Source organism: Moschus berezovskii, chromosome 25, assembly GCF_049115385.1.
Source record: "Moschus berezovskii isolate FMDL1 chromosome 25, NW_MosBer_1.0, whole genome shotgun sequence".
Taxonomy (NCBI): domain Eukaryota; kingdom Metazoa; phylum Chordata; class Mammalia; order Artiodactyla; family Moschidae; genus Moschus; species Moschus berezovskii.
This window is the reverse complement of record NC_142484.1, coordinates 44,044,249-44,188,427: the sequence shown is the minus strand read 5'-3', so window position 1 is coordinate 44,188,427 and position 144,179 is coordinate 44,044,249. Positions and strand designations below refer to the sequence as shown.

The 144,179-nt window shown below is 39.7% G+C and overlaps 3 protein-coding genes across 5 annotated transcripts in view; 2 read left to right on the top strand and 1 right to left on the bottom strand.

Moving 5' to 3' along the window:
- Window positions 1-20,688, top strand: part of CHORDC1 (cysteine and histidine rich domain containing 1) — a 25,632-nt gene extending 4,944 nt beyond the window's left edge. The window contains exons 3-11 of the mRNA XM_055416189.2: window positions 2,039-2,095; window positions 3,251-3,408; window positions 7,344-7,447; window positions 8,100-8,158; window positions 12,121-12,191; window positions 13,169-13,274; window positions 15,262-15,381; window positions 16,013-16,075; window positions 16,351-20,688. Of these exons, the coding sequence (XP_055272164.1) occupies window positions 2,039-2,095; window positions 3,251-3,408; window positions 7,344-7,447; window positions 8,100-8,158; window positions 12,121-12,191; window positions 13,169-13,274; window positions 15,262-15,381; window positions 16,013-16,075; window positions 16,351-16,497 (885 nt within the window). The 3' untranslated portion in view covers window positions 16,498-20,688. The remainder of the gene's footprint in view (window positions 1-2,038; window positions 2,096-3,250; window positions 3,409-7,343; window positions 7,448-8,099; window positions 8,159-12,120; window positions 12,192-13,168; window positions 13,275-15,261; window positions 15,382-16,012; window positions 16,076-16,350) is intronic.
- A 21,307-nt stretch (window positions 20,689-41,995) lies between these two features.
- NAALAD2 (N-acetylated alpha-linked acidic dipeptidase 2) lies at window positions 41,996-90,819 on the bottom strand. Of its 2 annotated transcripts, XM_055416186.2 has the most exons (20): window positions 90,689-90,795; window positions 89,512-89,623; window positions 79,779-79,965; window positions 78,188-78,289; window positions 77,355-77,480; window positions 74,400-74,586; window positions 69,658-69,751; window positions 68,446-68,544; window positions 63,249-63,334; window positions 62,705-62,824; window positions 62,518-62,600; window positions 59,033-59,096; window positions 57,661-57,728; window positions 56,961-57,052; window positions 56,080-56,170; window positions 53,741-54,005; window positions 51,238-51,319; window positions 49,959-50,051; window positions 43,167-43,367; window positions 41,996-43,060 (listed from the first exon to the last, which is right to left on the bottom strand). In XM_055416186.2, the coding sequence occupies exons 1-19, from the start codon at window positions 90,768-90,770 to the stop codon at window positions 43,178-43,180; spliced, it is 2,223 nt and encodes a 740-aa protein (XP_055272161.1). In that variant the 5' UTR covers window positions 90,771-90,795; the 3' UTR covers window positions 41,996-43,060; window positions 43,167-43,177. The 2 variants fall into 2 exon arrangements, with proteins under 2 accessions (XP_055272161.1, XP_055272160.1); XM_055416185.2 differs by having other exon boundaries at window positions 41,996-43,367; window positions 90,689-90,819.
- Window positions 90,820-141,403: 50,584 nt separating this feature from the next.
- LOC129548569 (tripartite motif-containing protein 77-like) overlaps window positions 141,404-144,179 on the top strand; it is an 8,882-nt gene continuing 6,106 nt past the window's right edge. For both annotated transcript variants that reach the window (XM_088832401.1, XM_055415081.2), the window contains exons 1-2: window positions 141,404-141,814; window positions 143,026-143,121. In XM_088832401.1, the coding sequence (XP_088688527.1) occupies window positions 141,404-141,814; window positions 143,026-143,121 (507 nt within the window). The remainder of the gene's footprint in view (window positions 141,815-143,025; window positions 143,122-144,179) is intronic.

Here is a 144,179-nt window from a genome sequence, read left to right as displayed (position 1 = left end):
TGAATTTCTAATTTTACCTTTCAGGGAGTAATTAGACCTTGGTGTTTAGCTATTAGCCAAGTGTGAAAAACAGTGATATACAAGCAAATAGCAAGCCTATATTAATCTGGTTAGTTCTAAGTGAGAAAAACAAAACAAACGTTCAGTACCACAAATTGTGACCTGACTCCTTACATCTTTGTGTTTTCCAATGATGTTTTTCCTCATTTCTTCTTACCATGGGCATACTTCACTTCACTTCTCAGTTTTGACTGCCTTTTATCCTCTCGTTCAGTTTGTTTTGTCCTTGCTTCACTTCTACAATGTGCTTTCATTGATGTGTGTCATTGGCAAATACAGATGAGTTCTGAAGTGACCCCTTATTCCAAAAATAACCTGCCTTTGCTGCTGCTAGTAATGATACCACTAACTTTCTAGTCATTTAGTCCATTGCTTCTCTGTTTATATCCAACTGTTAATTATTCTGATTAAACTTAATGATTTTACTTGGAAGTATTTTTCTTTCTCCATTCTAATTTGGTTCTGTTTATTATTGCTTTAATAACATTTCTTGAACACCTAGACTTTCCAATACTACTGAATTTCACAGCCCAGTAGATTTTAAGCAAAATGTATAAATCAGTAGATTGTGTACTGTTGTCTGTTTTCTGTTTATCCAAGTGAAAAAATAAACATTGCATGAGTAGAAGAAAAGAACATTTTACAATTCAACTTGTGCATGCATGCTTCGTCATGTCCGACTCTTTGCAACCCCATGGACTGTAGCCCACCAGGTTCCTCTGTCCGTGGAATTTTCCAGACAAAAATACTGAAGTGGGTTGCCATTTCCTTTTCCAAACTATTCTTATTAGAAGAGGCACATTCAGGGAAAAGAACAGTTCTTAAGAAAAGACAGTTTGCAGCCTTATACTCACAAACTTAAATTTTAATTTCCTTTTCACATTTGACTGAGGACCATCTCAGGTGGGCATTCGGAACAACTAGTCTATGTTGTGTATATATCCCAGCATTCCCAGAGTACTTAATTCTTCATACAGAATTAAGATAATAAATCTTTCTACATACAGAATAGCTTTACTGGTGACAGTTTCATCTATACTAATTAAACCTTTAAATTTGTACTGGTTAGTTATTTTTCATTTATATCTCAGTTCAGAGTAAAAGAAAATGACATTTCAGACTAAAGGAAAATATGAATTGTAGAATATTTGGCACTTCCTTTTTAAAAATTTTTTAAGTGTGTATTATGAAAAAAGACACTGCCAAATTCATGTGTATATTGAGAGAAACAATGAGGCCCAGGTGGGTATGTGCAAAGCTGGCCCTTAGTCTGAATTTGAGACATCCCAAGCTTTGGGACTGCTGCATTTTTATTTCCTTTTTCTTGTACTGCATTGGAATTGTAGGTGACAACTCAAAGCAGTGGTTTTGGTTAGCCACTTGACACTTTGTTTAGCAATCTCATGCTACTTTGCAGTTTCTGTATTTGTGTGCTTCTAACTGAAAAGCTCATGTAACCTTGAAAGATCTAACAGTGCTTAAGCTGCTACATTAATTAACGTTTTTCTGAAAACAGAATACTCATTGTTGAGAAACAACTATGCTGAGTTTGATTAGAAACTGAATTACTATCATTATCTCTTACTTAGTGGATTTTAATATGACTTACTTTTTAAAGTAAAGCACTTCACTTGCACCCTGTATCCCTTAAAATGTCTAATTTTATAAATTATAAAATGTTTTTGTTCTAAAAATCAAGTACTGTTCTAAAACAGAAGCAGTTTCTGTTTCCATATTTTAAGATGCTTCCTTTTATGATGGATCACAGCAACATTGGTTAATTCATTTTTTTTTAGTCAAAGACTAAACATTTAACTTGATTAGATTAATTATTTGTAGCACTTTAATACTGTAAAATTATATACATACAGATCACTTTGCAACTCAAGGAGGTAGGTGCAAGTGGTATTTCAGTGAGTTGCGGTTCTGTTACAGAGTTTTCACTTTGTTTTCTTTTTTTGGCTCTTACGTTTCCTAGGGTTGGTCTTGCTGTAAGAGAAGAACAACTGACTTTTCTGATTTTTTAAGTATTGTAGTAAGTATTAATGTTTTTTTCTCTGATTAACCCCCAAAAGTACATAGTATGGGAAGCTCCAAATTTGAAGAGTCTGATTTTGGACAGCTTTTTTCTAGTCCTTGTTAACTTGCAGATAGTCCCTTTCTTTTAAAATGGAGGTCACCTCCCTTCTATGGCACTTACTGTAGGGAATTTATCTGTTTTAGATATTAAAGTTTCAAGATGTTAATTAACTACTTGTCAATTTATGTTTGTTTTTGATGTTAGTAGTACTGTTTTTTTTCATTTCTAGTGTACTTCTATACATCTAAATTACACCCTAGAATTTTTTTCTATAGCTTATTTTTTGTTTAGCTTTTTATTTATTTTTAATTGAAGTATAGCTGATTTACAGTGTTCTTTTAGTTTAAGATATACAGCATATTTGCTTATACATATGTATACTTCTTCTTATTCAGATTCTTTGCCATTATAGGTTATTATAAGTATTAAATATAGTTCCCTGTGCTATGCGGTAGTTCCTTGTTATTTGATGTTAGTAGTCTTAAAAGAACTCCATGAGTAGGCAACAATTTAAATCATATTCAGTTAGGAACACTAAAGTTACACTGTTATTTTGTGTACCCTTAAGAAAGAAGACTAAAGTTGCTCTTTAAATGACATACCTTTGACCTTATGATTTCAGGGACGTTAGAATGTATGTCAATGGTATATAGAAAAGGGAGCTAGCCTTTATTGAATGTATTGTATTTTTTAATTTAATCCTCTCAAAAATTGCCTCAGTTTTACTGATGTGGAAACAAATTTAAAAAGATTGGAGCAGGAGAACTGAGACTCAGGTTGAGGCCCTTTTGTATAAATAATTTGTAGAATTCTCTGTGAGCTCTCCAGAATTTATTCCTGTAAACAAGTTTATGCTATATCTTTAATAGAATAATTAGATATTTGTTAGGTCTAATATGGAGGCCTCTTTTTAATGCATTATTCTACATGTAAGAACTCATTTACCAATGTATTAAGTTTGAAGTTCTAATTTTTCTTAAGTCAGTGTGTTAAAAGTGGAGAAAACATGGACTTGAATTTATGAATTAAGAATTGAAAAGTAATATTTGTTACAGCATGTGAAATAGATAATAGGATAATTCTCAGTGAATGAATACCTTTCACCAACAGGGCTGTACGAAAGGAAGGCATAACAGTGAGAAGCCACCTGAGCCAGTCAAACCTGAAGTCAAGACTACTGAGAAGAAAGAATTATCTGAATTGAAACCCAAATTTCAGGAGCACATCATTCAGGCCCCTAAACCAGTAGAAGCAATAAAAAGGCCAAGGTACTCTGTACAGCTATAGACTGGTATTGCACTTAATAACAGCATTTGTTCCTGGTATTACCTCTTACAGTTTTGCATCATATCATTTGTAGCCTTTGTGTAGTTCACCAACTTTTGAACCATTTGGTTTTCTCTTCAGTTCAGTCGCGTCCAACTCTGCGACCCCATGGACTGTAGCACGCCGGGCTTCCAGTCCATCACCAACTCCCAGGGCTTGTTCAAACTCATGTCCATCGAGTCGGTGAAGCCATCCAACCATTTCACCCTCTGTCATCCCCTTTTCTTCCTGCCTTCAATCTTTCCCAGCATCAGGGTCTTTTCAAATGAGTCAGCTCTTCACATCAGGTGGCCAAAGTATTGGAGTTTTGCCTTCAACATCAGTCCTTTCAATGAACACCCAGGACTGATCTCGTTTAGGATGGACTGGTTGGATCTCCTTGCAGTCCAAGGGACTCGCAAGAGTCTTCTCCAACACCACAGTTCAAAAACATCAATTCTTCAGCGCTCAACTTTCTTTATAGTCCAACTCTCACATCCATACATGACCACTGGGAAAACCATAGCTTTGACTAAAAGTGATGTCTCTATTTCTTAATATGCTGTCTAGGTTGGTCATAGCTTTTCTCCCAAGAAGCAAGCGTCTTTTAATTTCATGGCTGTAGTCACCATCTGCAGTGATTTTGGAGCCCCGCAAAATCAAGTCTGTCACTGTTTCCATTGCTTCCCCATCTGTTTGCCATGAAGTGATAGGACTGGATGCCATGATCTTAGTTTTCTGAATGTTGAGCTTTAAGCCAACTTTTTGACTCTCCTCTTTCACTTTCATCAAGAGGCTCTTTAGTTCTCCACTTTCTGCCAAAAGGGTGGTGTCATCTGCATATCTGAGGTTATTGATCCTAGCAGTCTTGATTCCAGTTTGTGCTTCATCCAGTCTGGCATTTCTCATGATGTACTCTGCTTATAAATTCATTTTTTCTTAGATACTATCTTTTCGCTTCTATTCCCTTGAGGTCATACACACAGCAAAACTCCAGGGCAGGTTTGTTCCCTGTATATGCACTTATGCTCAGGGTAAGGGAGCCACACGTCTTTCTTGTGCCTTGGCGTGTATCCTTTCACTGTGGCATAGTGGAATTCTCTAAGGGAATCGTCCTTGTCAGGGAGTCGGTTTGAGTTGAAAAAGAACTTGGAGGCTTTCCTTTCCGTTCTACCACTGTTTGTTGAATATTTTTTAAGACATGCTTCACAGAAAAATATTTCTTTTCCTTTCAGAAATTCTAATGAATTTTAAAGCAGCTCATTTTATCATTGCTAATTGAGTATATAATTTTCCCTTGTATTGGATCAAATTCTATTTATTTGTCCATATTTTGCCACTTAAAATACGCTTAGTCGTTCATCTTTTACCCCCAGTTGTCTGAAAACTGTTAGTCTCATTACTGATCAATTTTTAATATATTTGATTTACATGGCATATCTATTAAAGTACTTTTAAAATACATTTTGCTCGTTTTGCAGTAGAATTACAGAGTCTTCATACTTTCTGACCCACTGTACTCTATTTTATAATCCCACGTATGCTGGGATTATTGTTGGATATCACTGTTATACCAGGTCTTCTTCACATAACCCTTGAGTATTTAATTGTTTTAGAATCAAAATACAGGACTTAAGAAAAAAAGATGGTTTTTGGCCTCAAACATGACCTTTGTTGATATTCATACTGTGGATTCATGAGTTCCCCAATTTTTTATTTATTGGTCTTAAATAAATAAGTTTATAGCATCTTGACTAATATCCAACAAAGAAAAAACCCTCAGGGACTCTTTGATGTTTATTTTGTTTATTTAACGAAACTACTTAGGATGATTTTATTCTATATCCACCTTATTCACAATCATGAGAAATTTTATCAAATGTCTTACTGATTTGCCAGTTGTGGGCGGGGGAGTCATAAAAAGACAGGAATTTTGACATGGATCATTATTAAATATTATAGTTGAGTCTGCTGTAATTGACAGTATGAGGTAATATTTTTTAAAATAATAACTTCATTTTAAAATAATAACTTCACTTAAGAGAAAGAGAAATTAAATATTTTATCCTAAATTCATTGAATGGTTTTACAGAGATTATGAGGATACAAGTTTTTATGTACTTTGTTAGTGCCTCCTATGCAGTAGGTTTTCATTAAGGATGTAGAATGAATAACCTAGGATCTTTAGCTTTATTGATGCATTTATTAGTATTAATACTTATGGAATGCCTTAAATTCTACATACCGCACTTTACAGAATGTTAGGGGACATTGTTGTTCCTGTTTTTTAACCTGACTGCAACTGCCTTGTGATGTAACTGTCTGCATTAGTAGGTGCATGTAGTAGTCTCCACGTGACGTGAACCATCTCCACCAGTAGGGACATGGATTCACTTTGTACATAATTATTGCCTTAGTACATAATTATTCAGTTATGTACTGCTGTAATGATCAAATGAGCTGCTTGAAAATAAAATTCTTCATTACAATTTTTGAAAGGAAAGTAAATGTTTTTCTGTGAAGCATGTCTTAAAAAATATTCAACAGTTCAGTTCAGTCACTCAGTCGTGTCCGACTCTTTGCGACCCCATGAATCGCAGCACGCCAGGCCTCCCTGTCCATCACCAACCCCCGGAGTTCACTCAAACTCATGTCCATCGAGTCGGTGATGCCATCCAGCCATCTCATTCTCTGTCATCCCCTTCTCCTCCCGCACCCAATCCTTCCCAGCATCAAAGTCTTTTTCCAGTGAGTCAACTCTTCGCATGAGGTGGCCACAGTATTGGAGCTTCAGCTTTAGCATCAGTCCTTCCAATGAACACCCAGGACTGATCTCCTTTAGAATGGACTGGTTGGATCTCCTTGCAGTCCAAGGGACTCTCAAGAGTCTTCTCCAGCACCACAGTTCAAAAGCATCAATTCTTCGGCGATCAGCTTTCTTCACAGTCCAACTCTCACATCCATACATGACCACGGAAAAAACCATAGCCTTGACTAGACGGACATTTGTTGGCAAAGTAATGTCTCTGCTTTTTAATATGCTGTCTAGGTTGGTCATAGCTTTCCTTCCAAGGAGTAAGCGTCTTTTAATTTCATGGCTGCAGTCAGCATCTGCAGTGATTTTGGAGCCCCAAAAAATAAAGTCTGACACTGTTTCCCCATCTATTTCCCATGAAGTGATGGGACCAGATGCCATGATCTTAGTTTTTTGAATGTTGAGCTTCAAGCCAACCTTTTCACTCTCCTCTTTCACTTTCATCAAGAGGCTTTTGAGTTCCTCTTCACTTTCTGCCATACAGTGGTAGAACGGAAAGGAAAGCCTCCAAGTTCTTTTTCAACAAAAACTGACTCCCTGACAAGGACGATTCCCTTAAAGAATTCCACTGTGCCACAGTGAAAAGGATACATGCCAAGGCACAAGAATGGCATGTGGCTCCCTCACCCTGAGCATAACTGCATATACAGGGAACAAACCTGCCCTAGAGTTTTGCTGTGTGCATGCCCTACTGAGTAAATCACTTAGTGCATAATTGTTTACTTAGTCCATACTTGCATGCTCGGTGTTTTCCTTGGGCGTGGAATGTAAAGGTACTTCACTGTCCCCTCCGTGGAGCTGCTCATCTTGGCAAATTTGGATTCTTAGTCTTTGCTTCCTTCCCATTAGCACAATTTGTGTTGAAAGCAGCATGATTATTTGATATTTACTATCAGCATTTTTCTGCTAAAACTTACAAAAGTAGCTATATTATAGCAGTTATTATAAAATACTTTTTTTATTAGAAAAACCATTCACAAAGCTTTTGGCTTATCATATGTAGACTCTTAAGTATATTTATTTTTAGTACAAAGAAATATTTTTGTACCTCAATAATAGTAATAAAGTTTCCAAAATCTCTAGCCCAGATGAACCAATGACAAATTTGGAATTAAAGATATCTGCCTCCCTAAAACAAGCACTTGATAAACTTAAACTGTCATCGGGGAATGAAGAAAACAAGAAAGGTAAGATTTGCTTTCTATATTTTTCTGTTCAGTTAGTGCTAGTTATCTAAAAGAAGCAGGAGCAGTATAGTTTATAGCATATAAATATAAAAAAGTAGTACTTTGTAGTAAAGAACTTTTTTGTTTATTGAATGCCTGTTAAACCACAGGATGAATTTGTGATTCATTTCATTTTGTCTTTTATTAAAAAGGAGAACCTGTTAATTTTTTTTCTACTGTTACTCATTACTTCTTAACAGTGAGTTAACCTTTTTTGTAAATGTTTCATTGTGCATGATATAAAATATATTCAGTTTTCTCTGACCCTTGCCTGTTATCTGGGGGAAAAGATTCATTTCATGATTCCTCTTTTACATAAGGTAAATTTACTGGATGTAGGGTGCATTATAGAGTAGAAATGCATCAGGTCATGTGTCATTTTGGGAATATACGCAAGACTTAATCACAATAGTTGGCTTCTGATTCACTTTTACGTGTATTACATGAAAGGTCACACAGAAAACCGTTAACTAAAATCATTGTAAAATAGCAGTTTCTTTGTATTTAGATTATTTTTTAAATACTCATTTTAAGAAAAGGGTACTTTTTAAGAATAGCACTATAGTAAAAGTGTTCTATTTTAATGTTTCTATTTTGTTTTTCTTTCTTTTAGAAGAAGACAGTGATGAAATTAAGATTGGAACCTCATGTAAAAATGGAGGGTGTTCAAAGGTATATATTATAAAATTTGTGTTACATCTGGAAGTAAAATTTTAATTTTGAGAAAAGAGTAATTTACTGACTTAATTAGATACAAACATTTGCGTGCCTGTTATGTGTTGGGCACTGTTCCATGGGGCAGACTGTGAGTGTGGGTAAGCGCTTTCCCTGAGGAGCATGTCTGATAGATCACAGGAGTAAACAGGTCTAGTTACGTCAGCATGTACTGAGCACTTCCTGTGTGCCGGAGATGGTTTTAGGGGCTGGGAATGTGGTATTAAAGAAACCAAAAATCCCTGTTCTTGCGGAGCTGATATTCTGATTTTGGGGGAGGACAACAAATAAGTTATTAAGTGCTGTGAATTTAGGTAGACTTGAATAAAGCTGACAAGGAGATACAGAGTAAAACTATGTGCACTTATCAGGGAAGCCCTTTTTGATATGGTAAAGCTAAGTTGGAAATCTGAATGACGTAGCAGATGAGTTGTGTAAACCTTGGAGTGGATGTGGGAGTAGTATGTGTAGTCTTTTGAGCTCGGCTGCTCAAGAAATTGTAAGAAAAGTCAGTGGAGGATTGATCAAGGGTGTGAAACAGGCTATGAAAGGCAGGCAGGATAATAGAGGTCCTTGTATGTCACAATGAGGAGTTCAGGCTTTAGTCTATAACATAAAGCTGTTATCTGTTTAAGGAGGGACTTTAAAAGGATATCTTTGGCTGATGAGTGGTAAATTTAATGGCACAGGAGTGGAATCAAGGGAAGGAAAGCCAGCTAGGATGCTATTTTGAAAGACCAGGCATTGGCATAAGTTTTAGAGAAGTAGTTACATGTAGGATGTCATCAGACATCTCATTGAGGCTTCTTTCTGCCTACTCTGTGTAATATTACACCCTCTCCATCGTTTCTGTACTCTCATTTCCCCACAGCACTTACACCTTATTCCATGCTACTTATTTTACAGATTTTGCTTCCCTTCTTCACTCATGTAAGACTTAAAAGGAAAACATTTTCTCTCTCCTGTGTCTTGAGTGCTTAGAACAGTGCCCAGCACATGACAAGCGCGTTAGAATGAGTGACACCTGGAAGTATTAGCAGGACCTGCTGATAAACCAGAAGTGAAGCATCTCAGGGCGCCATTAACTGAGGAGGAGAGATTGGAGTTAGGGCTGGGAGCAGGTTTGCAGTCTTCTTTCATGCTGAGTTTGGCATCACCTTGTTCATTTAGAGGTGGAAATACAAATGCAGTCCCATGTGTTTAAGGTAGACATGGTAGATAGAGAACGATTAATTCTTTGGGTGCAAGAGGTACAGTGCAGGCGGTGGGGTCTGTAGGCATGTCAGAGCAGAGGTATCCCAGGTAAATTTTGAGAAATGAATGGTAGTTCTATAAATGGACAAAATGGGAAAGGATATTTCAAGCAGAGATAGCAATGATGTACAAAAATCAAAAACAGTGATAATGGTACCGAATTTGCTGATGTAAAATTGAGATTAAAAGAAAAGTCGGGCTAGATACTGAAAGGCTTGCTGCTCACAGCTTAGGCCTCCCTTTTGGTCATGGTGGCCATCGATGAAATGTTTCTAAAGTTTTTTCATTGAAATACAACATTGAATATATATAAATATAAGTTTATTAAGCAGAGTGCACATGCTTCCTCTCATTCATTATTTCCTCTCCCAAAGGTAACTACTTTTTTCTCTCAACATAGATTAGTTTTGCCTACTTCTGAACTTTACTGTAAATAGAATCATAGAACAGGTACTTAAGTCTGTCTTCCTTTCCTTAACTGTTTTTGGTTATCTTGGTTTCACGTAGCTGTAATTTGTTCCTTTTCATTGCTTTAAAGCATACCATTGTTTGAATGTGCCAATCAGTTTATCCTTTCTACTGTCCTGTGAAGTTTTTTGATTCATGTTACTACGGACAAATTTGTGCATGACTTCAGGGATACGTTCACACATTTCTTTTAGGTAGATGACTAGAAATAGTGTTGCTTCTTCTGTGTGTGTGTGTGTGTGTGTGTGTGTGTGTGTGTGTGTCTGTGCAGCATTAGCAGGTACTCCCACCTAATTTTACAAAGTGGTCATGTTTATACTCTTAGCAGTGATATGTGAGGCTGGGTCCATTTGTTGTACAGCTGGTGACACTTTTGTAATAACCAGTCTTATATTTAATGGCAAGCCACTCCAGTGCTCTTGCCTAGAAAATCCCACGGATGGAGGAGCCTGGTGGGCTGCAGTCAGTGGGGTCACTAAGGGTCGGACACGACTGAGCGACTTCACTTTCACTTTTCACTTTCACACATTGGAGAAGGAAATGGCAACCTACTCCAGTGTTCTTGCCTGGAGAATCCCAGGGAAGGGGGAGCCTGGTGGGCTTCCGTCTATGGGGTCACACAGAGTCGGACACGACTGAAGTGACTTAGCAGCAGCAGCAGTCTTATATTTAGCCACTCTGGTGAATGTGGAATGTTCCCATTGTGATTTCAATTTGCACTTTGCTGATGATGATGTTGACTGCATTTTTGTATGCCTATTAGCCATTTGGATGTCCTCCTTTGTGGCACTGTCCAAAATCTGTATGTGTTTTTCTATTAAGTTGACTTTTTCGTAATGATTTTAGGGATTCTTCATATGTTTTAGCTGCAAGTCCTCTGTCAGAGAGACTATGCTTTTTCACTGTCTTAATACTGGCTTCTAATAAACAGTCTCTTTAAATTTAATGAAACTCAGCTTGTTCATCTTCTCCTTCATGATGGACTTTCTGTGTCCTCTTTCAGAAGCCTGTTTCTTTTAGGGCTTAGAGGCACATTTAAATCTGCAAACCACTGGCACTGGTTATTTTATATGGTTCGAGGTAGCGGTATTTAAAGGGCTTTAAACAAGAGAGTGGTGCATGTTTAAGTAGATGGTAGAGTCCAGAAACTGAAGGCAGAGAAATTCATCAGAATCTTTAAGCAGAGTTTCATTGCCTAGAATCTGCTAGTGGTCTTGAGGAAGTTTAGCAAATTAAACTGGAAAGATTTTTTTTTAATTCAGGTTGACAAGATTTTGTGATAGACTACATGAGGGTAGAAGGTAAAGAGAAACTGAAGAGGCCTTGGAGAATTTTTACTTTGAGAGACTCAGTGGATATGGTGCCATCAGATAAGATGGGGAAGAAGAGTAGGAGATCTGGGGAACAATAGTGATAGAAGTCCAGAATCTTAACATGCTGAGTTTTGGGTGCCCATGGAATATCTTCAGGAGATAAACACACCCCGTAATCTGAATTTACAAAAAGTAAATGTACAGAATTTTATTTTCTGTAACTGTAGGATGGTTGCTGTAAATACCAAAGTAGACAGAAAATATACTACTGGCTGCATCTATGTTTTATTAACATAACTTTTTGTGAATTCATCTGTAGAGCCTTCATCTACAGCAGCAATGGGGCCCGGATCTTCCAGACAAACCCTGGATATATATATAGGTCTGCAGCTCATTTTACCCTTTGTAGGGATAAGAAGTCATCACTCTGGACTTGAGAATTGCTTATTAGATTTTCCACATTAATTTGTAATGCTCGCAGAGTTTACTGTGCACAGTCATGCTGTAACTGTGTTTCTGATGAGAATACTAATCTCTTGGTTTCAGTATTGTCCTGTGAATTTATAGAACGTACCTGAATATGTTTGGAATATGTTGGGATGTGTCCTCGTACCCAAAAGTCTAAAAAACATCTGATACATCCTGTTGCCTACTTTCATATTTACCTTTTTCACAGGGAACTGAAATTTAAGCATATTCAAACAGGAATCTCTTTTCATTCCTTATTGGAATAGCCTGAGGTGAATTTATGAATGTTTTAGGTAATTGTTGCCTCTTGGGCATTTTCATAGTTCATAGAGGTCACCAGTGCTTACAAATAAATACATGTGAAGTGTAACACTGAGATATGAAACTAATTTTGTCCCTCTTTTTTTTCTCTTGTAGACATACCAGGGTCCACAGAGTCTAGAAGAAGTCTGTGTGTATCATTCTGGAGTACCTATTTTCCATGAAGGGTAACTTAAACCAACTAGTGAAAACTTTATGGTAGATGTTAGAAATGTTAAATGCCTTTAAACATTATTTGCCATGCAACAGTATTAGGTATTTTACTTATATTGTCATGTAAATTTTACAATAATGTAGAAATGTGAGTTTTGTCTTCTTTTTACACGTGGGAAAACTGAAACAAGGTTACAGTTGAAGTGACCATTGTGATTCAAACCTCATGCTTTTTTATATTCCTTTATATTACAACCGGAGACTTTTTCTTTAAGCTGAATAGGTGTTTTGTGTTGTTTTGTTGAAGGGCTGTCCGGCCCATTGATAGGGCATTTGGAATTTTGGGCCCTGGGACACTAAGACACCAACATTGTGGCATCTGAGAAAACCAATACTTTTCCACAGCCCTCAGCTGAGAGCCTCTCTCACTGTGTTACACTATAGTTTATAGAAACACAGTACTATGAAAATCTTCCGCTCTGTTTCTGTGTCTTCAGGACTCAAACCAAAAGTTTTACTGTAATTTTTATCTTCCAGTGTTAGATCTTTCTGAAGTAAATAGTGTTAGATTTTTTTCAAGTTAATTTTTTACTTACTTTGGGATTGACTATCACAGGTTATGAAAACATTAGTTTTTAGTTTGTTTGCATGTTCTCACTTTCCTGGTTTATTCAAATCTGAAGGTCTTCAATCTTTGATCAACCATTTCATAGTAGCTTCATGAGGAAACTATAATGCAAACTATCAGTGAAAAGCTGATTTTAGATTTTCTGATGGTTTTAAGCATCTTTACTCAGGAATGCCAGAATTGCTATACTAAATGGCATTCTGGTTATTAGTCTTCTGGTAGTTTTAACTGTTTAGCAACCTAGACACTTGTAAAATACTAAAGTTACATGCTTACTTTTTTAAGTTACTTATCACTGTAACACTTCCAAATTTAATTGATTGTCAGATTTTATTTCTAAAATTTTTCTATGATAATTTAAAGGATGAAATACTGGAGCTGTTGTAGAAGAAAAACTTCTGATTTTAATACATTCTTAGCCCAAGAGGGCTGTACAACAGGGAAACACATGTGGACTAAAAAGGATGCTGTAAGTAATGTTTTAAAAATAGCCTATTGGAGTGTATTTATCTGAGTCATTTTGAAGACATTTGAGATTACTCTGTCTAGATTTAAGAAAAAAAAAAGTTCTTCACATTAAAGTTTGATGGACCTAACTAAAATACAAAATTAACCTGAGTCAAGCTCTTAACGCACTGCTCTTTGATCAGAATAACCATGTGTATGTTGATTGCAGATATGTATATTTTTCTGTAATTGCATACTTTGTTTCGACTTTTTATGTTTAAAAATCACTTTTCTGGTCATTTGAGTTACCATTGAGACCTCTGATGCTCTTTTGGCCCCTTACTGTCATTCAACCATTTACACATGACAGACACTCCATCTAGTGGCCAAACAGTAGGATTGTAGACTTGTTTCTTTGGGATTGTTTTTGTTTTTGTGTTTTTTAAATTAATTTATTTATTTTAATTGGAGGCTAATTGCTCTACAATATTGTGGTGGTTTTTGCCATACATTGACATGAATCAACCTCTGCTTGCTACCAGGAAACTTATCAAAAGAAAAGAGTTCCCTAACAGCGTTTTATAAAGACTTGTAGTTATGCAGATAATCTCAGAAAATCCCAATAAACTGTAAGAAGGCAAGCAACTCATTGCTCAGTACATATTTGTTAGCTATTATTAACGTGTCCTCTAATATATGAAATTAGTTTTATGTTCTGTCTTGGCACTAAAAACCCCAAAACAATAATGTTTTCAGTGTGTGTATCTTTATGTTCAAATTACTTTAGGAATTCATTTAGTGTATATTAGCATGTATTATTCGGAGAAGGCAATGGCAAACCACTCCAGTACTATTGCCTAGAAAATCCCGTGGATGGAGGAGCCTGGTTGGCTGTAGTCCGTGGGGTCACTAAGGGTTGGACACGACTGAGCGACTTCACTTTCACTTTTCACTTTCACACATTGGAGAAGGAAATGGCAACCTACTCCAGTGTTCTTGCCTGGAGAATCCCAGGGACGGGGGAGCCTGGTGGGCTTCCGTCTATGGGGTCGCACAGAGTCAGACACGACTGAAGTGACTTAGCAGCAGCAGTAGCAGCAGCATGTATTATTATGTCTGCTTTTTAATAACACTTGGGTTGGATATTGTAAATGTATCTGTTAAGTTATAGTAATTTATCTAACATAAAACTTCTGTGAGTGTTTTATTAGTAAAAAGTGAAATCTCCCTGTATTTTCTCCAAGGTATGAAAATTTGAAAGTTTTGCTTTGAAAAAATAAAATGTTGTTTTGTGTGCTTAAGTTTTCATAGTATGACCCTTGATGAAAAACACCGTTTTATTATTTTTTTAATGCATATAGTTGTTGACTATTGAGTGACTAAGCCAGGTGTTTAAGGGCAAAAAAGTGTAAGTGGTGTAAGTAATTTAAATTCAGTTGGCATAATTATACAAAAATATAAATATTGCTTTTTCAAACAATAGTGTCTCACAATCGCATGCATTAAATTACCCTCAGTTATAAGACATATCACACTTCATCTTTCAAGTAGTTATTGTTATAGCAATGTATCAATCATAGGTAATAATTATTTCCATAATAGTAATCAGAAGATTACTTCCACAAATTCTTAGCTTTCTTTCATGTTATTGTAAGAGGAAAATATTCAGTAAGAGCAACAGTTATAACTAGTCAATTATTTTTCCTCAAACTTCAGTCTGTAGAAAATAACGGGAAAGTTATTATGCATGAGGTTAAGATGTTGTCTGGTTTATATCGTTAAGCAGATATCTCTACTTCAGCCTCAAAAGTATGTTCTCAAGTCATAAAACTAGTATTTTGTTTTATTGGTTAAACTTCTTGATGGGGCCTTTAGAATTTGTTTATGCTTAAAAATATTAAGGGCTCAATTTTATGTGATGTTTTTCTCAATTTTAATGGGTCAAATTACTCTTTTTAAGAGGTTAATTAGGCATTTTGTAAATTCATAAAGTTTCTCTTACATTGCAGGGGAAAAAGGTTGTTCCGTGTAGACATGACTGGCATCAGACTGGGGGTGAAGTCACTATTTCAGTTTATGCGAAAAATTCACTTCCAGAGCTTAGCCAAGTAGTAGCAAATAGCACATTGGTGAGTACACTAAGCATCTCTGGCTTGTGCGCTATCCCGTCCTAAGTGTGTGTGTCTTCTCTGCACCAGGTCACAGCTGCAGCGTGCAGGGCCCTCCGTGCTGCTGTGCGGGTGCTTGGTAGCGCGGGCCCTCTCCACTGTGGCGTGTCTTAGTTCCCCAGCCAGGGCTTGAACCTGCATGCCTGCATTGGGAGGCGGGTTCTTCCAGTGGTGGTCCCTGGAACACCAGGGAAGTCGCCATGTGTTATTCTTACTGTATTATAAAAATGTTGATCTTGCTTGAGCTGTTTTAAGATTTTAAAAATCTCTCCCATTCGAAAAAATAATTTGAAGTTACTTTCATAGAAACTAAGTGAACGTTCTCAGCGAGTTATTTCTGAAGCATCCTGGAAGTACTGTAGTGCCTTAGAAGATTTATCAGATAATAATGATACTTAGTTCTCAATATGAAACTCCATGTTAATATTTTTTTCAGTTAATGGTTTTTGCAAATAAAGTATAATAATGGCAGTTCCTTAAAATAACTTAAATGATTTTTATCCATGTCTTTTTATTTTTATAATCACTGTTTTAATATCATAAATCTTTACTTTGGTTTTGATCCATTAATCAACTTTTTTTTTTTTTTCAGTTAAATGTACACATTGTATTTGAAGGAGAGAAGGAATTTCATCAAAATGTGAAATTATGGGGTGTAAGTATTATAAATCCAGCAGAATTTTTTCTTAGTATTTAAAATGCCGTTTTATAATAAAAGACTAGGTAAGCATTGATACAGAGTAGATCTATAGCTTACCATTATTTCTTACCCAGGAGTTTACATTAAGGCTAGAGGTGACCTTAGAAGCTTGGTGTTTTGACTGTTAGCAACAGGCATAGACATGAAGTCTAGCTTATCATTTAAACATACTTGCCTCTAAAATTAGTAAAACCATCCAGAATACTGTCATTTTCTTTGATATGTTACAGGTGATTGATGTAAAGCGAAGCTACGTAACTATGACTGCAACAAAGATTGAGATCACCATGAGAAAAGCTGAACCTATGCAGTGGGCAAGCCTTGAGCTGCCTGCAGCCAAAACCCAGGAAAAACAAAAGGAAGAGACAGCAGAATGAGTTGGGAAGGGAAAGAAATGTTACAGGCTGTTTCAGAATTCTTACTGTGTGGTGAAGCGGTGGCTTGCTGCTCTACTCTTGTTTTCTTATTGTTGAATCTGGCATTTCAGGGTCTGCAGTAGTTTAAAGCCAAAGTTGGTTTATCTTTTTGTGCCTCCCATATCGCTTTTGAGTTACCTAAGTTAATTATTCATTTCTCTTCACTAACAGAACTATAGTTGTGTCCTATACTTGAAGAAGCTGGAAAAGAGCTCATAACAGTTACAGTATTTCTTAGCATAATATTGCATTAATCAGAAATGTAAAGAAACATTTGTTTTTACATCTCTTTCTTTTATCCTATAATCACTAAAGCAAGATGGAACGTCAAATTTTTAATTAGCTTTTTCATGAATTTGTTTTCTATGATACTTGAAAAATTTAAGGAAGAGATGAAGCTCTGCATTGCTTTTCCACTCAACAATAACATACAATACACAGTATTGTAGTACCTAAGTAGTAGCAAGGAAATACAAACATTGATTAACAAATCAATTCATTTGCAACTAATCGGACTAAAAATTACACCAGTACCTGAATATTTGCCAAGCAGTATGATCTGAGTGTATAGGAAACATCATAAATAAGAATAAAAAGGTATCAATTTGATTAAAATTCACAGTAGTGTTAAACATCTCTTTCCTAATTATTCATAAGGTCTTTGTATGGTATTATGACTGAATTGTACCTAATTTATAGGTCTGTGCCCTCTTAGAATCTTTTATTAGTTATAAAGATAAAATATATATATTATCTGGCCTCCCTGGTAGAAAACTGTCTGTAAAACTGCAGGCTAAAAGACTTTTGGAAATACATTAGGGTATCAGAAAAGTAAATACTTAAACTTTGCTTTATGACAGCTATTAACATGTGAAATAAAATAGCTTTTTCTTTTGAATTTTTTTTAAGTTTCACAAACAGCTTGACAGTTCTAGGTGATACAGTGTTGATTATATATTGTACTTGATTAAACATAGGTAACACAGAATTAGATAGTTTATGCTAATTGAACCCATTAAAGGATCATTACTTTTTGAGGCGGTGCAGAGTTCACAAAGGAAACAGAAATTAAGACATGTTATGAAGGCAGAAACTATGGCAAAACGATACGTTTAAGTATGAATTATGTTTATGTAGATTAAAATGATTATTTCTTAAGCTTCTTGAGTGTTTTTCTTTCTTGGTATTAATGGACTTGAAAAGTTTGCAGAAGTGCAGTTTTAGTTCATAGTATTTCTCAAGTCTATTACCCTTAACAAATAAATATTAGATGTAGTTAATGTTATTAATTATTAAATGGTTTAGCTGTGTTACATATAAAGACAGAAAAATTGTCAGCCAGCTTTTATGACACTAAAATAACATGGCAAGAAATTTTTGCAGTGGAGATTGGACCCAAACAAAATATATATTTCTAGTACTTGGGGTTGTATTTCAATTTTTTTAGCTTTTCATAATTTTGGAACCTGAGTCCATTTAGAGACATGAAATCTAGTTTATTATTTAAAGTAAGGATTGACAATTGATTTGATTTGAGGTAATGAATACTGGGCCCTTTACTGATCATTCCTTCTTGAGGTTTTTCCCCCTAAGCAATACGTAATATGTACCCTTGAACTATTATTTAAAGCAAGAGTATTATTCATGTAAGAGTTAGTTACAAACCACTCACCTTTATATATAATGCTTTATCTATACATTATATACTCACAATTTATTTAGTCTGGTTTTACTAGGGACCATTCTATTTCCTTTGTTATTCCTATGAACCTCTGAATTTGTTGCATAAATAAAAATCTAAACAATTATCTTAGACTCATACATACTGTTAAAACTAAATAGAATGAGTTTAAATTATCAATCTGGGTCAAAATGCATGTTAACTTTATTCAGTTGTTTCTCCAGAAAAGCTTCATCTATTTTAGTGTATTCATAGTAATTACTATAGCAAAATAATCAAAGCTAGGTTTATTGTACACTTGATAACTAATCTGATAGCTAAATCAACATTTTAGGGAAACCTAAAATAGCATTTTTCTTGCTTGGCATGTCCACTAATATAAGGAAGAAAAGTGCTGAGAATTTGAACTTTTATTACTTTTTAGCCTCTTGGTATAATTTTAGATGTACAGAAATTACAAAAAAGTACAGTTTTTTTTAATGTCCTATATTAATCTTCCCCAGCTGCTAAAATCTTACATATCGCTAGAACATTTATAAAACTAAGAATAGCCTTGGCACAATACCATCAACTAACGTTAAACATTAATTTTGGTTATTTGTTTTTAGTGGAACATGATTTTCAGAATAGTTCTTGAGACCAAGTATTTTGATAGTAATTAAAACCAGCAATTTACGAGCCATTAAAAATATTAATTGAAGTCAACCTATCATAGACAAACATTGTAACCAAATACTGGCAAAGTACTGCAGTGATCTGTTTTCTTAAAATTTATATTTTATGCCAGAGATTTTAATTCTTATTAAGTAAAACTTGTTTGGTTTTCTTTAGACAGTTCTTTAGCAATCTAAGGGTGAACAGAACCTTAAAGAGCTCTTGCCAATATCTTAAGATGACTTTGGGTTATTGCTCTACCGCCCCTTGCTTTGGGGGAAAAAAAAAATCATTACCCAGATTGAAAATTATGTTATACATACACCTGTAATAAATAAATTAACAAAAAATCTTGAAAGTGAAAATTCCCTGGTGGTCCAGTGGTTTGAGTTCTGTGCTTCTACTGCAGCGGACAGGGGTTTGGAGTAAAGAAAAAAAAGATTAAAAGCTCACTTATGAGGTCTATAACCTTTCTTTGTAATGGCCAGGTACTTTTTATTATCAGAAAGTTAAGGAATTTTTCGGTTTCATTCAAATTATTTTGATCTGGTATTCATTTTTGATACTTAATTTTCATTCTTTTGCCTATATTTTATAATTCTTTAGCCTTAGTTCTGGAATGCAAACTAAGTCCTGCCTTGTTTCTAAGTTTCATTTCTTTTGTTTTTTGGGAAGCTGGGAAGTTGGTGCTTTACCTGATTGCTTCTTTTCTGCACAAATCTTTTACAAGTTAAACTCCTCTGGAGTTGTTGCGTGGCTTGGTTTGTTTTTAAGTACAGACGCGTGGTGCTTTATACTTTATACCTTTGACGTTATCTCTAAAATACTGGACTTGCAAAGGTTGCTTGTTTTGATTTTGTTTTTTCTTTCTGCATAGTTTGATTTTACGTTTTTAAGTTTTTGTATAGCTCTTAGTTGTGAAGAATTCAGTAAAAAACTGTTACTTTTAAAGAGCTTGATTTTATTAAATGGCAATTAATACCTTATTTTTCCAATTTAGTGGGCCACCTTTAATGTCTACTGAAGTGAAATAAAACTTCAGCCTTAAACATTTTTATGTTGCTTAAATATTATGTGGGAAAATAATTTTATTTACTAATCCTTTTTGACTCAGCAGATAACAGTGTCCAGATGATTGTGTTGTTAAATAATGCTTTTAAGACTGCTAAGAAAGGTTAAGCCTGGGAGAGGAAATTGTCAATCTGTCAAAATGCTTGTTACTCCCCGAACCTGTAATACTTTCTGTTTCAAAAATGAGACTAGATGAGTGTATTAATGTTTTTAAAAACACTGTCATCCTTCATGTTGCTCATTTCAGTTTAGACTTCCATATTTATTATTTATTTGTAAGATTAATTTGCTAATGTTTGTATCCTCTTATAGACTGTATATACCTTTGCCTGTGTCTAGGCCAACCATTACACCCCTGTTTCCTAGTATAGTACTTGGCGTATTGGCGGCATGCAGCGCTTGTTATGGGCCAGTCTAAGGATTTTTATGAATATGGACTTAATCCTCATGACACCCTGTGAGGTATATTCTTGTTACAGGCAAGGAAACTGATTTATGGCACAAGTTAAATAACTTGCCCAATGGCAGAGCTAGTGAGTTGTGGAGTAGAGACTTCAAACTCAGACACCTGGTGGTGTGTTCTGTGCTCCTGACTATTTTATGCTGCTTGTGTCTGTCAGTTGAATTAATGGGTTCCATGAAACATTGGCATATACTGCATGGAAAACTAGTACCATTGTGTTTAGTTACCAGGAAAAATCTTACTTTTTCATATGTTTTGTTAGAAAATAAATTTATAAAATAAAGTATGTAGTCTCTTTGTCTGTTTGGTTTTGGTTCTAATAATAGCTGGGTTAAAAGCTCATCATTTATGATTTAACAACTCTTAAGGTCTCTAGTTTCTTTAAACAGCTTCCAAAGAAATTTCAGAGTCCTCAATACAAAAAAGTTGCCATTGTCATTTTGATTGTCTTGTATTTTGCATATAGCTTGTAGACAGGAATTTATACCTGTGTGTTGGATAAAATAGGAAACCGCATTAAACTTATCTTAGTTTTCCCAATTAGTATGAGAATTGGTTGAAACAATTTAGGTCTGGAGCATAACATGCAGAAAAAGATAAGACTGTAAATACAGGAATAAATAGCAAAGGAATTGCTGGCTTTTGAATCTGAATTATTGGCTTTCGTCTTCTAGTCCAGGTTATTGATCATCAAAATACCTTTTCTAGGCCGGCAGTGTCAGCATCTTGGAATCTATTACAAATGGAAATTCTTGGTCCCCAGCATGTCAGACCTACTAAATCAGAAGCTCCGGGAGTGGTGTCCAAAAGTTTGCAGAAGAATTTCCATTTTATTCTATGATGGGAAAACACGAGGAGCATGGACGTCTAATTAGGCTTGCGTTTTTTTCTTTTTATCAGCTTCATTTGTTTTCAATTAACTTTTTGTTTAAGAACCATTTTGGATTTAAAGAAAAGTTGTGAAAATAGTACAGAGTTCCCATATATTCCACTATTTTTAACATCTTGCATTAGTATGGCACATTTTTGCAGTTAATGATCCAGTATTGACCCATTATTATGAACAAAGTCCATACTTCATTCCGATTTCCTTAGTTTCACCTAATGTCTGTCTTTCTGTTCCAGGATCCCATCCAGGACATCATATTTCATTTAGTCATGCGTCCTTGGTCTCTTTTTTTGACAGTTTCTCAAACTTTCTTGAAAACCCTAACAGTTTGGAGAAGTACTGGTCAGGTGTTTTGTGGAATGTCTGTCTGTTGGGAATTGTCTGTTTTCCTTAGGACTGAACGTGTGTGTTTTTAGAAGGAACCCACAGGGGTAGCATGCCGCTTTCATTGGTGGTGGTGGCGAGCAGGTGGTGTCAGCGTGGCTCACATCGCAATCTGGCTGCGGTGTTGCTCAGACTTGAAAGCGTGACGTTAACACTGTCCTGTCTTCTTTTCGTCATGTGCAGCTCATGCTTAGAAAGGGTAGGGAGTTACGCTCCGTCTCTGAAGGGTAGAGTGCCTACATCCATTATTCAGGATTTTTGTGCACTGGAAGATTTGTTTTCTCCTGGTATGTTTAACCATATATATAGTCCCATTTTAGACTTTGAGTTACAGTCCATGTTGCTGTGTTTCTCAGGTTGCCCAGCGTTGGTTCCTCTAGCCTTTCAGTTGCCTCTGTGTTCCTTTGTTATGCCCCTGGCCTGTCACTGTGGGTTTGCTTTTGGTTTGGCTTGGTTTTGGTTTTATGTGTTAGCACATTCTTTCTGGCACTTGAGCTTGCTCCAGGCAGTCATTTCTGCAAGGATTCTAGGTTATTCTTATTGGGAAATGATGTATATCTTCCCACTCCTACAGTAAAAAACCCTGGCTTCTATCATCCACTGTCTGTTTACTTGTTCAGTTTCAGCATACGTGTACGCTGAAATTTTTGACCTAATCTCCCGTACAAAACAGATCTATCACTTGGAGCAGTGCTAAGGTAGTTTTCTGTCTGTAGACTTAATCCATTTCTAGACTCTTGCAGTCTCAGAGTTAGTTGGACAATTTTTTCCCCTCACTTCTTTCTTTGAGGTTTTTTTCATATATGAGATTTTTTTTTCATTAATTTGTAATAAGACATTATTTTAGAAGGATCATTGTAGGGAATTCCCTGGCAGTCCAGTGGTTAGGACTCCCAAGTTTCCATCTGCAGGGGACCCAGTTTTAATCCCTGGTCAGGGAACTCTGATCCCCCAGGTCAAGTGACACGGCCAATATATATATATATATAAGTTATCTAAATAGATCATTGTAATGAAAGGTACAATTAGAAGTGGTTTAAGGAGAAAGACCCTTTAGGATGAAGGCATGAAATACAACAGAAGCAGTAGAAGAGAATAGATTTAACTTGAACACAAAGGAATTAGAGATTAGAGGGTGAGATTTTAAGAATAACTCCTAGGTTTATTTCCTTCTCCAGGGGATCTTCCCAACCCAGGGATTGAACCCACATCTCCTCCCTTGGCAGGCACATTCTTTCCCACCGAGCCACCACGTAAGTCCATCTAAACAAGATAGCGATTCTATAAAAAAGATTTTGGAAGAAGTGACTTTTCACATAGGACCCTTTGAGTCCAAGGAATCTTTTTAATGTCCAGATAAGGGCTTCCATTGTGGCTCAGCTGTTAAAGAATCTGCCTGCAATGTGGGAGACCTGGGTTCGATCCCTGGATTGGGAAGATCCCCTGGAGAAGGGAAAGGCTACTCACTCCTATATTCTAGCCTGGAGAATTCCGTGGACTATATAGTCCATGGGGTCGCAAAGAGTCGGAAATGACTGAGCGACTTCCACTTTCAAAGTAGTCCAAGCCATTGGTAAGTCGCAATGTGAGCCCATGTCTGGCTAAGGATTTGAAAGTCCTAAGTAAATAGGTGGTAGTGCAAATACACCATTTTGCTAACTTTAAGGATGCAAAGTTGATGCTGTTCTGAACTTTGGAGGTCATATGGCTTTAATTCAAAAACAGTGACAATTCATGTTCTTTCTATCATGTAGGGATACACAGGCATTGAAATAAATAATCCTGAAAAAGCAGTGTGGAGCCTTACACAGTGAATAGGCAGCATGTGCCACCTAAACCACCTATAATGGCTCTCCTTGATGAGAGAGTGCTTTACCAGGAGACTGTGGAAGGAAGGCTTATTGGACAAAAGCACCAGGAATTCTGTCAGTACAATCATTAATAATTTTAGTGTTAGGCATGATAACACTCTTATGGTAGAGGAAAATGTAAAGATTATTTGTCGACAAATACAGTGAGGTGTGCGTACTCGGTCATGTCCTACTCTTTGTGAGCCCATGGAAGGGGCCTGCCCGGTTCCTGTCCATGGGGTTTTGCAGGCAAGAATACTGGAGTGGCTTGCCAAGTTTGATGCTTTAGGCTTGTTACAATTGGTGGGTTCATTATAGTTAATATTAAATTTATAAAGTTCTAAAAGGCGTCAAAATAATGGATTTCATTAACAGACTGATTCCAGACCAACCATAGCAGAGACCACGTTGGACTGTTTTTGTCACTTTGATGATTCCTTCCAGTCCCACCCTCACTTTCTGTTCCCCATAATGCTACTTAAATTATCATCATCAAGAGGCTGGGTTGGGGACAGGGTGGAAACCAGTTTAAGGAAGCATGAAGCCAGTATCAGGATAATGAAAATCAGAATTGAGGGATACTTAGTTAGGTGGAACTGTAGTCCCAAAGAGTCCAAAATGCAGGACTTGGATGCAATCTCAAAAACGACAGAATGATCTCTGTTCGTTTCCAAGGCAAACCATTCAGTATTACAGTAATCCAAGCCTATGCCCCAACCAGTAACACTGAAGAAGCTGAAGTTTAACGGTTCTATGAAGACCTACAAGACCTTTTAGAACTAACACCCAAAAAAGATGTCCTTTTCATTATGGGGGACTGGAATGCAAAAGTAGGACGTCAAGAAACACCTGGAGTAACAGGCAAATTTGGCCTTGGAGCACGGAATGAAGCAGGGCAAAGGCTAATAGAGTTTTGCCAAGAGAACGCACTGGTCATAGCAAACACCCTCTTTCAACAACACAAGAGAAGACTCTACAAAAGGACATCACCAGATGGTCAACACCGAAATCAGATTGATTATATTCTTTGCAGCCAAAGACGAAGAAGCAAAAATGAGACCGGGAGCTGACAGTGGCTCAGATCATGAACTCCTTACTGCCAAATTCAGACTTAAATTGAAGAAAGTAGCGAAAACCACTAGACCATTCAGGTATGACCTAAATCAAATCCCTTATGATTATACAGTGGAAGTGAGAAACAGATTGAAGGGACTAGATCTGATAGATAGAGTGCCTGATGAACTCTGGACGGAGGTTCATGACACTGTACAGGAGACAGGAACCAAGACCATCCCCACGGAAAAGAAATGCAAAAAAGCAAAATGGCTGTCTAAGGAGGCCTTACAAATAGCTGTGAAAAGAAGAGAAGTGAAAAGCAAAGGAGAAAAGGAAAGATATTCCCATTTGAATGTAGAGTTCCAAAGAATAGCAAGGAGAGATAAGAAAGCCTTCCCCAGTGATCAATGCAAAGAAATAGAGGAAAACAACAGAATGGGAAAGACTAGAGATGTCTTCAAGAAAATTAGAGATACCAAGGGAGCATTTCATGCAAAGATGGGCTCAATAAAGGACAGAAATGGTATGGACCTAACAGAAGCAGAAGATATTAAGAAGAGGTGGCAAGAATACACAGAAGAACTGTACAAAAAAGATCTTCACGACCAAGATAATCACAATGGTGTGATCACTCACCTAGAGCCAGACATCCTGGAATGTGAAGTCAAGTGGGCCTTAGGGAGCATCACTAAAATCAAAGCTAGTGGAGGTGATGGAATTCCAGTTGAGCTAATTCAAATCCTAAAAGTTGTGAAAAAAAAGTGATGCTGTGAAAGTGCTGCACTCAATATGCCAGCAAATTTGGAAAACTCAACAGTGGCCACAGGACTGGAAAAGGTCAGTTTTCATTCGAATCTCAAAGAAAGGTAGTGCCAAAGAATGCTCAAACTACCACACAATTGCACTCATCTCACACTAGTAAAGCAATGCTTAAAATTCTCCAAGCCAGGGTTCAGTAATACATGAACTGTGAACTTCCAGATGTTCAAGCTGGTTTTAGAAAAGACAGAGGAACCAGAGATCAAATTGCCAACATCTGTTGGATCATCAAAAAAGCAAGAGAGTTCCAGAAAAACATCTATTTCTGCTTCATTGACTATGCCAAAGCCTTTGACTGGGTGGATCACAATGAACTGTGGAAAATTCTGAAAGAGATGGGAATACCAGACCACCTGACCTGCCTGTTAAGAAACCTGTATGCAGGTCAGGAAGCAACAGTTAGAACTGGACATGGAACAACAGACTGGTTCCAAATAGGAAAAGGAGTACGTCAAGGTTGTATATTGTCACCCTGCTTATTTAACTTATACACAGAGTACATCATGAGAGATGCCAGTCTGAATGAAACACAAGCTGGAATCAAGATTTCCAGTAGGAATATCAATAACCTCAGATATGCAGATGACACCTTTAAGGCAGAAAGTGAAGAAGAACTAAAGAGACCTTTAACGAAAGTGAAAGAGAGTGAAAAAGTTGGCTTAAAACTCAACATTTAGAAAACTAAGATCATGGCATCTTGTCCCATCACTTCATGGCTAGTGGATGGGGAAACAGTGAAAACAGTTACATTATTTTGGGGTCCTCCAAAATCACTGCAGATGGTGATGGCAGCCATGAAATTTTTAAAAGACACTTGCTCCTTGGAAGAAAAGTTATGACCAACCTAGACAGCATATTAAAAAGCAGAGACATGTCTTTGCCAACAAAGGTCCTTCTAGTCAAAGCAATCAGTGGTTTTTCCAGTAGTAATGTATGGATGTGAGAGTTGGACTATAAAGAAAGCGAGCACAGAAGAATTGATATTTTGAACTGTGGTGTTGAAGAAGACTCTTCAGAGTCCCTTGGACTGCAAGGAGATCCAACCTGTCCATCCTAAAGGAAATCAGTCCTGGGTATTCATTGGAAGGACTGATGCTGAAGCTGAAACTGCAATACTTTGGCCACCTGATGTGAAGAACTTACTCATTGGAAAAGACCCTGATGCCGGGAAAGATTGAAGGTGGGAGGAGAAGGGCACGACAGAGGATGAGATGGTTGGATGGCTTTACCTACTCGATGGACATGAGTTTGAGCAAGCTCCAGGAGTTAGTGATGGACAGGGAGGCCTGGCGTCCTGCAGTCCATGGGGTCGCAAAGAATTGGACACGACTGAGTGAGTTAACTGAACTATAATGGGGTGAAAGAAACCATAAGTTAAAAAGAATTATTAGTGCATTTGGCAAATAAATTCACTCTTATTTCAGTCATGTAAAGCTAGGATTTCCTTCATGAAAAGAGAACGTATCTCATCAAATTACAGGGAGAAACACTTAAACCTGAGCTTTAGTGTTTTAATGAATCAAGGACCACATGTAAAATTATTGCGTTATAAATTATAGGTCTCATCTTCCAAACAGAGATCTGTAGCCATGCATGTGTGATCTTTTATATATTACTATGCTTTGTCATATTTCTTTCTTCCAAGGAATTGTTCTGTGTTGGTAGTTAATGAAATTTGTAGATTTTACTAAAGTTTTTGATAAGATACAAAAGTTTGTGACCATCTTTAAGTATTGTAGCCATTCCTTTGCTTATTTTATTTCATTTAAGGAGACATTTTTTTAGCCACTTCTTATGTGCTGGGGATAATTGACCAAACACACAGGCCTCTGCTTCCAGAGAAAGTTCCATCAAGGAAAGCAAAAGGTCATCAAATAAAAACTATGCTAAAGATAATCCTGTAAAGTGTGGCTGTGAGAGCATATTTGGTAGATTTTATACATAGATTTTTGGAGGGGCAGGCACCAGCATCCTGAAAAAAATGGGCAGGATTAAACCAAATAGAAGAGGGAGGAGCAAGAGAAAGAGACAAAAAGACCTGAAATTGTGGGGTGATGATGGTCTCAGGAAAACTCGGGTTAGTCTGCTGAGCCCTCAAGCTTTCTTTCTTGTCCTCACCCCTGAGCAAACATCGCAGCCTCTGGTTTTAGGTTACTCTAGTACATTGCGATGGTACTCGAATACGACCATTAGAAGCTCTGCTGATGTTCACTTATAAAGTGCTTTAATCTAGGCCAAATCTGATCATTAGCTCATAACTAGAATTGGCAAATGCCCCCAGGGAAGTAATCAGTAGTTGTCAGCAGTACTTGGAGAGTTTTAGTATTGAATACATTTAGTCTTCACTGCTTCCACAGCTTTTTGATATTTCTAAAAACGTGCGTTCAATGAATTTTTTCTAGTTGTTCGAACTGCAGTGATTGCCTACCAATACCTACTATATCATTCCTGGGATTGTGGAAGTCCGTACTGAAAGGTTGCCAGAGTGCAGCATGACCACATTTAGGAAGTTCATTCTGGCTGAAGTTACTATAATTGTAGTACAATAGGGGAAAGGAAGTGGGTGATTTGAAAATAAGTTGTTACATCATTTAAGTGGAATTTATTGTTGGCCTGAATTTAGAATAACTGCCCTTGGGATTGACAGAAGTGGATGAATTACTGAAAAGAGAGGAAACGGAGTAGATGATGCACTCACATTAAAACTCACTGACAGCACAAGGATTAAAATCTATTATAGTATTATAATTATTTCTGACGTGACTGTTTTACCAAACCCATTTCTATACTTTGAAAGTCGACTAGAGGAGAAATAATTATTTTCTTGTATCTCATTTCATGTATAAACTTGAAAGTTTGAAAGTTAATTGATAGTTTTGAAATTCTGAGCTAATATGAAAGACACCAAAATAGCCCATGTATGCTTCTGTAAATGAGTGTTATGTCCTCAGAATAGAAAACTAGTAAATTACAAAGATACAAAAAGAAGATTTCTTTGAACTTTATTGAATCCTGAACGTTACAAACTTTTCTTCAAAATGAGAACAGCGTTACTGTAGTTCGTATTATAAGAAATTAAGGCAATACGGAAAGGTGCAAAGAGCAAAAGCCCACCACCCCAGTGTGAGCACTGCAGATATTTAGTGTGGCGTCTTAACCTTTAGTTTTATCACGGTTTTTTCTGACTCAAAAATAACTCATGAACAACTTACCATAAAAAGGAAAACTGTTTCAGTCTTACGATTATTATACTGGAAGTTAACCAGTTTCCCATTGATGAATATTTAGTTTACGTTTTTACTATGATCAAATGTTGCAGTATGTATCCTTGTCACATATATTAGCATCCTTTCCAATTTTCTGTAGAATAAATTTGTAGAATTTCTAAATTAAACTATATGCCTACCTTTCACATGCTTTTTACTGGTTTACTTCTATGTCATTCAAAATAAAAACATGTTTAAATGATGAAATTATTGTAATAGAAATTCATGGCTTTTCTAAATTTGAATTTAAAAGTCAATAATAGGATTTGCAAATGATGTGACTGATAAGGGATTAGTCTCCACAATTTATGAGCAGCTTATGTCACTTACTAGCATCAAAACAAACTGCACTCTCAAAAAATGGGCAGAAGACCTGAATAGACATTTCTCTAAAGAAGAGACATGAAAAGGCACATAAAAAGATGTTCAAAATTGCTAGTTATTAGAGAAATGGAAATCAAATGAGATAGTGACCTCATACCACTCAGAATGGCTATCACCAAAAAATTCACAAACGACTAATGCTGGAGAGGGTGTGGAGAGAAGGGAGCCCTCCTGCACTGTTTATGGGAATGTAAATTGGTACAGCCACTGTGGGAGAACAGCATGGAGGTTCCTTAGAAAACTAAAAGTAGAGCTACCCTATGGCCCTGTAATCCCACTCCTGGGCATATATCCAGAGAAAAACATGGCCCCGAAAAATACTACACCCCAATGTTCATTGCAGCACTGTTTACAGTAGCCAACACATGGAAACAACCTAAATGTTCATCAACAGAGGAATGATTTAAGAAGCTGTGGTGTATACACACATAGGCACACACACTGGAATATTATTCAGACGTTAAAAAGAATGAAATAAGGCCATTTGCAGCATCACGGATGGACCTAGAGAGTGTCAAACTGAAGTCAGACAGAAGAGAAATAGCCTATGACATCTCTTATCTGTGGAATCTAAAGAGAAATACAAATGAACTCACAAAGCAGAAAGGGACTCACAGACTTAGAAAATGAATTCGCGGATGCCAGACGGAAGGGACAGCTAAGGACTCCGGGAAGGTCATGTACACACTGCTATATTTAAAATGGGTAACCAAGAAAAACATATTGGAGCTCTGCTCAGTGTCATGTAACAGCCTGGATGGGAGGGGGTTGGGGGTAGAATGGATACATGTGTATGTGTGGCTGAGTCACTTCACTCTGCACCTGAAACTACCACAATATTGTTAATTGGCTATATCCCAATACAAAATGTTTTTGGTTATGAAAAAAATAATAATAAAAAATTATAAAAGTCAGTAATAGGAGATTCGCTGGCAGTTCAATGGTTAGGATTCAGCACTTTCACTGTCAGGGCTCAGCTTTGATCCCTGGTCCTGGTTGGGGGAACTTAGATCCCACTAGCCCCACAGCATGGCCTTAAATATATATATAATAATAATAAAACAGGCAAAATCCCTCCAGATGGTGATGGCAGCCATGAAATTAAAAGACGCTTGCTACTTGGAAGAAAAGTTATGACCAACCTAGTGCGGGGAGCCGGCCTGAACAAGGCCCCAAATGTTGGCCCTGGGAATGCCTTGAAAGTGCTGTTCCCTGTCCCGCCACCCCTTAAGAGAGTCATAAAACGTTTACCAGGCCTTATTTGTTCTTCCTTGAGAAAAACAGAGCAAATAATCCTTTGCTAGGTTTCTTGTTTATTCCCCAGATTTATGTAGGTATGTTTTCCTTATCTCTTAAAATAGATTAAGAATGTACCCCCTAATCTTTATAGCCTGCTGACTAGTTTTTCTTATCTTGTGAGCATTAGTCTAAATGCCAAGCTTGTCTTAGAAAGCAAACAAGCCTTTGTAATCTTCTATAGATGCAATAACTAACCTGGTAAAAGACTTGGTATTTTTATGTACCCTGTTCCCTGTCTCACTTGGTATAAAAACCCTGGCCCTTTTCAAGAAAGTCCCTGATTTGCCTCACGAGCATTCAGTCCTCTCGACCCCATTCTTTACTCCTTAATTCTTTTCTCAGGCTTCTACGTCGCTGCGGTCCAGACCTGTTCTATTTGCCGGCTGGCACCGGCAACCTAGATAGACAGAATATTAAAAAGCAGAGACATTACTTTGCCAACACAGGTCCGTCCAGTCAAACCTATGGTTTGTCCAGGAGTCATGTATGAATGTGAGAGTTGGACTATAAAGAAAGCTGGGTGCTGAAGAATTGGTGCTTTTGAACTGTGGTGTTGGAGAAGACTATTGACAGTCCCTTGGACTGCAAGGAGACCCAACCAGTCCATCCTAAAGGAAATCAGTCCTGAATGTTCATTGGAAGGACTGATGCTGAAGCTGAAACTCCAATACTTCAGCCACCTGATGTGAAGAGATGGCTCATTTAAAAAGACCCTGATGCTGGGAAAGACAAGGCAGGAGGAGAAGGGGACGACAGAGGATGAGATGGTTGGATGGCATCACTGATTCAATGGAAGTGAGTTTGAGTAAACTCCAGGAGTTGGTGATGGACAGGGAGGTCTGGGGTGCTGTAGTTCATGGGGTCGCAAAGAGTTGGACATGACTGAGTTACTGAACTGAACTGAATAAAACAGGCAAAACATTTGTCACTAGCAAAATATTTCTTTGCTATTTCAAAAGTATCCTTATGAGAATCTCTTACTCATGATGTGGACAGTTGAATAGGATATACTTATGGAAAAAACTTTTTTTTCTTTTTGCAGGGGGATGATTCTTTGAGCTGGGAGATAGATAAATGAGAGTTTATTGTATGTTCTTTATGACGGTGTAAGTCTGACTTAAGGAAGTGCTGTTCTGGGTGTAAAGTACACAAATCAGGTACCATCCTCTTCTAGAGTGTTTTTTTGTTGTTATTTTGCTTTTGTTTTTTTAAAACATATCTGAATGTCACATGTAAATTTAAAGTGTGAAGTGTTCAGTTCAGTCGCTCAGTCGTGTCCGACTCTCCGCGACCCCATGAATCACAGCACGCCAGGCCTCCCTGTCCATCACCAACTCCCGGAGTTCACTCAAACTCATGTCCACAGAGTCAGTGATGCCATCCAGCCATCTCATTCTCGGTCTTCCCCTTCTCCTCCCGCCCCCAACCTTTCCCAGCATCAGAGTCTTTTCCAGTGAGTCAACTCGTCACATGAGGTGGCCAAAGTATTGGAGTTTCAGCTTTAGCATCAGTTCTTCCAATGAACACCCAGGATTGATCTCCTTTAGAATGGACTGGTTGGATCTCCTTGCAGTACAAGGGACTCTAAAGAGTCTTCTCCAATACCACAGTTCAAAAGCATGAATTCTTCGGCGGTCAGCTTTCTTCACAGTCCAACTCTCACATCCATACACGACCACGGGAAAAACTATAGCCTTGACTAGACAGACCTTTGTTGGCAAAGTAATGTCTCTGCTTTTTAACATACTATCAAGGTTGGTCATAACTTTCCTTGCAAGGAGTAAGCGTCTTTTAATTTCATGGCTGCAATCAGCATCTGCAGTGATTTTGGAGCCCCCAAAAATAAAGTCTGACACTGTTTCCACTGTTTTTCCATCTATTTCCCATGAAGTGATGGGACCACATGCCATGATCTTTGTTTTCTGAATGTTGAGCTTCAAGCCAACCTTTTCACTCTCCTCTTTCACTTTCATTAAGAGGCTTCTTAGTTCTTCTTCACTTTCTGCCATAAGGGTGGTGTCATCTGCATATCTGAGGTTATTGATATTTCTCCCAGCAATCTTGATTCCAGCTTGTGCTTCTTCCAGCCCAGCGTTCCTCATGATGTACTCTGCATATAAGTTAAATAAGCAAGGTGACAATATACAGCCTTGACGTACTCCTTTTCCTGTTTGGAACCAGTCTGTTGTTCCATATACAGTTCTGACTGTTGCTTCCTGACCTGCATACAGGTTTCTCAAGAGGCAGGTCAGGTGGTCTGGGATTCCCATCTCTTGAAGAATTTTCCAGTTTATTGTGATCCACACAGTCAAAGGCTTTGGCATAGTCAATGAAGCAGAAATAGATGTTTTTCTGGAACTCTCTTGCTTTCTCCATGATTCAGCGGATATTGGCAATTTGATCTCTGATGCCTCTGCCTTTTCTAAAACCTGCTTGAACATCTAGGAGTTCACAGTTCACATATTGCTGAAGCCTGGCTTGGAGAATTTTGAGCATGACTTTACTAGTGTGTGAGATGAGTGCAATTGTGCGGCAGTATGAGCATTCTTTGGCATTGCCTTTCTTTGGGACTGGAATGAAGACTGACCTTTTCCAGTCCTGTGGCCATTGCTGAGTTTTCCAAATTTGCTGGCATATTGAGTGCAGCACTTTCACAGCATCATCTTTCAAGATTTGAAATAGCGCATATTGACAAGGTAACATGATTGCCATTGTAGTGATAATTAACACCTCTATCACCTTAGTATCCTTTTTTGGGAAGTTGTAATAAATTCCTTAACAATTTTGATGATTGTATTATAATATACTGTTAGTTCAGTTGAATTGCTCAGTCGTGTCCGACTCTTTATGACCCATGGACTGCAGCATGCCAGGCTTCCCTGTCTGTCACTAACTCACGGAGTTTACTCAAATTCATGTCCAGTGAGTCAGTGATGTCATCCAACCATCTCATCCTCTGTAGTCCCCTTCTCCTCCTGCCTTCAGTCTTTCCCAGCATCAGGGGCTTTTCAAATGAGTCAGTTCTTCACATCAGGTGGCCAAAGTATTGGAGTTTCAGCTTTAGCATCAGTCCTTCCAATGAATATTCAGGACTGATCCCCTTTAGGATGGACAGCTTGGATCTCCTTGCAGACCAACGGACTCTCAAGAGTCTTCTCCAGCACCACAGTTCAAAAGCATCATTTCTTCAGCACTCAGCTTTCTTTATAGTCCAACTCTCACATCCATACATGACTACTGGAAAAACCATAGCCTTGACTAGATGGACCTTTGTTGGCAAAGTAATATCTCTGCTTTTTAATATGCCATCTAGGTTGGTCATAACTTTCCGTCTAAGGAGTAAGCGTCTTTTAATTTCATGGCTGCAGTCACCACCTGCAGTGATTTTGGAGCCCCCAAAAATAAAGTCTGACACTGTTTCCCCATCTATTTCCCATGAAGTGATGGGACCACATGCCATGATCTTAGTTTTCTGAATGTTGAGCTTTAAGTCAACTTTTTCACTCTCCTCTTTCTCTTTCATCAAGAGACTCTTTAGTTCTTCACTTTCTGCCCTAAGGGTGGTGTCATCTGCATATCTGAGGTTCTTGATATTTCTCCCAGCAATCTTGATTCCAGCTTGTGCTTCTTCTAGCCCAGCATTCCTCATGATGTACTCTGCATATAAGTTAAATAAGCAGGGTGATAATACACAGCCTTGACATACTCCTTTTCCTATTTGGAACCAGTCTGTTGTTCCATGTCCAGTTCTAACTGTTGCTTCCTGACCTGCATACAGGTTTCTCAAGAGGCAGGTCAGGTGGTCTGGTATTCCCATCTCTTTCAGAATTTTCCACAGTTTATTGTAATCACAGTTTTGATGATTGTATTGTAATATACTGTAGCATGCATTAAATAATCTGGCCATAACTACTGGAGTACACATATCTTTTCAAGTCACTGGTTTCATTTTCTTCCCAGAAGTGGAACTGCTGGGTCATGTTAGTCCTTCCTGTAATTTTGGGGGGAACTTCCGTACTGTATACCAAGGATTCCCTTTTCTCCACATTCTCACCAGCACTTGTTATCTCTTGTTTTTTTAATAATAGCCATTTTAACAGATATGAGATGATACCTCATTGTAGTTTAATTTGCATTTCCCTGATGATTATTGATATTGAGCATCTTTTCATGTACCTGTTGGCCATCTGTATGTCTTTGGGAAAATATCTATGTAGGTCTTCAGCCCACTTTTATTTATTTTTTTGAAGTTTATTAATTTTTTAATTGGTGGATAGTCGCTTTACAAATTTGTGTTGGTTTCTGCACTACAATAACACAAATCAGTCATAATTATATGAGTATTAATATCTATACACACACATACACACATGCATCCCTTCCCTCCTGAACCTTGCTTCCCTCACACTTCCCAGCCCTCCAGGTCATCACAGAGTACTAGGCTGGGCTCCCGTGCTGCTTAGCAACTTGCCACTATCTGTTTTATTTTTTTTTTTTTCCTTTAATAATTTTCTTTTTTTTTTCCTTATTTATTTATTTGCATTACAATAGTTTAATATGAACAATCAGAACTAATTAACACTATAACAATATTTTACAACTGAAATAATTAAACTATAAAATTACTACATAAAACAGGTCTGATCTAGCTTATTTACTTTCTATAATCTCTTCAGTGCTGCAAAACCATTTATTTCTTTTTCTTTTTTCATGTTTTAATAAACACTTCGTCTTTTTGTATTGTTTTCTTTTTCATCACAATAATAGAAATATAACACCATATATCACTGTAAAACACATTTCCACATAAATGCTGATAAGCACAAAATATTTTTCATCATTTACATTTTAACTGTAATAATATATGGCAGGATTAAAGCTGCATCCATCATGTGTCTAACTAACCTTGCTGTAATGAATTTTTTTTTAAACTTTTAACAATATATAAAAGACTGTGCTGTTTATTTTTTATTTTTTTTTTTAAATCAAATAATCCAATTTATTTTTTTTTTCAAGTTGAACAGACTAAATCACTATCTGTTTTATACATGACAGTGTGTATATGTCAATGCTGCTTTCTCACGGGATCCTGCCCATTTTTAAGTCAGATTGTTTGCATTTTTGTTCCTTAGTTATGTGAGTTCTCTCTATATTTTGGATAATAACCCCTTATCATAAACTGATTTGCAAAAAGTTTCCCTCATTCTATAGATTGCCTTTTCATTTGGTGGTTTTTATTTTTTATTTTTTTCTGTGTAAAATCTTTTAAATTTGGTGGAGTCCTATTTGTTGATTGTTGCTTTTGTTGTCACATCCAAAAAAAAAACATTGCTAACAATGCCAAAGAATGCTCAAACTACTGCACAAATTTCACTCATCTCAAACACTAGTAAAGTCATGCTCAAAATTCTCCAAGCCAGGCTTCATCAATTTGTGAACCGTGAACTCCCAGATGTTCAAGCAGGTTTTAGAAAAGGCAGAGGCACCAGAGATCAAATTGCCAACATCCGCTGGATCATGGAGAAAGCAAGAGAGTTCCAGAAAAACATCTATTTCTGCTTCATTGACTATGCCAAAGCCTTTGACTGTGTGGATCACAATAAACTGTGGAACATTCTGAAAGAGATGGGAATCCCAGACCACCTGACTTGTCTCTTGAGAAACCTGTATGCAGGTCAGGAAGCAACAGATAGAACTGGACATGGAACAACAGACTGGTTCCAAATAGGAAAAGGAGTACGTCAAGGCTGTATATTGTCACCTTGCTTATTTAACTTATATGCAGAGTACATCATGAGGAACGCTGGGCTGGAAGAAGCACAAGCTGGAATCAAGATTGCTGGGAGAAATATCAATAACCTCAGATATGCAGATGACACCACCCTTATGGCAGAAAGTGAAGAGGAACTAAGAAGCCTCTTGATGAAAGAGAAAGAGGAGAGTGAAAAGGTTGGCTTGAAGCTCAATATTCAGAAAACAAAGATCATGGCATGTGGTCCCATCACTTCATGGGAAATAGATGGAAAAACAGTGGAAACAGTGTCAGACTTTATTTTTGGGGGCTCCAAAATCACTGCAGATGCTGACTGCAGCCATGAAATTAAAAGACGCTTACTCTTTGGAAGGAAAGTTATGACCAACCTTGATAGTATGTTAAAAAGCAGAGACATTACTTTGCCAACAAAGGTCCGTCTAGTCAAGGCTATAGTTTTTCCCGTGGTCGTGTATGGATGTGAGAGTTGGACTGTGAAGAAAGCTGATCGCCGAAGAATTCATGCTTTTGAACTGTGGTGTTGGAGAAGACTCTTTAGAATCCTTTGTACTGCAAGGAGATCCAACCAGTCCATTCTAAAGGAGATCAATCCTGGGTGTTCATTGGAAGGACTGATTCTAAAGCTGAAACTCCAATACTTTGGCCACCTCATGTGACGAGTTGACTCACTGGAAAAGACTCTGATGCTGGGAAAGGTTGGGGGCGGGAGGAGAAGGGGACGACAGAGAATGAGATGGCTGGATGGCATCACCGACTCAATGGACATGAGTTTGAGTGAACTCCGGGAGTTGGTGATGGACAGGGAGGCCTGGCATGCTGTGATTCATGGGGTTGCGGAGAGTCGGACACAACTGAGCAACTGAACTGAACACCACTGTTGAGGAGTTTCCTCCCTACGTTTGCTTCTAAGAATTTTAAACTACCAGAACTTCAGTTTAGATCTTTGACATATTTCAAGTTACAAGTGGTGTAAGATAATGGTTCATTCTCATCATCTTTTCAGTTTATGGTTTCCTTAGCTGTGCAATAGCTTTTCCTTTTAATCCATTTCTTTATTTTAGTCTTTATTATCATTACTCTGGTCGTGGACTGATAAAATCTTGCTATGATTTATGTCAGTGTTCTGCTTATATTTTCCTAAGAATTTTATGGTATCCAGCTTTACATTTGAGTCTTTAATGCAAAGAGTTTGAGTTTATTTTTGAGTAAATTTGAGTTTATTTTTTTGTATGACATTAGAGTGTTCTAATTGCATTCTTTTACATGTAGCTGTCCAGTTTTCCCAGCACCACTTATTGGAAAGACTATCTTTTTTCCATTGTATACGTTTGCCTCCCTTGTCATAGATTAACTGACCATAAACACATGGGTTTATTTCTGGGGCTTCTATGCTGTCCCACTGACCTATATATTTTATCTGTTTTTCTGATAGTACCATACCATTTTGGTTACTGTAGCTTTGTAATATAGCCTGAAGTCAGGGAGTGTGATTCTTCCTGCACTGTTCTTCTTTCTCAGATTGTTTTGACTATTCAAGTTCTTATATGTCCATACAAACTTTAAAATGATCTGTTCTAGAAGGAAATGGCAACCCACTCCAGTGTTCTTGCCTGGAGAATCCCAGGGATGGGGGAGCCTGGTGGGCTTCCGTCTATGGGGTCATACAGAGTCGGACACGACTGAAGTGACTTAGCAGCAGCAGTGGCAGCAGCCAGGGCAGGAAACCCCTTTCAGAGAAAGGATGGTGAGAGTAGGCCTCCTTGCTTTGCTTTCCGGATCTTAGGGGAACAGCTCTCAGGTTTTCTTCACTGAGTATCTGTTTACTGTGGGTTTGTTATCTATTGCCTTTATTATGTTGAGGTATGTACCTCTATACACAGTCTGCCTAGGGAATTTTAATCATTAAAATATGTTGTATTTTATCAAATGCTCTTCTGCACCTACTGAAATAATAATGTAGTTTTTATCTTTTATTAATGTTATGTATTACATTTATTGATTTGCATGTTGAACCATCATTGCATACAAGGAATAAATCCCATCTGAATATGTAACCTCTTTGTGTCTTCTTGAATTGTTTGCTAAGATTTTGTTGAACGTTTTTGAAGCTAAACTCCTTAGGGATATTGCTCTATTGTTTTCTTTAAGTGTTCTTATCTAGCTTTAGAATCAGGGTAATCAGTTCAGTTCAGTCGTGTCCGACTCTTTGCGACCCCATGAGTCAAAGCACACCAGGCCTCGCTGTCCATCACCAACTTCCGGAGTTCACTCAACCTCATGTCCATCAAGTCGGTGATGCCATCCAGCCATCTCATTCTCTGTCGTCCCCGTCTCCTCCCGCCCCCAATCCCTCTCAGCATCAGTCTTTTCCAGTGAGTCAACTTGTCGCATGAGGTGGCCAAAGTATTGGAGTTTCAGCTTTAGAATCAGTCCTTCCAATGAACACCCAGGATTGATCTCCTTTAGAACGGACTGGTTGGATCTCCTTGCAGTACAAGGGACTCTCAAGAGTCTTCTCCAGCACCACAGTTCAAAAGCATGAATTCTTTGGCGATCAGCTTTCTTCACAGTCCAACTCTCACATCCATACATGACCACGGGAAAAACCATAGCCTTGACTAGACGGACCTTTGTTGGCAAAGTAATGTCTCTGCTTTTTAATATGCTGTCTAAGTTGGTCATAACTTTCCTTGCAAGGAGTAAGCGTCTTTTAATTTCATGGCTGCAGTCAGCATCTGCAGTGATTTTGGAGCCCCCCAAAAATAAAGTCTGACACAGTTTCCACTGTTTCCCCATCTATTTCCCATGAAGTGATGGGACCAGATGCCAAGATCTTTGTTTTCTGAATGTTGAGCTTCAAGCCAACTTTTTCACTCTCCTCTTTCACTTTCAAGAGGCTTTTGAGTTCCTCTTCCCTTTCTGCCATAAGGGTGGTGTTATCTGCATATCTGAGGTTATTGATACTTCTCCCGGCAATCTTGATTCCAGCTTGTGCTTCTTCCAGCCCAGCGTTCCTCATAATGTACTCTGCATAGAAGTTAAATAAGCAGGGTGTCAATATACAGCCTTGAATTCAGGGTAATAGAGGCCTCAAAAAATGAATTTGGAAGTATTTCCTCCTCTTCACTTTTTGAAAGACTTTGAGAAGGACTGATATTAATTTTCTTTTGAATGTTTGATAGAATTTGCTAAGGAAGCCATCCAGTCCTGGGGTTGTGTTGGGAGGTTTTGGTTACTGATATAACCTCTTTGCTTGTTACTGTTCTGTTCACATTTTCTACTTCGTCATGAGGCAGTCCTCGTAGTTTGTGTTTATAGTTTATCCATTTCTTCGGCTATCTTCTGGGCATATAATTGTTCATAATAGTCTCATATGGTCTTTAATACTTCCATAGCGTCCTCCTTTTCATTTCTAAGTTTTCTAGTCTGGTTAAAGGTTTTGTTGGTTTTTTTAAATCTATCGAAGAGTCGGCTCTGATTTTGTTCATTCTATTTTTGCCCCCGTCTGGTCTCTATTTCATGTATTTCCACTTTGATCTTGACTATTTCCTTCCTTCCTCCGAATAACTTTTTCTAGACCCTTGAGGTATAGTTAGGGTGTTGGTTTTTTTTTTGAGATTTAATTAATATATGAACTTATTTGCTATAGTCTGTCCTCTTAGAACTGCTTTTCCTGCCCCCCCCCATAAGATTTGATAGGTTATATTTCCATTTTCATTTGTTGTGAGATAATTTTTTCCCCCTGACTCACTGGTTGTTTAGTAGGAGTGTCTTGTTTATTTTCCATGTATGTGTAGATTTTCCAGCTTTCCTCTTGTTGATTTCTAGTTTCACACCATTACTATCCAAAAAGACAGTTGTCATGATTTCAGTATTTGTTGACATGTGTTTTTGCTTTCATGTCATATGATTTATCCTAGATAATGTTCTGTGTGCACTTGAGATGTATATTCTGCTGCTCGATTCAAATGTTATATATGTCTGTTAAGGTCATTTGTTATAAGTATGGTTAAATTTCAGTATTTGTTGTTGACTTTATGTGGATTATCAGGTCATTTATCAGTGGGATATTGAAAGGCTCTAGTACTATTGCATTACCTATCTCTCCCTTTTGATCTATTAGAATTTGCTTAACAAATTTCATTGTGCCAATGTGGGGTTTATATTTATGACTGCTGTATCTTCTGGATGTTTTGACCTTTTTATCATTATACAGTGACCTTTTGTCTTTTATCGTTTTTGGCATCAAGTCTGTTTTGTTTGGCTATACCTTCTTTATTTTTCTTTCCAATTGCATGGAATATCCTCTTGCACTCAAATCTTTATCCTGAGCCTATGTGTAAGTTAGTTCTTTGTAATCCACCCAGCCACTCCGTGCCTTTGACTAGAGAGCTGAGTTTATTCTGTGCAGTGATTATTGCTGTGTGAGTTCTCCTTACTGCCGTCTTCACTCTGTCTGCCTTTGTAAGATGGTGATTCTTCCATGGTGATTTGATCAGTCTGCCCCCTTTTTTATGTTTTGTGACTACTCTAAAGTTCTCTATGTATTTTTGCAAGTATGAACATCTCATAGATAAAATCATCCTACAGAAACAAAAGACTTTTAAAAAGTAGTTCAAACCAACATTCTGTGTGTTGAACATGTGGTTGTACACATTCACTATCTAATGTCCTTAGATTTATAAACTTTTGTATTCTATCCCCTTTAGAAATGATGTAATAGAAGTTGGATGGAACCTTAACAATCCTTACTCTTGAAAACACTGATGCCCCCAGTGGAAAAGAGTGACTTCTGGGTCATAACCAAATATTGTCCCTACAATCCAGTGCTTTAAGTCAAAAATTAAAATACAATTACTCCTGTGTCCTAAAATAAGTTTTGCGCTAAGGTAACATAGTATAGTTCAAAATTAAATCCCTAGATTTGCTAAAACATTTTTACAAAGGTCTAATATGCTTTATAAATTTTTATTTCATAAGTACTATCTTTTATTGCCCTTTAAATTTTCTGATTGTAGTCAGTGTGTCTGCCTGCCTATGAGGGTTCATCTGATTTTGATTCTCTTTTTGGCAAAATAATTGAACAACCAAACTTTAGGAAGCTTTCATCTTAGATTACCCACAATTCTGAATCATTCGGCTCTTCATGGAAGTTTGCACAAGCTGGTATGATTCTGTTCAACAGGACTGAGTATGAAGATTTGTGGCAACTACAGTGGACCTGTGGACAACACAAGTTTCAACTGCATAGGTCTGTTTACCTGATTTTTTTCACTCAATGCATACTACAGTACTTCATAATGCATCAAGTTGGTTGAATGCATGCAAGGATATGGAGTGACCAACTGGCAAGTTACACATGGATTTCCAATTGCACAGAGTCAGCACCCCTAATCCTCATGTTATTCAAGGGTCAACTATTTTCACCTGTCAGACATATTATTCAGTAGGGTTGAAGCTATCAAAAGCATAGCTATTACACTTTTCTTTACCATTTGTACTCCATAATGATTTCACAGAACGCGAGGCAGCAGGAGGAAGGCAGGGAGGGTGCACAAACTCTCCATTCACAGAAGGATTTTTCAAGCTTAAAAAACATATATATATATGTGTGTGTGTGTATATATACATATATATCAGTATTAAATGTATATTTATATAATTTTATTTTTAAATGTTAAGATACAGAGAAAGCAAACTAGGAGACAATTCAATCACTTGGCTTTTAGGGAAAAAATTGATATAGTCTGCTAAATTTTAAGATATTTATTAGATCTGGTAATGCAGAGAGAAAGGTAGAATTCCAATGTTTTCTTCAAAAACTGACTTACTAAAAATTATGAGAAAAGTTGGAAAATTAAGCTATTCCAATTTCCGTGCCAGATTTTATTTCTTGGTAATAACATTTATTAAGGTATCATTGTTATACATTTTAAGTGTACAATTTGATGAGGTTTGACAAATGTGTATACCTGTGTATACATCATCCAGATCATGATAGAGAAAACTCCCATAATGCCAGAAACTTCCCTCTATGCTGCAAACCTCCCTGACCCTTACTTGACCCATGCAATCACTGGTCTAACTTCTAATACCATAGATTAGTTTTGCTTCTTCGTGTATTAAGAAGAATCTCATACTAAGCATTCTTTTGCATCTGGCTTCTTGCCCTCGACAATGTCTGCCAATAATGTTACATTGACTGGCAGTTCTTACATTTTATTGCTGAGTCCATTCAACAGTTTATTCATTCATCTATTGATGGACATTTACATTCAGTTCAGTTCAGTTGCTCAGTCGTACCCGACTCTTTGCGATTCCTTGAACAGCAGCATGCCAGGCCTCCCTGTCCATCACCAACTCCCAGAGTTTACTCAAACTCATGTCCATTGAGTCGGTGATGCCATAAAGCCATCTCATCCTCTGTTGTCCCCTTCTCCCCCTGCCTTCAATCTTTCCTTACAATTATTTGCACATTAAGCTGTAATGAACATGCCGAGTCTTGGTGATCATGTTTTTGCTTTTCTTTGGTAAATACCTAGAAGTAGAATTTGAGCTATAAGTATATATTTAACTTTATAAAAAAGTGCCAGACTGTTTTCTGAAGTGGTTGAACTGTTTTACATTCTAGCCAACAATGTCTGAAGAGTTTAAGTTCCTTGCCATATTTTATTTTGGGGAATTTTCATTTACTTTATCTCTTTCTCCATATGCATGCATATCCGTGCTCAGTCATGTCCTTGGACTGTAGCCAGCCAGGCTTCCCTGTCCATGGTACTTTCCAGGCAGGAATACTTGAGTGGGTTGCCATTTCTTACTCCATTCTACTACAAATGATGAAGTTCTTTGGTTTGCTTTATTAGATTAGCACTTTGATGACGAAGTTTTAAATTTTCAGAGCCAAAAATCTCTTTACAGATGAACAAGCTGGGAGTCTAAAGTCAAAACATGACATGAAAAGCAAAATTTTAGCATATTCTGGCTTCATGTGTTATCAGAAAGATGGATTTTATCCTCAGACTTTTAATGGTAGCCAGTTACCTGAGACTTTACTATAAGAATTCTTTCAGAGTCCCTGCCGCTGCTTGAATTGTAAAGGCTGCAATAGAAATGTGTTTCTTCACTTCTTTCCAGGCTGAACGAGGATCCGCTTTATTTTCAATATCAAACATAGCATCAAAGATGCCGGGAAATGATTCACCAGCATATTTGTTGTGGCTGCTTGGAGCAAAGATGATGTGCCTAGCAGAAAAACACAGAGAACAGGTTGAGCTAAAGAGTACTCATATATGACATTTCACATGCTTTCCCTTTCTCTTCTGTGGTGTCATTGTTAGATCACATTCATAACGAAATACGGTGTCTCCTCCTGACATATGCTTTTGTTACTCCAAAGTAAAACCTTATGTTGTTGGTTTCGGACACTTAGGCAATGGTATTTTAAGCAAAGAAAGGAGTTGATAAGATGCGTCTAGCGAATCATATCAGGTTATCAACCCAAGCAGCTGGAAATAAGCAGATATTTTCCTGTAAGTTATAGGCATTAGTTGTCTAACTGCCTAGACATCCACAAAGCATGGATAACTTATGGATATTTTTTAATAGGAGATTAAAAAATAATTACACTTGTGTTGCCTTTTTTAAAGATTCCACAAGGATGACAGTTATTCCCCAAACTCTTCAGAACTAAAAAGCAACAAGCAAAGCAGCTTGTATTTCAAAAATGTCATAACTAGTAAGGATAATGAAACCCATTCCACAAAGGTAAAGCAGCTATATATGGGTTGCCCACAAAGACACACTTATTTCCGATCTAGAAGGAAAGTCTGCACCTGATTTCCTACTTCATCTCATAAGTAACTCAGGAGATCAAGCCACTTCTCTCCCCACCGTGTGGAATTCTGCCTTGCAGAAAGGGACATATTGGATTTATCACTCTTATCAGGAATTAGGCCTGGACTTCCCTGGTGGTCTGGTAATTAAGGAAATCCACCTGTCAACACAGCAGACATGGGTTCAAGCCCTGGTCCAGAAAGACTCCACACGCTGTGAGACAACCAAGCCCGTGTGCCACTACTGCTGAGCCCACACTCACTCCTGAGCTTGCACAGCCCAGAGGCCACGCTCCACAATGAGAGAAGCCACTGCAATAAGCCCAGGCACTGCGACCAGGGTGGCCCCTCTCGCCACAAGCAGAGAAAGACTGCTCGCAGCAATGATGACCCAGTGCAGACAAAGTAAATTAAAGGCAGCTGCCGGGTGGTTGGGGGCAGTGCTTCAGATCCCTTCTTTAAAAAAAAAAAAAAAAGAGGGGAATTAGGCCCAACAGTCAAACCTTAGAACTGCTTCAGAATGTAAAGCTACTATATGACAAAATATAGAACTCTCTGTAAGATTTAATGATCGAAGACATTTATAATGTCATCATTTAGATTTCCCAGAGTATATCAGGATTTATTGCTTTGGCTTTTGAATTTTAGTATGGCCTTAAGTGGCTCGTCCTTAATGAAACAAGTATACATGCAGAACCGTTTATAAGCATTAATAGTCTGACCTATATATAAGCTGAGATACTAGAGATACAGGTCACAGGTATTCCTTAGTACATATGCCATCTTCCGGAGAACTGCAGAGGGAGAGTATTGTACAATATTATTGATTCAGGAATCAAGAAAACCTGATAAAATTGTAAATGAGGTGTTTCCTTAATTTTTCTTTCTGATCATCAGTGTATAGAAACACCATAGGTTCCTGTACATGGATTTTGTGTCCTACAACTTTACAGATTTCATTTATTCTAATATTGGGTTGGTTTAACGTACATTTGAGTTTTTCCATAGACCTTTCAGAAAAACCTGAATGAACTTGAATAAAACCTGAATAATCCAACAGTTTATTTGTGGTATCATTAGGATTTTCTTCAGCAATAGTGACAGTTACTTCGTCCTGATTTGGATGTCTTTGTTTATTTTTCCAAACTTCTATGGCCAGGACTTCCAATACCGCGCTGAATAAAAATGGTGAGAGTAGGCACACTTGCCTTGTTCCTGACCTTAAAGGAAAGGCTTTGGGGTTCTCACCATTGAGCACAAAGGCAGCTGTGGTTCTGTCATATACGGGCTATGTTATGTTGACATACACTGCCTCTGTATCCAGTTTGTTGAGACTTTTTTTTTTAAATCAGACTTGCCATGGCACGCGGAATCTAAGTTCCCTGATGAGAGATCGAAAACATGCCCCCTGTTGAGGGAGCGTGAAGTTTTAACCACTGGACCACCAGGGGAGTTCCACTGCTTCTGTTAACACCTTTTCTGACATTTTAGTTATAGTTTGTCTTAGGGTGAGTATCTTTTGAGTTCATCTTATTCGCACTCTCTCGGTTTTCTGATCTAGATGCCTGTTTCCTTCCCCAGGTTAGGGACGTTTCCAGTTCCTTCTCTCCTTTCTTCTGGAACCTTACACGTTGTTTCACCTGATGTTGTCCCAGAGGTCCCTTCAACTGTCATCCCTTTTAAAAAACTCTTCTTACTTTTTGTTGCTCTGAGTTCCACTGCCTGTGTTCCAAGTCACTGATTCTTCTGCTTCATCTTGTCTGCTAGGGAACCCGTCCAGTGCATTTCTCAGTTCCATTAATGTATTCTTTAACTCCATGCCTTCTATTTGGTGCATGCGTGCCAAGTCACTTCAGTCGTGTCCAGCTCTTTGCAACACTATGGACTGTAGCCTGCCAGGCACCTCTGCCCATGAAATTCTCCAGTCAAGAGTACTGGACGGGGTTACTGTGCCCTCCTCCAAGGGATGTTCCTGACCCAGAGTCGGAACCCACATCTCTGGCACTGGCAGGCAGGTTTGTTACCGCTAGCGCCACCCGGGGAGCCTAAAACCCGTGCCTTGGGATGAAGCTCCAGGACAAGCCAACAGGCCTCTTCTACAGAAAGACGGGCTGTGTTTCAGTCTGCCATCTGTGCAGTGACTGCAGGTGGTAGCCTCCCACGCACTGCCTCTCAGATCATCGTAACCCTGTGGCACCAAGGAAAGCAATCCTGTCTGGCCACCAGAGCCAGGGGATCAGGGCACCCCTCGGGCAGCAGCCACAGAAGCTGAGGCACCAGACATCTCTAAGAGCACCCCCGAGAGATGCTCGCTTCCTGGACGATGGCAGAGAGAGAGTGTGAAGACAGCACCGCCCTCCTGGGTCTCTGCTTCACAGCCAGCACTTACATCGGTGGGATCAGAATCCTGCCCCTCAGCCTGGAGCTGTGCTTACAGGATTATGGGGCTCCTTCCCCGGAAGACAGCCCCTAGGTCTGTTGCCTCTCTTTTCCTACCTACCCCCTTGAGAGCTGCAAGCATACTTCCCTGTGGTCACCATAGTCAGAAAATGTAGAGGCGTCCCCAGTAGCAACTTCAAAAATCGGAGGGCCAGAAAAGGGTATAAGCTCCCTTCTGAGAGAGGGTCAAGCTGAAGTGAGGCAGAGGAGGAGCAGGGAGCACTTCCACCAGCCTTCACTATCCAAGGGCAGCCCTGTAGACTTCTAGAAGCATGCCAGAACGAAACCCTGCCGTTCAGGCTGAAGCTCTTGGGCAGGCAAAGGAGCCTCTTCCTCAGAAATACCCAGGGTGTGTTTCAGTCTGCTCTCTGGCAAGAACTGTGTCTCCAATTGTTACAGCCCCCTGGAATTCAGGAATGCAAGCCCCCCTCATCCTCCCAACCTCGAGCCAAGCAATCAAGGAGTGTCTGCCAGCGACAGCTGGAAAAACCAGGACACCAGATGCAGAAGCCAGAGTACCACCACATGCAGATAAAAGCTTCCCCCTGGAGATACCGGTGCTCTGGAACTCAGCAGAGGGACTGCATGAAGATCATTGCCTTTGGGGAAGAAGAGGGAAAGATGGTGCCCACCAGCCTCAGCAAGGCAGAGGAATAGCAGAGTACCCACCAGCCTCCACCCCAGAGGGGGTCCTAACCGGTCCCCGCCCCTCGAGCCAGTGCTTTAAGATCAACAAATGAACCTCTTTTACACAGAATCTGGGGGATACTCAAGGACTGCTTCTGTGCTGGGGCCAGTGGCAGGTGATCAAGGGGAGTTCTTTCGGCCTGAGCCATTTCGAGCTTCTGTGCATCCCTTTGGTCACATGGATGCAGCCTCGTTGGTTCTCAAAGCCAGATATTGGGGAGGCTCACCCTCAGGTGCAGGTGAGGTGGCTCATTTGGGGACAAACCCTGTGCTCCCCAGAGGGAAGCTCCGGGTCTGTGAGCTCCTGACGGTCGGTTGCCACAACCACACGATGGAGTGGGATTTGCGGTGAGACTGGTCTGTAGCCTCCTCTATCCCTTTCATACCCACATGGCCTTCTTCTCCTTCACCTGATGTGAAGGACTTGCTCAGTTAGTTTTCAGGGTTTTTGTTTTTTTTTCCCCAGAGGAAACCATGCCATCTGTGGCTGTCGAGTCTGTGTCTGGGAGCGGTGAGGTCTGCATCTCCTTACCCCGCCGTCTTGAACTGCCTCTCCCTCCCTTTAGATTACAGCTTTTGTGTTCAATGAACAGTTCCCAATATATATTTTAAATTGGAGGACAGTTTATCAGCTGCTTAATCAAATTTAAAATGTGTTTAACCGTTTGACCCTGAAATCCCAGGTACTGATATTAAATGTTCAAGTAGGTCTTGTGGACATTTTATAGCAGTACTTTTCTAATAGTAAGTAATAGGGGGAAAAAACAAATTAATTAAAAACTCATTAAGGACTAAAAATTTACACATGCAGACCATATAATGGAAAACAATGAAACAGATGAGAATAGCTAAAAGTATATATACTGACACAGAAAAACCTCTAAGATAAATTGTCACCCAAAAAAGCAGTGATATATGGTATATGCAAGGTGATATATGGTCCCATTTATGTAAATACAAATGAATAAATAAACAATCAAATGTGTACATGACTGCATTCAAAATTTAACACTAAACTCTCCTCTCTGATTTTCTCTGAAGGAAATAACAGAAACATCTAGGTGTTAGCACTGCCCCCATTTATTCTATATAACTCCATAGAGCCTGAATTTGAAAATGAGATATTCTGCTTATAAATCATATAAATTGAAAAAATATATGTAAAGATGGACTCATAGGCAAAAAAAGATTAATTTATAAATTGGCTTTCAATCTTTGGTTTATGTAAATACTTAACTGATGGCTGCTATTTTATTTGTATCAATAAACATTTATCTTCACAATATGTAAGATTTTATAAAAACAGTGACTATTGTGCTCGCTTCGGCAACACTCATACTAAAAACAGCAGCTATGTACCCAGTGTACCCCTCTCTGGGCTAAACCTTCTGCAAGCCTTCAGTCTATGAACCTATGGGGCATAAGCACAGTAATCTCCATCTAGCGCTGAGGAATCTGAGTCGTGGAGAAGTAATTTGCCCAGGTGACACTTGGTATTTGGCAGAGACGGGTTCTCAATGCCTAGGATTATAATCAGTTAAATGTTTACACTGATTACTAATATTTATAAGAAATGTAATATGTAGAGCTATCTTTTGTTTGTGTCACTTGACTAAACAGCCTTGTAAAATAGCTTGTTATCACCCTCTTAATTCAGATGAGAAAGCCCTAGATATGACTTGCTGTAAATCACACATGTGCCAAGTGAACTAGAACATAGATTTCTGACTCTAGGGCCTTTCTAAGTTTTACCAAGGAACCACAGCTTAAAAGACACTTTGAAAAACTGGAGACTATCCAAAAGTAGCCAAGACACTGAGAAAAAGGTCCAGTTCTTTAAGGGAAACTATGGCACCCATCTTCTGAAACCCTAAACGCTATATGGAAATAGATCGAGACTATTCTACTTGACTTGGAGAGCAGTGCAAGGTCAGAGGGAGAAAATTACAGGGAAATATATCTTTATGATGAAGACTTTCTATTAAGTAGATCTTTCTTATAATTGAATGAACTTTCTCATGTGGCAGCAAGTCTCCCATCATTGGAAGATTCAAACAGCAGCTGGATAACCACTTTCCTGAAATCCTACAGAAAAGATTCATGTAGAAAGTTGAACCACATGAGCTCTAAGATCCCCTTTAAGATTCTGTCTTTTAGATTTTGTCACAAAGAGTCTTTTTCAACTATCACTTGCCATTTATATCTGTAGCAAAGCAATACAGGATATGAAATTAATTTTTCTGATATTACCGATTACAGTGTTATGGGACTTCCCTGGTGGCCCAGTGGTTAAGAATTAGCCTTGCAATGAAGGGGACAGGAGTTTAGTCCCTGGTGGGGGAACTAAGATCCCACGTGTTGTGGAGCAAGGAAGCCTACACACCTCAACTACAGCGCCCATGCGCTCCTGAGCCCGTGCGGCCCAACTGGAAAGCTTGTCTGCACAGAGAAAGGCCTCACATGACGGAACTGAGACCCGGCCCAGCCGAATAAATTTTAAAAGAAGTATATTGTCTTGCATGCACACTAAGTCGCTTCAGCTGTGTCCAAGTCTTTGCGATGCTATAGACTGCAGCCCGCCAGGCTCCTCTGTCCATGGGATTCTCCAGGCAAGAATACTGAGTGGGCTGCCATGTCCACCTCCAGGGGATCTTCCCGCCCCGGGGATAGAATCCCTGTCTCCCACATCTGCCTGCACCGGCAGGCGGGTTCCTCACCACTAGCACCACCTGCAAAATCTCACCCGTGTTTCCTTCAGTATACATATCCGCTTTCCACTCATCTGACAGTAGTTTAAAGCAGGCCTTGGGGATGCTGGTTTGGGTCAGGGTGACATGCTTGGTGTCCTTTAGTGCAATACCTGTTGCCTCCTTACCTATAGAACGGCCTCCCTGGTAAACCAAGAGGATCAATGAATGCTCTTTCAAGAAACATCAGCTGGTCATTCATGATTCTCACTGCCATGGGGCTTTGAGAATAAAAAAAATTGATAATTAAAACCCTTAACATGAAGCCACATTTTAAACTATTAAATAAGGATAAGTCATGGGGAAAATAAATTTTTAAATCATAGACTTTTAAGAAAATGAATATTAAATACCCAGGCTCATATGGTAAGCGGCATATAACAACAGGCGCATCTTACTATTATTTATAATAGGCAAACAGACTGACTGGGAAATGGTTTGATTTCTTTTTCAAGGCCACAGACTTTCCAGAAAGACGTGAAAGACACTTTTAATTCTTTGTAGGAGAGCCAGGACCCCTGCAAAGATAGACAGCGTGGACTGCCAAGCTGTTCTTGATAAGTCATTCAGTTCCACCTTGGAGGAAAGTAGCAGAGTCAAGGCTGAATAACACAGAATGAAGGGAGTTTGCAGGAGTCTCCAAGCGGGGAGAGAGACAGCTGTACCTCGTGGGCAGGGAGCCCCTTCCACACTGGGAATCTGCCAACTTAATCCTTTGGGGTGCTGCACAAGTTCCCTAGGTTGTCCTACAACCCCAGGGAGAAAGAAAGGCCCCTCACAATGACTGACACAGCTTTCTGCTTGGATGGGAGGTGGGAAAGCTTGTTTGAAAGAATTTTAAAAATATTAAGAAAGGTGATATGAATGTGAGGTGATACAGTTTATGCTTGTTAAATAATGCTTTGAGTATAACTCAAATTATTTTTCAATTTTCAAATGGCAAGAGGTTAAAGGACATGCAACAAAAAAAGTATAAGAAAGAATTTCTACACTGTTCACAGAACTATTTGGGACTGTAGTAAAATGGGTTACGAGTGCACTTAAACCCACCGAATTATGAATTACCAGCAGCAGTCAGAATTCTTACCATGCAAACTTCAGAAGACATGTCTCCTTAGCCCCTGCCATGGGATGAGTTTTCTATCTTTCAACAGCAATGTGCTCAGACTTTAATGTGAATACAAACTTCCTGGAGAGTCTACTGTGGAATTCTAATTCAGCGGGTCTGGCACGAGCTCTGATACTCTGCCTTTCTAACAAGCACCCGGTGAGGCTGATGCTGCTGGTTGGAAGACCGTAATTTGAGTACAATGATTCTGAATTGAACGCTTCTATGAGGGCACACAGTTCATTCCACTAACCATACTGCTTTTGAAAACAGTAGATAGCTTTACATTTGAAACTTACTTATTCAGATCAACTTGTGAAAGTCTTCTGTGGAAATCTGAAGCAGCTTCTGAGAAGTTTTTCACAGCAGAAAATAAGGACTCTTTTTAAAAAAATAGAAGAATAGAGGCGAAATTATTAAGCACAAGTGCTTCATATGTCAAAGTTTCACTTTTCCCTAACCCTGGGGTTAGGGTCCCCACGCTAGCTTGGTATGACTCAATAGGTATTGAAACTATTTTTCTACTGAGTCTTCTTGCAGATCCTTGGAATGTATTAGGATATCTTATAACAAAGAAACAATGTATAAAATTGAAAATGGCAAAATTGGTTCTTAAGGAAATAACAAATTTCTAGAGTGTAGGACATAAAAACTCCTCAATTTATCAGAAACTCAGCATTTATTTATTCTTTCAATACTTATTTATTGGGAAAACTGTAAGCCAGACACTATAAATGAGCTTCATTCCTATAATTATTACAGAATAAAACAATGTCATTTTTAGTTTTTAAGTAGTACATTTAAGATCTTATTTAAGGCAACCTGTGTGAGACAAACTGATACATTTAAACTCTGAGAACTGGGATCCAGTTTAGTCTGATCGATCTTTAGTTCACAAAATTTCTAAGAAAAGGGATTAGGAAAGTGCATCATATTTTTAATAACAACCTGTTCATCATTTTCCATCTTTTCTAAACTGGACACTACCATACATTATTGATTTTGCTTCTTGCATTAATCCTATAATGCAGGGGATTCAATATTCATTTTATAGATAAAGCATTACAGCTCCAAACATGGGATCTCTGTGAGACTACAAAGCTAGTAAGTAATGCATTCAGTATAAGTACATTCAATAGAAGAAATAAGGTCTTTTTTTTGGCCTTCAATTATTGTTGCTGCTTTTAATATTAATATCAAACAATCTAATAGTAGATATTATGAAAGCTAAGGGAAAAGAGTGTTGAAGAAACTTTAAATTTCAAATGAAACACAAAAGTCAAAATATTAATAGAGAAAAATCAAAATGTGTCCCTAGGAGTTAGTGGCACAAGTAAATGAAACCTTTGGAAAGAGCAGTTTTAGTAGTCTTAGGAACATAAGACAATGCAATGAGTTGATAAGCAAGATGTAGAGAACTGTATATCCATCTGTCCATCAACTTTGTATGCAGTCCTGCTGCTGCAGCTGTTTAATCTGTCTCTCAGTTGGACCCTACATAATAAAAATTAGTAAAGGCTAATTCACCAGAATGAAATTGGGGCATTTACGAAGAGAAATAGATGCTGGACAGCCACAGGACTCCGAACACCCGTCCTGCTGCAGGCTCTGCTTATTTCTTCATCTCTCTTCATTTTCCCCATCACTGAAGTGACTGTACAGTCATAATGATGTAAGCACCAATTTCTAAATGTTTCTTCGCTTCAATTTCTAGATCTTAGTATTGCTGCTAATCCTCTTTCTGAAGATTACTAACTGCTATGTAATTATATTCAGAAGCCACTACTGACCATCCAGTCTGCATTTTCAGGGCCCTTAAAGTCCTCTCTGGGCGTCCCTCTAATAGCTTATCTCCTGCGTTTGGTCTTCTCCTTCTCCATGAGAATATAAGCTCTGTGAGGACATGACCATTTCCTAAACTTCTATCTTCCAGGAAATAACGGAGCACTTGGTATACAGTAGACACTCAGTAAGTGTTTGTTAACTTTGATATATACAAAGAATATGTACTCCCAGAATAGTAAAGGAGAATGGTTACAATAAAACAGTAATAATAGCTAAGATTATGAGCACCAAGTGGCAGTCACCATTGTTTCTATGGACCAACCAACTGAATCTCCACAACAATCTTGGAAACATATTTTCCTATTTTATTCACAATAAAATGGACAGTAGAGGTGTTAAGTAACCTTCCCAAGGCCTGACAGTGACTAAATATTAGAGCCAGGATCTGAACCAGGAAACTGCTTCAAGACACAACGCTTAATGCTCCTACACTACACTGTGCTATAATAAATTTCATCACTGCTTCGCAAGAGAGACTTGGTGTGAAAACAGCAACTACAAATGGCAAGACAGAAAAGGAAGGAATGCTAAAAGCTATGTAAAAAAATCCATGTAGGAAAACACTAATAGGTAAATGCTGTAATAATAATGGTAGTAATTATAAGACATATATGTAGCAGAATTTGCGGTTTTCTCTACTTACCCATCTTTGTGTAATATTGTTACACTATAATAGTATTGTACTTATAACAATAAAAGCATTTTTAAAGGCAGCAATGTAGGGAAAACACTGTGCCCAGTGTTTGCAGCACAAACTTAGCACAATGGATTCATCCGACACATATCAAACTAAATAGCACTGTTTAGTAGGTGTTTAAAATTCTTTCTCTAGAAGTCAGGACGGTGAAACGAAGCGGGGATACATCCTAGGATGAAACTGTAGGCACTGGTGACAGGAGATGATATCTTAAAGCTCTAACTTGACGACTGTAAAATACCCGCCCAACCATTTCTTACCAAATGATACTCCATGGCCTCTGCATGCTTGCTCATGTTTCCTGGATGAATTATAGATGCTCCTTGCATAGTTTTCCAAAGTTTTTGCATAATCTTGAATGTTGAAAGGAATGACTTTAGCGTCTGCAAGCTCATAAACCAATGCTCCTCGTAGCTGAGCCACGGCAAGCTGCTTTTTAAACGTGGGGTCATAAAACTTCTCTACCAACTCAAATGTCTCATAAATTGTATGGTATATTGGATAGCTGCTGTAAGTATCTGTTTTCTGGGAAAAAAAAAAGGTGGGGAGGGATCAAGTATAGAAAAATATTAAATATTCAAATTATATTATTTTATGGAATTATAAAACGATTCCATTAAGAAACATAACCATACGGTACCCTGAGTTTCATCACAATGAAGGAAAAAGTTAAGGCTGATTCACTAAGACTTCACCATGAAATGTTCACCAACTTAAAATTTTACCATTATTCACTTAATAATTCATATAATCTTCATTCAAAATACTGCTTCTTGAAAATTTTCCTCATTGCTTTGCTGACAATTAAGGAGTACATACTCAAATTGAATATCAGCACAGTTAGAAGTTATCTATAAACTGATTGAGAAAGAAAGGTTCTGTGCAGCTCGGTTATTGACAATAACTGGAGGGTTATTCAGTTGACGATTTAACCATGTGGGTCTGAACTGCAGGGGTTCACTTACACACAGAGTTTTTTTCAATAAATATGTACTACAGTACTGCTGCTGCTGCTGCTGCTAAGTTGCTTCAGTCGTGTCCAACTCTGTGAGACCCCACAGATGGCAGCCCACTAGGCTCCCCTGTCCCTGGGATTCTCCAGGCAAGAACACTGGAGTGGGTTGCCATTTCCTTCTCCAATGCATGAAAGTGAAAAGTGAAAGTGAGGTCGCTGAGTCGTGTCCGACTAAGTGACCCCATGGACTGCAGCCTACCAGGCTCCTCCATCCATGGGATTTTCTAGGCAAGAGTACTGGAGTGGCTTGCCATTGCCTTCTCCAGTACTACAGGATCCCAGATGCAAAGTTACATATGATTTTCAACTTCTCCAGGGGTTAACGCCCTTGTCTCCTGAGTTGTTTAAAGGTCAGCTGTACATTTAAGCCCTTTGCCTGCACTCCCAAGCAATGTATATCCACATGCCACCTAATCTTTGTTACAAAATTAAGGATTATCATTATAAACACTGTTACAGGGTGGTACTCCATGTCAATATTTTTGACTACCTAGATCTGCTTTTCTTAATGTTAGTTTACCTACCTGCTTCTTTGATATAAACCTATCATTCTTATTGCTTTTAATATCACTGAAAGGAACCCCTGTATCTATCTCCTTCCATTTATCTAACATTCTGCTTTTAATCTGCATTGTTTTAGAAACTAGATCTCTTTGTTCAGTATGATGACAGAGTATAAAAGTGAACAGGCTTTGAAAGATGGTAAAGTGCCTCTCTTTTCTTTTTTTAAAGGCAGCTTTAATGAGGTATAATTTAATAACATTCATCGCATTAAGTGTACAGTGTGGTGAGTTTTTGTTTTTGTCTTTTTTTAAAAGAAAATTTTTGGCTATGCCACATGGCATGTGGGATCTTTATTCCCCGACCAAGGATCTAACCTTTGCCCCCTGTAGGGGAAGCATGGAGTTTGAATGATGGGAATTCCCAAAAGTACATCTTTTATGAACGCAGTGTAATGAGTAGCAGTATACCGATTTATGCACTTATTTTGGGTTATTCTACAGCTGTTTTTGCTTACTTCCCTGTTCTTAGTTGTATTCTGGACAGTCAAATTTGGAAGAGATATGTATTCTAGACAAGCATGATGTTGGCATATGGCACTTATCGGAAAATCAGTAAAATCTTTGACAAACCTAAGGGTACTGATGTAATCTTCAGTATGACTTATGACGTAACTTATAACATAGACAAAAATGGTATAGGTTTGCATATCCCATATACTTGCATACCATCAATGTGCTGGAGAAGCAATGGGGCAGATCAGAAAAGAAGAATTCAATTTTCCAACAACACCTGCATCAGAAAAAGGATGCAAACCTCTTGGCAGTGATAACCAGCTAAGCACCTGGCACTACTCTGTCAAATACCACTTCACTGAATAACCCTGGCAGTGAACATTCACAAAATAATACAAATTATTTCTCAGTCTATCTACAGTGGGACCTGCAGTTTAGCTCTATCCCTGGCATCCTTCCCGGGCACATGTCCATTCAGTGCCCAGTGCTCAACCACTAAATGACAGAATTCCTAACAAAAAGAATGTGGATTAAGTGTTATGTATCCAAAATAAAGAAAATGGCTTACCTTATTCTTAGTGTAACGGACTCTTCCTGAAGCAATCCCAAGTCTCTGAAAATAAGCTTCAAAATCACTTCCAGATCCCAGCTTGCTGATTCTAGATGTAAAATATAACACACACACACGAAGAAATAAATGCAAAAATAAATAATATAAATAGATGGGACAATGAATTCTGTCCCAACAACTGCAAGGAACTGTATGGTACCTTTATTAAAATTAAAAAAGGTATACCACCCTCAAGAAAACTTTCCTATGAAGATACCCTGCAGTAGGAAATGGCAACCCACAACCAGTACTCTTGCCTGAAAAATCTCATTGTATAAATGAGAAGTAACAATTAATTCTTACATAAATTCTAAACTAACTACAGGTAAAGACATAACTTGGTGGTTGCTGATAATGCACCTTAATAAATTTAGAAAGAAATAATCCATCATTTTTTTTACTTCATCATTACCATTTGAAGTTATATTTATTAATATATTTAATACATATAATTCATGTGTTCAGCCATATCTGACTCTTTGTGACCCCATGAACTGTAGCTCGCCAGACTCTTCTGTCCATGGAATTTTCCAAGCAAGAATACTGGAGTGGGTTGCTGTTTCCTCCCCTAGGGGATCTTCCCAACTCAGAGATCAAACTTACATCTCTTGCGTCTCCTGCCTTGGCAGGGTGTGCTACCTGGGAAGCCCTTATTTAATACATATCTGAATGTAATTTTATACCAGAATGCAAACTAATACCTAATATTCTTTTACTAAATATTTGAAAAAACATTCTCAAATTGTTGAGACATCTGAGAATTGCATGTCTGGAGAAACAAGGAGCAAAGGGGAACTCAACTGATCCTGTGGTAGAAAAGGTGCATACAAGTGATTTACCTAGGCAAAGCTTTATTTTTTGACAAAGGGTCCTTTTCTAACCAGCTTTCATAAAGAGATTTACTCTCAAAACCATCATCAGGGCTGGAGATCTGAAAAGATAAGTCAAATATTCACAAAAGAGACAGAACAATTAAATTTTTGCCAATATTAAACCACATGTTATTTCACATCAACTTCTACCTTTATCTATATGAACATTTGTGTATTATACTCTTTATAGAAAAATATGCTTTTTCAAATGGCAGGGAAAAAAATCCCAGCCCATTTATAATCCCAGTACATTTATAATTTGTACTTGTTAGTAACTTGGCCATGTACTTAGGAGATTGTCCAAGATGATCAACAGTGAGGCCTCAGAACAGCAGACAGACATTAAAGAGCTGAGCTTGAAACTGTCAATGAGTCCTGGTTTTGCAGGGCAGGTGGGGTGAAAAGAGCAGTTAATTTCAGAAAGTCTGTGTTTAAACAATGCTGGAATGTAATGGGTTTTAATAAGCTACATGACCTCAGGTTTCTAGTTGGGAACTGTAAGAACTTGCGTAGGGATACACACATAAATATTTTTTATTACCCTCACTAAACATATACTTACAAACATATACTCTCCATTCCTTTCTCCACTCTAAGTATCACCGATTTAGAAAACAAGAGTTATTTACTGTCCATCAGAAAAAATTAAGACAGACCTACTATATACCTCTTTTGTCAGTTTATACACCAATTGATGAAGAAGGGGTGTGCAGTCAACTCTGAGAGTGTAATTGCCTGAAAAATACACAAGACACGAAGTATTTTAATACTTCCAAATGAAACTCCAGTCTATATTTAATTCTAACTTTATTTTCCAAGTACAAACAAGATACTATAAACTTCAAATTGAACACATCATTCCTAGAGAATTAAAAATAGGATGGAAACATGGAGAAGGAAATGGCAACCCACTCCAGTGTTCTTGCCTGGAGAATTCCATGGAGAGGAGACTGGTGGGCTACAGTCCATGGGGTTGCAAAGAGTAGGACACGACTGAGCGACTAACACTTTCACACTCAGGATGGAATTTCTAGCTCCAAGTCACGCTTGGGGAACTGCCTTGTTTTGCAGTGCTTTGTGTAAAAATAAAGACTATTATTTAAGACAACAACAACAACAAAAATAGGATGGAAATAATTCTTCAGGGCGAGAGAGGCGGCAGGACACACTTAGGACACTGGAGTTTGCTAAGGCGGCAGCTCCCACAGCAACAGTCAGAGTCAAACCCAGGCCCACAGCAGTGTAAGCATGGCATCCTAACCACTGGACCACCCCAGGGAAATCCCTCATTCATTTAATACAATAGTATACAGCAGACATTAGACCAGAGCATGTCAGTAGCTGGTAAGTGTGCTCTGACTAGGAATAATAATACAAAGCCTAGAGATACAAATGTCACACATTAGGGTCAAAAGGAAGTGTGTAGATTTTGCTCCCTTCAAATCTGTTTCATTACATTCAGGAAGTATTTCTATATAAAATATTCTGTAAAATATTTCTTCTGAAATATTTTAGCCCAATCCTTTTATTATCTCCACATGAAGAATGCAATGACTTACTAGAGGTTTTCTTTTCCTTTTCTTGGCACCTCAGGTAAATCAATGTTATTCAATACAAAATTTAACCGCCCTCTAAAATATCTCATATCTTCAAAACACAAAGTGTTTTTAATAAAAATATTCTTTTTTAAAAAAAACTTATTTTAAAGCCACGTAACAATGTTGTGATAGTTTCAGGTGGACAGCAAATTTGGCCAACCATACATATACATGTATCCATTCTCCCCCAAACTCCCCTCCCATCAAGGCTGCTAAGTACTAGTAATTCAAAATAGGCAAATAGTAAATATAAAGAAATTAGGATCAATAGTTTAGTTATGAATCATATTGATTCATTTGAATTATGATTTTCTCTCTAGTAAAATGGAAAATGAAGGTATTGAGGTACCTCATAGGAAGAGGATAACCTTGGTTTACAAACTGAATGTACAGACTTAAATGATGACATACTATTTAATAACAATCAAAAATGCAATTTACCTTCTATAGATGAATCTGAGTTGATATAAGCAATGCTTCGCTCCTGGAGTATTTTTACGTTCTCCTATAGTTGAAGCAAAGTTGTTACTTAATTCACAGCATGTTGTGGGAATATAGACAAAATAGATTAATTGGGTATAAGGGTAGTCTACAAACACCTTTATAAAACCCATGAATTTGACAATAATTTCTGAGAAAATGCTGTTAACTGGTTGGTTGACAACAGTGATACATTTAAAACAAGAAAAACATTATGATCTTTAGTTACTGTTTATAGCAATAGCAGTGAGCCCTGAGGCAAAAGCATTTTCAGAGTACAGTTCCTTGATGCCTTGTGAGTAAATAAAAGGCAATGCCAAAGAATGTTCAAACTATCGCACAATTGCACTCATCTCACACGCTAGTAAAGTCATGCTCAAAATTCTCCAAGTCAGGTTTCAACAATATGTGAACAGTGAACCTCCAGATGTTCAAGCTGGTTTTAGAAAAGGAAGAGGGACCAGAGATCAAATTGCCAACATCTGCTGGATCATCAAAAAAGCAAGAGCGTTCCAGAAAAACATCTATTTCTGCTTTATTGACTATGCCAAAGCCTTTGACTGTGTGGATCACAATAAACTGTGGAAAATTCTGAAAGAGATGGGAATACCAGACCACCTGACCTGCCGCTTGAGAAATCTGTATTCAGTCAGGAAGCAACAGTTAGAACTGGACATGGAACAGCAGACTGGTTCCAAATAGGAAAAGGAGTATGTCAAGGCTGTATATTGTCACCCTGCTTATTTAACTTATATGGAGAGTACATCATGAGGAACACTGGGCTGGATGAAGCATAAGCTGGAATCAAGATTGCTGGGAGAAATATCAATAACCTCAGATATGCAGATGACACCACCCTTATGGAAGAAAGTGAAGAGGAACTAAAGAGCCTCTTGATGAAAGTGAATGAGGAGAGTGAAAAAGTTGGCCTGAAGTTCAACATTCAGAAAACAAAGATCATGGCATCTGGTCCCATCACTTCATGGGGAATAAGTGGGGAAACAGTGGAAACAGTGGCTGACTTTATTTTTCTGGGCTCCAAAATCACTGCAGATGCTGATTGCAGCCATGAAATTAAAAGACACTTGCTCCTTGGAAGGAAAGTTATGACCAACCTAGATAGCATATTAAAAAGCACAGACATTACTCTGCCAACAAAGGTCCGTCTAGTCAAAGGTATGCTTTTTCCAGTGGTCATGTATGGATGTGAGAGTGGGACTATAAAGAAAGCTGAGCACCAAAGAATGATGTTTTTGAACTGTGGTGCTGGAGAAGACTCTTGAGAGTCCCTTGGACTGCAAGGAGATCCAACCAGTCCATCCTAAAGGAAATCAGTCCAGAATGATCATTGGAAGGACTGATGCTGAAGCTGAAGCTCCAATACTTTGGTTAAATGATGTGAAGAACTGACTCATTGGAAAAGACCCTGATGCTGGGAAAGATTGAAGGCAGGAGGAGAAGGGGATGACAGAGGATGAGATGGCTGGATGGCATCACCGACTCGATGGACATGAGTTTGAATAAACTCCGGGAGTTGGTGATGGACAGGGAGGCCTGGCGTGCGGTCCATGGGGTCACAAAGAGCCGGACACGACTGAGTGACTGATCTGAACTGAATCTCTAGCAATCATTACATACATAGAAGTGTGGGATCCACCGAAACTGGATATACCCATTTAAATTTATCATTTAAAGTGAGTAGTTGAAAATTTCTATTTATCTAAAACTTTTTTTAAGGTATGATGAAGAAAAAGAACAAAAAAAGCAGAGGATAGAGAAAAAAACCTAGAGGGAGAAAGGATGGACAACAGAACTAACGAGATATTCTCATCTCTCTCTCTCTTTCACACACTCACCCTGCAAGATAAAGCAGAGAAAGACTAGTGTCACACACATATGAGAATATGTTGAGAGACCTCTCTACTCTCTCTAGCTTGCTACCATATAAGAACATGTCACAATAAAAACATTTAAAGCTGTGAGTGGTTATTACAAAAATGAGGATTCTTGTGTCTGTAGCTGCCCACATAGGTCAGGTGACAGCTGACTCTGCTATAGATAAATAGAGTCAGAGTCCCCATTATAACAGACTTACAGTAGAAATAAAGAAGATTCCTAAACTATATTTAAGAAGGTAAGGATGCTGTTGAATGTGATCAAGAATCTGGCAGAAAACTATAAACAGTATCAAAACTGTCTTTTAACCCACATGTATTTAAATTAATGTAAGGCATATTATATCTTGGATTTATTTTATCTTCATTTTAAGCTGCTGAAATTATAGGAACAGAAATATATATTTATACATGCATGTATTCCTAAGAAATTATTCATCTAAAGTTAAGTCTATTCCAAAATGCATATTCACAATACCAGCGTAATAATTAAACTTTGCAATATAAATGGAACAAAGCACAAGTGATACAAGTAACTGTGTGTGTGATTTTACTTCCGTAATTATTTAATTCATATTATTTTAAAGTAAAGTAAGAGGAAAGAAGTCAGAAGGAAACAACAGATGGCAAGAAATACATGACATGCTTTAAAGCAATTCTATAAAATCTGGACTTATAAAATAGAGGATGGTGAGGAAAATTGTTTTCAGCACATTTGTCTTCTGAGCTTACCTTGCACATTTAAGAACTTAGAGTTACTGGACAGAGAGGCTAAGGGAAGAGGATGACAGAGGGAAGCCTAGGAGAGACACTTAAAGCATCAAGAGTCAGTGACAGAATTAATCATAGCTGAAGCAAAAAATAAGTCAATTTACAAAATTATCATCTTATACTCCACAATCAGGCACTTTCATGAATGGTAAAATAAACCCATGTTTACAATTATGTATCAAATCTATAAATGTGAAATTATAATATAGTCACCAAAATAGAACATCTCATGTTTTCTTAGATAGAAGAAATCCAAAGAAACTTCAAAAACTTGAAAATTAACTCCAAGGATCTGTATCAGTTTTCAGATCAGTTAATTCATTTGTCAGAAACATCCTGCTAGTTTTAACTACTTTCTGAACATATGGATTTTTGCAAAACAAATACAAACTAAAATATTTTGACAATAATAAATTTGTTCACAGTCCAGTAATAAAGAGGATATTCTGATTTGCCAATCTGCTATGAAAGTAAAAACCAACTCTAATTCCCAAATTCTCGAGTATTTATCAAAATTAAAACCATATTAGGTAATGGAACCTATTTGTGACTATCCTGCTGCTGCTGCTAAGTCACTTCAGTCGTGTCCGACTCTGTGCGACCCCATAGCTGGCAGCCCACCAGGCTCCCCCGTCCCTGGGATTCTCCAGGCAAGGGTACTGGAGTGGGTTGCGATTTCCTTCTCCGATGCAGGCATACATGCTAAGTCGCTTCAGTCATGAGACATAAATATTTGTTGCCTGTTGACCAAAAAAACAAGAAACTTTCTGTGTTATTTACCTCAGCCCATTCTGTAGAACCCAGAAGTCCAAATTCTTCTGCATCCCAGCTGGCAAAAATGATACTTCTTCTTGGTCTCCAGCCTGTAATCATTGTTAACACACATAACTAGGTATATCTGCCTAAAAGCAAAGGAAATTTCAGTTGGTCGCTTTTTGTCACCACCTACCACAGAAACACTACTTACCACTACTCAGCAGTTTCCCAAAACTCTGGGCAACTTCTTGCAAAGCAGCAGCCCCACTGGTTGGGTCAATGCCTCCAAATACCCAGGAGTCCCGATGACCTCCCAGAATAACATACCTGTCTGGGAAAAAAATGTGTTCAAAAGAACTTCAGCTTTGAATACATTTATAAAGAGTACAACTTATGTTTTTAAATTAAACTTCCTCTAACAAACGTACCACCAGGGTACGCGATGTTACACGTGGGGCTTGAGGGGAGCAGGGGTTGCATGTGAGCTCTCTGTGCCTAGTACTCAATTTTATTCTGAACCTAAAATGGCACTGAAAATAAAGCATATTAAAAATATCATGTTCTAATCAGAAAAAAAGGCTTCCTCTTGAGTTTCCCCTTAGAAATGAACACCATAAGGTACAGTTTCCTTTTAGAATTATACTTTTTTCTTCCAAAGTTAGTCATTTCACAACAGCCAGAAAAAAATTAACTGTGCACTAAAATCTTCTTGCAATCTTGTAAAGCCACACGTCTACAATAATCCATCAACTTACCAGGTTCCACAGATCCTCTGATAGTTCCGATTACATTGTAAATCCTTGTGATTTTATTGAAATTATAAACATGCATTCTAACCTTCCTAGAATTTCAAAGGGGACAAATTACTTCACATGGAGCATTATGTCTAACAGCTTTCTTCCACTGTTTTATTATAAGAAATCTCAAAAGTACAGAAAACTGTATAACAGCGCAATAACTTCCCAAATAACCACCACACAAACTCAAATAATTATAATATTGTTTAGCCATTTGCAAGTAAGTTGCAGATATCATGACATCTTACTCCTGTGTACTGAAGCATGCACATTAAATTCAAATTTTAAAAACCAAACATCAATATTTTATATTTTTCCTCCCTCATAGCTCTATTATTGATAGAGTTCAAAATATTCTATTATTAAACATACCTTATGTATTTATTCTAAAATTTTTAAATACATGCTATACAATTACAAAAATAAGGGAGAGAGCCTATTATCTATTAAAGGTCAAAGAAGCCTAATATTTTTATATATATTTATTCATTTGGCTGCACCGGATCTTAGTGGTGGCAAGTGAGATCTGATCGGGGCTGGACCCGGGCCCCCTGCATTGTGAGCTCAGAGTCTTAGCCACCGACCAGCAGGGAAGTTTCCAGAGAAGCTTATTTGTAATTTGTTTTATAGTAATATTAATTTCTGATATTCAGTTAACATTTTCCAAGATTATCAAAATGGTCCATCAGTATACTGTTAATGAGCTGATTGAGTGCTGCCTACAAGAAACATGATAAATTCTATCGTTAAATGGCAGTTTGAGAAACACCTCCTAAAGTGTATAAGACAGCTATGTGATGAAACTCTTCCAGGCCATCACTGTTGATTCTGATCTGGGCCTGCCTTTTAAATATTCATTCATCAACTGTAATTAACCAAATCAGAATTCACAGGAAAGTACAATCAAGATCAGAAAGTCAGAAAAAAATGCCATTCACATTTTATAAAGCCGAACTGACATGGGAAAATGTTGAGCCTCTTTATCAGAGGGGAATAAAAATTTTTAATCTATGGCAGGCTCATAGGAAGTGCACTGGGAACCCCAGAACTTTCTACTTTTTAGTTCATTTTTGAATGTAAGAACTAACAAGTCAAATCCTGTATATTGTTAAGTGTAGATTCTGGTGTTTCTCCCCCCAAAAGTACATTATGACTCTGAATGTGTATATAATTCATGAATAGTATTCAACTAAAAAGTGCCTTTAGGGGAAAACTAATCAATGGGTGTTGTTCTGCATTTTAAGACATTTGGTAAAAGATTTTATTTTTGCTTCTGAATGCTAAAAATTAATAGCAAAAAGCAAAAGTATTCTTTAGCATGTTTCTAAACATATGAGCCTAAGATCTATTAGCAAGAAACCCAACTTCACTGACATATGTAATAAAATGACGAAAATAAAAGAACGCTGTAACAATGAGGAATGAGAAGACAATCTAGTTTAATCTAAATGGAAAATAAACTATCTGCTCAGATTCTCAAAGAAGGTCATCTACATCTTTCATCTTTATATTTTTCTAGTTTTTAGTATCACTGACTCCAGAAGTACCTGAAAGAATTACCTAAAGAAGTACTGCTACGCTTTCCAGTGGGTCAGCGAGAACGTTGTGGGCTCTGCAAATGAAGTTCCTGAAATTCTGGACAACTTGGGAGATTGACTTTGGGGCATCTTCTGCTTTACCATTGACAGAAATGATTTCCAGAGGAATTTGATCTTCAATTTGGGATTCTATGCTGAGGGAATTTGACTTGCCACGAATCTGAATGACAATGACATCAGCCAGGGGTATAGCCACACAGACACAAGGAACCCCTGTGCTGTATCTGAACCTTCCAAAACCTAAGCCTCCAATCTGGGACCATCACAAGACCTGCCCTGGGGGCAATTTGACTCAGATGGGTCTTTTCTTTCCCCGCCTTGTAACAGGGAAGAACATGTCGTTATCTTATTATAAGTTAATCACTAAAGGGATGTTGCCTATAAGATTAAATGATACATAATGGCCCATAATGTCCTGCTATCACTTCAAATTCATTAAGTTCCAAATAAACTGAACTCAAGAATATAGACTCCAGAGGGCAGAGGTTTTTGCCTGTTTTGTACACTGCTGAATCCCCAGTGCCCAGAATGGTGCCAGGGTACAGTAAATGCTCAATAAGTATTTGTGAAAGGAATGAATATCCTCCTATATAGGGAAATACAGGAGAAATCTAAGAACAAACTCAGCTCACATATCAGAGTTACTTCTGCCTATCAAAGTCTTTGTTTGATAAGACTATTTTAAAACTCTACAGAGAAAGAATTTAACTTGTGGAAATCTGGTAATACAAATAATTCATGTTCACTGAAAGGCACAATTTCTCTCATAAACTTTCCTTTCCTAAGTGTGGAAGAAATCAGTTTTTCAGCTATTAAGCATACTCATTGCAGCATTCCTAAGGAGCTCATTTTTTCTTTGAATTCTCCTTTGAACCAGCTTTTAACTCCTTTCGGGTTCCCTTATTGCATTAAATAAAATTTTTATACAAATTCACTTTATATTTGTATGAGAATTATGGTTTTACTTAAAAAAAAATCATCCTTTATCATTTCTGGAAGTCCCACTGAGATGTACAATGGATTCTTCTTGGAGAGTCAAGAAAGGGCAGCTTAAACCCAGACGTGTCTTCCTTGACTCACAGATGTAAATTCCAAGCAGCAATAAAATTTTACTTTGGCTGAATCTCCGTATCTCCACCTTATTTTTTTCTACTGATTCTGTGTTTTGTTTATGCTTCTAGTTTGCTTACAGCAGATACGTTACACCACATTTGTGGAGGCAATGGTAAAGAATTTGGTTATCATTTGGTAATTTCTATAAGGTGATCAATACATTATTATTAAGATCTCTTAGATGAGGAATGACACAGAGTCTTGTTTTTAGCAATTATTTTTTTAAAAATTGTGTATTTGACCATTTTGAGTTCAAATCAAATAGGGATTTTTGCTCACATTGAAGATGGACAGCTTTTTGATATCTTCACCAGGGAAATGTTCTGTTTCTGAGCTTACTCTTGAACTGTGACTGTAGCTATGTGTTTATTGATTTCTCTGTGTGTATGTTTCTGTTTATAAATCAGAAAGGCCTATATCTTTCATTGTGTACCTCGAGAGAGTATTAATAATTAGATAATAAAGTCTCATATTAAAAGAAGTCCATTCTAACTGAGAGACAGATAAATAAGCACTTACATAAAAATATTTCTAAAATTACTATAAAATAAAACTGAACTCCTAATACTTTAAAGGGCTTCCCAGGTGGTGCTGGTGGGTGGGTGGGTGAAAGTCGCTCAGTTGTGTCCAACTCTTTGCAACCCCACGGACTGTATAGTCCATGGAATTCTCCAGGCCAGAATACTGGAGTGGGTAGAGTGATAAAGAATCTGTCTGCCAGTGTAGCAGATGCAAGAGACCCAGGTTCGATCCTTGCATTGGGAAGATCCCCTAGAGAAGGAAATGGCAACTCACTCCAGTATTCTTGCCTGGAAAAATCCCATGGAAAGAGGAGCCTGGCAGGATACAGTCTATGGGGTTGCAAAGAGTTGGACGTGGCTGAACACTTGTCAGCAGCAATAATTTAAAAGTTCTGAAATAAAACTTTTAACAGAAATTAAAAGACATTCTCAGAATACAAATTCATATTGTTAAGTAAATTTCTAGCAAACAAGACTGACTTAATAATTCTGTCTTAATAAAAACAGCCATATTTTCTGCAGTTCATCAGTTTTTAAGTTTTCCTTCCTCTCTACCTTTCAAGCAAATAGAAGTACTTAAAATTCTGATCATGCCATGATGTTCTACAACTCTGGACAAGCTGTTCTCTACCACTGACATTTCCTGCCTAACTTGATCCACTGGAAAACTTATTCCTTCTGTAAAATTAAGCTCAATGAAACATATTCTATGATCATGCCTCCTCAAAAGTGCTATCACGGATTGATAACAATAATAACTAAAATAAGTGTACTGAGCCTTATAACAGTTATGTGCATATCCATTTCAACTTCTTTAACCCACACACACAGGAAGTGATCAGTAAAAAGGCTGGAACCTGTCTCTCTTCTCTTTTACTCCTTCCCTTAAGTTAAGCTAGTGCTTCACATGCAGGGCATTTTGACAGCTATCTGAAGAGCTATTTAAAAATGTTAGGTAAAGAGGGAAGTTAAGGGACTCCCCTGGTGGTCCAGTGGCTAAGACTCTATGCTCCCAGTGCAGGGAGCCCCCAGCTCAGTCCCTGGCGAGGGACGATACCACATGCCGCAAGCAAGACCTGCCACAGCCAAATAACTACTTTAGGAAAAAAAAAGAGGAGAGTTAAAATGTTAAACCTGTAACTCAGATGTAGCATTTTTTGAGATGTAAAAAATAAATGTTGTGATATCCTTGTTGGAAGAAGAATTTAATACATCATTCCATAAGTAATTCTTTTGCTTAGTCACCCAGTCGTGTCCAACTCTTTGCAGACCTCTTGGACAGGAGGCTGCCAGCCTTCTGCGTCCATGGGGTTTTCCAGACATGAATACTGGAGTGGGTTGCCATTTCCTTCTCCAGGGGATCTTCCTGACCAAGGGACTGAACACAGGTCTCCTGCATTGCCATCTGAGGCACCAGGGAAGCTCTGCTGCTGCTACTGCTGCTGCTGCTGAGTCACTTCAGTCGTGTCCGACTCTGTGTGACCCCATAGACGGAAGCCCACCAGGCTCCCCCGTCCCTGGGATTCTCCAGGCAAGAACACTGGAGTGGGTTGCCATTTCCTTCTCCAGTGTGTGAAAGTGAAAAGTGAAAGTGAAGTTGCTCAGTCGTGTCCGACCCTTAGCGACCCCATGGACTGCAGCCTACCAGGCTCCTCCATCCATGGGATTTTCTAGGCAATAGTACTGGAGTAGCTTGCCATTGCCTTCTCCAGGGGATCTTCCCAACCAAGGGATTGAAACCAGGTCTCCTGCATTGCCATCTGAGGCACCAGGGAAGCTCTAAGTACTTCTAAATGATAATCATTCACTATGAAAAATGAGAAAAAAAAGATAAGCAAAACAAAACTGGCAGAACACTTATCTTGACATTTTTCCATTAAATATGTAAACTTTTTCTAGGATACTAAAGTAACGTAAAACTACCTGAAAGAATCGTGTCCTATAAAGCCAGGCCCAATGTTGTAACTCACGTTAAGACCTCCCTTCCAGCTCTCATCTGGTGAAGCAACTCCTCCCAAATAGCTGTCAAGAGAAAATGAAAATGACAGAAAAAAAGGCTGAGCATCACAATTTCTAAAAGAAATCACAAAGTAAGCTGATGAGGTTTTATTCAGACATTTTAACAAATATATATTGAGGATTTACTAAGTGCTGGGAACTGTAAATTTCCCTCCCTTGCAGAGCTTACATCCTAGCAAGAGAACCATTACTGAAATACATAAGTAAAATGTTTATATGCTAGTGGTAAGAGCTAAGGAGAGGAATTCCATGGCGGTCCAGGGGTTAGGAGTCGGCCTTTCACTGCCTGGGCCTGGGTTCAAGCCCTGGTTGAGGAACTAAGATCCCATGTGCTTCACAGCACAGCTTCCCACCAAAAAAAGGGCTAAGGAAAAATCAACCAAAATAGTGAGGGGAAATGGGAAACATCAGTGCATCAGCATCTCTGCTTTAATTATTTACATAGGGAAGCATTAGGTTCAAGAAATACTAAACATATGAAATTAAGGAGGAGAAGAAATTAATTTCTAGAAAAGCTGCTGGTTACATAGTAAAAAAGCAATTATTGAATTGCATTTGCACATTAAACAAAAAATAGACATTAGGAAATCTGAAAAGGAACCAACAGCTCCACAGTACAGTATAGCAAACACTGACTGAATGTTTTTCATATGATATTTACATAATGGTTTCATCTACATATAATAACTCTATCAGGCAGAAACTAGTTCCATCTTTATTTCAGAGAAGGAACCTAAATCGGAGAAAGACTGGGTAACTGGTGTAAGTTGACACATCCAGTGAGTTGTGGGTATCACCACATTTTTGAAATGCAGGTCAAATACAAATACCTAAGATAACCTAACTACTTGAAAAATCTCAAGTCAATATTTTTATCTTTGGACATAGTTTTTCCTTTTGAGACTTTCATTTGTAGCAAATACAGGAATGTTTTCTTATTATTTCTTAGTTATTAAACTGCTCTTTCCTTATGGAGAAAAAGATGTGTTCTATATTTCCTACTTCAGGAGTCAATTCTGATACCAGACTTCACTTATAACATAGGTAGGTTTTAGAAGAGAAAGTAGATATTTAGTGTAATGTATCTTATTCTCAAATACAACTAGAAAACTATACCGTAATAATATTTCTGCATCATTATATCCAATGGGATGTACAGGGATTTGGGGAATTCCCACTCCATCTTCAACATCAAGTCTGAAGGTATACTCTGCAGAAATCAATTGCATAAGAGGAAAACAATTGAAGAATCGAGCAAAGGGTATAAAAGAATTCCTGTTATTACTAATGCAGATTTGCTATATGTTTGATATTATATCCAAAATTTTAAAGTTCCCCAAAGTGACAGCTTTATCCAATATGGTCTATTTAAATTTGATAGTAAAAAGTTAAATCATTTACATTTTAATGTAAAATCAATTATAGGGATTACAGATTCCTATGTTTGCTTTGACATTTCATGCAATTCTCTTGAATTGTCCAAGAATATTTTATTTCCTTAAGGATATCTTGAATCCTTTTTAGAGAAGCTGCTGCTGCGCTAAAGTTAAGTAAATACCTGGAAAATGTATCCCAGATTCTGAAACTAGAAAGAACTGTAAAAAAAGAACTGAAGGGAATGCAAAATGCTGGGCTGGATGAAGCACAAGCTGGAATCAAGATTGCTGGGAGAAATATCAATAACCTCAGATATGCAGATAACACCACCCTTATGGCAGAAATGAAGAGGAACTAAAGAGCCTCTTGATGAAAGTGAAAGAGCAGAGTCAAAAAGTTGGCTTAAAGCTCAACATTCAGAAAACTAAGATCATGGCATCTGGTCCCATCACTTCATGGCAAATAGATGTGGAAACAGTGTAAAGTGTCAGACTTTATTTTTGGGGTCTTCAAAATCACTGCAGATGGTGACTGAAGCCATGAAATTAAAAGACACTTGCTCCTTTGAAGAAAAACTATGAACAATCTAGACAGCATATTAAAAAGCAGAGACATTACTTTGTCAACAAAGGTACATCTAGTCAAAGCTATGGTTTTTCTGGTAGTCAAGTATGGATGTGAGAGTTGGATTATAAAGAAAGCTGAGCACCGAAGAATTGATGCTTTTGAATTGTGGCTTTGGAGAAGACTCTTGAGAGTCCCTTGGACTGCAAGGAGATCCAACCAGTCCATCCTAAAGGAAATCAGTCCTGAATATTCATTGGAAGGACTGTTGCTGAAGCTGAAGCTCCAATACTTTGGCCACCTGATGTGAAGAACTGACTCACTGAGAAAGATCCTGATGCTGGGAACGACTGACGGCAGAAGGAGAAGGGAAGGACAGAGGATGAGATGGTTGGATGGCATCACCTACTTGACGGACAAGAGTTTGAGTAAATCCGGGACTGATGATGGACAGGGAAACCTGGTATGCTACAGTCCATGGGATCGCAAAGAGTCAGACATGACTGAGTGACTGAACTAAGTGGTATTGGGAATAAGTGAAAATTTCTTACTCAAATAATAACAATATTCTCCTTAAAGGAAGATGAAAAGTATTGTCAGGCTTAAATTCTAATTGGGACTTGTGGTTTCAGCCAAAATAGAGTTTTCTAGAGCATTAAAACAACTATCTTAGAAAAGAGAGAGGTTTCAAACAAGTTACATCAGATTCCACTTTAAGAAACTGAAAAAATAAGAGCAAAGGAAGCAAAAATGAGGAGAAAGGATATATCCTACTAAAGACCAGGGCAGAAATGTTAGAAATAGAAAAGAGACAAATGATAGAAATTATCAACGAAATCCAAAGCTGGTTCTCTGAGTGGATTAACAAAATTGATAAATCCCTTGCAAGACAAATCAAGAAAAGATATATAAACCATCAATATCAGAAATAAAGAGGAGAATAGCACTCCAGGACCTGCAGAAAAGAAAGAAAGAGAGAGAAGAAAGGAAGAACATTACAAACAAGTATATGCCCATAAATTTAACAACTTAGATGAAATGGACAAAATCCTAAACTATCAAATCTCGCTCAATATTAAATATATAACGTAAACAGCCATATCCCTACAGAAGAAATTTAATTTGCAGTTAAAAACACTCCTACCAACAAAATGCCAGGCCCACATCGATTCACTGAAGGATTCTACATCATGCCACGTCACGCTCAGTCGCTCAGTCACATCTGACTCTTTGCAACCCCATGGACTATAGCGCACCAGGCTTCTCTCTCCACGGGATTCTCCAGGCAAGAATACTGGAGTGGGTTGCCTCTCCTCCTCCAAGGGATCTTCCCGACCCAGGAAGCAAACCTGCCTCTCTGGTGTCTCCTGCATTGGTAGGTGGATTCTTGACTACTGAGCCACATTTACAGACAAAATCAAACCCATTCTACATAAACACTTGCATAAAAATGAAGAAGATGAAGTAATTTTTAATTTATTCCATGAAGTCAATGTTACTTTTACCAAAATGAGACAGAGATACTGCAAGAAAGTAAATTGATAGGACAATATCTGCTATTGTTAAAGACAGTTTCTTAGCAAAATTTTTAGCACAAATCCAGTAATATACCACTATTGCATTAAAGAATAATACAATGAGGACTTCCCTGGTGGTCCCGCGGTTAAAAATCCACCTGCCAGTGCAGCAACATGGGCTCAGTGCCTGGTCCAGGAGGATCGCACATGCTGCAATTACACCCGTGTCACAACTACTGAGCCCGAGTGCCGCACCCGCTAAACCACGTGTGCCTAGAGTCTGAGCTCTGCAACGAGAAGTCGCTGCAATGTGAAGCTTGTGCACTGCAGCGTGAGAGCAGGCCCCGCTCACTGCAACTAGAGAAAGCCTGCACACAGCCATGAAGACTCAGCGCAGTCATAAATAATTTTTTTTAAAAAAAGAATGTTCCGTTAGAGTTTACCCCAGGTTGTTTCGGTTTAACACTCAAAAATCAATCTGGGGAATTTCCTGGTAGCCTAGTGGTTAGGCTTCTGTCTTTACAACCATGGCCTGCCTTCAATACCTTATTTAAGAACATCCAACAAGCTGCACAGGGTGCACTCCCCCCAAATTAATATGTATAATTGAAAAAATAAATAAGAACAATTTAAGATTATTTCATTAGGTACAGTAAAATAATTTGATAAAATTCAGCACACATTGCTAGTCAAATGAGATAAATGTGCTAAGATAAAAATTCATAGCACTTTAAGATAGAAGTAAACTTCCTCAATCTGATAAAAAGGAATCTATAAAATCTGGGGGAAAAAAAACCCTATAGCTAAGATCCTACTCAACAGAGAAAGACAGGGACAGTCTTTGGGGCAGGAACATGGCAGGGATATCTGCTCTAACAACTTTTTATAGCAATGTTCTAGAAGTACCAGATACTACAATAAGAAAAGAAAAAGAAAAGACATCCAGAATAGAAACAAAGAAATAAAAACTCTCTTTATGGGCATATGACATGATCACCTATGCAAAAGCTGATGGAATCCACAAAAACCTAGCAGAACTAATTACTGATAAGTTTATAGAATACAAGATCAATACACAAGATCAGTATGTTTCCTGTAGAAACAACATTTCCATTTACTAACAATAGCCAACTGGAAACTGAAATTTAAAATGTAATTTTAAAAAGAATAACACTATGAAATTATTATGGATAAATGTGAAAAAAGATACACATGGTCTGTACAGTGAAACAACAAATGCGCTGAAAGTTACACATACCTAAGTAAATCGAGAGCTGTACCATGTTTATGGGTCAGAAGATTCCATATTTTAAAACATCAATTTTCCCAAAACTGACCTATAGGTTTAATTCAACCTCAGTCAATCTCCCAGGAGACTTTTTGGTAGAAATTGATAAGCCAGTTCTAAAATTCACATGGGAAGGAACCAGAATAGCTACCAAAACTTTGAAAAAGAATTGTAACTTGGAGACTTTCATATCGATTAGAATGTAAAGTTAAAAAGATCAACCATACTAAGCCGCTGACACTCACACACTGCTGCTAGAATGCAAAATGGTACAACCACTTTGGAAAACAATTTGAAAATCATCTATCATGTTATCCAGCCACGCCATTTCATTTACTCAAGAGAGACAAAAGTATATATACATAAAAAGACCTGCATACAACTGTTCATAGCAGTTTTATGTGTAATATCTCCAAAACTTAAAGCAATCTAAATTCCCAAGAATAAGTTAACGAATAAACAAACTACAGAGTACCCATTCAATGGAATACCATTCAACAGCCACGACAAAAAGAAATGAAATATTGACACAGACATCAACATAGCTGAAGCTCAAAATAATTATACTAGACAGAAAGCAAATCAGTGATTCCTAGGGACTGGCAGGGAGGGAGTGGGGTTGAGAGGAAGGTATCACAAAAAGATGTGATTAAACTTTTCGGGGTAATGGACACGTTCATTATCTTGATTGTGGATATGGTTACACAAATGTGAAAATCTTTCACACTTTACATATTAAATCACACAAAACAACATATTGGTATTTTCAAAAATAGAAATACGTGATCTATAGAAAAAGAAAATCATTACCCAGTTCAGAAATCCTAAGTTCTAGTTTGGTAAGAATATTACTCTGGACATGTGTTCTTCAACCTCTACTAAAGGCAGAAGAGAACTGAACTGTCTACTCCCCCTCCCCACGTCCACACCTTGTGGAAACTTAAAGCTGAAATAATAAAAGGGAAATTCTTTTAAATTCCTAGCAGTAGCAATCCAAAATACAATTGTGCACAATTTTAATGGTATTCTACATATGCTCAACTTTTATGCCTTCTGTAAGGACAATAATATTTTTGCAAAAATGAGTGGGCCATAACAGACTCATCTGTTACCTTTAGCTGGATAGCCTGGAGTGAGGGGGTCACCAGCCCCATTCAGATTTAACACATTCCCTCTTTGGGCTGCAGTTCCAGGAAGGTTCCACCCTTTGGGATATGGCTGTACCCCAGGAGCAGAGTAGTCAACTGGATCTGAGTACAAGATGATTCCCTTGGCTCCTGCCAACATGGCATTTTTAACCTGCAGGGGCAATAAGCAATCCATAATGTAGAAATGGCAAAAGACTGACTTACCCATGTAGGATAAAACCAATTTAATAACATAAGGAAACTTACACACTGTTTCATTATCACACTGATAACAATCAGTTCTTTTTGGCTTGAATATGATTTCTGCCTAGGCAGACTTAACAACTCGCATTTATTCAATATAACTCCAAACAAGTTATTACCTTTTCTGTGAAGCATTCCTATTATACCTAAAACTGCAAAATTAATGTCTCTTTTCTATACATCTTCTATATTTTGCATATGATTATATTACAAGATGGATCAAAGCATTGTAAAATAATTTTTAAACATCTTTCTTCCCTACTACTATTTTTGAGAACAAGGACCTTGTCTAACTCACTTTAACTATCTACCCCTCTGTGTTTGGGGCTTCCCAGGTGGCTCAATGATAAAGAATCTGCCTGCAATGGAGGCAACGCAGGAGATGTGGGTTCTATTCCCAGATAGGGAAGATCCCCTGGAGGAGAGCATGGCAATCCACTCCAGTATTCTTGCCTGGAAACTCCCATGGACAGAGAAGCTTGGTGGGCCACAGTCCATTGGATCACAAAGAGTTGGACATGACTGAGGTGACTGAGCACGCACACTCTCCAACATTTAGAACACCATAGACTTAAGATGATGTAAATATCTGTGGAGCTAAGAAAGCTAATTTAAAATTCTACACAGGTAAAGTCCCTGGTGGTCCAATGGTTAACACTCCATCATCTCACTGCAGACAGCCAGGGGCAGAAGAGGAGAAGAGAAGATAGAGAAGAAATTCTACCCAGAACTTAGTGTCTAAAACATCGCCCAGTGTTTTGTAAATACTTTTCTAACAATTCAGACTGACCACAAATAGGAAAAATGTATCCTGTAAGATACTGAGTTCTTGATTGCCAGAAGTAGTGTAATGAAAGATAGATAACCATCAGTCAGCTAAAACACTTCCAAGTATTCAGACAAAGATTAGAAAAAGTAAAATCTGATACAATTTTTTGGAGTACAAATTGATGATGCCCATCAAACTTTTGAAATAATGTACAACTGATCCTTGAACAATGCAGGGTTAATCCAAGAATAATTTAGGCTTGGCCCTCCGTAGTCTCCATTTGCCTGCATCTGTGGTTTCAACCAACCTATGACCTTGTAGAAACTGTATGAATGCATGCATAGTTGCTCATTCCTGTTCAACTCTTTGTGACCCTATGGACTGTAGCCTGCCAAACTCCTTTGTCCATGGGATTTTTTAGGCAAGAATACTGGAGTTGGTTGCCCTTTTCTACTCCAGGAGATCTTGAACCAGAGATTGAACCCATACCTCCTGTGTGTCTCCTGCATTAGCAGGCTCCTGTGCCACCTGGGAAGCCCATGCAGTGACTATATAATACTATCATTAACTATTGAAAACATCCATGTACAAGTGGACTCACAGAGTTCAAATCTATGCTGTCATAGATTTGAGTCAACTGTACACTATGATTTAGCCATTCAGCTTCTAGGAGTAAATCTATATTACAAAAATCCTCACACAAATGTTCAGGTACATACGGACAAAGATGTTCACAACATAAATATTTGTAATAGTAACAAATTTAAGACAAGCAGAATGGTTAAATAAATTGTTTAATAATTCTGTGAAATATTGCATAGCCATCTAAAATGACAAGGGAAGAACTTCCCCGATGGTCCAGTGGCCAAGACTCGGAGCTCCCAATGCAGGGAACCCAGGCATGATCCCTGGTCAGGGAACTAGATCCCACATGCTGCTCATGAGAGCTCAAGTGCCACGACTAGAGATCCCGTGTGCTGCAACTAAAACTCGGTACAGCCAAACAACGATTTTTACAAAATGAGGTATTTACTTAATAAGCAGTTACAAGAAATTACTCAGTACCAGTAACTATTAAGTGATTTCAAATGTAAGGTTGATAAATCCTACTGTGGATTCCAGAGTAACTTTATTATTAGCATTCCTATTCCACGTAAGGAGAGAGACCAGCACAGAGAGGTTCACTAACTTGCTCACAGGAAAAGTTCTAGAGCACAGGGAACCCGCACCAGACGAGAAGCCAGGGCAAACAGATCCAGCACCCGACACTCTGAACCATCTTATCGTTAACTCTCAATGTGCTGACCTCTGAGTTATTCCCGAGTGAAAAATAAATTTATACAATACGTAGTATCTGATGCCCTCCACGTAAAATTTGTATATGAAGACATACATTCATATTTCACAAAATTAGGCCTGAAAAGACCTATTAAGATTTGATTAATAGGCAATGAATGGATTAATATATGGATCTTCATTTTTTAGTTTTTATAAAATTTGATTATTTTAATATAAAAACAACATAGCTTTGGTAATAAAACTAAGAAGAATAACTTCCCTTTCCAGATAGGTGAGGTAGCAAAAACAACAATGACAAAAGATAAACAAACAAATAAAACCCCAGGGTTTTTCTGTGCAACCATGAAAATAACAAATTTATAAATATGTATATATACGGCAATTTTGGAGAAGGAAATGGCAACCCACTCCAGTATTCTTGCCTGGAGAATCCCATGGACATAGGAGCCTGGTGGGCTACAGTCCATGGGGTCACGAGAGTCAGACACTACTTAGTGACTAAACCAACCAACAGTAATTTTTGGAAACCATAATGCAAATGATGTAAATCATTTATATTTACTGGTTATATATTATTTTTCCCTTTAGAAAAGCAAATAACAAAGTACTTTGTTTCCTCTGAAGATTTTCCCATATCTTGCAATAACAATCTTTCCAGTGCAGTTGACGTTCATCTCTCTTTCTAGTTTGAAAAAGTCTTCAGTACGAGCGTAGTTCACATATATGAGCTCCCCCTGTTGGAAATAAAAATAAAAACAAACAACAACAGCAAAAATACAAAACACTGCTAAAGAGAAAACCAAAGTAGAATTTTGCTGCATAATACTGCATCATAATAAAAAGTTATCTTTCTTGTCTTGGGCTTAATAAACAGACCCATGCTAATTCTGGAGAAGTCTTTTAAAACATTTCAGTATCCTGAAATTTAAAAAAAAAGAGAGACAATATGTAAAATATTTAAACAGTGCTTAAATGTTTGAAGAAATTACTAGTGTATACTGAGCTACGGGAAATAGTATAAATAAAAGTAGCTACGTTATTTCCAACCATGGTATTTATTTCCAACTATGGTATTTATTTCCAACCATGGTATTACGAACTTCTATGGTGTGCTTTATCAATTCACATCTACAAATCTATAACAAAGTCAGACAATGAACAAAGGAAAAAAGCTTGAAAACTATCTACTGCCCTTACTGAATTAAGACACGTTCAGCAGTTTCTTAGTTATTTCAAAGAGTGGCATGTGCTTACCAGGGTCTGGTTCTCAAGTATTTATTTTCTTTTTCTTTTCTAAAAATTGTTTTTAGGGAGGTTATATAGAGGATGGAGTCTCAAAGTATGAATTAACATGTATGATCCACCTAATTTCCTTGGTTTTAGTCCTTTACATAGGTATTTTTATATAAAGGCTTAAAGAACTGAGTGTCTTTTATTTTACCTCTGGCACACCCGGGGGTGAAAAGGCATTATAGGGCGGTACAATATTCTTAACATTCTCATATCCATCTGGTGGTGGCTCAGTGTATGATGTATTGAAAATCTAGCAAGAATTGAAACACATAAAGTTAGAAACATTTCAGATTGCTATTAAAGAATAATACACTTTGTGGGCAAAAGGCCTAAATAGATATTTCTTTAGAGAAGACATACAGACGGTGAACAGGCACAGGAAAAGATGCTCAGCGTTGCTAACCATCAGAGAGATGTAAACGCTAGAAATGCTAGAGAAGGTGCAGAGAAAAAGGAAGCCTCCTACACCATTAGTGGGAGTGTAAACTGGGACAAACACTACACAGAACAGTATGGAGGCTCCCTGAAAAACTAAAAACAGAGCTACTGTATGATCTAGCAATTCCACTTGTGGGCATATATACAGAAAAGACAAAACCTCTAATTTGAAAAGGTACATGCACCCAAACATTTGAAACAACATTATTTACAATAGCTAAGACATGGAAACAACCCAAGTGCCCATTAACAGACAACTGGTTTAATAAGATTTGGTTTACATATACAATGGAATATTACTCAGCCATAGAAGAGTATTAAATATTGCCATTTGCAAGCAAGAGGGGTAGACCTAGAGAATATCATACTAAGTTAAGTAAGTTAGAGACACAAATACATCACTTTTATTTGGAATCTAAAAAATAACACATCCATCTACATACAAAAGAGAAAGGTTTACAGACATAGGAAACAACTTATGATTACTAAAGAAGAAAGGTATGTGCTATGCCAGTAGTGTCCAACTCTTTGCGACCCCATGGACTGTAGCCTGCCAAGGTCCTCTGTCCATGGGATTCTCCAGATAGGAACACTGCAGTGGGTTGCCACGCTCTCCTCCAGGGAATCTTCCCAACCCAGGGATTGAACCCAGGTCTCCCACGTTGCAAGCAGATTCTTTACCATTTGAGCCACCAGGGAAGTAATGGGGAAAGGAATAAAATAGGAGTATAGGATTAACAATTCCCAGGTGGCTCAAGTGATAAAGAATCTACCTGCCAATGCTAGAGATGAAGGCAGGAGACACAGGTTTGATCCCTGGGTTGGGAAGATCCCCTTCAGAATGAAATGGCGACCTACTCTAGTATTCTGGGGCTTCCCAGGTGGTGCTAGTGGTGAAGAACTTGCCTGCTAAGGCAGGAGACATAAGAGACTCGGGTTTGATCCCTGGGTCGGGAAGATCCCCTGAAGGAGGAAATGGCAACCCACTCCAGTATTCTTGCCTGGAGAATCCCATGGCCAGAGCATCCTGCCAGAGTATGATCCATGGTGTCAAAAAGAGTCGGATATGGCTGAACCAACTTAGCATGCACGATAGGATTAACGGATACACTAACAAATACGTTAACAGATATTAACAGATACATTAAGTAGGGAAGCAAGGAAGTTTTACTGTGTAACACAGGGAACAATATTCAATAACTTATAGTAATCTATAATGGGAAATATCTGAAAAAAATTTACATAAAATGGAATTGCTTTGCTGTACACCAGAAACTAATACGATGGTGCAAATCAGTCACCTCAGTTCCATGTTCATCCGTGACTGATATGTAGCTGGCATTTGTCTCATTAGGGTAAGACAGGAGGACATCATAGTGCACCAACTCGGCTGAATCCAGTCCAAATTTCTTCCACTGGCTTTGGATTTTCTTGGCAAGCAATAAATTTTGTTCCGTTCCTGCCAGATGAGGTAGCTTTGTAAACGAACTGAAATGAAAATAAAATTAAAGCGGGATTCAAAGACTATATTCAGAAAATGTCCTAAGAACACTTCTAGACGCATAACTCATATTTTAGACATTAAGTATCATGTCTATAATCAAGATATAAAAAAAAACAGCTAGGGATTTCTAGGTATGCCAGTTTTTAAATATTTGTGTGTAACTGCAGTTTTCACATTGTGCTTATAGGGAATATGCTATGCACAGGCCTGTCCTATATTTAACCGGGCTTCTTTGAAAAATAAGAATGACTTTCTCATCACCCCCAGGCGAAGGGCTGGGAGCAGTAAAAAGTACAACATGAAAAGACATCTTGAAAACAAGATGCTAAAGTACCGATGTGACTGATGGAAAACCAGTAATCAGAGACTCAAGGGGGTTGCTGAGAAAGGGGCTCACTAGCCAAAGAGCCAAACAGCAGCGTGAAAGGCCTGAGGGTCTGGTATCTGAGGCTGTAAAGAACAGGTATCTCTAGAGCGCAAACTAGGAAGGAGAAGTCAACCATAAAAGGCCTTCAAGGATTAGGATCTGCACTTTTGCCTGTGAGTGGCATCAGCACCCTGATCCCACTTCCTTTCTGAGTCTTCTTTTTCCTTATTCTTCTGCGGCACCGCTCCCTCGGGTCAGTTCATTGTTGGGTTGGTCCCAACAGTGCTCCTCAGAAAAGAACACATCCCGTGGTGAACACGGTCAGCAGGGACTCGGGGACGAGAAAACATGTTGGAAGGATGGCACATCCGTACGCCACCGGTGCTAACGTCTTGCTGCTTATCAGGCAGTGAAGATATTCTCAAAGATCTTCATGTTTGCCAGACACCAGTCAGGCAGCTGTGCTAGCATGCACTTCTGGCGCTGTTTTCACCCTACTGTATACAGTTGTTTATTTATCCCATTGAAGTTCAAGTCCATGCATCTTTATACTTACATTTCCAAATGCTCAGGACTTGCCTGTTATCCAGGAATTACATAATTCAGATTTACTGAACTGAGTTTGGGCAATGATCTCTTGGTTGTGAGTCTAAATGATTTGCACGTTAAGTAACTTCACATAGTTTCAAATGAAACTCCCTTTGCTTGCGGTAAATATTTTCAAAGTTTCCCAAACCCCCTCCTTCTGTAAGTAGGGCAATTATACTTCTATACACTGGTGTTTTAGTCAATCATAGCAAAACCAAAAAAGAGAGAGTAAAGCAAAATCAGTACTTACTGAAAACTTACTATATGCCAGTAACCTGATGAGGTATTTTACAGGGGCTTTCTGATTTAATCCTAACCACCCTTCTTCCATTGTCCCCATTTTGCAAATGAAGAAACAGAGAGCAGTTAAATAAGTTGCTTATAACTTAGTAGGGCTTCCCTCATAGCTCAGTCGGTAAAGAATCTGCCTGCAATGCAGGAGACCTGGGTTTGATTCCTGGGTCGGGAAGATCCATTGAGGAATTAAATCATTCATCTGGTCATACCGATCAACTGCTTAAAATCCTTCTACGACTTCTTATAGTCTGCATTATAAAGTTCACATTGAACATAGCATTTGGACCCTTTTTTTCATCTGATCTACTTTCTAGCTTCATTTCTCACCACTCACCTTATAAACTTCTTCACTCTTATCATTTAATATGCTAACTGGTTTCCTAAAATCACCACCCTTTTTAGCCTTTACACAAGATCTTCTCTTAGACAAAAGTATTATCCTACTTACGTAAATATCCCTGTACACCACTCCTAGTCATTTACCTTCCCCGCCTGTAAGCTATTAACCACTCATTACGATACTTCGATCATTTTCTTTTCTGTGAAGCCTTCCACATCTTTTATCATTAAATCAAAGCTGCAAGTTACTGCTGATTGCAGCCATGAAATTAAAAGACGCTTACTCCTTGGAAGGAAAGTTATGACCAACCTAGATAGCATATTAAAAAGCAGAGACATTACTTTGCCAACAAAGGTCCGTCTAGTCAAGGCTATGGTTTTTCCCGTGGTCATGTATGGATGTGAGAGTTGGACTGTGAAGAAAGCTGATCGCCGAAGAATTGATGCTTTTGAACTGTGGTGCTGGAGAAGACTCTTGAGAGTCCCTTGGACTGCAAGGAGATCCAACCACTCCATCCTAAAGATCAATCCTGGGTGTTCACTGGAAGGACTGATGCTAAAGCTGAAACTCCAATACTTTGGCCACCTGATGCGACGAGTTGACTCACTGGAAAAGACTGATGCTGGGAGGGATTGGGGGTGGGAGGAGACGGGGACGACAGAGAATGAGATGGCTGGATGGCATCACCAACTCAATGGACATGAGTTTGAGTGAACTCCGGGAGTTGGTGATGGACAGGGAGGCCTGGCATGCTGTGATTCATGGGGTTGCAAAGAGTCGGACATGACTGAGTGACTGAACTGAACGATCCTTCGATCATTTTCTTTTCTGTGAAGCCTTCCACATCTTTTAGCATTAAATCAAAGCTGCAAGTTACTGATATTTAATACTATACAATATTTATGGGGGGGAAAAGTATCAGGACTTCCCTTGTGGTCCGGTGATTAAGAATCCGCCTTCCCACACATGCATTTTGACTTAAAGCATTCCTGATAGGAAGCCTCAAAGGGCCAAGCCAGTTGCTGACAATCCAAAACAAAGGTCTTGAATAGAGAGACCCATGAAGGGAAAGCCAAGAAAAAAAAAAAGAATCCGCTTTGCAATGCAGGGAATGCCGGTTTGATCCCTGGTCAGGGAACTAAGCGGAGAAGGCAATGGCACCTCAGTCCAGTACTCTTGCCTGGAAAATCCCATGGATGGAGGAGCCTGGTGGGCTGCAGTCCATGGGGTCGCTAAGAGTCGGACACGACTTACCCTTTTCCCTTTCATTCATTGGAGAAGGAAATGGCAAGCCACTCCAGTGTTCTTGCCTGGAGAATCCCAGGGACAGGGGAGCCTGGTAGGCTGCCATCTATTGGGTCGCACAGAGTCAGACACGACTGAGGCAACTTAGCAGCAGCAGGGAACTAAGAGCCCACGTACCCCAGGGCAACTAAGCCCACACACCACAACCAGTAAAGCCCCCGTGCTGCAAAAAGAGTCTGTGGGCTACAACTGAGACCCAATGCAATCAAACAAAATAAAATAATTTTTTTAAAAAGTATTAATGTGTTTGTAGACAGATGTTTTTGCATGCACAAGAAAACCACTGGGGCTTGGGGATATTTAAAATTTTACTTCATATAATTCATTATAGTTTTATTTCCTTTAGTGAATAAATAATATTATTACAATTGGGGAGGGGTGAGAGTTGGACTGTGAAGAAAGCTGATCGCTGAAGCATTGATGCTTTTGAACTGTGGTGCTGGAGAAGACTCTTGAGAGTCCCTTGGACTGCAAGGAGATCCAACCAGTCCATTCTAGAGGAGATCAATCCTGGGTGTTCATTGGAGGGACTGATGCTAAAGCTGAAACTCCAATACTTTGGCCACCTCATGCGACGAGTTGACTCACTGGAAAAGAGTCTGATGCTGGGAGGGATTGGGGGTGGGAGGAGACGGGGACGACAGAGAATGAGATGGCTGGATGGCATCACCGACTCTGTGGACATGAGTTTGAGTGAACTCCGGGAGTTGGTGATGGACAGGGAGGCCTGGCGTGCTGTGGTTCATGGGGTCACAAAGAGTCAGACACAACTGAGCGACTGAACTGAACTGAACTGAACTGAAGGTAACTGTATTCCCTTCATTTAAGGTGAAGGACTAATCATTAAGGTTTGCCTCCCACCTTTTCAGCAACCCACTGAAATGAAAGAAGTACAAAAAAAGCAGCAGGGAACAACTTTACTGAATTTCTCCTTATGGTCCCAAGACGGGCACTACAGCTCCACACATCATATATTCATGCTACAATGTTCAGGAGAAGTTATTTCCTCCCTTGTGTTCCTTTTAACAGAGGAAAACTTTGTAATGGATCTCAACGAAATTTTTCTCCTCTTTTATCAGGCATAATAGGGTCACAAGCATGTGTGTGTGTGCTTGTTCAGTCATGTCCAACTCTTTGCGAGCCAGTGGACTGCAGCCCCCCAGGTTCCTCTGACCATGGAATTTCCCAGGCCAGAATACTGGAGTGGGTTGCCATTTCCTCCTCCAGAGGATCTTCCTGACCTCTGGATTGAATCCAGAGGACTGAATCCGCTTCTCTTGTGTCTCCTGCATTGGGAGGTGGATCTACTCAGTAAACTGTAGTACATCCCTAGGGCTTTCCTGTTTGCTCAGATAGTAAAGAATCCACCTGCAATGTAGGAGACCTGGGTTTGATCCCTGGATTGGGAAGTTCCCCAGGAGAAGGAAATGGCAACCCACTCCAGTATTCTTGCCTGGAGAATTTCATGCACAAAGGAGCGTGGCAGGGACTGGACCACAGTCCATGAGGTCACAAAGAGTTGGACACCACTGAGCAACTAACACACACAGTACATCCCTATGATGAATGAAGAGATTAAAAGACTCTTTCTAATTTGCTCACATATTCAATGCAATTTTAATCAAAGTTCCAGCAAGCATTTTTTTCTTTAGTAGGAATTGAGAAGTTGATTTTAAAATTTTAAATGTAGATAAAATAGTCAAAGCAATTTTTAAAATGCAAAATATGTAAGATTAACTCTATCTCATTTTCAACTTACGATTAAGTTATACCAAACAAGACAACGTGGTACTGAGATTAATAGATAAACAGAAGAAAATATTTTGCTGACAAAGGTCCACATAGTCCAAGCTGTGGTTTTGCAGTCATGTACCAACGCCAAAGAATCGATGCTTTTGAACTGTGGTGTTGGAGAAGACTCTTGAGAGTCCCTTATACTGCAAGGAGGTCCAACCAGTCCATTCTAAAGGAGATCAATCCTGGGTGTTCATTGGAGGGACTGATGCTAAAGCTGAAACTGCAATACTTTGGCCACCTCATGTGACGAGTTGACTCACTGGAAAAGACTCTGATGCTGGGAAAGGTTGGGGGCGGGAGGAGAAGGGGACGATGGAGAATGAGATGGCTGGATGGCGTCACCGACTCTGTGGACATGAGTTTGAGTGTACTCCGGGAGCTGGTGATGGACAGGGAGGCCTGGCGTGCTGTGATTCATGGGGTTGCGGAGAGTCGGACACGACTGAGCGACTGAACTGAACTGAACTGAACCAACATAAGAACTGGACCATAAAGAACGCTGAGTACTGAAAAATTGATGCTTTCGGACTGTGGTGCTGGAGAAGACTCTTGAGAGCCCCTTGGACAGCAAGACCGAAATGAAATCCTAAAGGAACTCAACCCTGAATATCCACTGGAAGGACTGATGCTGATTCTGAAGCTCCAGTATTCTGGCCACCTAATGCAAAGAGCCGACTCATTGGAAAAGACCCTGATGCTGGAAAAGATTGAAGGCAGGAGGAGAAGTGGGTGACAGAGGATAAGATGGTTGGATGGCATCATTGACTCAATGGACAGAAGTCTGACCAAACTCCAGGAGATAGTGAAGGACAGGGAAGCGTGGTGTGCTGCAGTCCATGGGGTTGCAAAGAGTCAGACATGACTGAGTGACACGGTGACAGAAGAAAATATAATATCCAAAAACAGGCCATTATGGTCAAGTGATTTCAGTCAAAGATATCAAAGCTATTCATAAGGGAAAGGAAAGTTTTTTAAACAAATCTTGTAGGAATAATTACATATTTGTATTTAGAAAATCATCAACTCATATCATACTACACATAAAAATTACCTTGAAGTGGACCACTGACCTAAATGTGCAAGCTACAGTCATAAAACTTCAAAAATAATCTTCACAACTTCTCATAGGCTAAATCAGATAGAACACAAAAGTATGGAACATAAGACAAAAGTTGTTCAACTGGACTTTATTAAAATTTAAAATCCCTGCCCTATATAAACTCCACTAAGAAAAAAGGCCAAACATAGAACAGAAGAAAATATTCACGTCTGACAAAAGAATGTATAAAGAACTTTTACACTCAATAACAAAACAAAATAATTTTTAAATAAAAAAAAACATTGAACAGGGACCATATAAAAGATATTCACATATCCAATAAGCATATAAGAAGATACTTAATATCACCAACCATCAAGAAAATATAAATTAAAACCACAATAAGATACTGCTACACGTGTGCGTGCCAAGTTGCTTCAGTCACATCCGACTCGGTGACCCCATGGACTGTAGCCTGCCAGGCTCCTTTGTCCACGGGATTTCCCAGGCAAAAATTCTGGAGTGGGATGCTATGCCCTCCTCCAGGAATCTTCCAGATCCAGGGATAGAACCTATATCTCTCATGTCTCACACACATTCAGGCAGGTTCTTTACCACTAATGCCACCTGGGAAGCCCGATACTAATACACATCTACTAAAATGGTTAAAATGAACAACCAATATTACTAAGGCAGGAATATAAAATGGTACACCACTTTTGAAATCTCTGTCATTTTCTTAAAAAGTTAAACATATGCTTATCACCAAGCATAGCCATTCCATGAGAAATTAAAACATACGTAAACATATGTTCATTCAAACTTTGTTCACCATGATCAAAAACCAGAAACGACCCAATATCCATCAACTACATATTGGGGTCTATCCATACAATCTATTCATTGGAAGGGTTGATGCTGAAACTCCAATACTTTGGCCACCTGATGAGAAGAACTAACTCATTAGAAAAGACCCTGAAGCTGGGTAAGACTGAAGGCAGGAGGAGAAGGGGATGACAGAGGATAAGATGGTTGGATGGCATCTCCAAGTCGACGGACATGAGTTTGAATAAGCTCCGGGAGTTGGTGATGGACAGGGAGGCCTGGCGTTCAGCAGTCCATGGGGTCGCAAAGAATGGGACACGACTGAGTGACTGAACTGAACTGTTCCATACAACAGAATAATACTCAGCAATAAAAAGCAATGTACTCCACAAATACAATCAACAACCTGGCTGAATTCCAAAATCAATCATTATGTTGAGTGAAAGACACAAAAGAGCACATACTGTATGATTCTATTTATATAAAATATTAGAAAATAAAAAGGAATTCCATAGTAAGAGAGTGAAGGAAGAATAAACTGCAAATCCTTGATATAATTTTTCTGTCTCTTGACTGAGAAGGAGGTTGGCTGAGTATATTATGCATATGTCAATACTCTCAAATTGTAAGCTTTATATGGATGCAGTATATTCTATGAAAATTCAGCTCAGTTCAGTTCAGTCACTCAGTCGTGTCCAACTCTTTGTGACCCCATGGACTGCTGCATGCCAGGCATCCTGGTCCATCACCAACTCCCGGAGTTTACTCAAATTCATGTTCATTGAGTCGGCGATGCCATCCAACCATCTCATCCTCTCTTGTCCCCTTCTCCACCTGCGCTCAATCTTTCCCAGCATCAGGATCTTTTCCAATGAGTTATCTCTTCGCATCAGGTGGCCAAAGTATTGGGAGTTTCAGCTTCAGCATCAGCCCTTCCAATGAATATTCAGGATTGATTTCCTTTAGGATGGACTGACTGGATCTTCTTGCAGTCCAAGGGACTCTCAAGAGTCTTCTCCAAAACTGCAGTTCAAAAGCATCAATTCTTCGGTGCTCAGCTTTCTTTATAGTCCAACTCTCACATCCAAACATGACTACTGGAAAAATCATAGCCTTGACTAGATGGACCTTTGTTGGCAAAGTAATGTCTCTGCTTTTTAATATGCTGTCTAGGTTGGTCATAACTTTCCTTCCAAGGAGTAAGCGTCTTTTAATTTCATGGCTGCAGTCACCACCTGCAGTGATTTTGGAGACCCCCAAAAATAAAGTCAGCCAATGTTTCCACTGTTTCCCCATCTATTTGCCATGAAGTGATGGGACCTGATGCTATGATCTTAGTTTTCTGCATGTTGAGCTTTAAGCGAACTTTTTTACTCTCCTCTTTCACTTTCATCAAGAGGCTCTTTAGTTCTTCACTTTCTGCCATAAGCGTGGTGTCATCTGCATATCTGAGGTTTGATATTTCTCCCAGCAATCTTGATTCCAGTTTGTGCTTCATCCAGCCCAGTGTTTCTCATGATGTACTCTGCATATAAGTTAAATAAGCAGAGTGACAATATACAGCCTTGACGTACTCCTTTTCCTATTAGGAATCATTCTGTTGTTCCATGTCTAGTTCTAACTGTTGCTTCCTGACCTGTATACAGATTTCTCAGAGGCAGGTCAGGTGGTACGGTATTCCCATCTCTTTCAGAATTCTCCACAGTTTATTGTGATCCACACAGTCAAAGGCTTTGGCATAGTCAATAAAGCAGAAATAGATCTTTTTCTGGAACTCTCTTGCTTTTTGGTTGATGCAGCGGATGTTGGCAATTTGATCTCTGGTTCTTCTGCCTTTTCTAAAGCTAGCTTGAACATCTGGAAGTTCACGGTTCATGTATTACTGAAGCCTGGCTTGGAGAATTTTGAACATTACTTTACTAGCGTGTGAGATGAGTGTATTTGTGCAGCAGTTTGAACATTCTTTATCATTGCCTTTCTTTGGGATTGGAATGAAAACTGACATTTTCCAGTCCCATGGCTACTGCCTTGTTTTCCAAATTTGCTGGTATATTGAGTGCAACACTTTCACAGCATCATCTTTCAGGATTTGAAATAGCTCAACTGGAATTCCATCACCTCCACTAGCTTTGTTTGTAAGGCCCACTTGACTTCACATTCCAGGATGTCTGGGTCCAGGTGAGTGATCACACCATCGTGATTATCTGGGCCATGAAGATCTTTTTTATACAGTTCTTCTGTGTATTCTTGCTATTTTTTCTTAATATCTTCTGCTTCTGTTAGGTCCATACCATTTCTGTCTTTTATCGAGCCCATCTTTGCATGAAATGTTCCCTTGGTATCTCTAATTTTCTTATACCTCAATAAAACTGGTTTTTTTTTCTTTCTTTTTAGTGAAATAAATGTCACAATAGCTGTCTTCAAGAACTTCATAATCACTCCCCTGAATGTCATTCTTTCTCTTGCTAAGACACTGGGGGGTTTGCACTGTTCCTTTTGCTTTCATTCTGTCCTCTTTATGTTCCTTGAGTTTGTAGGTGGGACAAAGGTTTAATTTGTGGTGAACAGAATCTGAAACTTTAATCTCTTTCTCTCTAAATCAAAGTTTACCACCATCTGAGTCTTAGAATGTGACATTTAAATAAATTCCCTGATTAGACTCAGGCCTGGGGAACAGAGAGTAACATTCAGCTGCCGTCCAAAGTACATGAAGTTGGAACATCTCTTAGTAAAGAAACCAAAGATATTTTTGGCACATGAAGTTAGGGAAGAAAGACTTCTGCAACATTCAAATAGATTTTACTCTAAGAGTGGTATAAAGGGACATTTAAACTACCAGGAATTAATATGATATTATATCATTTCACACAAAGAAGGTTACCTACATGAATATAATCAGTTTTCAAACTGTTTTCACTCTGCATTGTTTCAAAATTCTTATTTTTAAGATCAATTATTCAAAACAAACTTACCGAAGAAATGATTTTATATTATCAGCTTTCATCTCAGATATCAGTTTCCACCTTAGATTCTGGTGACTGTCTGCTGAAGTGGCTGTATCTTTGAGGGGCTTACTAAGCCAACCTGTGGGGGGTTGGGATGGGGGGCAGATACATAGACATATACATATTACATACACAAAAAATGCTTTTGACTTTTATAAAAACTAAAAGTCTCCCCACCCCAAAAGTCAAAAAGCAACAGCAACAACACAAAGAGCCCTCAGCAGAGAAACAGATCACCGGGAGCGTTACGAGAAATTCAAACTAAATGCAGAAAACCTTCAAATTCTGCTGTGTAATTATGAGTTGGTTAAAGGAGTTTTAGATGAGAGAGAATCTTGTCATTTCCCTCGTTTTATGTATTAGAGCACGGGCCTCCTATCTTTCTTGTTCTCCCACGGAGGTGTGCTTCACAGCGCAGCGGCTGACACACGGGGAGGATTCCCCAGAGATTTTTGCAATAAATGATCACAGAAGGGCAGTTGCAAGTTTCGACTCTTGGAAACGAAATAATCTCTTTGACCCCTGCGAATAATGGCAACTCTAAATTTTCTTTACAACGGCTCTTAACAGTACCCTGAGTGAGTGAAAGGCGCTCAGTCGTGTCTGACTCTTTGCGACCCCATAGACTGTCGCATGGAGTTCTCCAGGCCAGAATCCTGGAATGGGTAGCTGTTCCCTTCCCCAGAGGATCTTCCCAACCCAGGGGTCGAACCCAGGTCTCCTGCATTGCAGGTGGATTCCTTACCGTCTGAGCCAACAGAGAAGCCCAGAATACTGGCGTGGGTAGCCTATCCCTTCCCCAATAGATCTTCCCAACCCAGGGATGGAACTGGGGTCTCCTGCATTGCAGGCGGATTCTTTACCAGCTGAGCCACCAGGGAAGCCCAAGAATACTGGAGTGGGTAGCTTATCCCCTCTCCAGCGGATCTTCCCGACCCAGGAATCGAATGGGGTTTCCTGCATTGCAGGCGGATTCTTTACCAGCCGAGCCACCAGGGAAGCCGCGAGCTCGGCATGCCGGAATGCACGGCGTTCGGCTTGCAGTCGGGCACCGCGGCCGTCCCCGCCGGCTGTAGGGCTTCTCTCCACGCAGGCCGCAGAGTGGAGGGCTCCTGGCGCCCGGGGCAGGGGTCGGCACACTTACCCACCGTAAATCCAGCCAGGAAGGACGCCAGCGCAGCAGCCAGGCATATCCACAGGTACGGCCGGCGCGCGGACGGGGCCATGGCTTCCTCTGGTCGCAGCGGGAGGCGCCGGCCGCGGGGGCGCGCCGCGGGGGCGCGGGCGAGCCGAGAGCGCGCCGCGGGGGCGCGGGAGAGCCGGGGGCGCGCGGCCGGGCGCTCGCGGGCCCCCCAGGCGGCGGCCCAGCGCGGTCCCCGCGGCCGGTCCTCGTGGACCCGCCGGTCTCCTCGCGGCTCCGAAGGCGGAGGGACGCCGGCCCCCAGCTCCCGGTCCCGGCGGTCGCTCGGGGGCCTCGACGGGGCAGAGGCGACCCTGCGTGGGGAGGAGACATCCTTCTTGGTGGCAGGCTCTGTTCACTCTATCCACCCCGGACAAAGTCTGCGTTCGCCGGAAGGCCCCTGAAAATGTCCCTAAAGAAACTCACTCACCTTTTTCCAGGAACTGACGAATTTCGGCAGTCAAATATATTTAACCACAGCTCTGTCTTTCTTGTTGATTATCCCCTGCCGCAATCTAATTTCTAACTGCTCATGCTCGGGAAGCATCTCTGGTTCTGCCTGCTCCCTGATAACGCATCAGTTTCTCTCTCTTTTTTTAATGCTTATATTTTATGTTTATTCATTCGAATATTGTATACAGGCACCACTGTACTAACATGTATATGGTGACACATTCAGAAAAATAAACATTTTTTAATTTTAATCTAAAGGATGAGATACATTTAAACACAAAAGTCCTACTATTTTTTTCCTGATAGGCTAATTGACTATGATGCGCTTTGTTTGGGATTCCTATTTTCTATTTTGGTAACATCTATCTGTTATCTTCCCGATGGCTCAGTGGGTAAAGGATCTGCCTGCAATGTTGGAGACACAGGATATACAGGTTCAGTCCCTGGGTCAGGAAGCTCCCTGGAGAAGGGAATTGCAACCCACTCCAGTATACTTGCCTGAAAAATCCCATGGACAGAGGATCCTGGCAGGCTACAGTCCAAAGAGTCACAAAGAGTCAGACACAACTAGGCACACTCCTATAAGCTTTCATGCAGAACGCCTTTTGGGGCTTCCCTTGTGGTTCAACTGGTAAAGAATCTACCTGTAATATAGGAGGCCTGGGTTCGATCCCTGGGTTGGGAAGATCCCCTGGAGCAGGAAAAGGCTACCCACTCCAGTATTCTGGCCTGGAGAATTCCGTGGACTACAGTCCATGGGTGCTGAAGGAGTCGGTCATGACTGAGAGACTTTCACGTTTATCCATATTGATGCCTTGGTTGATATTCACATTCTGCACAAACTAGCAATTTTCAAGTAATTTTAACACATCAGTTTCTTAACCATATACAACATGGAAACTGGTGGGATTTTCTTTTCTTTTCTTTTACCAGCACAAGTCTCCAAATGTTTGTAACTGTCATTTTCTTCTGCATCTGGGGGTTTCCCCATTTTACTAGAATGTTGCTGTTTAGTTGCTAAATCCTGTCCCGCTCTTTCGCAACCCCATGGACTGCAGCCTGCCAGGCTCCTCCGCCCAAGGGATTTCCCAGGCAAGAATAGCAGAGTGGGTTGACATGAATGTTATGGGTTCAAATTAATAAGATTAACCACTGAAAGTGCCTTGCTCCCTAACTGATGATAGTTTCTTGTCATCCTCCCTAACTTCTCCCTCCAGTCCTGTTTACCCTATGTCTCTTTAAAAGTGATATCAAGGTTTGCAAAGCAGCCTTTCTTATAATCAGGATGCCTGAATCCACCCTTTTTTATTCTGGAGGCAATCTTTAGCAATCCATGACTGGATTCCTCCTATCCAAAGCAATTTTGCTGCCAGAGCAAAGGTGCCCACTGAGTAGAACATCAAAAGGATAGTATATCTCCTGTTATGAAACAGAGCAGGATGCTGTGGGACTTCGGGGTACAAATCCTTTCTGTGGCCCCCAATTCTTATTCGTAGGAAGTTGGCTTCATTCAACCTCTGTGACCTTCCCTGAGTTCCAAAGGGCAGGTTCAAACAGTTGGCTCCAATACTTTGGCCATCTGATGCGAAGACCAGACTCATTGGAAAAGACCCTGATGCTGGGAAAGATTGAGGGCAGGAGGAGAAGGGGACAACAGGGGATGAGATGGTTGGATGGCATCACTGACTTGATGGACATGAGTTTAAGCAAGCTCCAGGAGATAATGGAGAACAGGGAAACCTGGTATGCTGCAGTCCAGGGGGTTGAAAAGAGTCTGAAACTCAAGGACTGAACAACAGCAATCTAAGGAAGGGAGGGAATACAGAAATAGGGAAGGACAGTCTAGAAACAACAGTGCCGCCTTGGGGCAGGTTCCTCTGGAACCTATGTTATATACATAGCAATACCTTTACATTCTTCTGAGACCTGAAGGCCCCGACCCAGGTGGAGGATGGCAACTTCAGGCCGAGGGCCAGATTTCTGCAGCCCACCCTGTTACCTCACCACCAACCGATCAGCACAAAGCCACACGCCTGTAGCCCTCACCCCATATGTTACCCAGCCAAACTTCTTCCCCAGATACATGGGGAATTTGGTGCTTTTGAGCATGAGCTGCCTGTTCTCCTGGCTTTCGTTGTTGTTCAGTCACTTTGCTGTGTCCAGCTCTTTGCGACCGTATGGACTGCAGCATGCCAAGCTTCCCTGTCCAAATCTTCTCAAGTAGAAACTCTCAGGACTCAAATATTGAGTTTATAATTTGCTCCAATCATTCCCTCACAGTTCAGTCAGTAAAGAATCTGCCTGCAAAGCAGGAGACCCGGGTTTGATCCCTGGGTCGGGAAGATACCCTGGAGAAGAAAATGGCAACCCACTCCAGTATTTTTGCCTGGAGAATCCTATGGGCAGAGGAATCTGGCGGGCTACAGTCCATGGGGTCGTGAGAGTTGAGCAAGACTGAGTGACTAAACCACCTCCCACCAATCACTAAACCTTCTTTTACTTTTGTCTCCATAGAAATGTATCTTATTAAATACTTGATTGCTTGTATCCTTTAAGAGCCTGCTTGCATCAATGCTTCCTGAAATGAGTAACCGACATGACTTTATTGTCAAAACTAAGAAACTGACTTGGTGAGATAAAGCAATCTTTCGACTTCTGGACTATGAAATGTCTTTAAAAAAAAATTTCGAAGGTAGGACTGTAGGAGAGCAAAATTTGCCACCTTTGGCCTGTACACTATTTCCAGCTGAAAATTAAGGCCCCAAAGGCTCAGGAATAAGCTTTGATCTTCCCCCTAACTGCCTAAAAGAATTTAAACAGAGGAGCTGACCCAGGAATGCAGCTATCACCATAGATAATGGTAGGATGAACTTGTTGCTATGGTAGACAGAGAGGGAGAGGCTGTTAAAATTCCTCTCTGTAATCCCGTTGTCTCTGCCCTACTTTTTTCTTACTAATCTTTTGCTTTCTATCTCCATATGAGTTGCCTTCCCCCCTCCCCAACTGAGGCCCCTAAACCACTGCCCCCAATGGCTTTAGCTAAGGATGGTATTTAAGGTGAGGGTTTTGACCATTTGGGGGAGTTACTCAGTTCCTCTGGGTCTCTCCTATCTATGCATGTGAGCTAGGTCACTTGGGTGTGTCTGACTCTTTGCAACCCCATGGACTAGACCACCAGGCTCCTCTGTCCATGGGATTCTCCAGGCAAGAATACTGGAGTGAGTTGCATTTCCTCCTCCAGGGGATCTTTGCAACCCAGGGATCAAACATGTCATTTGTCTCCTGCATCTCCTGCATTGGCAGGCAGATTGTTTACCGCTGAGCCCCCTGGGAAGCCCTCTCCCATATATACGTGTTATTAAATTTTGTTTGGTTTTCTCATATTTAAGAAAAAATATTACTAGGTTATTTGTGAAAATTGTTTTTTTCCTACTCATATCTCAATTTTTATAGCTAATTAAATGTTGACTAATAGAAGAGATCAGTGTATTAACAGTTTCCCAAGTTAGTTAATCTTCCCAAATTAAAATCATTCACTCATTCGATGAGACTACAGCAATTCAGATATTGTGAAAATTCTGAATATATGGTCCTTGCCTTTAGAAAGCCTACAACAATGAGAAGGCAAATACTGAATACAGAATTAAACATGAAAAGTTCTAAGAAGGAACAGTGTTACCTTAAATATGCAAGTTGTCGATGCCTTAAGTGGTGGCATCTGCATTCTTTGTCTTGGCAATTCATTGTGTAAAGTCCAGTTAGCTAGTAGAGCAGGGCTTTGGCCTTTTCTAAAATATAAAGATTCATTATTCCATCTTCTTAATTAAGCATATAAAAGAATGCTGCTATCACCGTTTCTAATTATTAGCACCTTAGATGGTATTTGCCTCTTACAAAGCACACTTAAAACAGCAACACTGCTGATGTATGCTAACCTCTTTTGGTCTTTCCTGCAGCTAAAAAATGGAGAAAAAATGTATAGGAAACTTTTAAGTGTTGAAAAATCAATCTCTCAGTAAAACTATATAGTAAAACTATTATCAAATTTGTTCTGCTCAGTATTCAGGGACTCTAACAAGGCAGAACTCAGTATCTTTTTCATTCATAAAGTTTAATTACTCCTGTATGCTCAGTCATGCCCAGTTCTTTGTAACCCCATGGACTGTGGCCTGCCGGGCTCCTCTGTCCATGAGATTTCCCAGGCGAGAATACTGGAGTGGGTCGCCATTTCCTCCTTAAGGGTATCTTCTCAACCCAGGGATTGAACCTATGTCTCTTGCCTGTGTCTCTTACTTTGGTAGGTGGATTCTTTACCACTTGAGCCACCTGGAAATTGTTCCTATATCATCTTTTTCCTCCTCTTCAACCATCCTAGAAGAGGTAATCTTGTAACTTCAAACTCCACATCCCATCAAATGGGTCACAGCAAGGCTTGAAAAAATGTAACCTGTGTATTAATAAAGCACAATATGTAAATTTCTTAAGAAACACGCCAATAATTAGGGTTCTATAGAAAACAAATAATGTTTAGCATCAAATTATATGTTTCATCCAAAGATGTTGCTTTATCTTTCATAAAAGAGGGATCACCTAGATGCTCACTGTAAAAATATCAGTTCAGTTCAGTCAGTCATTTCCAACTCTTTGCAACCCCATGGACTGCAGCACACCAGGCCTCCCTGTCCATCCCCAACTTCCAAAGTTTACTCAAACTCATATCCACTGAGTCAGTGATGCCATCCAACCATCTCACCCTCTGTTGTCTCCTTTTCCTCCCACTTGCAATCTTCCCCAGCATCAGGGTCTTTTCCAGTGAGTCAGTTCTTCTCATCATTTCTCCAGTGGCTCAAGTACTGGAGCTTCAGCTTCAGCATCAGTCCTTCCAATTAATATTCAGGACTGATCTCCTTTAGGATGGACTGGTTGGATCTCCTTGCAGTCCAAGGGACTATCAAGAGTATTCTCCAACACCACAGTTCAAAAGCATCATATCTTCAGCGTCCAGCTTTCTTTATAGTCCAAATCTCACATCCATACATGACTACTGGAAAAACCATAGCCTTAACTAGACAAACTTTTGTTGGCAAAGTAATGTCTCTGCTTTTTAATATGCTGTCTAGGTTGGTCATAACTTTCCTTCCAAGGAGTAAGCATCTTTTAATTTCATGGCGGCAAGCACCATCTGCAGTGATTTTGGAGCTTCAAAAAATAAAGTCTGTCACTGTTTCCACTGTTTCTCCATCTATTGGCCATGAAGTAATGGGACCGGATGCCATGATCTTAGTTTTCTGAATGTTGAGCTTTAAGCCAACTTTTTCATTCTCCTCTTTCACTTTTATCAAGAGGCTCTTTAGTTCTTCTTCACTTTCTGCCATAAGGGTGGTATCATCTGAGGTTATTAATATTATCTGAGGTTATTAATATTATCCCAGCAATCTTGATTCCAACTTGTGTTTCATCCAGCCCAGCATTTCTCATGATGTACTCTTCATACGAGTTAAATAAGCAGGGTGACAATATACAGCCTTGACGTACTCCTTTTCTTATTTGGAACCAGTTTGTTCCTTGTCCAGTTCTAACTGTTGCTTCCTGACCTGCATACAGATTTCTCAAGAGGCAGGTCAGGTGGTCTGGTATTTCCATCTCTTTCAGAATTTTCCACAGTTTGTTGAGATCCACACAGTCAAAGCTTTTGGCATAGTGAATAAAGCACAGAAGTAGATGTTTTTCTGGAACTCTCTTGCTTTTTTGATGATCCAGCAGATGTTGGCAATTTGATCTCTGGTTCCTCTGTCTTTTCTAAATCCAACTTCAACATCTGGAAGTTCACGGTTCATGTATTGTTGAAGCCTGGCTTGGAGAATTTTGAGCATTACTTTACTAGCGTGTGAAATGAGTGCAATTGTGTGGTAGTTTGAGCATTCTTTGGCATTTCCTTTCTTTGGGATTGGAATGAAAACTGATCTTTTCCAGTCCTGTGTCCACTGCTGAGTTTTCTAAATCTGCTGGCATACTGAGTGCAGCACTTTCACAGCATCATCTTTTAGGATTTGAAATAGCTCTCTGGAATTTCATCACTTCCACTAGCTTTGTTCATAGTGATGCTTCTTAAGGCCCACTTGACTTCACATTCCAGGATGTCTGGCTCTAGGTGAGTGATCACACCATTGTGATTATCTGGGTCGTGAAGATCTTTTTTGTACAGTTCTTCTGTGTGTTCTTGCCACCTCTTCTTTACATCTTTTGCTTCTGTTAGGTCCATACCATTTCTGTCCTCTATCGAGCACATCTGATGATGTCACAGGGTGATATGATGATCTGGTCATCCAGATAGCAACATTCCCTTTCCAAAAAAGTGAAAAGCTGATGTCACCATGGCTGAGATCCTTGATAAGACACGTATTCCTGTTGATAATTTCTAAAAGCCTGGGTCCAAAAACTGCCCCAAAGCAGCTTAAAACTTGGAATAAAATTTGAGAATGCTAATATATTGTACAGTATATCATAACCTTTAGAACGGGTGAGAAGTGAGGCAGGAATATAGTATGAAATGTGTAAAAGATTCATATAAATAAGTGAGAAGAAGTTTTAAAAGAAAAGCAGAAAACCATGATTGGATGATTTCCTCCTGATGTCACAATTACTCTGCTCAACAGTAAATGCAGAAACTAGGAAAGACCCAAGTTAAAGTGTAAAACAGAGAGGCCCACCACCCCCGTCATCCTGTCAATACAGAGCATGTGTACCACGATGCGAACCTTCCGGGTGGCGTCCTCACACTGGTGAGTTATGTTATTTGGCCTTTAAGCCATGTTTTCCTTTTCTCATTCCTTATTACTAACATGCACTTTAGCCTGTTTTCCGTGACAGCGTTCACATACTAGTGCCAGGATCAGAGCACCCCTCATGGTTTTTCTTCCAACACTCTCAGCCTCTGTCCGCATTTACATCCTCAGTCCCTGTGTGTCTTCAGTACCTTTAGATTATGAGCAAATCTCTCTAGACTTTTGCTCTTCCGTCTAACAGCACTTTCTCTGTTCCATTTTACCAGGTATCTGTTTTTACTTGATGACAGCCCTTGTCCTAAAACCAGGGAAAAAATCACTTCATGGGGGAGTAGGAATGGTCTCGTAGGTACTCGTCAGAGAGGAAGGGCGGGCCTTTGCTCTGGCATCGTTATTCGGCACACACACGCTCTTTTGACGCTGCTGCCCTAGGATTGTATCGTCTGCTTCTTACTCACATTCTTGTCTCCAGGTGAGCCCCACAGTGCTCTCCCAGCTCTCTGCAGTGGTTTTCATGTCTGTCTTGTAGATTTTTGGCATACCTCTGGCCTACTCTTCTTTCACACCTTGTTCCCAGTCCACCACTAGGTTCGATGGGCTCTGCAATCCACATATATCATGAATCAGCTGCTTCACTGGTATTCACCTGATCCCAGCCATAGTCATCTCTCATCTGGACTTCTGCAACAGCCCCCATATATCTGTTGTTCCTGTACCAACACTTTTTGCTACTTTATGAAGTAGACTCTACAGAGTCAATCAGATCAGGTTATCATTAAAATTCTTCAAAGCTTTCTGATCAAACTTAAAAAAAAATTCAGACTTCTTAGAGTGGCAACTAAACCTACTTGATCTAGCTTTTGGATCTTGCCTCCCTCCAAGGGAAGACACCACTAAGGAAACATACGTGGACCACATGCAGAGAGACCAGGAAACAACCACATCAACAGAGACCGCAGCATCACAAAGATCCAGGCAATCCCAAACGGAGGCCTGTGGCACTGCGCCTCCCAGTGCCAGTGGAGCATGGCCTGGGCCTACAGATGAAGGCATTGGCCAATGGCCAGCGCCCCTTGCCTTCTTCCACAGTACTCCCCAAGATTTGCTAACAAGACAAAACAGCAGACGAGGGGGTAGTCAGCAATTTTATACTTGGAGAAAAGTTTTATAATTGGAAAAGCTAAAATTATTTCATGTTTTTCCTCCAGTGAACTGATACTTCTTAACCAGCTAGAGTGACCAAGGATAATTTATAATAATTGCAGTATAATTCATATTCTGCAAACGCTACCTTTAATAAAGATCAACTCTGTATTTTCCTAAATGGCATTGACAGTATTGATGATACAGTGCTTATTCTCTGCTCTGTAAATCTCAGACCACCCTGAGAAAGGCTCTCAGGCATTTGTCTGACACTACTATTATTACTTTTAATAATACTACTATTAATACTTCCCCAATGGTTCAGTGGGTAAAGAATCTGCCTGCAAGGCAGGAGACACAGGATATACAGGTTCAATCCCTGGGTCAGGAAGCTGCCCTGGAGGAGGGCATGGCAACCCACTCCAGTATTCTTGCCTGGAGAATCCCATGGACAGAGGAGCCTGGCAGGCTACAGTCCAAAGAGTCACAAAGAGTCAGACCTGACTAAGCACGCTCACTACTACGAGCTTTCATGCAGAATGCCTTTTTTTCTCATAGTAAGGCTATTCATGAGTAAGTGAAAGAGGTTTTCAGATGATTGAGTAGTGAGGTTATTGCAGACTCTGGTTCAAACATAGAAAGAGGGTGAACAAGATCAAGGGAAGAAGAGCCACAGGTCCAAGGGGACATGAAATAAGGTTCAGTGAATACTTTCTGGCTTTCAGAAAGACCAAAATTTTAACAATCTATCCTATTTCTTAAAACACGGGTTGTCCTTACACAGCAAAACTAAATATCCAACTAACACTGAAAATTTAAAAAATTCCTTTAAGCTGGATCAAAATATCTTAGTGTAGCTTCCATACTGAAAATAGGATGCTGCTGCTGCTGCTAAGTCACTTCAGTTGTGTCCGACTCTGTGTGACCCCATAGACGGAAGCCCACCAGGCTCCCCCATCCCTGGGATTCTCCAGGCAAGAACAATGGAGTGGCTTGCCATTGCCTTCTCCCTAAAACTAAATAAAAAAGTAAAGATGGACTTTGAATGTGTTAAAAAAAAAAAAGTTGAAGGATAATTATAGCCAACTGTACATCGTTACAAGTTTTTCCTCAAAAGTATTAAAAAAACATCAACTCAGAAGATATCTAGAAATTGCTGTTGTCTTTTTTGTGTGGTAAGCAAGAATACTGTAAAACCGGTATCTTAACATCAAAACGTTGTGTTTTCGGTATTCCTTAGGGAAGAAAGATTCTGTCCTTGCAATTTATGGGCCTGAAGAGACCCCACTCCACCCCAGCAAAATATAATCAAGGAAAAAACTCAACTTTCATGGCCAAACAGCTTTTCTAAATGTTATACCTTTCCTTATTTTATTAGTTTTGAAGAAATCAAATTTAAAACTGATATGAAAATACAGAGTTTAGAGTGAGGTGATTCCTGTTTACCTTCTACTTTAAAATTTGCGTTGAGGACTTCCCTGGTGGTACAGTGGATAAGAATCTGCCTGCCAATGCGGGGTACACAGGTTCGACCCTGGTCCAAGAGGATCCCGCATGCCATAGGGCAACTAAACCCATGAGCCTTAGAGCCAAAACTGGAGAATCCCTGCCTCACAGTGAAAGATTCCTCTCTCAGCAGAGATCCCACATGCTGCAACTAAGACCTGATGCAGCCAAGCAAATAGATAAATATTTTGAAAAAAAAAAAAAGAATGATAATGGACACACATCAAAAGGACAGGGAGGACATCTTGAAGGGATGCTATTGATCAAACCTGGGACAGACTAACAAGAAAAAATAATGCTTGTAGCTAATTATGCTTTTGAACTGTGGTGCTGGAGAAGACTCTTGAGAGTCCCTTGGACTGCAAGGAGATCCAACCAGTCCATTCTAAAGGAGATCAATCCTGGGTGTTCATTGGAAGGACTGATGCTGAAGCTGAAACTTCAATACTTTGACCACCTCATGCGATGAGTTGACTCACTGGAAAAGACTCTGATGCCGGGAAGGATTGGGGGCAGGAGGAGAAGTGGATGACAGAGAATGAGATGGCTGGATGGCATCACCAACTCGATGGACATGAGTTTGAGTGAACTCCAGGAGTTGGTGATAGACAGGGAGGCCAGGCGTGCTGTGATTCATGGGGTCGCAAAGAGTCGGACAGGACTGAGCAACTGAACTGAACTGAGCTAATTATAACTTACTGAATAGAACTGGAAATCATGAGTCCAAACAGTTATAAATGAATGAATAAATTGAAATGATATAAATGGATAGATTTAATGTTTGATGAGGAATATGCTTTTTGCATACCTTCCAAGAAACTAGGTATAAACATATTTAAAAGGGGAAAAGTAACTTTTTTTGTTGTTGTTGTTCTGCTGAAAGGTTTTTGGGATCTCTGTTACCCTACCAGGTATTGAGCCCTGTCAGTGAAAGCCTGGAATCTAAACACTAGGCCACCAGGAACTCCCCAGGAGGGAAAAAGCAACTTTCATGTGCAACAAGCTGGCAGACACCACCTTAAATAAGTGATATAACTGTTAGGGACTGGGCCACACAGCAAGAGGTGAGCAGCCAAAGAGGGTGTGAAGTTTAATCTGCGGCTCCCCACTGCTCCCCATCACTCTTATCATAACCTGAACCATCTCCAGCCCCTCCTCCCCCGGGGTTCATGGAAAAATTGTCTTTTCTGAAACCGATCCCTGGTGCCAAAAAGGTTGGGGATCCCTGCTCATCATCAACAGACGGTCCACCATCAAAATCATACAACATTAGGTAGAGCATAATGAAAACAGCATCACTTTTGTGGTTTTTCTGGTCAAAGATGATTACCTTATTTCTAACGCTGAGGAAATAGACAAAATTACTTTAAGAGATATTCTACAGACTATCCAACCATGGTGTTTGCCTGGTGGTTCAGTGGTTAAAACTTCAAGCTCCCAATGCAGGGGACACGGTTTCGATCTCTGGTCAGGGAACTGAGATCCCTCATGCCCCATGGTGTGGCCAAAAAAGAAAAAAAAAAATCCAGTCTTTCATCATCAAAAGTATCAAGGGCATGAAAGCTAAGACTGAGGAGCTGTTACAAAATAAAGAAACAAAAGAGACATGGCAAATAAATGCAGCTTGAGATTCTGAATCGAACGCTTTTGTTATAAAGGACATTATTGGGATTATTGGCAACTCTTGATGGAGCTCAACTAAAATGACAGTAACGCATCACTGTTAAGTGTCTTATTTTGATGATTGTATTGTATTGTTATGTAAGAGAACATCCTTATTTGTAGGAAATATATGCTATAGTATTCAAAGGTAATGGGGTCCACAGCTTACTCTTCAATGATTCTGGAAAAAGAAATAATTGTTGCACTAGATTGCAACGTTTCGTATGTTTGTGAGCCTTTCAAATTCAATCAAATAGTTTTAAGTGAAGTTTCTGTTATAGTCACCTCTGCAGTTAGTGTATCAGCTCTGATACCGCATTATCACCAGTTCAGGATGTGCATGTCATAGGACACAGAAGCAGATCAGAATTTGAGGATAAGAAGGAAGAGAAGGACTTCCCTGATGGTCCAGTGGCTGACTCTACACTCCCAGTGCAGGGTGCCAGGGTTCAATCCTTGGTCAGGCAACTAGATCCCACATGTAAGAGATGACATGCTGCAACTGAGATCGCATGCTGCAACTAAAGATCCTGCACACAGCAACCAAGACCCGCTGCAGACAAATAAATACAGCTTTTTAATAAAGCCTTTGTTAAAAAAGAAAGAAAGCGGGCCTAAACAAGACTCTCAGAAGACAAGACAGTACTGAAGACACTCTGAACTAAGGTTTTTTTTTCCTACTAACACCTGAATACATAGGGATTTGTACTTACTAGCATTTGTCCTATAAGAATATAGTTTAGTAAACTGTTCAAAATTTATGTAATGTGAGGGTTCATTCTTTTCAATTTATTCTTTTTGTTGATTTTCTTTTGGCTGCCCCCATGATGGCATGAGAGGGATCGTAGTTCCCTTGGCCTGGGATGAACCTGTGTCCCCTGGAGTGGAAGCACAGGGTCTTAACAACTGAACTGCCAGTGAAGTCTTGTTAATTTTTGAAATCCTGTGTTTAGAAGAAGATATCAACTTGCAGGAATTTCAGTGGTTTTTGCTCGTCTGGTGAGCAACAGATAGCATGCTTCCACAGAATGACCTCTGGATAAGGAAAATTATTGTCAAGGGCTCAAGCCTTGAATTTGATGGAATCCCAATCTGCCTTATTCACAAAGCCTGTGTGACAAACTCTAAACAGGAGTTTAAGAGAAGTGCAATTTTACTCATATTGAAGAGATAAAGCAATACACTTCCAACTCAGTCTAGTTTTAATCAGAGGAAAGCACAAAACACACACTCATACACACCCAATAATACACAAAAGAAAAGTACAGGCGACAGATTCCTGAGTTACTCAAATCTGTCCAATTTAAGTCAAAAAATGTAAACTGACAATTTTGCAAATTCCCCCATATCAAATTTGCAAATACAAACGTAAAGTAATAATAATTTTATATAATTTTATTTCTAATGTGGAAAAGTTCAGATGTCTTAGAAGTTGATTTTTCTCTATTCTGCATCTTTGAACCATTAAAAGTCCTTTAAAAGTTGATTTTCCAAGACTTCCCGGTGATCCAGTGAAGAATCTGCCTGCCAATGTCGGGGACACAGGTTCCACCCCCGGGCCAGGAAGATCCCGCGCAGTGCGCGGCACCTAAGCCCGTGAGCCAGACTGCCGAGTCCGAGTCCGCGTGCTGCACTCACTGAGCCCTGAGATCTCTGGAGGCTGCGCTCCGCAAGGAGAAAAGCCCGCGCCATGAGCGGCAGGCCCTGCAAGTGGAGAGCAAGCCCGCCTGCCTCAGGGAGAGAAAGCTCGCAGCAACCAAGACCCAATGCAACAGTGAAGGGAAGGGAAGTGAAAGTCAGTCGATCGGTCGTGTTTGACTCTTGGGAATCCCATGGACTATACAGTCCGTGGAATTCTCTATGCCAGAATACTGGAGCGAGGGACCGAACCCAGGTCTCCCACATTACAGGCAGGTTCTTTACCAGCTGAGCCACAAGGGAAGCCCAAGAATTCTGGAGTGGGTAACCTTTCTCTTCTCCAGTGGATCTTCCCAACCCAGGAATCGAGCCGGGGTCTTCTGCATTGCAGGTGGATTCTTTAGTGTAGCAATAAATAAATATTTTTTAAAAGTTGATTTGCCTTTTTTTTTGGGGGGGGGGTTTCATTTTCAAATTTCTTCTCTATAAAATTAGGCTTCAGCTCTGTTGTGCCTGGACTTTCTCCAGGTGTGGCTTCTGTGTGCGGGCGTCTGGTTTCGGAGCCCCTCCCGTTGAGGACAGGCTCCAGGCCCACAGGCAGCGGGTTCTGCAGCTCGCCGGCTCAGTTGCCTGGCTGTCGGGCCCTACAGCGCAGGCTCAGCAGTTGTTGGGCACAGGCTTAGTTGCTCCTCAGCAGGTGGAATCCTCCCAGACCAGGGATTGAACCTGTGTCCCCCGCCCTGGTCCCCCGAAAGGCCAAGTGGATACCCATCCTCTGGGCTACCAGGGAAGTCCAAGAACGAGACCTTTAAAGTACTTTTGAAGCCACCTGTGTGTGAGTTTTTCTATTTACATCTCTTCTTTCATGCTCTTAACAATGCTCATTGTAGGCTGTATGTTTTAGTATTGTTTGACTATTTTTGTTTTCTAAATTATTTAAATGAGATGTTTGCTCAGTTTGCAGGTTTTTTAAAAGTTAATCAAATAGAATTGTACTTTCTAAATAATTTCCTTTTTTGAATAAAATCATTCTCTTGTAATTCTGTTGTTGTTTGCATTTTACTCATATTTTCTAGCTGTATACTATTCTTGGGCTCCAAAATCACTGCGGATGGTGACTGCAACCATGAAATTAAAAGAGGCTTGCTCCTTGAAAGGAAAGCTATGACCAACCTAGAGAGGATATTAACAAGCAGAGACATTACTTTGCCGACAAAGGTCCCTCTAGTCAAAGCTATGGTTTTTCCAGTAGTCACATATGGATGTGAGAGTTGGACTATAAAGAAGGCTGAGTGCTGAAGAACTGATGCTTTCAAACTATGGCTCTGGAGAAGACTCTTGAGAGTCCCTTGGACTGCAAGGAGATCAAAGCAGTCCATCCTAAAGGAAATCAATCCTGAATATTGATTGGAAGGGCTGATGCTGAAGCTCCAGTATTTTGGCTATCTGATACGAAGAGCCAACTCATTAGAAAAGACCCTGATGCTGGGAAAGATTGAGGGCAGGAGGAGCAGGGGGCAACAGAGGATGAGGTGATTGGATGGCATCACTGACTGGATGGAGATGAGTTTAGGCAAACTCCAGGAGATGGTGAAGGACAGGGGAGCCTGGCGTGCTGCAGTCCTTAGGGTTGCGGAGTTGGACATGACTTAGCGACTGAACAACAGCAGCACCACTTGTCCAAACTGAGGAGACAGAGCTGAGAGTGTTGTGCTGATGCCGGAGCAGACAGGATGTGAACCCCAGGCTTCTCGCTTCCTGCCTGGGTTCCTGGCTTGATTTCTCCCTGTCATTAGAAGCCGGATCAGGGAGCACACCTTGAGCGGCAGGGGCGCCACGTTCCCAGTGACCTGGAAGGGGCCTCCTGGATGATTCTCCAGCTGACCATGCAGACCCCGACTTTTGTTTGTGGTTTTTGCTTTTAGTTTTTTAAAAACAATTTTATTGACAGATAATTAACATACGGTAAAGCTGCACATATTTAGAGTGTATAATATAAAAATTTTGAAAAGGTTAAAAGTTTTTTTTTTAATTAAAAAAAAATTTAAAATGAGGATACTAACCATTGAGGAATAAATTCATAGAAGTGAAGGGAAGAGAAATGTTGCACCTGTCTAACAAGTAAGCGGGAGAAAGGTTTCCTCCTAACTGCTGCTGAAGCTGTGAAGACTTGTGAGAAAGGGTGGATATTTTTGTTGTGTCTCCATAGTTTTTCATTTTTTTTCTCTTTTCCTATTATGTTTTCTTCTCGTTCCCTTCTCTCTCACACCCTGTCTTTGGAAGATCTACAGCACTTTGCCAAGGAGGTGAAAATTCCAGCCCTCGAGATATATTTTAACATAGCTGAGCAGCTCCCAGGAAGATGCCAGTAATGTCAGAAGCCAGATTGCCCTGGTTCCTGAACCCCATATCTTGGACAAGCAGTCTGTTTTCCTTTCCCTGTTTGGTCGATTTATTATTTTCTCTGTGACTGACAGGTGGCTTCCCAGGTGGTACTAGTAGCAGAGAACTCACCTGCCCATGTAGGTAGACATAAAAGATGCAGGTTCGATACCTAGGTTGGGAAGATCCCCTGGAGGAGGAAATGGCAAACCATTCCAGTATTCTTGCCTGGAGAATCCCATGGACAGAGGATCCTGGCGGGACATAGTCCATGGGGTCTTAAACAGTTGGACACAACTGAAGTGACCTAGTATGCGTGACAGGGGAATCAGAACTTTTCTCCCTTGTATGAATATTTGCATGAAAAATGTTCCTTGAGGGACAACTGTCTCTGTCAGCTTCTCTTTGTCCGTTCATTCGTCTGACCTCCTCGCAGTACCCAGAATCAAATGCCCAAAGGTCCCAGACAGACGAGAAGTCCTTCGGAATGCATTTCCTTCGGAATGCATTTTCATGTAAAATCGGATACGTTATCACTACCATTAAGAGAAATTCATAATTACCTGGAATGGATGAGGATCGGAGGAAGCTGGTGCTTCTTGGCTCTCCATTTTACCAAGAGTGAGAAATCCTGAGGAAAGGCTGGCGAGGTGTTGACCCTAGTTAGGCCTTTGAGTTGTGAATTTTGGTTTTGTTTTTAAGATACCCCCACCCTGAGTTGTGCTTGAGTTAGGTCCTTAGATAGATTCCAGGTTGGTTTTCAGATGTGTGTGCTGTGCTAAGTCTTCAGCGTGTCCGACTCAACTCTGTAGCCCACCAGGCTCCTCCGTCCATGCGATTCTCCAGGCAAGAATACATTGGAGTGTGTTGCCATGCCCTCCTCCAGGGGATCTTCCCAACCCAGGGATCGAACCCGCGTCTCTTATGTCTTCTGCATTGGCAGGTGGGTTCTACCACCAGCGCCACCTGGGAAGCCCTTGTTTATGGATACCGGAAGGCAACCAGTATCAGCACACTGATCTTTTTCTACGCCATCACTAACTTCAGCATTCTAAGGAAGGGTCCCTGGACGGCTGGACTGGGAAGACCCGGCCTGCCCCTAATGAAGATCCGCCGAGCCAGGTAGGGTCACCCGAAGCTCAAATCTCTGGCCACCGGTCTTGGCTCCCTGTCTGCTTGCCCACTCCTCTGGCTGGCTCTCGGGCTCCCTCTAGCGGTCCCTCATTTTCCGCCCTGGTGAGAGAGGAGCTCCAAGGTTCTCTCCTGGCGCCTTTTTTTTTTTTTAGTTTTACTCTGCCTGCGAAGTTGGCCAGCAAATACACCACTCCTCCTCTCTCTCCAGGTTTTTGAAAGTCAGAGAGCTCTTGTGCAAATGGCCTTCTGTTGCAGGGCGAATTGGGGCTGTCTAGTCAAAGCGATGGTTTTCCTATATTCATATAGGGGATATGAGAGACGGACCTTAAAGAAAGCTGGGCCCTAAAAATTGATATTTTCCAGCTGTGGTGCTGGAGAAGACTTTTGAGAGTCCCTTGGACAGCAAGGAGATCAAACCAGTCAACTTAAAAGGAAATCAGTCCTGAATATTCATTGGAAGGACTGAGGCTGAAGCTGAAGCTCCAATATTTTGGCCACCTGATGTGAAGAACTGACTCATGCAAAGACCCTGATGATGGGAAAGACTGAAGGCGGGAGGAGAAGGGGATGACAGAGGATGAGATGGTTGGATGGCATCACCGACTCAACAGACATGAGTTTGAGCAAGCCCTGAGAGATAGTGAAGGACAGGGAAGCCTGGTGTGCTGTAGCCCGTGGGATCACAAAGAGTCAAGAAAGACAGGACTGAATGACTGAACGAAAACAGCTGGTTTTCTCTAAGCATAGGTCCAGGTGTGGCATTGCTGGGTCTTATGTTAGTTCTATTTTTAGTTTTTTAAGGAACTTTCATACTGTTCTCCATGGTGGCTGTAATAATTTACATTCCTGCTAACAGTGTAAGAGCGTTCCCTTTTCTTTACACCCGCTCCAGCATTTATTGGGCGTAGATTTTGTGATCATGGCCATTCTGATCAGTGTGAGGTGATACCTCATTGTAGTTTTGATTTGCATTTCTCTAATAATTAGTGATGAAGAGCATCCTTTTATGTGTTTGTCGGGCATCTGTATGTTTTCTTTGGAGAAATGTCTATTCAGGTCTTTTGCCCATTTTAAAAAAAAGTATTTATTTTTTATTGAAGGATATTGCTTTACAGAATTTTGCTGTTTTCTGTCAAACCTCAGCATGAATCAGCCATAGGTATACATATATCCCCTCCCTTTTGAACCTCCCGCCCCACCCCACCCCTCTAGGTTGATACAGAGCCCCTATTTGTGTTTCCCGAGACATACAGAAAATTCCCATTGGCTATCTATTTTACATATGATAATGCAAGTTTCCATGTTACTCTTTCCATACATTTCACCCTCTCCTCCCCTCTCCCCAGGTCCATAAGTCTGTTCTCTATGTCTGTTTCTCCATTATTGCTGTGTAAGTAAATTCTTCAGTACCATTTTTCTGGATCCTGTATATAGGCGTTCAGTTCAATTCAGTAGCACAGTCATGTCCGACTCTTTGTGACCCCATGAATCACAGCATGCCAGGCCTCCCTGTCCATCATCAACTCCCGGAGTTCACTCAAACTCATGTCCATCTAGTCGGTGATGCCATCCATCCATCTCATTCTCTGTCGTCCCCGTCTCCTCCCACCCCCAATCCCTCCTAGCATCAGACTCTTTTCCGGTGAGTCAACTCGTTGCATGAGGTGGCCAAAATATTGGAGTTTCAGCTTTAGCATCAGTCCTTCCAATGAACATCCAGGAGTGACCTCCTTTAGAATGGACTGATTGGATCTCCTTGCAGCCCAAGGGACTCTCAAGAGTCTTCTCCAGCACCACAGTTCAAAAGCATCAATTCTTCGGCGCTCAGCTTTCTTCACAGTCCAACTCTCACATCCATACATGACCACGGGAAAAACCATAGCCTGACTAGATGGACCTTGGTTGGCAAAGCAATGTCTCTGCTTTTCAATATACTATCTAGGTTGGTCATAACTTTCCTTCCAAGCAGTAAGCGTCTTTTAATTTCATGGCTGCAATCAGCATCTGCAGTGATTTTGGAGCCCAAAAAAATAAAGTCTGACACTGTTTCCACTGTTTCCCCATCTATTTCCCATGAAGTGATGGGACCAGATGCCATGATCTTTGTTTTCTGAATGTTGAGCTTCAAGCCAACCTTTTCACTCTCCTCTTTCACTTTCATCAAGAGGCTTTTGAGTTCCTCTTCCCTTTCTGCCATAAGGGTGGTATCATCTGCATATCTGAAGTTATTGATATTTCTCCCAGCAATCTTGATTCCAGCTTGTGCTTCTTCCAGCCCAGCGTTCCTCATGATGTACTCTGCATAGAAGTTAAATAAGCAAGGTGACAATATACAGCCTTGAAGTACTCCTTTTCCTATTTGGAACCAGTGTATTGTTCCATGTACAGTTCTAACTGTTGCTTTCTGACCTGCATACAGATTTCTCAAGAGGCAGGTCAAGTGGTCTGGTATTCCCATCTCTTTCAGAATTTTCTACAGTTTACTGTGATCCACACAGTCAAAGGCTTTGGCATAGTCAATGAAGCAGAAATAGATGTTTTTCTGGAACTCTCTTGCTTTCTCCATGATCCAGCAGATGTTGGCAATTTGTTTTCTAGTGCCTCTGCCTTTTCTAAAACCTGCTTGAACATCTGGGAGTTCACGGTTCACATATTGCTGAAGCCTGGCTTGGAGAATTTTGAGCATGACTTTACTAGCATGTGAGATGAGTACAATTGTGCGGTAGTTTGAGCATTCTTTGGCATTGCCTTTCTTTGGGATTGGAATGAAGGCTGACCTTTTCCAGTCCTGTGGCCACTGCTGAGTTTTCCAAATTTGCAGAACTTTCACAGCATCATCTTTCAGGATTTGAAATAGCTCCACTGGAATTCCATCACCTCCACTAGCTTTGTTCGTAGTGATGCTTTCTAAGGCCCACTTGACTTCATATTCCAAGATGTCTGGCTCTAGGTCAGTGATCACGTTATCGTGATTATCTTGGTCGTGAAGATCTTTTTTGTACAGTTCTTCTATGTATTCTTGCCACCTCTTCTTAATATCTTCTGCTTCTGTTAGGTCCATACCATTTCTGTCCTTTATCGAGCCCATCTTTGCGTGGAAAGTTCCCTTGGAATCTCTAATTTTCTTGAAAAGATCTCTTGTTTTTCCTATTCTATTGTTTTCCTCTATTTCTTTGCATTGATTGCTGAGGAAGGCTTTCTTATCTCTCCTTGCTATTCTTTGGAACTCTGCATTCAGATGCTTATATCTTTCCTTTTCTCCTTTGCTTTTCGCATCTCTTCTTTTCACACCTATTTGTAAGGCCTCCTCAAACAGCCATTTTGCTTTTTTGCATTTCTTTTCCATGGGGATGGTCTTGGTCCCTGTCTCCTGTACAATGTCACAAACCTCTATCCATAGTTCATCAGGCACTGTATTTAGTCCCTTAAATCTATTTCTCACTTCCACTGTATAATCATAAGGGATTTGATTTAGGTCATATCTGAATGGTCTAGTGGTTTTCCCTACTTCTTCAATTTAAGTCTGAATTTGGCAATAAGGAGTTCATGATCTGAGCCACAGTCAGCTCCTGGTCTTGTTTTTGCTAACTGTATAGAGCTAACTGTATATAGGCGTTAGAATACGATATTTATCTTTCTCTTTCTGACTTAATTCACTTTGTATATTAGGTTCTAGGTTCATCCACCTCATCAGAACTGACTCAGATGTGTTCCTTTTTGAAGAATTGATGTTTTTGAGCTGTGGTGTTGGAGAAGACTCCTGAGAGTCCCTTGGACTGCAAGGAGATCCAACCAGTCCATTCTAAAGGAGATCAGTCCTGTGTGTTCATTGGAAGGACCGATGCTAAAACTGAAACTCCAATACTTTGGCCACCTCATGTGACGAGTTGACTCACTGGAAAAGACTCTGATGCTGGGAGGGATTGGGGGCAGGAGGAGAAGGGGACGACAGAGAATGAGATGGATGGATGGCATCACCAACTAGATGGACATGAGTGTGAGTGAACTCCGGGAGTTCGTGATGGACAGGGGGTCCTGGCGTGCTGTGATTCATGGGGTCACAAAGAGGTGGACATGACTGAGCGACTGAACTGAACTGAACTGAATATTCCATTGTGTATATGTACCACAACCTCTTTATCCATTCATCTGTTGATGGACATCTATGTCACTTCCATGCTCTAGCTATTGTAAATAGTGCTACAATGAACAATGGGATACATGTGTGTCTTTCAATTTTGGTTTCCTCAGGGTATATGCCTAGGAGTGGGATTGCTGGGTCATACGGTGGTTTTATTCCTACTTTTTTAAGGAATCTCCATACCATCTTCCATAGTTGGTATCAATTTACATTCCCACCAACAGTGCAAGAGCGTTCCCTTTTCTCCACATCCTCTGCAGCATTTATTGTTTGTAGACTTTTTGATGATGGCCATTCTGACCGGTGTGAGGTGATACCTCATTGTAGTTTTGATTTGCATTTCTCTAACAATGAGCGATGTTGAGCATCTTTTCATGTGTTTGTTGGCCACCTCTATGTCTTCTTTGGGAAATGTCTGTTTAGGTCTTTTCCCCACTTTGTGATTTAGTTGTTTTTCTGGCATTGAGTTGTATGAGCTGCTTGTATATTTTGGAAATTAATCCTTTGTCAGTTGCTTCATTTACTATTATTTTCTCCCATTCTGAGGGTTGTCTTTTCACCTTGCTTCTAGTTTCCTTTGCTGTGCAAAAGCTTTTAAGTTTAATGAGGTCCCACCTGTTTACTTTTGTTTTTATTTCCATTACTCTAGGAGGTGGGTCATAGAGGATCTTGCTTTGATTTATGTCATTGAGTGTTCTGCTTATGTTTTCCTCTAAGAGTTTTATAGTTTCTGGTCTTACATTTAGGTTTTTAATCCATTTTGAGTTTATCTTTGTGTGTGGTGTTAGGAAGTGTTCTAATTTCTTTCTTTTACATGGAGCTGTCCAATTTTCCCAGCACCATTTATCAAAGAAGCTGTCTTTGCCCCATTGTATATTGTTGCCTCCTTTGTCAAAAATAAGGTACCCATAGGTGCATGGGTTTATTTCAGGACTTTCTATCTTGTTCCATTGGTCTATATTTCTGTTTTTGTGCCAGTACCATTCTGTCTAGATGACTGTAGCTTTGTACTATAACCTGAAGTCAGGAAGGTTGATTCCTCCAGCTCCAGTCTTCTTTCTCGAGACTGCTTTGGCCATTCGGGGTCTTTTGTGGTTCATATGAATTGTGAAATGTTTTGTTCTAATTCTGTGAAAAATGCCACTGGTAATTTGATAGGGGCAACATTGAACCTATAGATTGCATTTGGTAGTATAGTCATTTTCACAATATTGATTCTTCCTACCTAGGAACATGGAATATCTCTCCATCTGTTTATGTCATCTTTGATTTCTTTCATTAGTGTCTTATAACCTTCTGTGTACAGTTCTTTTGTCTTCTTAGGTAAGTTTATTCCTAGATATTTAATTCTTTTTGTTGCAATGGTGAATAGGATTGATTTCTTAATTTCTCTTTCTGATTTTTCATTGTTAGTATATAGAAATGCAAGCTATTTCTGTATATTGATTTTGTATCCTGCAACTTTGTTAAAATCACTGATTAGCTCTAGTAATTTTCTGATAATATTTTTAGGGTTTTCTATGCACAGTATCATGTCATCTGCAAACAGTGAGAGCTTTACTTCTTCTTTTCCTATCTGGATTGCTTTTATTTATTTTTCTTCTCTGATTGCTGTAGCTAGGATGTCCAGAACTATGTTGAAAAATGGTGGCAAAAGTGGACACCTTTGTTTTGCTCCTGATCTTAGGGGGGATGCTTTCAGTTTTTCACCATTGAGAATAATGTTTGCTGTACTCTTATCATATATGGCCTTTACTCTGTTGAGGTAGCTTCCCTGTATGTCCATTTTTTGAAGAGTTTTAATCATAAATGGGTGCTGAATTTTGTCAAAGGCTTTTTCAGTATCTATAGAGATGATCATATGGTTTTTATCTTTCAATTTGTTTATATGGTGTATCACATTATTTGATTTGTGTATATTGTAGAATCCTTGCATCCCTGGAATAAACCTGACTTGATCACGGTGTATGAGCTTTTTGATGTGCTGTTGAATTCTGCTTGCTAAAATTCTGTTGACGACTTTTGCATCTGTGTTCATCAGTGATATTGGCCTACAGTTTTCATGTTGTCTTTGTCTGGTATTGGTATAAGGGTGATGGGCCTCGTAGAATGAATTTGGAAGTGCTCCTTCCTCTGCAATTTTTTGAAAGAGTTTTAGAAGGGTAGGCATTAGCTCTTCTCTAAATGTTTGATAGAATTCTCCTGTGAAGGCGTCTGGTCCTGGGCTTTTGTTTTTTGGGAGATTTTTTATCACAACTTCAATTTCAGTGTTTGCAATTAGGTTGTTCATAATTTCTATTTCTTCCTGGTTCAGTCTTGGAAGATTGAACTTTTCTAAGAATCTGTCCATTTCTTCCAGGCTATCCATTTTATTGGCATAGAGTTGTTGATAATAGTCTTTTATAATCCTTTGTATTTCTGCATTGTCTGTTGTAACCTCTCCTTTTTCATTTCTAATTTTGTTGATTTGATTCTTCTCTCTTTTGTTCTTGATGAGTCTGGCTAAGGGTTTGTCAATTTTGTTTATCTTTTCAAAGAACCAGCTTTTAGTTTTATTATCTTTATTACTGTTTCTTTCATTTCTTATTTATTTCTGCTCAGATCTTTGATTTCTTTTCTTCTACTAATTTTGGGTTTTTTTTTTTTTCTTCTCTTTCCCGTTGCTTTAGGTGTAAAGTTAAGTTGTCTATTCAATGTTTTTCTTGTTTCTTGAGGTAGGATTGTATTGCTATAAGCTTCCCTTTTAGAACTGCTTTTGCTGCATCCCATAGGTTTTGAGTTGTCATGTTTTCATTGTCATTTGTTTCTAGACATTTTTTGATTTCACTTTTTATTTCTTCAGGAACCTGTTGGTTATTTAGAAATGTGTTGTTTAATCTCCATATATTTGTGTTTCTTATGGTTTTTTTCTTGTAATTGATATCTAGTCCATAGCATTGTGGTCAGAGAAGATGCCTGATACAATTTCCATTTCTTAAAATTTACTGAAGTTTGATTTGTGAACCAAGATGTGGTCCATCCTGGAGAATGTTCCGTGTGCACTTGAGAAGAAGGCGTATTCTTTTGCATTTGGATGGAATGTCCTGAAGATGTCAGTGAGATCCATCTCATCTAATGTACCATTTAAAAGTTGTGTTTCCTTATTGATTTCCATTTTGATGATCTGTCCATTAGTGTGAGTGGGGTGTTAAAGTCTCCTACTATTATTGTGTTACTGTTAATTTCTCCTTTTATGTCTGTTAGTGTTTGTCTTAGCACCTCTCCTCTAGTTTTATCCTTTGTATGATAGCATGGACCTAACCTGTCTGGAAAAACCATAGCCTTGACTAGATGGACCTTTGTTGACAAAGTAATATCTCTGCTTTTTAATATGCTATCTAGGTTGGTCAAGCAGTAAGCGTCCTATAATTTCATGGCTGCAGTAAGCATCTGCAGTGATTTTGGAGCCCAAAAAATAAAGTCTGACACTGTTTCCACTGTTTCTCCATCTATTTGCCAAGAAGTGATAGGACTAGATGCCATGATCTTAGTTTTCTGAATGTTAAACTTCAAGCCAACTTATTCACTCTCCTCTTTCACTTTCATCAAGAGGCTTTTGAGTTTCTCTTCACTTTCTGCCATAAGGGTGGTGTCATCTGCATATCTGAGGTTATTGATATTTCTCCCGGCAATCTTGATTCCAGCTTGTGCTTCTTCCAGCCCAGCGTTCCTCATGATGTATTCTGCATAGAAGTTAAATAAGCAGGGTGACAATATACAACCTTGACATACTCCTTTTCCCATTTGGAACCAGTCTGTTGTTCCATGTCCAGTTCTAACTGTTGCTTCCTGACCTGCATACAGGTTTCTCAAGAGGCAGGTCAGGTGGTCTGGTATTCCCATCTCTTTCAGAATTTTCCACAGTTTATTGTGATCCACACAGTCAAAGGCTTTGGCATAGTCAATGAAGCAGAAATAGATGTTTTTCTGGAACTCTCTTGCTTTCTCCATGATAGAGGAAAACAACAGAATAGGAAAAACAAGAGATCTCTTCAAGAAAATTAGAGATAACAAGGGAACATTTCATGCAAAGATGGGCTCTATAAAGGACAGAAATGGTATGGACCTAACAGAAGCAGAAGATATTAAGAAGAGGTGGCAAGAATACACAGAAGAACTGTACAAAAAAGATCTTCACGACCAAGATAATTATGATGGCGAGATCACTCACCTCGAGCCAGACATCTTGGAATGTGAAGTCAAGTGGGCCTTAGAAAGCATCACTACGAACAAAGCTAGTGGAGGTGATGGAATCCCAGTGGAGCTTTTTCAAATCCTGAAAGATGATACTGTGAAAGTGCTGCACTCAACATGCCAGCAAATTTGGAAAACTCAGCAGTGGCCACAGGACTGGAAAAGGTCAGTTTTCATTCCAATCCCAAAGAAAGGGAATGCCAAAGAATGCTCAAACTACCGCACAATTGCACTCATCTCACATGCTAGTAAAGTCATGCTCAAAATTCTCCAAGCCAGGCTTCAGCAATATGTGAACCGTGAACTCCCAGATGTTCAAGCAGGTTTTAGAAAAGGCAGAGGCACCAGAGATCAAATTGCCATCTGCTGGATCATGGAGAAAGCAAGAGAGTTCCAATCTGAGTAATCTTTAATCTCAGAGATGCTCTTGTAGCTAAAGCTCCATCTAGCTTCCAAACTTTTGATTTCTTGTGAGCCTAGGTGCTTCCTGACTACCAATCAAGTTTCGGACCTAAGTCATAGTACACAGTAACAGGATAGATCACAAGTCCCTTGAAAGTCTATGATCTGACAGTTTAGGTTAGTACTTCTAATTCCCAAGGAGTTATGAAATGGTCAAAGAGACCGAAAAGTTTGACCGAGAAAGAAAAGTTCAGTCCATACGTTTTGCCCATTTCTGGTCGGTCCCTGAAGGAGACGTTGGGTGCCTTTTGGCATTGGCAGGTTGGTATAAACCCCCGACAGATTTCTGCCGTAAGCCATATGAAGTCACCATGGAACTGCAGAGCAGGGCTCCTCACTTGCTTCACGCAGGGCATGTCATTCATTCACACAAGCACACCGTAGAGTCAGTAAAGTACAGCAGAAATCGTGTCCGCTAGGAGAATAGAGAACTAGTGCTCCCAGCATCCTTACCTTGTCCTGAAGATCCCAGACGAGCCCCCAAGATGAAAGTTTGTTGTTGAACCACGCAAAGATTCCGGGATCCTTGGCCTCCGGAGGAGAAGCATTCAATCCAGGGCCAGAGACTATGCTTGATCACACAGAGCTTTTGTGTAATAAAGTTTTATTAAAGTATAAAGGAGATAGAGAAAGCTTATGACATAGACATCAGAAGGGGGTAGAAAGAGTACCCCCACTTTTAGTACTTTAAATATATCCTGCCATTCCCTTCTGGCCTGTGAAATTTCTGCTGAAAGATCAGCTGTTAAGTGTATGGGGTGTCACTTGTATGTTACTTGTTGCTTCTCCCATGCTGCTTTTAAGATTCTTTCTTTGTGTTTAGTCTTTGTTGGTTTGATTAGTATGTGTCTTAGTGTGGTTCTCCTTGGGTTTATCCTGTATGGAACTCTTGGACTTGATTGGCTATTTCCTTTTCCATGTTGGGGAAATTTTCAACTATAATCTCCTCAAACATTTTTTCAGACCCTTTAATTTCCTCTTCTTCTTCTGGAACCCCTATGATTCAAATGTTGGTGCATTTGATATTGTCCCAGATGTCTCTGAGACTGTCCTCAGTTCTTTTCATTCTTTTTACTTTATTCTGCTCTTCAGAAGTTAGTTCCACCATTTATCTTCCAGCTCACTGATTCGTTCTTCTGATTCAGATATTCTGCTATCGATTCCTTCTAGAATATTTTTATTTCTGGTAATTGTGTTGTTTGTTTTGTATGTTTATTCTTTAATTCTTCTAGGTCTTTGTTAATTGATTCTTGCATTTTCTCCATTTTGTTTTCCGGGTTTTTGATCATCTTTACTATCATTATTCTGAATTATTTTTCAGATAGTTTGCCTATTTCCTCATTTATTTGGAGTTCTGTGTTTCTAGTTTGTTCCTTCTTTTGTGTAGTATTTCTCTGCCTTATCATTTTTTTTTTTTTTAAGTTATTGTGTTTGAGGTCTCCTTTTCCCAGGCTTCAAGGAAAGTTGAATTCTTCCTTTTGGTTTCTGCCTTCCTAAGATTGGTCCAGTGGTTTGTGTGAGCTTCATATAGGGTGAGATTTATGCTGAGTTTTTGTTTGTTTGCCTGTTTGTTTTTCCTCTGATGGGCAAGGCTGAGTGAGGTTGTAATCCTGTCTGCTAATGATTGAGTTTCCATTTTTGTTTTGTTTGTTGTTTAGATGAGGCATTCTGCACAGGGTGCTACTGGTAGTTGAGTGATGCTGGGTTTTGTATTCAAGTGGTTTCCTTTGTGTGAGTTCTCACTATTTGATATGCCCTAGGGTTAGTTCTCTGGTAGTCTAGGGTCTTGGAGTCAGTGCTCCCATTCCAAAGGCTCAGGGCTTGATCTCTGATCAGGAACGAAGATTTCACAAATGTTTTGAAATGAGAAACCAAAGAAAACCCAGGCAAATGGCAGTTACAAAATAATAATTAAAATAATGGAATATTCATATTAAACTATTGTAATGCAAAAAATAAATAAATAAATTTTGAAAAAAAAAAGAAAAAAATAATGGAATATACACATATACATATACACCCATAAGCAAAGTCAAAATAGTCCAACTAAAATAAAGTATAGTAGATTGATCCAGCAAACAAAGGAAACCAAAAATTATATTTACCAGTTAAGAACAAAACTAACTAAAGCACAAACTGGAAAACAAAACTAAAGCAAGGTGCCAAGTGGGGAATAAAGCGATGAAAACAAAACTAACAGATATGTTGAGGGGAAAAGAAAGAAAGAGAAGAAGGAAAGAAAGATATGCAAAGTTAAATAGAGGTAGATGAAAAAGATTTATATAGATTAAAGATTAACTGCAAGGGGAAAAGAACAGTAAAAACAAAGGAATAAATGTAGAAAAATATAATAGGTTTAAAAAAATTAAAATTATAAGAGAGAAAAGAAAAAAAAAACAGAAGAAGAAGAGAGAAAAAAAAGGAAAACTCCAACATAGAGGCAGAGCCCAACATAGAGGCAGAGGTTTATAACAACAATAAAAAATGTGACTGAATATAGACATATACATATACACCCATAATCAAAATCAAAACAGTCCAACAAAAATAAAATACAATAGATTGACCTAGTGAACAAAGGAAACCAAAAATTATATCCACCAGCACAAAACTAACTAAAGCACAAACTGGAAAATAAAACTAAAGCAAGGTGCCAATTGGGGAATAAGGCAATGAAAATAAAACTAACAAATATGTTGAGAGGAAAGGAGAAATAGAAAAGAAAGAAAGAATAGATATGCAAAGTTAAATAGAGGTAGGTAAAGAAGATTTACATATATTAAAGATTAGCTGCAAGGGGAAAAGAACAGTAGGAAAAGAAAACAAAGGAATAAATGTAGAAAAATAATATTAGGTTTAAAAACTTAAAAATGAGAAAAATTTAGAAAAGGGGGAAAACTCCACAGAACAGAAAAAGCCCAACTTGGAAGCAGAGGTTTATAACAACAATAAAAAAATGTGACTGAGAAAATAAAAGCTCAAAAGCTTAATTGGGTTTCTTCAGTTCAGTTCAGTTCAGTTCAGTCGCTCAGTCGTGTACGACTCTCCGCGACCCCATGAATCACAGCATGCCAGGCCTCCCTGTCCATCACCAACTCCCGGTAAAATAGACAACTACAACAGAGTTGAGGGTGGGGAAGAGAAAGAAAAAAAAATATCCAAAAGAATCTACAGAATAAGTTAAAAAATAGGAATAATAAATGTTTTTCTTGAGTGACTGCTTTCAGCGTCCTTTCCCTTGCTGGGAGTCACACACAGCCCACCTCATCTCCCTAGCATGCCCTCCAACACTGTGTTGATCTCTGGACCTGCTGTGGGGGTGGCTCAGATTCTAATCTAGTCCTACCCCTGTGTGTTCTTGCCTCCAATGTCCACAGCTATCAGAAGTAGTTCATTTTCTTTTGTGGGAACTCTCAAAGGCCTTTTATATATTCCATAGACACAGAGTCTGCCTAGTTGATCATGTGGATTTAATCTGCAGCTTGTACAGCTGGTGGGAGGGTTTTGAGTCTTCTTCCTTAGCCATACTGTCCCTGGGTTTCAACTGTGGTTTTATTTCCACCTCTGCATGTGGGTCATCCACTGGGGTTTGCTCCTGAGGCTGCGCTGGAGGACTTAGGTTTGCCCCAGAGAGGGCCAGGTGTGGACGTGGTGCAGTTGCTTGGTTCACAGCTGTTCTGGCAGCACCACGTACTCAGAGGAGTTGGAGGCTAGGGCAGCAGGAAATACAGTGCCCTAGAAGGGTATGGCAACCAGTATTGGCCAATACACTCCAGTATTCTTGCCTAGAAAACCCCCCTAACAAAGAAGGCTGGCAGGCCACAGTCTACAGTGTCGCAAAGAGTTGGACACGATAGAAACGACCCTGAGCACGTAGACACAAGAGTTGTTTTTTTTTTTTTTTTTTGCCTGTGGCAGCTCTGCCCCAGTGAGGGTTGAGCGTGAAGGTGGCGCAGCTGCTTGGCTTGCAGGGACCCTAGTGGCACCAAGTGTGCAGGGACACGGACTGCCTCCACAGCAGGAGTTATGGCCCAATCAGAGTCTTTGCTCGAGCCTCTTGTAGCTGGCAATCAAAGGCCTCTTTGGCCATTCTTTCTCCATAGCTCCACCTGTTCAGGCACTTAGAGGGCTCCCTTGCTCGGGGTCCTTCTCTGTTGTTTGGAGTGTCAGGCACACAAAGGGACTCCCCTGGCTGGGCTCCTACTCTGTAGTTCAGTGTGTCAGGCATTTGATGGGGAGCCTCTCTATTGTTCTGCTGCCGATGCTGGCGTGTGGAGAGAGAGAGGCTGTGGTGATAGCTCCACCCCCTACGCATGACTCACATTATCGCCTTGCTTCCACGTCTGCCTGGCTTTCCTCCACCGGCATTTCCCACCACGATCTCCTCCCTCACTTCGCCTCAATCCATATCTCCACAGTCAACAGCAGCCCACACCCTGGGATTCCTCCATAACCCCAAACTCCAGCTCCCAGTTGCTGCGCCTTCCAGAGGACCAGAGTTCCTGTGTGCTCTATGTATGGCAAGAAGAGGTGGCAAGAATACACAGAAGAACTATACCAAAAAAAAAAAAAAAAAATCCTCAGGACCCAGATAATCACGATGGTGTGATTATTCACCTACAGCCAGACATCCTGGAATGAGAAATCAAGTGGGCCTTGGGAAGCATCACAAAGAACAAAACTAGTGGAGGTGATGGAATTCCAGTTGAGCTATTTCAAATCCTAAAAGATGATGCTGTGAAAGTGCTACACTCAATACACAAGCAAATTTGGAAAACTCAGCAAGTGGCCACAGGAATGGAAAAGGTCAGTTTTCATTCCAATCCCAAAGAAAGGCAATGCCAAAGAATGCTCAAACTACCACACAATTGCCCTCATCTCACACGCCAGTAAAGTATTGCTCAAAATTATCCAAGTCAGTCTTCAGTCTTCAACAGTACATGAACCGTGAACTTCCAGATGTTTGAGCTGGTTTTAGAAAAGGCAGAGGAACCAGAGGTGAAATTGTCAAATTCTGTAGGATCACCAAAAAAAAAACTAAAAAAACAAAACACAAGAGAGTTCCAGAAAAACATCTATTTCTGCTTTATTGACTATGCCAAAGCCTTTGACTGTGTGGATCACAATAAACTGTGAAAAATTCTAAAAGAGATGGAAATACCAGACCACCTAACCTGCCTCTTGAGGAATCTGTATGCAGGTCAGGAAACAACAGTTAGAACTGGACATGGAACAACAGACTGGTTCCAAATAGGAAAAGGAGTGCGTCAAGGCTGTATATTGTCACCCTGCTTATTTAACTTATATGCAGAGTACATCATGAGAAATGCTGGGCTGAATGAAGCACAGACTGGAATCAAGATTGCTGGGAGAAATATCAATAACGTCAGATAGGCAGCGGAGAAGGCAATGGCAAGCCACTCCAGTACTCTTGCCTAGAAAATCGCATGGACAGAGGAGCCTGGTGGGCTGTAGTCCATGGGGTCGCTATGAGTCAGACATGACTGAGCGACTTCACTTTCACTTTTCACTTTCACACATTGGAGAAGGAAATGGCAACCCACTCCAGTGTTCTTGCCTGGAGAATCCCAGGGATGGAGGAGCCTGGTCGGCTGCCGTCTATGTGGTCGCACAGAGTCGGACACGACTGAAGTGACTTAGCAGCAGCAGCAGTAGCAGCAGCAGATAGGCAGATGACACCACCCTTATGGCAGAAAGTGAAGAAGAACTAAAGAGCCTCTTGAAAAAAGTGAAAGAGGAGAGTGAAAAAATTGGCTTAAAATTCAACATTCAGAAAACTAAGATCATGGCATCTGGTCCCATCTCTTCATGACAAATAGATGGGGAAACAGTGGAAACAGTGACAGACTTTATTTTTGGGGGCTCCAAAATCACTTCAGATGGTGACTGCAGCCATGAAATTAAAAGACACTTGCTCCTTGGAAGAAAAGTTATGAACAACATATAATATGACAGCATATTAAAAAGCAGAGACATTATTTTGCCAACATAGGTCCATCTAGTCAAGGCTATAGTTTTTCCACTGGTCATGTATGGATGTGAGAGTTGGACTATAAAGAAAACTGAGCACTGAAGAATTGATGTTTTTGAACTGTGGTGTTGAAGAAGACTCTTGAGAGTCCCTTGGACTGCAAGGAGATCCAACCAGTCCATCCTGAAGGAAATCAGTCCTGAATATTCATTGGAAGTACTTATATCGAAGCTGAAACTCCAATACTTTGGCTACCTGATGAGAAGAACTGACACATTTGAAAAGACCCTGATGCTGGGAAAGATTGAGGGCAGGAGAAGAAGGGGATGTCAGAGGATGAGATGGTTGGATGGCATCAGCGACTCAATGGGCCCGAGTTTGAGTAAACTCCGGGAGTTGGTGATGGAGGGAGGCCTGGTGTGCTGCAGTCCATGGGGTCACAAAGAGTTGAACATGACAGCGACTGAACTGAACTGACTGTATATATGGCTGTGGCCAGGACTGTCTGATTCTCATTCATTTAGGCTGCCACAGATCAGCTGTTTCACTCTCAGACTTAAATGTTTCTCCTCTGACTCAGACAGTTGCCTCGATGTGGGGATTGGACCCCTGCTTCCATGTCCCCATGTTCCAGTCCTACTAACACTCCTGCTTTTCCCCCTAGTTCCTTCATCCTGAGTTTTGCGTGGTTCTATATATTCTTTTCCACTAGTCAGGTCCTCTCTCAGCTGGTGTTCTGTATGCACTTCTGTGTCTGAAACTGTATTCCTGTTGTATCCATGGAGAGAGAAGTATTCTAAGTCCACCTACTCCTCTGTCATTTTTGTATCTGTCCATTATTTGATTGGATTGTTCATTTCTTTGATATTGAGCTGCATGAGCTGCTTGTATATTTCAGAGATTAATCATTTGTCAGTTGCTTCACTTGCAAATAGTTTCTCCTATTTTGAGTGTTGCACTTTGAATTTTGAACATGCTGCTTCCTCTATCTGGACATCACTTCCACCATCTCTTTCCCTGCTGCTGCTGCTGCTATGTCACTTCAGTCGTGTCCGACTCTGTGTGACCCCATAGATGGAAGCCCACCAGGCTCCCCCGTCCCTGGGATTCTCCAGGCAAGAACACTGGAGTGGGTTGCCATTTCCTTCTCCCTACTTGCTCCCTATTCAAGTCTAAACGTTTCTTGTGTGTTTTGCTTCTGGAGGGATTTTTAATGTTTTTTCAAGCTTCCAAGACTAATTCTGTCAAAGAGCGAAACTTTCTCAAGTTATAAGTCTAACTATTCAAATTTGCACATTTGTTCAGAAAAAAAATTTTAAGCTATTTTTTCCCCAGCCCTCAATGACTGGGTAGACTTGAACAAGTGGTTGTCATTGGGTGGAAGATTATTCTCGTATACTAGTGACTTTACAATGTCTTCTTTGGAGCACTGGTCTTAGCCGTTAGACATTATCTTTAGGTATTTGGGCCACTTGTAAGATCCCAGTTATGCAGACATTTCAGTAAAAGCTCAAACTTCTTCATTCTCAAGACCAGTAGGTAAATTATTTTTGGAAATGTGTATGTGTTATTTCATATTTCTGAGGAGAAAGAGAGGAAATGAATGACAAGATCACAACCCCACTTGGGATATGCCCCTCGTATAATTAAATCTCCCTAACTATAAATGGACACGGCGGCGCAGACATGACGCGAGAGACGCCGGCCCTGGCGCAATGAACCATGCAAAGAGGTGCGGCCGAGAGGAGCTACCCCATACCTGAGGCCAGGGCCGGCGGCCGAGAGGAGCTACCCCACGTCCAACAGGCGGTGGCTGCGCGGGCGCAGGAGGGCCGAGAGGAGCTACTCCGCGTTCAAGGTCAGGAGGGGCGGCCTTGAGGAGATACCCCTCGCCCAAGGTAAGGTACAGTGGCTGCACTTTGCTGGAGCGGCTGTGAAGAGATTTTCCACGACCAAAGTAAGAGAAACCCAACGGTAGGTATTGCGAGGGGGCATCAGAGGGCAGACAAACTGAAATCATAATCACAGGAAACTAGCCGATCTGATCACATGGACCACAGCCGAATGTGGTCCACTGGAGAAGGGAATGGCAAACCACTTCAGTATGCTTGCCTTGAGAACCCCATGAACAGTAACAAAGGGCAAAATGATAGGATACTGAATGAGGAATTCCCCAGGTCGGTAGGTGCCCAGTATGCTACTGGAGCTCAGTGGAGAAATAACTCTAGAAGGAATGAAGGGATGGAGCCAAAGCAAAACCAATACCCAGTTGTGGATGTGACCAGTGATAGAAGCAAGGTCCGGTGCTGTAAAGAGCAATATTGCATAGGAACCTGGAATGTTAGGTCCATGAATCAAGGCAAATTGGAAGTGGTCAAACAGGACATGGCAAGAGTGAACGTAGACATTCTAGGAATCAGTGAATTAAAATGGACTGGAATGGGTGAATTTAACTCGGATGACCATTATATCTACTACTGTGGGCAGGAATCCCTTAGAAGAAATGGAGTAGCCATCATGGTCAACAAAAGAGTCCAAAATGCAGTACTTGGATGCAATCTTAAAAATGACAGAATGATTTCTGTTCGTTTCCAAGGCAAACCATTCAATATTACAGTAATCCAGGCCTATGCCCCAACCAGTAATGCTGAAGAAGCCGAAGTTAATCAGTTCTATGAAGACCTACAAGACCTTTTAGAACTAACACCCAAAAAAGATGTCCTTTTCATTATAGGGGACTGGAATGCAAAAGTAGGAAGTCAAGAAACACCTGGAGTAACTGGCAAATTTGGCCTTGGAGCACGGAATGAAGCAGGGCAAAGGCTAATAGAGTTTTGTCAAGAGAATGCACTGGTCATAGCAAACACCCTCTTCCAACAACACAAGAGAAGACTCTACACATGGACATCACCAGATGGTCAACACCGAAATCAGATTGATTATATTCTTTGCAACCAAAGATGGAGAAGCTGTATACAGTTAGCGAAAACAAGACCAGGAGCTGACTGTGGCTCAGATCATGAACTCCTTATTGGGAAATTCAGACTTAAATTGAAGAAAATAGGGAACACCACTAGACCATTCAGAAATGACCTCAATCAAATCCCTTATGATTATACAGTGGAAGTGAGAAATAGATTTAAGAGACTAGATCTGATAGATAGAGTGCCTGATGAACTCTGGACGGAGGTTCGTGACATTGTACAGGAGACAGGGACCAAGACCATCCCCATGGAAAAGAAATGCAAAAGAGCGAAATGGCTGTCTGAGGCCTTACAAATAGCTGTGAAAAGAAGAGAGGAGATAAGCAAAGGAGAAAAGGAAAGATATAAGCATCTGAATGCAGAGTTCCAAAGAATAGCAAGGAGAGATAAGAAAGACTTCCTCAGTGATCAATGCAAAGAAATAGAGAAAAACAACAGAATAGGAAAAACAAGAGACCTCTTCAAGAAAATTGAGATTCCAAGGGAACATTTCATGCAAAGATGGGCTCGATAAAGGACAGAAATGGTATGGACCTAACAGAAGCAGAAGATATTAAGAAGAGGTGGCAGGAATACACAGAAGAACTGTACAAAAAAGATCTTCACGACCAAGATAGTCACAATAACGTGATCACTGACCTAGAGCCAGACATCTTGGAATGTGAAGTCAAGTGGGCCTTAGAAAGCATCACTACTAACAAAGCTAGTGGAGGTGATGGAATTCCAGTGGAGCTATTTCAAGTCTTGAAAGATGATGCTGTGAAAGTGCTGCACTCAATATGCCAGCAGATTTGGAAAACTCAGCAGTGGCCACAGGACTGGAAGAGGTCAGTCTTCATTCCAATCCCAAAGAAAGGCAATGCCAAAGAATGCTCAAACTACCGGACAATTGCATTCATCTCACACGCTAGTAAAGTCATGCTCAAGATTCGCCAAGCCAGGCTTCAGCAATATGTAAACCGTGAACTCCCAGATGTTCAAGCAGGTTTTAGAAAAGGCAGAGGCACCAGAGATCAAATTGCCAACATCCGCTGGATCATGGAGAAAGCAAGAGAGTTCCAGAAAAACATCTATTTCTGCTTCATTGACTATGCCAAAGCCTTTGACTGTGTGGATCACAATAAACTGTGGAACATTCTGAAAGAGATGGGAATCCCAGACCACCTGACCTGCCTCTTGAGAAACCTGTATGCAGGTCAGGAAGCAACAGTTAGAACTGGACATGGAACAACAGACTGGTTCCAAATAGGAAAAGGTGTACGTCAAGGTTGTATATTGTCACCTTGCTTGTTTAACTTATATGCAGAGTACATCATGAGGAACGCTGGGCTGGAAGAAGCACAAGCTGGAATCAAGATTGCTGGGAAAAATATCAATAACCTCAGATATGCAGATGACACTACCCTTATGGCAGAAAGGGAAGAGGAACTCAAAAGCCTCTTGATGAAAGTGAAAGAGGAGAGTGAAAAGGTTGGCTTGAAGCTCAACATTCAGAAAACAAAGATCATGGCATCTGGTCCCATCACTTCATGGGAAATAGATGGAGAAACAGTGGAAACAGTGTCAGACTTTATTTTTTTGGGCTCCAAAATCACTGCAGATGCTGATTGCAGCCATGAAATTAAAAGACGCTTGCTCCTTGGAAGGAAAGTTATGACCAACCTTGATAGTATATTAAAAAGCAGAGACATTACTTTGCCAATCAATGTCCGTCTAGTCAAGGCAATGGTTTTTCCCGTGGTCATGTATGGATGTGAGAGTTGGACTGTGAAGAAAGCTGATCGCCGAAGAATCGATGCTTTTGAACTGTGGTGTTGGAGAAGACTCTTGAGAGTCCCTTATACTGCAAGGAGATCCAACCAGTCCATTCTAAAGGAGATCAATCCTGGATGTTCATTGGAAGGACTGATGCTGAAGCTGAAACTGCAATACTTTGGCCACCTCATGCGACGAGTTGACTCACTGGAAAAGACTCTGATGCTGGGAGGGGTTGGGGGCGGGAGGAGAAGGGGACGACCGAGAATGAGATGGCTGGATGGCATCACCGACTCTGTGGACATGAGTTTGAGTGTACTCCGGGAGTTGGTGATGGACAGGGAGGCCTGGCGTGCTGTGATTCATGGGGTCGTGGAGAGTTGGATACGACTGAGCTACTGAACTGAACTGAACTATAAATGGAATATTGCCTATTCTGAATTGAAATTGATGTCAGTTTCATATGTTACATTTGTACTTTTCAAAAGTATCACCCTCCCCTCCAGCCTGCCTTCTGCCAAACCTCACCAGGTTATGTCTTACATGCAAAGAAGTAAGACCGAAAACTGGCTATTCTCTTAAGCTCATCAGTTCAGTTCAGCCATTCAGTCATGTCAGACTCTGCGATCCCATGGACAGCAGCATGCCAGGCCTCACTGCCCATCACCAACTCCTGGAGTTTACTCAAACTCACGTCCATTTAGTCAGTGATGCCATCAACCATCTCATCCTCTGTTGTCTCCTTCTTCTGCTGCCTTCAATCTTTCCCAGCAACAGGGTTTTTTCAAATGTGTCAGTTCTTTGCATCAGGGGGCCAAAGTATTTGAGTTTCAGCTTCAGCATCAGTCCTCCCAATGAACACCCAGGACTGATCTCCTTTAGGTTGGACTGGTTCGATCTCCTTGCAGTCCAAGGGACTCTCAAGAGTCTTCTCCAACCCCACAGTTCAAAAGCATCAATTCTTCGGCACTCAGTTTTCTTCATAGCCCAACTCTCATATCCATACATGACCCCTGGAAAAACCATAGCTTTGACTATATGGACCTTTTCTGGCAAAGTAATGTCTCTGCTGCGCAAAAAGACTTGGGGGAGAAGTATAAGAGTATACAATTAAAAGAGAAAGAGCTCAAAGGGAAAAGACCTTTGCTCTCTAGTACTTTGAGTATGGCCACTTTCTAAGTGCTGCCCAGATGTCCATGAATGATGGTGTGAGTTAGAAATAAAGCTTGACAAGCCAAGGAGCTCCTCCACAGATGCATCCCACCATGGTCTTCTTATGACTGAGACTAAACTTGTAGTAAATGACTGATATATATATATGATATATATATATATCATATGATATTTACTGATATATATATATATATCAGTAAATACTGATATTATTCAGTATATATATATATATACACTGATATATATAGGACATGGAACAACAGACTGGTTGCAAAAAGGAAAAGGAGTGCATCAAGTTTGTATATTGTCACCTTGCTTATTTAACTTATATGCAGAGTGCATCATGAGAAACGCTGGGCTGGAAGAAGCACAAGCTGGAATCAAGATTGCTGGGAGAAATATCAATAACCTCAGATATGCAGGTGACACCACCCTTATGGCAGAAAGTGAAGAGGAACTCAAAAGCCTCTTGATGAAAGTGAAAGAGGAGAGTGAAAAGGTTGGCTTGAAGCTCAAGATTCAGAAAACAAAGATCATGGCATCTGGTCCCATCGCGTCATGGGAAATGGATGGGGAAACAGTGGAAACAGTGTCAGACTTTATTTTTTTGGGCTCCAAAATCACTGCAGATGCTGATTGTAGCCATGAAATTAAAAGACGCTTGCTCCTTGGAAGGAAAGTTATGACCAACCTAGATAGCATATTATAAAGCAGAGACATTACTTTGCCAACCAAGGTCTGTCTAGTCAAGGCTATGGTTTTTCCCGTGGTCATGTATGGATGTGAGAGTTGGACTGTGAAGAAAGCTGATCGCCGAAGAATTGATGCTTTTGAACTGTGGTGCTGGAGAAGACTCTCGAGAGTCCCTTGGACTGCAAGGACAACCAACCAGTCCATTCTAAAGGAGATCAGTCCTGGGTGTTCACTGGAAGGACTGATGCTAAAACTGAAACTGCAATACTTTGGCCACCTCATGCGATGAGTTGACTCACTGGAAAAGAGTCTGATGCTGGGAGGGATTGGGGGTGGGAGGAGACGGGGACGACAGAGAATGAGATGGCTGGATGGCATCACCAGCTCGACGGACATGAGTTTGAGTGAACTCCGGCAGTTGGTGATGGACAGGGAGGCCTGGTGTGCTGTGATTATGGGGTCGCAAAGAGTCAGACACGACTGAGCGACTGAACTGAACTGGACTGAATTGATATATAGGACCTTGGGCAGGAGAATGAATGCTTTCAAATGAACTGTACTTCTCCCTTCAAATGTCAAGGACTAAATGAGAATTATAGAACATTTATAATTTTATTTGGTTTAACTTTTCCTCATTTAACAATTAACTTTTAGGTTCCAATGCTAAATACAAAACTACACTAAATCTAGAACTTTTCTCTAGATATCAAAATTAATTAAAGAAAGCATATAAATTTGTTAATGTCAAAACAATAACATAAAAATCTATAGTTCAGAGTTAAGTGAAATTAATTACATAAGTTTTACTAACTAAGCATATAAATCTGCTTAGGAAAGTCTTAAACCTGCCCAGGGATTGAATCTAAGTCTCCTTCATTGCAGGCAGATTCTTTACTGTCTGAGCCACCATGGAAACCTGATTAGGCTTTAACATAGGAATTTTTAGGGAAACAGATATCTAGTCTATCATATATAAAATGATGCTCAACATCTTTAGTTATTAGTAATACGTGTGCAAATTAAAACTACAATGAGATACCACTACACAGTAAAAAGTGAAATGGCTTAAGTAATGAAGACAGATAATACTAAATGCTGGTGACAATGTGGAGCAATTAGAACTCTTATAAATAGCTGGTAGCAAAATAAAATGGTCCAAAAATAAACAAAATGGTCCAGCTATCCTGAACAACAGTTTTACAGACTCTTAAATGATTAAATATATAAAACAAGTAACTCAGTACTTCCACACATAAGTATCTACCCACAATAAATGAAAGACACATGAAATTTCATAGCAGTGTTATTCACATTAGCTAAAAACTCAAAATAATACAAATGCCCATCATTTAATGAATAATTATGTAAATTACAATATATTCATAAAATGCAATGCTACTCAGCTACAGTGGAATAAACGACATTTACACAAAAGGCATAATAAACTCAAAATATTTTGTTAAGTGAAGGGGGCCAGGCACAAAGGACTATGTGTAGTGTGATTTCATACATGTGATGATTCTAAAAAGACAAAACTAGAGAGACAGAAAGCAGGTATCTGGTTGCATGGAGCTGAGGATGGGAGTAGGGACTGTCTGTGAAAGATTAGGAGGGATCTTTTGGAAAGACGGAAGTATACTAGAAGTGGATGTGATGATGGTTGACTAAAATAAACTTAACAAACATTTATTAGAAGTCATTAAACTGTACATATTAGGTGGGTGAATTTTATGGTATATAAATTGTACCTCACTTAAATGAATAAATTATTGTAGAGTCCCACAAGCTTTTTGTTAACTGGGCTTTTTTTTGTAATGTCAGAATATGCTCTATCCCCTGGAGAAGGGAATAGCAACACACTCCAGGAGTCTCAGCTGGAAAATTCCATGAACAGAGAAGCCTAATGGGCTACAGTCCATGGGGTTGCCAAGAGTCAGATATGACAGAGACACACATACACACATATACGCCATATTAGAAATTAAACCTAAAAATAATTAAATATTTATTTACTAAATAATTAAAAATAACATTTATAAAACCATCTAGGCCACAGGACAGATATTCTCTAAATATTATTTTAAATATAATTTTGACCTCACAGACTCCCACGATTCTCAAAAACACACTTTGAGAATCTATGTAATAAGGACATATTTCCTGTGAGGTCGGGATACGGAAAGGAATGATCCGAAGGTGGACTGCCTGGGCCCCGAGACAAGAGGCCTGCACCTTGTTGCTAGATTTTCTGGACCCTACAAACTAAGGATGCATGGTGGTACTCCTGCACTCCTCCTGAGGCCCTGTAGCTATATGGGCGAAAGAGCCAGCATTTTCGGCCGCTTCATTCTTTCCACCAGAGACTATAAAAGGTGATAGTAGCAAGGTCACAGTGTGCTTCCAGCCTTTGCTTCGCAATAAGACTCTTTTTAAACTATCCTCCCTTGTACAACCTAAAAGTATCACCTGTAATAGACGTAGACTCAGAGATTCTCAAGTTATGGTCCAGGAAGCAGCACTAGTAACAGCATCTTGTGAGTTATGCAAACTCACCTCTCACTAGATGTGCAAACTCTGTGACCCCAGACCTACTGAATCAAGAATCTTTGTGGCTGAAGCCTAGTAGCCTGTGGTCTACCAAGCCCTGCAGGTGATTCTGATGTACCTACTAGGCTACGTCAGCCTTGACGATTAACATCAAACCGGCCTAGCATCCCTTCTCAGAAAGGAAACAGCACAGCTGGGAAGGGCAGCTTCTTTTGTTCTCTCTTGTCTCCTCGCCTTCCTGAACGTGGACAGCGGGCAGAGACAGAGAATCAGTTCCTGGTGTTGGGGCCAGACAAAATCAGGCAACAGAGGTTCCTTGAGAAGAAGCCCCAACTGAAAGGTGAGAAATGTGAGTTGTATAAAACAAGTTTGCCTTGCTTTTGGTTAGTGTTTGTCTTTCCTTGTAGTTTTAATTGAGCTTTTAAGAAAGCATTTAATCAAAGTTCCAGCCTCCTCTCTGACCCTTGTGTGAATAAAAATGAAACCAGGACCATATTTTGTGGAACAACCCTACCTGTGGTCCCCTCGATGGTATCAGGGGTTATCTAGAAAATCTTCAAAGAAGTGGAGTTGTGGTGAGAGCTGCTCCCTGCACCTGGAGACTCCCCTCTGGATGCCTTACTGGTTCTGAGTTTGCTTCTATTAATGAAGGAGGCTTCATTACAGTTCATTCTAAGGTCTGTGGTTACCACAGAGACAGCCATCTACATCCTCTTTCCTAATACTGTCTTGCACTCATATTTTTGCTACTTGCAAACTTGTAAAGTACCAAATAACAAAAATAAACTACTTTAACTCATAATACATAATTAGCATCTGGTGGGCTGCCGTCTATGGGGTCGTACAGAGTCGGACATGACTGAAGCAACTTAGCAGCAGCAGCAGTGATTTTGTTAATGTTTGTTAATGTTTTTGGTTTGAGTATTTTCTTTATTTTGTGTTTCATTGGAGAAAGTTTTATTAAAAAAATTAGCCAACAAAATTTATTGAGATGGACTGGTAAAGTTGCTTTCATGGATATTTAAATAAGGATTGAGGGGGAGATAAATAGAATAGATCCTCATGATGTGAAATCAGTTATAGGGTTGATATCCTTCTTGGGAAAAATTCTGAAGCACGTATCAGTTCAGTTCAGTTGCTCAGTCATGTCCGACTCTTTGTGACCCCATGAACCGTAGCATGCCAGGCCTCCATGTCCATCACCAACTCCCGGAGTCCACCCAAACTTATGTCCATTGTATCAGTGATGTCATCCAACTTTCTCATTTTCCATCATCCCCTTCTTCTCCCACCCTCAATCTTTCCCAGCATCAGGGTCTTTTCAAATGAGTCAGCTCTTCACAGCAGGTGGCCAAAGTATTGGAATTTCAGCTTCAACATCAGTCCTTCCAATGAACACCCAAGCACATATTCTAGGGATTAAATAATGTTTTAAAATGTATTTCACAAATCACAGAAATCTCTGTATTTTTGAAAAACTCTTAAGTGTTAGTGTGGGCTGGCAGGCACAAATTCACATGGGAAGGATGGAGAAGAAAGTCTGATATTCCCACCTTTCCAAAAGATTTTGTCATCTTTGAGGGGAATCTTGTCTCTGGAGAAAAATAGCCTGGTGGGCTATAGTCCATGGGCTCACAGAGTTGGATATGATTGAGCGACCAAGTACAGCACAAGATCCTCTTTTCCCCCAAAGACCCAACTCAGCCCACAATCAGAATTCAGCTTTCCTTTTCCTTGTTGAGACCCACAGTCCATCAATTGTCCCTGAATACAGGGACTTGGAACACTGACTGTGGAAAACAAATGAAATCCCCAACCTGGATTATACACACAGATATATCTGTTTTCCTACATCAGTCTTCTATAATAGATTTTAAAAGTTTTGAAAATCTTTTAAATGCTTTTCCTGAACTCAGCTACCTTTTAATGAGGTTGTTTTCCTTTCATCAACTACCATCTCAAGTTTGGTTTTTCTTTTCTCTCTTGCTTTATTTTTATTAGCTTTTCCTTAAGACTCTCTGTGTTTCTTCCAGTTCTTACCTTTTTGTCTTTCTTGTGACTGAGCTCCCTCTCTCTTTTGTTGTCATTTTATACTTGATAATAGTAGCAATTAACTCTTCTACAAGGCACTGATCCAATTACTCCTCTTTGAAATAGGTACCTGGTTTGTTTTGCAAATGGAGATATAGGATCATCTCAAGATGGCAGGGTCTAGAGAACAATGGGTCTAACTCAGCAATTTAGCTTCAGGATCTATACTCTTAACCACAGACCATAGTGGTCTCCAATGTCTTTTTCACTTTGAGTGTTAAACTGCAGAAGCTTCATGCCAATTTCTTGAAATGGGAGTTTTCTACCACCAAGAATTGGAGAAGGAAATGGCTACCCACTCCAGTATTCTTGCCTGGGAAATCCCATGGACAGAGGAGCCTGTTGGGATATAGCCCGTGGGGTCACAAAAGAGTTGTACACAACTCAGCAACTGAGCATTAACCACCGAGAATAGTTTTGAAATGTGCAGAAGATTTTGTCTGTTGCCTCCTTTATCAGTATCTCATATTCTCTACAACTTTGCTGATATTGCCCGAAGATTATCTTTCTTTTGGCTTCATCAATTAAAGCAAGGGCAGTTTACTTAGAACCAGGCACTGTTTGAACCTCTTTTTCTCTACAACTGCCTGCAAGGTCACTGTAACCCTTTTACGTAACTTTCTCTACAATTACTTTTTTTTTTTTTGGTACTGCTTTCTCTAAGTGCCTCTCTACTCCTGGCATCTCTTTTATTTCACGCTCATCTCTGATCCTTTGGACTTTACTTTCTTCTTCCTCTCTTCCTATGACATAATACCCCAGATCCCTTGTCCTGTAAGTCACGACCTCCTCACATGTTTGTGGAATCAGTCAGAAGAGGAGAATCTTCACTCCAGTTTCTTGAAGTCACATCATAGGAAAAAGACTGAACATTCTGGAAAGCTTCTCCTTTTGCCACCTCCTCTTTAGGATCCTATATATTTATTGCTGGTTCTCAGGTAAGAGCTGGCAGCCCCGATTCTTCAGTCTGGGATATTTAGATGATCAACACACCCTATGTTATGAAAGCAAACAGCAGGCACAGAGCCCTGGAACTTGGCTTTGTGCTGAGATCTGGGCCAGATGGAATGGAGAAGGGAAAGGATTGCAGGGTGGCTTTGTCAGACATCCTGATTCAGAAGGAGCAGAGTAGAGATACACACAGGAACACAGTCAAAACTGGGTGGCAAGGATGGGGCCTATTCCCTCACAGCAGAATGGTAGTACAGATGCTAGATTTTAGCAAAGAGATGCCACGTCTCAGAGACAGCATTGGAAATTTCCATAGTCCAGAAGAGTGGGAGGTCAGAAGAACTCACCTGGCCATCCCTCAGAGTATGGGAGACACAGAGACTGTGGGAGCAGAGCAGTTTCTAAAGATGGGGCCACGTCTCAAGCTCTGCAGGCCGCACTTAGTGGTAAGGTACAGGGGAAGACTCAGCTACGGGTTTTGAACAGCTGTCTATTACAGGCAGGATATGCTACCCTCTCCTCAGGAAGATGCACATGGACAGAAGTCCACAAGGCCTGAAGGGGCTTCCTGCTGAAGAGAGGTTCTGACTTTCTTCGCTCCCTTGGCCTGGAATTACCAAGTCTGTTCCTGGTGCCCTGTGAGGAGACCAACATCTCTCCCATTCAGTATTGTGCATATCTGTATCAATTTGCCTTTTACTATGTTGTATTCAGAGTGATTGTCCAGTTGACACCAAACCCTTAAAGGGCCCTCCTACATAAAAAATGTTTATTGCCCCAAATTTCCAGAGAGCTAGAGAACCATTTAATAGAAACCTGGAGCTTGAAAGGTAGATCTATAGAAGACTCATCGAATCCAGGGCCTTCACTCTCTGGATCCAGATTCCTGAGGTCAACTTATCAGGAAGAGCAGATATAGCAATATTTATTCCTCCCCTCCTCATCCCCAAAGAGATTCAACAATATCCCATTTCCCACTCTTTTGCTACAATGTACGGAGAAGGCAATGGCAAGCCACTCCAGTGTTCTTGCCTGGAAAATCCCATGGACGGAGGAGACTGGTGGGCTGCAGTCCATGGGGTCGCTAAGGGTCGGACACGACTGAGCGACTTCACTTTCACTTTTCACTTTCACACATTGGAGAAGGAAATGGCAACCCACTCCAGTGTTCTTGCCTGGAGAATCCCAGGGATGGGGGAGTCTGGTGGGCTGCCGTCTATGGGGTCACACAGAGTCGGACACGACTGAAGTGATGCAGCAGCAGCAGCAGCAGCAGCTACAATGTAACTTCAGTACTGCTCACAAATGGAAAGTGTCCCATCCCTTTGAATCTGGGTAGGGTTATGACTATAACAGGTTAGGTACTCTGGGTTGCACAATTCCTCCTGACAATATTGGGACGGAAATAACTAGGAAACTAACTACCAGGCTGTGAGGAAGCCCATGAAGCCCACCTACATGAGTGATTAGGTGAAGATATTCTGGGCAACAGCCCCTGCAGAGGTAACCCAGACAGTGTCATCTGCCAGACTTTTGAGTGAGGTCTTTTGTGTCCAGTACATTATATTCAGCTTCCAAGAAAATGACTGCGAGGTGGGTCTATAGACCCAAGAGACTCGGGATCCTCGGGAGTCTTACAGAGCTGCTTTTCTTAAATGATTCTCATTTGTTTTTAGTCTAAAATGAGATGAGGCTTATGCTTCAGGTCTTCAAGTGTCAATTAAAACTCCTACCTTGTGTGAAATCAAATTATATGCATTTTCCTAAGTTACTTTGGCTATTGACCATAGGTCCCTTTGGATAAGGACTGGGTAACCTCTACAGTATACACTCGTCATGATGTCATAGAGAACGTACTCCTAGGGATGTGGTCACCTTATCAATCAAGGAGCTCTAAGACTGAAAATAATCTCAGTCTGGAAAGAAGGATCACTAATTAGAGAAAAACCCCTCTGCCTCCTGATAATATTTCTTGATTTCTCTGTTTATATCTTACAGCACTATTCTTGGCTTCTCTTTTATCTGTTCTGCCCCTGGGGGTGCTATTCATTTTATTAACTATCTCTGCAATTCCGTATGGGTCAAGCCATCTTGGTTCCTGCTCAACCCTTGCTAGTTATTACACAGATGCAGTCTGCTGGCGCCTGGCAGTTAAATACCCTATCATCTGATTGAGATCAGTAGCCAAGCTCTGTAAACACTTTTATCACCATCCTAATCCTGGAGAGGACAGCTACCATTGAACTTCATTCTGAGATCTCTCTCAGCAGCATATTTGTGATAATCTGGGTGGGTAGGGTATTCTCTTTGCTTTATTGATAAACACAAGGCTGTGATTGATCTTCTGATTTCATAACATATTTGCTTCAACATGAAAATGCCCTTTTGCTTTTTAATCCTGTCCTGTCCCATCTTACACTGCAATTCTTGCATTTCATTGTTAAGCATGGGCCATCATCTTTCTAGGCTTGTAGCAGCCTGCAAGCATCAAATGTGCCCCATCTTCTAATGTCCTTGTCAGACTGTTATATTCTCTATCCTGAGAAAGTGTCTCCAGACCAGTAAACTCTTAAACTGTTTCATGTCCCAGCCCCTTGATCAACTAGTTCAAAATCTAGTCCTAAGGGAACTCTCACAATCTCTGCCAGTGCACACTGGATAAGAAAGGCTATTCTTTCTCCAGTGAAGTGCTGATGAAAGTGAAAGTCTCTCAGTCGTGTCCAACTCTTTTTGACTCCATGGACTATACAGTCCATGGAATTCTCCAGGCCAGAATACTGGAGTGGGTAGCCTGTCCCTTCTTCAGGGGATCTTCCCAACCCAGGGATGGAACCCAGGTCTACCACATTGCAGGTGGATTCTTTACCAGCTGAGCCACAAGGGAAGCCCAAGAACACTGGCTACTGTTAACTTGTAAAAAAATCAGCTGACTTTATCTCTGCAGGTCTCCACTTTCAGTTTAGTTCTAATAATCAGTATGTCTTTCCTTTTCCCAATACTGTGTGTTTTTAGTACTATAGAGTTCTACTAACTTTTAAAATCAAGTAATGTGAGTATTCTGATTGTATTTCTTAGGATTGTTTTGGCTATTCTATTTGTTAGGTATGTCATAATACATTTTAAAACCAGTTTGCATATACCTATAAAATTTTTCTAGAGCTTTATTAGAGATTACATTAAATTTATAGATCATATAGAGGAAGATTGTCATTTTAACAGCATAAAATTGTCCAATGTATAAACATGATTTAATTCTCTATTTATCTAGATCTTAGTTCTTTTTTTCCATTGATATTTTATTAAAATTATAACTAAAAAAATAAAATTATAACTAGCTATTTCAATTTTTTGGCATGTACATGTGCCAAGTCACTTTACTTGTGTCCAAATCTTTGCGACCCTATAGACGTAGCCCCCCAGGCTTCTCTATCCATGGGATTCTCCAGGCAAGAATACTAAAGTAGGTTGCCACGTGCTCCTCTAGGGGATCTTCCTGACCCAAGGATTGAATCTACATCTCTTATGTCTCCTGCACTGGCAGACACGTTCTTTGCCACTAGCGCCACCTTCATTTTCTTAAAATTTAATAACTGTGTTCAGACATAATTGACAAAAGATAAACTCTACATGCTTGAAATGTACAATTTGATAATCTTTTGATAGATGTATACAGTTACAAATCCTCCATCAAAATCAAGATAATGAACATATCAATGCATTACCTGCCAAAGTTTCCTTTGCCCCTTTTTTGTAATTGTAGTATAAGAACACTTAACATGAGCTCTACCCATTTAACACAGTTTTGATGATACAATACAATATCATTAACTATAGGTACAGTGTTATTTATCAAATCTCTAGAACTTATTCAGTTCAGTTCAGTTCAGTCGCTCAGTCGTGTCCGACTCTCCGCGACCGCATGAATCACAGCACGCCAGGCCTCCCTGTCCATCACCAACTCCCGGAGTACACTCAAACTCATGTCCACAGAGTCGGTGATGCCATCCAGCCATCTCATTCTCTGTCGTCCCCTTCTCCTCCCGCCCCCAACCTTTCCCAGCATCAGAGTCTTTTCCAGTGAGTCAACTCGTCGCATGAGGTGGCCAAAGTATTGCAGTTTCAGCTTTAGCATCAGTCCCTCCAGTGAACACCCAGGATTGATCTCCTTTAGAATGGACTGGTTGGATCTCCTTGCAGTATAAGGGACTCTCAAGAGTCTTCTCCAACATTTGGCTAATTCATTTTTTGAAGTTATTATAAATGTGAGGTTTAAAAAAATTCAAATACAAATTTTTCTTACAGGTATGTGGGATTAAAATCGATTTTTATATATTGACCCTTTGTTTTCTGACCTTGCTAAATTTGCTTATTACTTCCAGGATGTTTTTTAGTAGATTCTTTTGGCTTTTCTACACTCATAGCCTTATCATCTATGAATATACATAGTTAGCTTAAAATACTCTTGTTGTTTAGTCACTAGCTCATGTCTGACTCTTTTGTGACCCCAAGGACTGTAGCCTGCCAGGCTCCTCTGTCCATGCGATTTCCCAGGCAAGAATACAGAACGGGTTGCAATTTCCTTCTTCAGGGAATTTTCCTGACCCAGGGATCAAACCTGCATCTCCTGCATTGTAGGCGGTTTCTTTAACACTGAGCCACCAGGGAAGCCCCGTTCAAAATATACCTCTTTAAATAATCTTTCTCCACTTTCAGTAATACTACATTGCTTTTCATTTAATGTAAAATCAATATAATATTTCCAATTCCTCTTTTCTATTTCTTGTTTCATTTTTATCATAAGTTTCATAAACACATGATATATTGTTAAACTATTGCTTTAAATAATGAGTTAAAGAAATAAAAATATAAGAGCTTATGTTTTGCCTTTATTCAATGTCCAGTGTCATTTATTTTTTGTGAGTAGATCAATTTTCTTCTTAGCATCATATGCTTTTAAATGAAGAGCTTCTTTGTGTATTTCTTGTAGATTAGACCTGATAGCACTGAATTCCCTCAACTTTTCTTTCATCTTTTTGAAAAATTCTGATATTTTACTTTTGAAGTATATTTTCACTAGATATGAGAATTTTGGATTAATAGTTGTTTTCTTTCAGAAATCTAAAGATGTCACTTAATTGTTTTCTTGTTTGCATGGTTTCTGCTATAATTTTTTTCTTCATTTTTTTGTGCATAATCTTTATTTTTATTTTTCCTATTTCTGTGGCTCCCTTAATGAATTTCTCTTTGTAGAAACAAAAAAAATAAGAAAGAATTTCTCTTTGTTATTGGTTTTTACTCAGTTTTAATATAACTTGCCTAGTTGTGTTTTTGTTTGCTTATTTGTTTTGTATTTTTCTGTTTGATATTCTCTGAATATCACAGATTTCTTTTATATTGTCTGTCACTAATTTTTGAAGAGCCTCTAAAATTACTTCTTTAAATGTTTCTTTTGCCCTGTTGGGTTTCCCTGGTGGCTCAGTTGGTAAAGAACCTGCCTGAAGTGTGGGAGACTTGGGTTCAATCCCTGGGTTGGGAAGAACCCCTGGAGAAGAAAAGGCTATCCACTGCAGTATTCTGGCCTAGAGAATTCTATGGACTGTATAGTCCATGGGGTTGCAAAGAGTCAGACATGACTGAGTGACTTTCACTTCACTTTGTCCTATTATATCTTCATTTTCTTTCTGGAAATCTAATCACACAGATGCTAAACAATGTTAAACAGCATTTAATGTTGTCTTACTGCTCTTTGATGCTGTGTTCTGTTGTAACTTTTTCCTTTTTGTGCTTAGTTTTTGTATTTTGCGCTGACATACTGCCATGATCACTGATAATTTTCTTACTTGTATTACACCTACTTCTGAACCCAAACATAAAATTCTCTGCATATGTTATATCTTGCCTATCTGCTTGTCTTATAGTTTTTATCTGTCTCCTGAAATTACCTATCTTGCATGTTGTCAACATTTTTTAAATAAAAGTCTTTAATATACTAATCATAGTTGTTATTTTAAAAATTAATTTATTTATTTTAATTGAAGGCTAATTACTTTACAATATTGTATTGGTTTTGCCATACATTGACATGAGTCAGCCATGGGTGTACATGTGTTCCCCATCCTGAACCCCCCTCCCACCTCCCTCCCCATCCCATCCCATCCCTCTGGGTCATCCCAGTGCACCAGCCCTGAGCATCCTGTCTCATGCATCGAACCTGGACTAGCAATCTGTTTCACATATGATAATATACATGTTTCAATGCTGTTCTCTCAGATCATCCCACCCTCGCCCTCTCCCACAGAGTCCAAAAGACTGTTCTTTACATCTGTGTCTCTTTTGCTGTCTCACACATAGGGTCATAGCTACTATCTTAGTTATCTTAATAGTTCTAATATCTGTTTTATATCTAAGTCTGGCTCTGATGATTGCTTTGTCTGTTTAGACTAAATTTTTCTTGCCTTATGATATGCCACATGATCACAAAATGGCTATGCAAGTGGGCATTATATCTGGAAAATGTCCAGAAACAGAAAAAGCCATCTGCTAATTCTGTGCCTCTCTTCTGGAACAAGAAAATTTTTTCTAAAATTGTCCTAGGAGTTTTAGCGTCTTATTTCATTGGCCAGGATTGGAACAAATACCTTGTGCTAACCAATCAGAGAGAGTAAAAAAGGGGAAAATTGTGGTAGTTTTGGACGCAATGAGACCAGCTGCCTATGAATGATTCCAGAACCTCTGATTTCTTTGTCTTCGAAAAAGAGATAATATATGTAGAAAATACTGGATTTCTAATAGGGAACTGAGAAGTAGTACTGGTCTGTAGGATTCTCTTTTCCTCACCATCCTCAAAACATGGCTGTCCTCCCATAGTACATATATGTATTAGCGAGAGAAAGCTTAAGTTCAGCTCACATGCCAAGGGTAAAGAAAGTCCTTTCCTTCTGTTTTCTTAGAAATATGGCATGTGCTTCTGCACAGTGTCTCCCCACTGAGATCATCTGCTCCATCTGCCAGGACATGTTCACAGACCCTGCCACCATTAAGTGCGGGCACCGATTCTGTACTCCCTGCCTCTGTCTCTTGTGGGAAGATGTCCCAGCAGTTACTTGCTGTCCTGTATGCAAGGCGGTGTCTCCGAAAATGGACCTCAGAAGCACTATTCTTGCTAAGAAACATATTCGTTCTACCGGAAACTCAGTTATCTGCCAGTTACCTGGTTCTGCCAAGCAGATGTGTAGGACACACCAAGTGATAAAGCTCTACTTCTGTGAAGCTGACAGAAGCCTGCTGTGTTTGTTCTGCTCTCGTTCCACAGGACATGCCACTCATGAACACTGTTCAATAATGCAGGTTGCAGAGCACTACAGGGTAAGTAATATCTCTGACTGCACTTTAAAATGTGGAGGACCCTGTATCTGATAGGCACTGAGGAAAATACATTGGTTAATAACCATTATCATTTTATGCTATGAACAAACACAATTTCTGAACACCATGTGCCAGGCACGATTCTGAAATCTGGAGATAAAGCAGTGAAGAAACTAGATATCATCCTTGCTCTCCTTATGTTTAAATTCTATTGTACTGATGATGAAATTGATGAGGATTAGGATGCCGATATTTCAGAAGTAATGTGGTAGATGGGCTTCCCTAGTGGCTCAGACAGTTAAGAATCTGCCTGCAATACAGGAGACCTGGGGTTGATCCCTGGGTCAGGAAGATCCCCTGGAGAAGAGAATAACTACCCAATCTAATATTTTTGCCCAGAGAATCCCATGGACAGAGGAGCCTGGTGGGCCACAGTCCATGGTGTTGCAAAGAGGTAGATACAACTGAGCCACTAAACATGCACACAATGTGGTAGATAAACATCTAGTTTCAGTAAGAGTTATTGGCTACTCCAAATATGATTATAATGATCCTATTCTAATTATAGCAGATTTAGAAACACTGGTCAACATTTTCTAACAGTGCTACAGGAAAACTGAGGGCTAATATTTCACAATTAAATATAAAACAAAGGACCTCACAGAATGAATTAAAAGGTATTCCTTCCTTTTCTATTATTTTAGAAGAGTTGGAGAAAGATTAGTATTGATTCTTCTTTAAATGATTGGTACATTTCATCAGTGAAACCATCTGGTTCTGGGCTTCTCTTTGTTGGAAAATGTTTCATTATCCATTCAATCTCTTTACTACATACAGGCCTGTTCACATTTTCCATTTCTTCTAGAGTTAATTTTGGTAATTTGTGTCTTTCTAGGAATTTGTTCATGTTGACTTAAAAAAAATGCATAACATGAAAAAAAAAAAAAAGCAAGATTCACTTCTGAAAACTGACCAGGTTATTATAAGTTCAATGCTAGATTCCTCAGATGGTAGATTACATTTTTGAAATTTAGACATTCCATCTTTGGTTGATCCCCCCAGATTTAGGAGTTAGTATTCCAAAGGAAAATCACTGACATCTCTGCTCTCTTTACTGTTTGTCCCATGTTCATTCCCTTATATCTTCTTTTAAATATCTGAAATGCACTAACTTTGCTTTTCTAGTGCTCCAAATTATAGTTATTTTGCAGGATCACCTTCTGATGCAAATGAAGTCTATTTGGAAAAAGAAACAGGAAAATCAACGAAATATAAAAAAAGTGACCAACATATTCAGAGCATGGGAGGTAAGCAGCAGACCCTGAATTCCTTGGAGCCAGTTTGGAACAAATATCCTGGTAACTTACAGTGGAAGAACTTGAATTAAATCATAATGTCCTCTGAAAGGGTGATCAGAGAGAGCTGCATATGGAAAAACGTGACCTTCAATGTAGGATTTCATGTTGAATGACCCCAATAGGTAACTAAAAGATTTTTCCTGATTTTCTTGATAAAGCAATATCTACCACTAATACTTCAGCAGAGACAAGAAAATTCAGTATCACAAAACAAAATGCAATGTTCACTCGGATGGAGGTAAAAAAACAGTTCTGTAGTAGTTTAATAAACTTTGAATGTTAAGCTTCTCAAACAAATAAAAATCATCTTGAAGCTAATGTTTTAGTTCAGTTCAGTTCAGTCGCTCAGTCGTGTCCGACTCTCTGCGACCCCATGAATCACAGCACGCCAGGCCTCCCTGTCCATCACCAACTCCCGGAGCTCACTCAAACTCATGTCCACAGAGTCGGTGATGTCATCCAGCCATCTCATTCTCTGTCGTCCCCTTCTCCTCCCGCCCCCAACCTTTCCCAGCATCAGAGTCTTTTCCAGTGAGTCAACTCGTCGCATGAGGTGGCCAAAGTATTGCAGTTTCAGCTTTAGCATCAGTCCTTCCAATGAACACCCAGGATTGATCTCCTTTAGAATGGACTGGTTGGATCTCCTTGCAGTACAAGGGACTCTCAAGAGTCTTCTCCAACACCACAGTTCATAGAACCTGTAAATTCATAACACACAGATCTAAGGGACAAGAAAGCTAAATATGAGAAAAAATCATGGAATTATCTGGGGCATGTAGATAGCACCTATTAATTAGTACATAGGGTATGAGGCAGGCAGTGAGAGATATGGCTGGCTATGTAATTATAGCCGTGGCAAGATGTCTAGCTAAGGATTTGGGGTTTTATTATTCACTGGTTCACATTTATGCATGGAGATTCTGAAACTAAAGAAGTTGAACTACATTTTCATTTTCAAAGAACTCAATCACTTCTAAAGAAGACATATCAGCAGGCTATATTACAGA

Excerpts from the sequence above, each read along its gene's own strand:
- NAALAD2 (XM_055416185.2), bottom strand. The coding sequence starts at position 90,770 with ATGGCCCCGTCCGCGCGCCGGCCGTACCTGTGGATATGCCTGGCTGCT. Across the intron at positions 57,729-59,032 it reads CTCAGATTCATCTATAGAAG|GCAATTACACTCTCAGAGTT; the intron begins GTAAATTGCATT and ends TGTATTTTTCAG. Across the intron at positions 43,368-49,958 it reads CCAGGGAGGCCGTTCTATAG|GCACATCATCTTTGCTCCAA; the intron begins GTAAGGAGGCAA and ends TTTTTCTGCTAG.